Here is a 144,179-nt window from a genome sequence, read left to right on the forward strand (position 1 = left end):
TAGTGCCTTTCTTTTCTTAGGTAAGGAAGGAGGAAGTTAGAGCTTTGAGGGGGTGTTTAAGACTGGCAAGTCACGTAGGGAGAAACAAACAAACCAGCTACTTATAAGAGGGAAAAGAGAGCCAGCAGATTTCCCTCCTACTTGAGCACTGATTCACAATGCATAGAATGGCATTGTCTCACTGAGAATGAAATGACCAGGGATTGCCTGGCCCAGGAGAACTGGCTGGTAATAGGAATGGCGGGTGGTGTGAGGGAACTGCAGCTAAATGGGCATGCTGAATGAATGAGAGCAGGATACAGAGCTGTGGAGACAGGCCCATTAGAACAATGATGCTGACAGGGCTGAGGAAAGATAATGCTGATTTAAACAGCAACAGCAACACTCATGCCTCTGAAACACCCTGCAGTCAGTAGGCCATTCAGTCCATCGAACCTGCTCTGCCATTTGATCCTATCATGGCTGATCTCCTCTCAGTCCGAGCTCCACTGTCCCACCCTCTTCCCATAGCCCGTCAAGCCAGAAATCGTCAAAACTCTCTCTGTTTTGTCCTTAAATTTATTCACTGTCCTAGCATCCACTGCACATATTCACAGTCCTTTGAAAGAGGAGATTTATCCTCACCTCCTTTTTAAATCTGCTGCCCCTTCTCCGAAAATGATGACCTCTCGTTCTAGAGGAAACATCCACTTGGTCAATCACCTTTAGAATTTTATGTACCTCAGTCAGATCTCCTCTCTTTGTTCCAAATGTGTATCAAAACGGGTCCCTGATACACATATGAATGTTCATTCTTACAAGCACAGTCCTATGCAGGGTTGTCATGTTAAAGAGCTGACATATGAACATTTCCTGAACTTACCAACAGCTGCTTGATATTGTCCTGTCTGGTGTTCCAACTAGTATACAAATGAACTTGTCAATCACCTCCAGGAATGAGCCTGTCCACAGCCCTAGGGCTGCCTGTATAGGCCGAAGGTGCACAATTTCTCTTCAGAAGGCAAGCCCCTGAGCTCTGGAATCAATCTGGTGAACCTCCTCTGAACTGAGTGCAATGCAACTACATCCCTCCTCAACGAAGAGGGAACAAAGGCAGAATGAGAGTGCATGGGGAGGCAGGCAAATCGAGAGACCTTGTTCTTAGAAGAGAGATGAAGATTGAAAGTAACCTTCAGATTGAAGATCATACTGAGGTGGAGCTCAACAGAGTGGTCATAGAGTCATAGATCTGTACGGCACAAAAACAGACCATTTGGTCCAACTCATCCACACCGACCAGACTTAACCCATATCTCTCTAAACTCTCCCTATTCATATCTCCATCCAGATGCCTTTTAAATGTTGTAATTGTACCAGCTTCCACCACTTCCTCTGGCAGCTCATTCCATACACGTACCACCCTCTGTGTGAAAAGGTTGCTCCTTTGGTCCCTGTTAAATCTGTCCCCTCTCACCCTAAACCTATGCCCTCTAGTTCTAGACTCCCTGACCCCAGGGAAAAGACTTTGTCTATTTACCCTATCCATGCCCCTCATGATTTTATAAACCACTGTAAGGTCACCCCTCAGCCTCCGACGCGCCAGAGAATACATCACCAGCCTATTCAGCCTCTCCCTTTAGCTCAAATCCTCCAACTTTGGAAAAATCCTTATAAATCTATTGTGAACCCTTGCAGGTTTCACAACATCTTTCCTCTTGGAAGATCAGATTTGCATGAAGTATTCCAAAAGTGGGCTCAGCAATATCCTGTACAGCTCCACCATGACCTCCCAACCCCCATACTCAATACAGTGACTAATGAAAGCAAGTGCACAACAGCTTCTTCAGCCACCCTGTCTACCTGCAACTCCACTTTCAAGGAATTATCACCCGGAAAGGGAAACAAATGACAGGAAATGAAAGAGAGATAGAACAATAGCTTCCAGATCTGGGGTAGTTGAGCAAAGAGGAGCTGAGGGTGACCAGAACACTATTAAATGGTGCAGCATGGTCTTCTGCTTTCATTTCCTGTGTTCATCATAAATGCCCCATGCCCACCTATCTCACTAGGACACTCACATCCAGATCCAGTGATGGAAGGGGACACTGACAGAATTACAATTAGCTTTATTGTCACATGTACTCACATAACTACAGTGCAAGGTTTCCAAGTCACTGCATTACAGCGCCATCTTCGTACCAACTACAAATTCTAAGGGACAAACAAAGAGAAAAATTTAAAGAAGCAAAAAGTGCAGAATAACACTCCGTCCTGTCCAGTCCATGGTGGCAACTCGTCTCCGTTCCATGCTGGGCCTTGACTCCAGACCGTGTTAGGTCTTGACCCCAGACTGTGGTGGGCCTTGACTCCAAACTGTGCTGGGCCTTGACTCCAGACTGTGCTGGGCCTTGACTCCAGACCGTGCTGGGCCTTGACCCCAGACCGTGTTAGGTCTTGACCCCAGACTGTGGTGGGCCTTGACTCCAAACTGTGCTGGGCCTTGACTCCAGACTGTGCTGGGCCTTGACTCCAGACCGTGCTGGGCCTTGACTCCAGACTGTGCTGGGCGTTGACTCCAGACCATGTTCGGCCTTGACTCCAGACCATGTTGGGCCTTGACCCCAGACCGTGCTGGGCCTTGACTCCAGACTGTGCTGGGCGTTGACTCCAGACCATGTTCGGCCTTGATTCCATACCATGCTGGGCCTTGACTCCAGACCATACTGGGCCTTGACTCCAGACCGTGCTGGGCCTTGACTCCAGACCATGTTGGGCCTTGACTCCAGACCATGTTGGGCCTTGACTCCAGACCATGTTGGGCCTTGACTCCAGACCATGCTGGGCCTTGACTCCAGACCATGTTCGGCCTTGACTCCAGACCATGTTGGGCCTTGACACCAGACCATGCTGGGCCTTGACTCCAGATCATGTTGGGCCTTGACTCCAGACCATGTTCGGCCTTGACTCCAGACCATGTTGGGCCTTGACTCCAGACCATGTTGGGCCTTGACTCCAGACCATGCTGGGCCTTGACTCCAGACCATGTTGGGCCTTGACTCCAGACTGTGCTGGGCGTTGACTCCAGACCATGTTGGGCCTTGACTCCATACCATGCTGGGCCTTGACTCCAGACCATACTGGGCCTTGACTCCAGACCGTGCTGGGCCTTGACTCCAGACCATGTTGGGCCTTGACTCCAGACCATGTTGGGCCTTGACTCCAGACCATGTTGGGCCTTGACTCCAGACCATGCTGGGCCTTGACTCCAGACCATGTTCGGCCTTGACTCCAGACCATGTTGGGCCTTGACTCCAGACCATGCTGGGCCTTGACTCCAGACCATGTTGGGCCTTGACTCCAGACCATGTTCGGCCTTGACTCCAGACCATGTTGGGCCTTGACTCCAGACCATGTTGGGCCTTGACTCCAGACCATGTTGGGCCTTGACTCCACACCATGTTGGGCCTTGACTCCAGACCATGTTCGGCCTTGACTCCAGACCATGTTGGGCCTTGACTCCAGACCATGTTTGGCCTTGACTCCAGACCGTGCTGGGCCTTGACCCCAGACCGTGCTAGGCCTTGACTCCAGACTGTGCTGGGCCTTGACTCCAGACCATGTTGGGCCTTGACTCCAGACCATGTTGAGCCTTGACTCCAGACCATGTTTGGCCTTGACTCCAGACCATGTTTGGCCTTGACTCCAGACTGTGCTGGGCGTTCACCCCAGACTGTGCTGGGCCTTGACTCCAGACTGTGCTGGGCCTTGACTCCAGACCATGTTGGGCCTTGACTCCAGACCATGTTCGGCCTTGACTCCAGACCATGTTGGGCCTTGACTCCAGACCATGTTTGGCCTTGACTCCAGATCGTGCTGGGCCTTGATTCCAGACCATGCTGGGCCTTGACTCCAGACTGTGCTGGGCCTTGACTCCAGACTGTGCTGAGCGTTCACCCCAGACCGTGCTGGGCCTTCACCCCAGACTGTGCTGGGCCTTGACTCCAGACTGTGCTGGGCCTTGGCTCCAGACTGTGCTGGGCCTTGACTCCAGACTGTGGTGGGCCTTGACTCCAGACTGCGCTGGGCCTTGACTCCAAACTGTGCTGGGCCTTGACTCCAGACTGTGCTGGGCCTTGACTCCAGACTGTGCTGGGCCTTGACTCCAGACCATGTTGGGCCTTGACTCCAGACCATGTTGGGCCTTGACTCCAGACCATGTTTGGCCTTGACTCCAGACCGTGCTGGATTTTGACTCCAGACCATGTTTGGCCTTGACTCCAGACCGTGCTGGGCCTTTACTCTAGACCGTGCTGGGCCTTGACCCCAGACCGTGCTGGGCCTTGACTCCAGACCGTGCTGGATTTTGACTCCAGACCATGTTTGGCCTTGACTCCAGACCGTGCTGGGCCTTGACTCTAGACCGTGCTGGGACTTGACTCCAGACCGTGCTGGGCCTTGACCCCAGACTGTGCTGAGTGTTCATCCCAGACGGTGCTGGATTTTGTCTCCAGACCGTGCTGGGCCTTGTCTCCAGACTGTGCAGTGTGAGACTGAACAGGCTGGGGCTGTTTTTCCGGGAGCGTCGGAAGCTGAGAGGTGACCTTATAGAAGTTTATAAAATAATGGGGGGGCTTGGATAGGGTAAATAGAAAAGGTCTTTTTCCTGAGTGTAGGTGAGTCCAGTACTAGTGGGCATAGGTTTAGGGTGACAGGAAGAGTTCAGAGGGATAGGGGCCAGGTGCTGGCAGGTGGTACTAGATCGGATTGTGATATCTGGTCAGCATGGTCAGGTTGGACCGAAGGGTCTGCTTCCATGCTGTACATTTCTATGACTCTATAAACAGGATGAGGCAAAAGGTATCTTGTGTTCGATGTGATTCTGTCATTTTATCGTTTTGAAGTGAAGGTTCTGAATTAGTTTCTATTTATTTTTGTATTTGTTTTGCAAAATATATTACAAAGCATAAGTTCCAGCTATTTCTGTGGTCAGTATTAACTTCCGGTTCTATATTAGAGAGCTCGATCATAAATAAAATTTCCCAAATGTGTTGTAAGCCTGAATTTACATGAAAAGCATTAGTAAACCATTGTGCAGTGAAACATCAATCAAGGAGCTCTGCAAGACAAGGTACTGAATGACTGAATAGCCTCAGCAAATTGAAGGTAATCACAGAAATGAACATCAAAAGATATTTCAAACTTGAAAAGACTGATAGGAGTATGAAATAATGGAAATCTTGTAGTTTGAAGACAAATTGCAATTAACATTTGAGACCAAGTAACATCAGATTAATCCAGACTTAGGGATATTCATTATAGACATAAATTTCAATGATATCACATCATCAAAACAAACCTGTTGTCGTAAACTGTTTGTTGGAAATGATAAAAATAAACCAAATTGGAATCATCCTTTCCCAATGGAGACAGCATACAGTATAACATATTATCTCTGGATCTGTGTCTACTCCATTTCTGAAAGAATTCTCCAATTCAGACAGATTGTCAGCAGTAGGAAGGGAGAGGTTGTTTCACAAACAACAAAATGTATTTTCCAAGGGTAATGATTGAAAAAATATACCACACCATCTTTGCCATTGTTGGTATTCTTGTAACAGCTTATGCTATATAAATCTCTGCAGTTAATCATACTTATTTCCACTGTAGGACTGGTAATTAATTTATTTCCATTTAGCGAGGCCGGATGATAGTGTCCTCACTTTCTCAATGTAAAGTAGATGCATTGTCAATGTGAAGGCTCCTTGGTAATGTGCAGTATTGTGTGGTTCTCTGCACTGTGCCCAATGGGTTTGCACTGAGGCTGCACTGATGGAGCTTGGTTGAGCACTGGCCCTGGCTGGTCGAGAAAGTGTTTAGCAAGACTGCTCTCTCTCTCTCTCTGTGGTCGTTCAAAGCCTGCTATTGGTCAGATAGGTTTTGGAACAACCCACCTCTGAGCGACAGCTTGTTTTGCCAATTCCTTGATGTGAAGGGATTGTGTTGGTGGATCTCGTAGCTTGCTCCAGTGGGAGCCCAGATACAATGTGGGCAATAGGTGGGTTCAGTAGGTCATTATGGAGTAATCAATGAGGGTCAGCACAGATGGCTCCAACTATGCTGTATGTTTTCATCAGTCAATGTGTGTGTGGGGTCATGATATTTGTGAGGGGTGTTCAATGGGATGGGTCTTGAGCACAGGGTTCCAATTATGATGTTGAATCATTTGATTGTCAAAAAGATGTGTGAATTGTGCTATTTATTTTAAAAAAAAGATGCACAGGACTGTGGTACAGAGTTAAATAGCAGAAAGTGAGGACTGCAAATGCTGGAGATCAGAGTCAAGAGTGTGGTGCTGGCCCGGCAGCATCCGAGGAGCAGGAGAATCGACAGTCTGGGCAAAAACCCCCCATCAGGATGAAGGGCTTGTGCCTGAAACATCAACCCTCCCCCTCCCCGGACGCTGCCTGACTCACCGTGCCTCTCTAGCACCACACTCTCAACACACAGAGTTAGTGGGCGGCACGGTGGCACAGTGGTTAGCACTGCTGCCTCACAGCGCCTGAGACCCGGGTTCAATTCCCGCCTCAGGCGACTGACTGTGTGGAGTTTGCACGTTCTCCCCGTGTCTGCGTGGGTTTCCTCCGGGTGCTCCGGTTTCCTCCCACAGTCACAAAAGATGTGCAGGGTCAGGTGAATTGGCCATGCTAAATTGCCCGTAGTGTTAGGTAAGTGGTAAATGTAGGGGTATGGGTGGGCTTCGCTTCGGCGGGTCGGTGTGGACTTGTTGGGCCGAAGGGCCTGTTTCCACACTGTAATGTAATCTAATCTAATCTAATCTAAATAGAACCAATGCCACTTGTCCACCAGAATGTTTCCACCTCGCCATTTGTTGCTGATATTCTTTGGTGTTCCCCGAATGATAATGATCTCTGCGAACGTCCTCACATGGGCGTTTGTATAGGATTATCATTTCATTTTTGGCTATTAATTTAAATCTGTATTTTATTGTTATTTTTCTGATTGTTATTGCTATTTTATTGGCAGGGAAATTTGGACATAAATTCTCCGGCGATATTTTTAGACCCATTCACAGTGGGGCCATGGTGTTACGCCACGGACTGCAGTACACCATCACCTTTGTGAACTCTCTGTTGTTGAACCTGGTCCAGAGGGCGCAGAACTATGGAGATTGGGCGGTACAACAGGATTTTTCGCTAATGAAAGACAAGTTGGTTTGGGGTGACTGATGTGTGATTTAGGAGATTTGATATTTTTCTTGCTGCTCCAAGGCTCAAATCATGATCAAGAACATCAGGCTATCGAGACTGAAAGTCAGCGCTGCTGTTGTGCCTTCCAACTGACCAGCATTGAGGGACTCAGTGAGTTGGATACAATGTCAGGGTCAGTATCCACCAGGTTCATAATCCACCAGCAGCGCACTGCTAAAAGAATATGAATTATCTGTTAATCCTGGTTTGCATGATGCACTTTGCCTCATGGTGTGGTTCTTCATTGCACCCATCGTGATCATGCTGGGCCTTGACACCCGACTGTGCACGCCCCTCAGTCCAGGCCATATTGGACAGAAAGACTGACACAGGCAGCCAAGTGACCACCATGCTGGGACGGGAGACTGCCACCTTGGGTCCGTACTGAGGCTGGCAGTTCAGGTCATCACTAAGAAGATAGAGATTTTAAAAAAGAGAGAAGAGAAGTAATGAATGGAGTGGACGAAGTCTGGCTGAGGAGTATTGGAAGACTCAGTGTGATCAAGCAGCACCTATTCAGCAATAACCTGCTCAGTGACTGGCACCCAGTTTGGATTCTGCCAGGCATTGGATCAAACATGGACCAAAGAGCTGGGTGACAGTGGTAGGCCTTGACATCAAGGCTGCATTCAACTGAGTGTTGCACCAAGTAGCCCCACAAACTTGTCTGTGGAGTTTGCACATTCTACTGTTGCCAGACTACTCAGACCCCTTGGCATCATGGTAGCCCACAAAACCCACCAACGGACTAAAACAGCAGCTAATGAACTTGAAAGACCCTATACAGACAATGAGCAAAACTAACGTCATTTACAAAATACCGTGCAAGGACTATAACAAACATTGCATTGGACAAACAGGCAGAAAACTAGCCACCAGGATACATGAATACCAACTCGCCACAAAAAGACAGGACCGTCTCTCACACGTATCCCCACATACGGATGAGGAAGGACACCACTTCGACTGGGACAACACATCCATCCTAGGACAAGCCAAACAATGACACGCACGGGAATTCCTCGAACTCTATCAAAAAACACATCGAGTTAGACCCCATCTACCACCCCGTGAGAAAAGGAACAGGGAGTGACTTTACCACAGGAAATAACATCACCACAGGAAATGACATTACCAACCCAAAGAAACTCAAACATATAAATAGAAAGCAGGGATTTTCAGCATTGCTTCGCCTGAGGCCCACGAAGACGTTACCTAATAGGGTAATGAAACGTCTGGAAATGAATCTTTCAGCTCAAAGAGCCAACCTACATCCCAGACCTCAACCTGAGCTCCAAATCTTCTCAAAACTTGCACATTCTCCCTGACTTTGCGAGGGTTTCCCCCGGGTGCTCCGGTTTCCTCCCACAGTTCAAAGATGTGCAGGCCAGGTGGATTGGCTGTGTTAAATTACTTACAGTGCCCAGAGTTGTGCAGTCTTTCCCTGCTGACCCATCACTGAGACAGCGAGCCACAAACAGGAGAGAATAAGACAGCCCCCATTTGAATAGTCCATCTTGCAGCCCCCTAACAGCCCACTGAGTGGCACTCTCACACCCATGAGTCCTACTCCATTGACCCAAGCAGTGAATCCAAGCTGACTGCTGCAGTGCAGTACCGAGGGAGTGCTACACCGTCAGAGATGCTGTTTCCCAATCAATGCTGATCTGAAAAGGAGAGGAGATGGAGGCATCCCTGGGCTTGCTGTCTGGGTCCCCACCTCATTTCTCAGGCTAAGTCAATAAGTCTCCGAAAGATGGGCTGGAGTCAGAGTTGTTGTTTGTGGGATCAGACTGTGTAAGATTTGCAAGTTCACAACAGCAAAGGAAGGAATCTGACACAGCTAAGTCGGGGGCTGTAGAATGCTGAAAGCAGTGGAGAAGACAGCACCATCCTTTTAGCAAACAGCACTGTGGAATGCATCTTTGTCCCCCTCATCCATAAATCCCTGTGATCTTTCTGCCTGCTCTTTGCCAGGACACACAGTCACTGGGACAGGGTATAGCCAGATAGACCCTCGACTCAGAGGGTCTCAAACCCCACCCCTTGTAGGGATTGGAACGAGGTCAGCCAAGTTGGCCGCCTAGAGTTGGAATTGCCTGACAGGCCTGTTAATCTGGTTCAATCAGGGATCTCTGGCTGACTGATAAGAACAGGAGGGTCAGGGGTTCTGTTCACTTTGGGAGCTGAGGGAGCTCGATCAGTGTCTAGGACCCTCCACTTGTAAATAAAGGGTGACTTGGTGACAGAATACCAGTCTCTATTGAGTTACCTCACCCTCGGTCCCCCCCACCACCACTTCCCCACTGCCTCCTGGAAAACAATGGAACAAAACAGTTCGAGGCTCCTCAGGCACTCACACAGCAGATCTGACCCTCCACACCCAGTCGGAGTGGGCCTTACCACTTAAAGGCCGTGTGGATTCTCTCTTCATCTCAAACATCACCCCCAGGTCTCCTCTTGGTTGTCTTCATGTGCCTGTGATTTCCTCTTGCTGCCTGGCTCCATATCCACATGGGAACACCACCCCCTGCAAGTTCCCCTCTGAGTCCCTCACCAACCTGACTTGGAAATATATCGCTGTTCCTTCCCTGTCACTGGGTCAGAATCCTGGAATTCCCTCCCTCAGGGAATTGTGGTCCACCTACAGCACAGGGACTGCAGCGGCTAAGGAAGACAATTTCTCAGGGGCAACTAGGAACAGGCAATAAATGCTGGGCCCAGCCAGCAACATCCAAGTCGCAAGAGTGAATTTAAAAAAACACATATCCACGAGTTTGGGTTCAAACTGGACTGATCACAGAGAAGGCTAGTTCAAGTATTGTCCTCACTCAGCTTTGGACTTTCATCAAACTCTCTTCCTTGATACTTAATACTCCAACACTTGGTGCCCAGAGCTGTACCAAGCTCTAAGCTCACGGTTACATTCTTCAGAACTCAATTGACTTTCCATTTCTAATCCAAAGTGCTCCGCCCATCCAGTACTATTTAAGCCCAGTGGGCAGCAACTGCATAGCATCATTACAAAGTTGTCCCAGGGTCTGAAAGCTCTTTCACAACAGATTTCATTCCTTCACCCATGTTAGGTCTCACTTTACCATGAAGCTTTGACTTCCTTCAAGATCCTACATTTCAACTCCCCCTCCCAATCTGCCGAGGACATGGAGGTCCTGGGCGTCCTTCACCGCTGCTCCCTCACCACCAGACGCCTGGAGGAAGAACGCCTCATCTTCCGCCTCGGAACTCTTCAACCCCAGGGCATCAATGTGGACTTCAACAGTTTCCTCATTTCCCTTTCCCCCACCTCACCCTAGTTCCAAACTTCCAGCTCAGCACTGTCCCCATGACTTGTCCTACTTGCCTATCTTCCTTTCCACCTATCCACTCCACCCTCCCCCCACCCCCAACCTATCACCTTCATCCCATCCCCCACTCACCCATTGTACTCTGTGCTACTTTCTCCCCACCCCCACCCTCCTCTCATTTATCTCTCCACCCTTCAGGCTCTCTGCCTTTATTCCTGATGAAGGGCTTTTGCCCGAAATGTCGATTTTCCCGCTCCTCGGATGCTGCCTGAACTGCTGTGCTTTTCCAGCACCATTCTAATCTAAACTCCTGTGTTAAAAGCAATCCCTAGTTTCTCTGGGTTTCTCAATGTTTTGTTTGTGGGGATTTGCTGCCATCTAGTGAGCAGTCTCAAAAGCTCTGTATTCAAATAGAAGGGGGAAATACAGCGTGCAAACTCCGGGTTACAGGCACCACCATTCTCCCAGGGTCTGCACACGGAGAGATAGAGGGAAAGTGGTGCAGACAAACCTAAGGAGCGATGGAGTGAGTGAAAGGAAGAAACACAAGCAGGGTGGGAGCGGAAACAAAGGGAAAATGAGAGAGACAAGAAGAGGGAAAGGGAGAGAAAGAGAAGGCTGAGTGAGAGGAAAGAATAGGATGGTGAGGAACAGGAGAGGGAGGGTGAAAGGGGTCAAGGGGGAAGTCAGGGAGAGCAGAGGGAGGAGTTATTGTTGCCGAGGAGGCTATTTGGCCCATTGTGATTGTGGTGGCTCTTCAAACAAGCATCATGCCAAATGCCTAGCTTACCCCCCCCCCACCCTACACATTATTATTGTCCAAATAACCATCCAATGCTACAACTGAACCTGCCTCCACCACACTTCCAGACAGTGTATTCCCAGACGTGACGACTTGCAGGGTGAACTAAGGCTTCCTCACCTCGCATTTGCTACTTTCGCAAATCACTTTCAATCTGTGACCTCCCGTTCTTGATCCTTGGCTCATTGTCCCACTCCACCTTTTTGTTTTAATCTGCAAAAGTGAGAGCACAGGTAGTTCAAAGTTACCGAATTAAACATCGTACCAAGATCAGGTTTGAAACAATAGGATTTATCGACCAAGTTACCCGACTGACACAATCATTGGTTGATTGTCAAAAAGAAGTATCAAAATGCAATAACCAGTTGACAGACACAGTCAGTCGTGTTTGTTTATCCCTCCAAACATCCTCAAAACACACTCTCATCACAAAAAGAAAATACAACAACAGGCTTCGAGGCAAAGATTGGTTTTCTGGCAAAAAAATACTTTGGCTGCTGGGTTATTTTTGAAGGCAAGGTGGTAAAGTGTCGGATTATCCAGTGACTGTTTCTCTGATGTTCTGGTGTGTTCGCCCAGTCAGTAATCATGCACAGTTGCCTCTGAAACTTTGCAGACACAGCTTGCTCAGGAACTACAATTTCAACACAAAAGAAACTGCCAAGAAAAGCTCAGCAGATCTGGCATCATTGGTGGAAGGAAGTCTGTTAACATTTCCGGTTCAGTGACCCTTCCTGTTTTTCTGTTTTTGTTTCTGATTTCCAGCATCCACAGCTCAGTGGGTTTTAAACTTGAGATGCTCTTTCAATCACTCTTACAAAACAGCAAAAGGGCTTCAGTTCAAATTCACCAAGAACACTTTCTTCCCATTTCATGAGACAGGGGCTGTGGATGAAAACCAGTGTGGAGATCACGTGATTTGATAGCAATGTTCCACTGAGACGTTTCCTATTGATGACATACAGAGCACACAAGATGTGAAGTCTCTACCTTGTCTCAACATAATGCAAAGACAAACATCAATGTCCAGGTGAGGTCACTTAGACTAGTTGAGTGCAATAAATGTTGGCCTTTGGCACCTCTGTGAAACTTTCTTCGATTGGAAGGAGTTTGAATCAACATCAGATGAGGGCAGGGTGTAATTCATATGTGGACACTCTTATCTCGTTTACATATCGAGGCGATGTGAACCTGTTGAGAGAAAGGGAATGAAACAGGAAGAGAAAGAAGGAGGGAGAAACAAAGACAGTACACCACATTCCCAAAAGAGTTGAGTTGAACTGTTGTCCGCCATCTGATTCCTGCAGCAAGGAACAATCTCTGCAAGAGGGTTTAAGATCAAAATCAGAGGTGAGGACAGAACTGGCTGGTGCAGTACAAGTCATTGTGTGAAGGAGATTGAAGAGGTCAGTTTGTGAAGGGTTTCAGTTTCAGTCATGTTGGCAGCAAGAGGGAACCACAGACAGACAAGGAGTCAGTAAGAGAGGAGAAACACACTCAGTGAAGGCTAGCAGCATACAAACAGCCGAACGGAAGTCACTTTGGCTAAAATACAGTGAAACAGTTGGAAACCAGCTGACAATAGCTGACACCTAGTCAGATAACTGTAATGGCCTGTATAAATCTTGGAGGTGTCTGAAACCTATACCAGAGTTTCACTTTCCTTTTCCCAGGAAAAAGACTGGCTCTCCCTGCTACTGGAACCTGCTTTCCTGAGACCTCTGACCACTTTGCCAAGTTTTCTGAGAACTGATACGTTTCCCTTCTTTCACATTTGACTAGGGTACAACCTGTTTCACTGTCATTGGTTCATTTCACCTGAGCATGCGTCAGACTTGTCAAAATATTTCTAAACCAGAATAACCTTTAAATAGCCACCACAGGGACAGACACAGAGTGAACAGAGAGAGAGAGAGACAGAGAGAGAGAGAGAGAGAGAGAGAGCAGAAAAGAGAGGGCAAGAGAGAGAAAAAAAGGAAAGAAAAAGACAGAGTTTAAGAAAGAGGAAGAAATGAGGGTAAATTAAGCTGTGTATTTTCCTCCAACCTAGAACAGTATAGTGCTGGAACAGGCCCTTTGGCCCACCACATCTGTGCTGACCATGATGCTATTCCAAACTAATGCCACCTGCGTGCACATGGTTCACATCCCTCTATTCCCTGTCCACCTGTCTGCCGAAACGCCTCTTCGACATTGTCCTTCTAACATCTCATCTGGTAGTGTGTTCCTGGCACTGAACACACTCTCTGTTACAACTGACATCCTACAATCCTTTCCTCACAAACATTAAACCCCACGGACATTTCCACCCTGTGTGAAAGATTGAGTACCCACCCTACTGCAAATCGTGAGGATGGCAGTACGGGATTGGGAATGTGAGGGCCGGAATGTGGAAGTGAGAATGTAAGCATCGAATCGGGGATGTGAGGGTCGGAATACAGGAGTGGGGATGTGAGGGTTGGATCAGGAATATGACGTTCGGAATACGGGAGTGGGGATGAGAGGATCGGAATATGGGATCCAGTATGTGAGGATCGGAGTATGGGATCGGGGATGTGAGGATCGGTTTGGGGATAAGAGGGTGAGAATATGGGAGTGGGGATGAGAGGGTCGGAATATGGGATCGAGGATGTGAGAATTGGATCGAGAGGTGACGGTCGGAAAACAAGAGTGGGGATGTGAGGATCGGATTGGGAAAGTGACAGTCGGAATACGGGAGCGGGGATGTGAGGGTAGGAATACGGGATCAGGGATGTGACAATCGGATCGGGGATGTGAGGGTCGTATCGGGGATGTGCGGGTCGGATTGGGGATCGGGGATGTGAGGATCGGAGTACGGGATCGGCGATGTGAGGGCCGGATCAGGGATGTAAGGGTTGGAATACCGGAATGACGATGTGAGGGTTGAATCGGGGACAAGAAGGTCAGAATACGGGAGTGAGGATGTGGGAGTCGGATCGGGGATACGAGGGTCAGAATACGGGAGTGGGGATATGAGGGTCGGTTCGGGGATAAGAGGGTTGGAACACAGGAGTGGGGATGTGAGGGTCGGAATACGGGAGTGGGGATATGAGGGTCGGTTCGGGTACAAGAGGGTTGGAACACAGGAGTGGGGATGTGAGGGTCGGAATAGGGGCGTGGGGATGTGAGGATCGGAATACAGAATCGGCAAAGTGAGGATTGGATCGGGAAGTGATGGTCGGAATATGGGAGTGGGGTTCGGATTGGGAAAGTGACAGTCGGAATATAGGATCAGTGATGTGAGGGTCGGAATACGGGCATGGGGATGTGAGAGTTGGATTGGGGAAGTGAAGGTCAGAATACGGGAGTGGGGATGTGAGGGTTGGATCGGGGTGTGAGGGTCGGATTGGGGATGTGAGGGTCGGAAAACGGGATCGGGGATGTGAGGGTTGGATTGGGGTGGGAGGGTCGGATTGGGGATGTGAGGGTCGGAATACCGGAGTGGGGATGTGAGGGTCGGATCAGGGATGTGAGGGTCGGATCGGGGATGTGAGGGTCGGATTATGGGATCGGGGATGTGAGGGTTAGATCGGGGGTGGGAGGGTCGGATTGGGGATGTGAGGGTCGGAATACAGGAGTGGGGATGTGAGGGTCAGATCAGAGATGTGAGGGTCAGAATATAGGATTGGGGATGTGAGGTTCGGATCAGGGATGTGAGGGTCGGATCGGGGATGTGAGGATCAGAATACGGGAGTGGGGATGTGAGGGTCGGATCAGGAATGTGAGGGTCGGATTGGGGATGTGAAGGTCAGAGTGGGGGATTCGGGATGTGAGGGTCGGAATAGGGAGTGGGGATGTGAGGGTTGGAATATGGGAGTGGGGATGTGAGGGTCAGATCAGTGTCGTGGGGGTCGGAATACGGGAGTGGGGATGTGTGGATCGGATCGGGGATGTGAGGGTTGGAATATGGAATCGGGGATGTGTGGATCGGATCGGGGAGGTGAGGGTCGGAATACAGGATCGGGGATGTGTTGCTACATTGTGCAGAGCAATGTGACAACACAGCTGTTTGCAGTTTCCATTGCCTTATTGAAGGAAGGATAGTGTTGCTGTGGGAGAGGACAGTGAAGGTTCCCCAGTATGATTCCGAGGATGGCAGAAGCAACACCTGAAGAAAGACTGGATCGGTTTGGGCTCTCTGGAATTGAGAAGAATGAATTGAGTAAACTTTGAGCAGGACTGCACTGGGTAAAGGCAGGAAGAAAGCTCCCATTGATGAGCGAGTCCACAACTAGGTGGTGCTGATGGAGGGGGGGGCGGGGGTTATGCTCTAAGGTCACAGGGTAGGCCATTCAGGACTGAACTGTGGAGAAATGTCTTCACCCAGAGAGTGGGGGGCCTGTGGAATTCACTGTCACTGAAAGTGGTTAGATCTAGTTCCTTGGGATGAAGGATAAAGGAGTGTGGGGAGATAATGGAAACAGGGGGACTGAATTGGATGGTCTGCCCTGGTCATACTGAATGACAGAGCAGGCAGGAGCCCTGTGAACGGTAAGTTCAAAGGGCTGAATGGCCTACTCCTGTTCTGATATTCTAAATTTCCCAATGCTTCTCTTAAAGATCACAGTGACCATGTAACTTTCTATTGATCCAGCTCTCGGGAGGCTCTCTCATGTCACATCATGTCACATCCTCTGTCATTTCATACCTTCACTGTGAACCATTTATACTCCCCGTGCACCGCCACCTCATCAGTGACTCCACTTAAAGCACAATTTACCTGCTCATTGAAGAAAAACAATTGTGAAGTCCTCAGGCACAACATTTTTGTGCAGAGGCGATCAGACTAAGCTCAAGAGCAGTCCTGTCTGAACAAAGAAAGAGGAGAGGCTAAAATGGGGATCAGTCCTGTCTGTAAGGTTAGCTCTGATACCACAGCATTGCTTGGCAGGGTCTGACCAGCACATGGCTGAGGGAGTGCTGCAGTATTGGAGGTACTGTTCCCACACCAGGTACCAGTCTGATTCTCACCTGCCTTTCCATTTGGGTATCACAGCTCCCACATTCACAGAAGAATTCCCAGCTGACTGGCTGTTATTTACTTGCTCGGGAGCTTTCTGTGTGCCAAAATGGTGCTTCACCTCTCTCCATGCCTGCTTTGACCACACTTCCAAGGAATATCCTGTGAGTCAGGTCACATTTCAGCTCATCAGAGAATGGCAACATAAAGTACATATCCACAAATAAATCCTTCTTGCACAGAGCTGACTGCAACGATGGGCTAACTTTGTAGAATAGATTGAGTTGGGATATCTGATCAGCATGGACAGGTTGGACCGAAGGGTCTGTTTCAGTGCTGTACGTCTCTATGACTCTAGGACTAAATTTTTCCCATCTCTGGCAACTGACTGTGTGGAGTTTGCACATTCTCCCCATGTCTGTGTGGGTTTCCTCCGGGTGCTCCGGTTTCCTCCCACAGTCCAAAAATGTGCAGGTCAGGGTGAATTGGCCATGCTAAATTGCCCATTGTGTTAGTGAAGGGGTAAATGTAGGGGAATGGGTCTGGGTGGGTTGCTCTTCGGAAGGTCGGTGTGGACTTGTTGGGCCGAAGGGCCTGTTTCCACACTGTAAGGAATCTATCTATCTGTCTACGTCCTTCAAACTGGGATTGAACAAGATCTAAATCTGCCAAAAGGTCTCCCTCTGTTGGAGAAGGATTGCAAATGCAGTAACTCGAACATTCCCACCACTGAGGTAGTGCCCAGTGCCGTTTCTCCCTTGTAAAGATGGTGCTGAGCATTGCTTTCCCATCCACTACTAATTTGATTTTCCACTCTGCACTTCTGGTTTTCACAGGGGTGAAGCAGGAAGGGAGAGAGGGAATCATGTCTTGGGCTTGCTTGACTTCTTGATGCTGGTGTAATGGGTTCAGTGTGATCAACGACACAGTCCAACATCACAGGACAACTCGTTATCAGCACTCGGAACAGCCATCAGTTCCTCAACCTGTTTTTTTGAAAAACCAAGATGGACTGCTTTGCCTTGGCAGAGGGGCCTGCGAGGAGTCTGGATGGTGGGAGATGGATTCACACATTTCTGCAGATGTTTGTGACTCAGAAAGGGAAAGGCCAGAGAAAATATCTCGTACTTGCTCTACACGTCTTGACAAAACTTTTGCTGTTTTTTGTACAGTTTCTGTTACTTTTGGAGGGGCTGTGGACGTCATTGACTAGAACAGCATTTATTACCCATCTCTAATTGCCTGGAGTGTGATGAAGACACAACTATATTGCTGTGGGTCTGGAGTCACATGTAGGCCAGACCAGGTAAGGATAGCAGATTTCCTTCCCTAAAAGACATGAGTGAATCGGATAATAATGGATAATGGTTACACAGTCACCATTAGACTAGCTTTTAATTCTAATGCTTATTAAACGCAAATGCTCCCTCTGCCACAGTCAGATTTGAACCCATGTTTCTAGATATTAGCTTGGAGTTATATGTTACGTTTGTTGTGAAATTAGAACTGACACTAAAAATGCAGGAATGTTCTGTTTGATTGGCTGGTGGATACTGATTCAATGGTAGCTTTCAAACCGGAATCCAATAGACACACAGTAATGTTAAATTGATGGGATATGGGGAAAGAACAGGGCAGTGGGATTCACTACAGTGCTTTTCGAACGAGGCAACACCAACTCAATGGGCCAAATGGTCTCCTGCTGTGCTGTTCTATAGCCTGCAGTAACTGCAATGCCTGAGGTTCCAGGAGCGGATTATGTGAGTGGACGGACAGTTGGGCAAACGTAATTAAATCTTGCAATAATTCGCCATCAAATCAATGCCTCGACCAGCCGCCAAACAGATATCAACATCAAGCAAGTCTCCTGAGACTATCCAAACAACAGCGTCAATAAAATATCAAGAAATCCTTTAAACTGGTCATAAATTTCCATCTCTCTTTGAATTTAGCAAGCAACTGGAGGAGGGCAAGGCTCCCATTTGTAAGGGTTGACAGCACATTATGACAGATTTATTACAGTTGATTACAAGTTCACACAGCTCCGCTCCAAAATAACACAAGGACATTTCAGCAACATGTGCTGGACAGAAGGATCTTTCCTGTGTGGAAGTCACGCTGCAGCTTTTGAAATGCTTAAGGTCAGCCAAAGCATGACGTACAAGCAATGTCCTGCTCACCGTGTCTTTCTGATTGTGTTTGCCTGTGCTTGGAAAAAAATAAAAATTGATGCAATAAAAATATTTTATCTCTCCACTGTGTATTTTATCAGTGAGGGAATATATAGGCATCTGGTTTCAGTTCTGATGAGTCCCTATATTGTTGACCTTTCTGAGATATTAGCATGGAATCCAGATGGAAAGTGCAAGATGAGCTGGATTCAAAAATCTTGTATAAATATTATTGTTTGGCAGCTAGCAGGAAGAATGCAGCTCCTCTTATTAAATGTGGCTTATGGTTTTAACCATGTGTCACTTGGGGGGAAAATAACAAACTCGAAACAAAGGCCATGCGCGTCACAATATCGTAATGCTCAAGTGGAGAGAGTTCCACCCCAGACCTAATCATCTTCAGGACAGCTATATAGACACGTATACAATGTGGGGCTGAGACACACATGCAGCATAGCCGCAGAGATCTGCAACTTCCACGGGATAGGTATGGCTCCAGAAGTTGTCATTTGTATAGGGTGTGAGGGGCTGAGAAAGGAAGGGTCTGTTTGGAGAGTGCACCGTCTGTGAAATGCAGCAGGAAGCTGTGCAATCCAGTCCTTGCCACAGCTCTGCAACATGGTAACCTTGTGCAACTCGCCCAAGCTCGTCTCCCTCATAGCCAGCAAAAATCGACATCAGGGGACCACTGAAAGGACCATCGACGCTCTGATTCCTTGACACGTCACATGGTGGAGTTTCACAAATGCTTGGCCAGCTCACCAGGCAGCAGCAGGTCCACATTACCCACAACACCCTCTGAGGTCCACTGGGGCTTGACATCCATGTTGTGTCAATTCATTGAAACGTTAGTGATCCTTTACCAATGGTGATCTCAGAGTGATGGACCCGTGTGGTGCTCTCCATCAAAGTGGAAACACCTTTACTACACACCCCCAACTCCTCCCCACTGTAGTCAGACCCCAACGTGACTTGAAAGGAAGAATAACTGAAGGATATGGGCTGAGAGCAGAAGTCATAGAGTCATAGCATCACACAGCACGGAAACAGACCCTTCGGTCCAACCAGTCCGTGCTGACTATAATCCCAAACTAAACCAATCCCATCTGCCTGCTCCTGGCTCATATCCCTGCAAATATTTCTTATCCATGTCCTTATCCAAATTTGTTTTAAATGCTGTAACTGTCCCCGCATCTACCAGTTCCTCCACAAGTTCATTCCACACACAAACCACTCTCTGTGTAAAAGAATTGGCCCTCATGTCTTTCTTAAACCTTTCTCCTCTCACTTAAAAATATGCCCCCTCGTCTTGAAATCCTCTATCCCAGGGAATAGACAACTGCCATTCACCTTATCTATACGTCTTATGATTTTATAAATCTCTATAAGGTCACCTCTCAACCTCCTACGTTCCATGAAACAGGTCCCAGACTATCCAGCCTCTCCTTTTAGCTCAAACCCTCCATTCCCAGCAACATCCTGGTAAATCTCTCCTGAACCCTTTGCAGCTTTAATGATATCCTTGCTCTAACAGGGAGACCAGAACTGGAGACAGTACTCCAGTGGAGGCCTCACGAACATCCTGGACACCCTCAACACAATGTCCCCATTCCTATATGCGTGAACAATGAAAGCAAGCATGCTAAATACTTTCTTAACCACCTTATCCAAACGTGATCAAAACTTCAAAGAATTATGTCCCTGAACTCTAATGTCTCTTTGTTGTACAATACTGCCCAAGGCCCTACCTTTAATTGTATAAGTTTGTTTTTCCAAAATGTAACACCTCTTATTTATACAAATGAATCTGCCACTCTTTAGTCCACTAACACAACTGATCAAGACCTCTTTGTAATGGGCTGCAACTGGCACCGGTCTTTGCTCGGGTCCCGCGGGAAAATAATTATATGGAAAACTGAACACATGAAACAGGAGGCACAGTGAGCGCCCCTGCTGGTGCAGAGGTAGTGCCTTTACTTTTGGGCTAGAAGCTCTGGGTTCAAGTCCCACCTGCTCTAGAACTGTGCTGGAATATAGATGTCCAGGCTGGTTCAAAATATCTAACTGCTTGGGGCCCCTTACTTGCAAGAGAAGGGGTCAGTCCTTGCAAAGTGTCCATGAAGCAACACCAGGCTCTAACACAGACATTGGTTTGATTTATTATTGTCACATGTACCGAGGTACAGGGAAAAGTTTTGTTTTGTGCGCAGTACAGACAGGTCATACCACACAAAGATCACAGGGTGATTGAACGGAGTGAGAAATACAATGTTCCAACTGCAGAGAAGGGGCACAAAGAGAGAGATCGACATTAAACTTAAAATTTGAGAGATTCGCTCCGAATTGAAATAACAGCGGGGAAGAAGCTGTTCTTGAACCTGTTGGTATGTGTGTTTAAGCTTTTGTATCTTCTGCCTGGCGGAAGAGAATGGAAGAGATGATAACCGGGGTGGGAGGGGTCTTTGTTGATGGTGGCAGCGGGGAGTGTAGATGGAGCCAATGGATGGAAGGTTGGCTTGTGTGAAGGACTGAGCTGTGTACACGACTCTCCACAGTATTCCGAGTGGGATCATGATCCATGATTTTGGGATCACAAGCTTTGAGGCAGTGATGGTTGCTATGGACCTCAGGTTGAACTCCCACACTCTCAGGCTTGTGGTGGCTTTCTCTGGTGGTGGGCATGTTATGGTTATGGTGCAGAATGAAACCATTCAGCCTCTCCCACCATGTCACTGACCATCTCAGTTCCAAACTCCTGTCTTTTCCTTGGAACCCTGCATCTTCAAAGGATCAGCCAAAGCCTCCAATGAGGACAGGCAGGAGGCTGGAAGAACACAGCAAGCTGGGCAGCACCTGGAGGTGGAGAAGTCAACGTTTTGGGTGTGACCCTTCTTCAGGACTGGGGGGTGGGTGTAGAGGGAGCTGCAGATAAAGGGGGTGATGGGGAAGGGCTGTGGGTAGGGAGAGGGGTGGGATGGTAAGTCAGGGGTAGGTAGAAGGTATAACCTGGTTGGTCGATGGGAGGGATGAATGTGGTTAGTGGCTGGAAGGAAGGGTTGATGAGAGGAATAGAAGGGAGGGGGAGGGGTTGGGAAGGGATTCAGGAGATGGGAAGGAAGGTAACTTGAAATTGGAGAACTCCATGTGGTGCCCTCCTTTGATCTGCAGCCAGTCCTGAAGAAGGGTTACACCCGAAACGTTGACTTCTCCACCTCCAGGTGCTGCCCAGCTTGCTGTGTTCTTCCAGCCTCCTGCCTGTCTACTCTGGATTCCAGCATCTGCAGGGTTTTTTGTCTCTAGCTGAGGAAATTCCTCCAATGAAGCAGTGCCCACCACACTTGCAAGTCTTCCAACACTGAACCAATGCCAGATTCTTGCTAAAATTAAATTCTTGGAAAGATTTTTATTTAATCTTTGGAGAAAGCTGTCCAAATTGAACACCTCCAATAACCCTTCCCAACCACACCACTTGGCCCAGCAAGTATTGGGCACCCCAAATTTCCACTCTGTGGGGTCATGCTGTGAATGTTTTACCAGCCCCTTGAACCATGGCTGATCTGTTTGCACTTTGAATCCTACATCCCCACCTATGTCCTGATCGCTTTGATCCCTTTGCCTAACAAGAATGGGAGCCACTGCCTTGAGACAGGGAGTTGCAAAGTCAAACAGATTTCCAAAAGAAATTCTCCTCATTGTCACTCACTGTCATGGGTAGGAGCCCCTGAATTCTCAAACAGTGCCCCCTCCGTCCCCAGTTTTGGTCTGACCCAGAAGAGGAAATGTCCCTCTCATCAAGATATTGACAAGTCTGGGTCACCAAGACAGGTGCAGGTTCGGCCCAACAATGATGTGAAAGTGTGGAAAAGACAGCCTGTGGCTGGAGGCAAAGACAGTGGCATTAATCCTCTCATCGCATGGCTTGAGGAGCTGTATCTTATCCAAGACTGGATGGTGATTGCGCCATCTGAGAGTAAAGAGGGAAGTCTGAACCACTCCTGATCTTTCTGACCGAAGTCCTACATCCTGGGTCTCCTGCTCATCTTGGGGATAATGTTGACCACCCTGCGGGTCAGCAGCAGTTATCACAATCAGGAACATCATGTTTCAGACAGCAGTCTTATCTCACCGACACTGACTTGGTGCAACCTACCCCAAGCACCATCGCTGAACATGGGTGGCATCATGGTAGCAGTGTGGGGTTAGGAAGAGAAGTCATTGGTGGAGATGGCTTGTGGTTGTGTATAGATTTGGCTCAGTCGTCATGATGGTGAAACTGGGCTCGAAGGTATTGATGGACAGACCGAGCATTTCTTTCAAGAAAGGAGGATTGCTCCAGCTACAAGGTGACTGCGGATGTGAGCTGACTCAATGTCCAGCAGAGTCCTGCACAGACCCGTAGGATATCACACCGGTACACAGTCAGGGTAACTTCAGAAAGAAAGCCTAAAAACACAAGAGAAAGGTGACCCATCTTGCTATGATGAACCAAAGAGGGAGGGGGTAGGCAAATAGAGAAAGGCAGCCAGTTCCTCCCCTCTTGCCTGGGATCCTCACAATTTGGGAAGGTGTCTGTCGGAACTGGAATCATTTGGTAGAAACACTCTGTCCCCACATTTATCAGATCACAGAGGGGTCACCACACAGAGAAGGCCATTCAGCCCTTCTTGTCTGCAGTGACTCTTCAAATGACCATATTGCCAAATACCTATCTCCCTGTGCAGCATGTCTATCCACATAACCATTCAATATCCCTCTTTCAATGCCTCAATTGAAGCTGCCTTCACCCCATTTCCAGGCAGTCCATTCTACATCCTATCTCCCTCTTTTTCTCACATTGCCCTTGCTTCATCTGCACACCACTTTCCACTCTGTCCCTCTTGTTTGCTTCATTATAATGAACGGGAACAATTATTCCAAATCTACTCTTGTCAGTCTGCATCCGATTTTGAAAACCTCTATCATATCACCTCTCCTCCTTCTTATCTTTGCGTAAAACAGTCCCAATTTCCTCAATCTATTCCTTATCACTGAAGTTGCTTGTCCCTGCATTTTACTCTTCTTCACATTTTTCCAACAATAGGGAGCTCCAGCTGAGGTCTCCATTTTCAGTTGTGGCAATCTATTGTGGAGAATCATTGATTGGGTGACCTTGCCTGTGACTGAGTGCCATGAGGATGAAGGTAGCAGAGAGTTCCGAAAGCTCTGGGAGGTGGGTTCTGCTGGAGATGGGAGTTGGCATGAGAATGGAGACATTGGGGCTGCTCAGCGATGGTGATGATAGTGCTTAGGGCAGCTCAGCAGTCGGGTGCAGATGGGGGCTGGGGGAGGGGGCAGGTCTGGCTGGCAAAGGGACAATTGTGAGCGTCCATGTGCACAAGAGCCAAGGAGGTGCTGTGATGCACCTCAAACTGCCATACAAACAACCTGCCTTCGAGGACAGAATCGGCTAGTGGGGCAGGAACCACCTGAGCAGAAGGTATCAGCCAGCCTCAAGGTGACCGGTGTGGAGATTTCACATTTGGTGGTTGGGAGCACATTCCAGCTGCAAGGAGCAGCCTGGAGGGATGTTGATAGTGGAGGTTTCGCGCCACATACACTCCTTTGGTGCACAGACTGACCTTGCTCTCTGGTGATTTTCCTGAAACCTTCCATTTCCATGCTGAGTGGGCACTGCACAAAGTGATCACTGATCCAACCACACCCAAAAGCCTCTTCTCATTCTGTCCACAAGGTTTCTTGTTCATAAATCTATGGCTGGAAATTCACAGAACTTGGACATTACTGCGTGAGTGTGAGCCTGGGAGCTGATACATTTGCTCAATCTTTCAAAGCACTTCCGGGGGAGGTGCAGTGGTGTCACGGCAATATCACCTGACCAGTAACGTAGACCCCCCAAGCTAACACTGTCGGTAACACTGGCTGCAGGAGCTTTCAGATGGTGGGTGTGAACCAAATAGCTACCCAGCTTGCTGGTTGTCTGGGATACATACCCCATGGCACTGTCTGGAAGAAGAGGCAGGGAACGAGTATTGCTGGTGTTGTGACTAATATTGAACCACAATCAACATCAGAAAGAACAGAAAGAACATACACATTATGACACATCTTTTGGGAGCTTGCTGTGCACTAATTATCTGCCACATATTGACATTCCAACATTGACTGCAATTACAAAGCACTTTATCAGCTCTGAGGCACTCTGAGGTCCTCAGTTGCGAAAGGTTCTACAGAAATGCAAGTCTCTCTTTTGCAGGCATTATTTTCCCAAAGCCAAGTTTCAACATTTTGCAAACTCTTCCATGTGCAGTAGCCCAGATGTGCAACACAGTTGTTAACCTGGAGAGAGTTTTAATGTCAAAACCATACCTCTGTTAAAATAAGCACTCACTCACTGATCTGAGCATTACAAATCTCGAAACATGTTCAAGTGGTGCCCCACTGGAGGACAGCAAAGTGCATTTTATTCATGTTCCACAGCTGGCTGCCGCTTTAGAGATCAAATACAATTCCTCACTGCAAATTGCTTTACAACTGCTGGAATTTTGCTTGAACCAGCATATCGGTGCTTGTTTTCAGAAATCCAGATTCTACCTTTCCTCAGAAGACCTGCCAGGACAAGTGAAAAATCTGCTACTACTCATTTCTGCCACAATCTGGTCACTTTCAGAAGCCATTCTCTTCCCAAAGGGGTCCACACTCTGAAATTCCCAAAGACTTGAATTCTGCCTCCAGTGTCTTCCGTTCCTGCCAGTGGATGTGGATTGGTGCCAAATTCAGCGGACCCATCCTGAGAAAAACACTCACCTTCTGACACTCGAGTGATTCTTGACGATTTCTTTGCGTCAGTATGGAGATCTTCATGTGGTCGCACTGACCACTACTCCAGCTGGCTTCACTGCATCAGGCACTGGTCTGGTTTCAGTCTCGACCAGCTCTCTGCAGTCAGACGTGGACAACCAGTTTGTGCTCGAGGTTCGACCACCATCCCTCACGACTTCATTCTCCTGTCTAATTCCTGACCATGATTACCTGCGATTGATTACCCACCTCCCCCTTCCCTCAAACCTTTCGATAGAGATACACACTCAGCTTCTCCCCATCTCATCCTTCCTTTCCGAATCTGTGGGCCTCCAGTGTGTGTTGAGAATCGCCTGCGCCTTCCATTTCTTCAGGCAGTACCCGGATGATTTGAAGACCATTATTTTCACCTCCTCCTGAAAAACCAACTCTATGTTTTCACCCTTGCCACCTTCAAAATTCATGTGTTTTCCTGAAAGCGCAACATCACGTGGCCATGAACCTCACATTCATTTCTCATCAAAAAAGAATCCAAAGCAAGGTCAGCAAGATATCAGAACCTCTGCCACTGTTTCTACGTTCAGTCTTTTGATTTAAGCAGCATCCTCGGGTGCTCATGCTCCACCATCGAGCTTCCTGGGACTGCCCTTGCATGGTCTCTTCCTGACCTATCCAAACCGGAGTTTGATGATGTTCAGTCATGGCGTCTTTTCACACCAAACGCACAAATCCTCCCATCCTCTTCCTGAACAAAACACAAGTTCTTCTCAGTTCCACTGTCTATCTACAAGCAAGCAGTCAGCTTTCCTGTCTTCACTGATGACCCAAAGCTGTCACTGTCTGCTAGCTCACTGACCGTCTCTGATCAACTGAGCTGTCTCTTGGTGACACCCAGGCTGCAATATTTCCTCGATTCTCAGTAAGAGAGAGAAAACTTCTGATAGCATTTACAGCAAAGATTCCTAATTGGAAATCAATATCATATCCTTCCTGAGATTGGAGAGGCTGAACAGGCTGGGGCTGTATTCCCTGGAGTGTCGGAGGCTGAGGGGTGACCTTATAGAGGTTTATAAAATCATGAGGGGCATGGGTAGGGTACTTGATCAAGGTCTGGGGTGGGGTAGTCCAGAACTGGAGGGCATAAGTTTAAGATGAGAGTGGAAAAATATAAAAGGGTTCGAAGGAGCAACCTTTTCACGCAGAGGGTGGTACGTGTATGGAATGAGCTGCCAGAGGAAGTGGTGGAAGCTGGTACAATTACAACATTTAAAAGGCATCTGGATGGAGATATGAATAGGGAGAGTTTAGAGGGATATGGGTTAAGTCTGGTCGGTGTGGATGAGTTGGACCAAATGGTCTGTTTTTGTGCCGTACAGCTCTATGACTCTATGACCACTCTGTTCAGCTCCACCTCAGTATGATCTTCAATCTGAAGGTTACTTTCAATTTTCATCTCTCTTCTAAGAACAAGGTCTCTCGATTTGCCTGCCTCCCCATGCACTCTCATTCTGCCTTTGTTCCCTCTTCGTTGAGGAGGGATGTAGTTGCATTGCACTCAGTTCAGAGGAGGTTCACCAGATTGATTCCAGAGCTCAGGGGCTTGCCTTCTGAAGAGAGATTGTGCACCTTCGGCCTATACAGGCAGCCCTAGGGCTGTGGACAGACTCATTCCTGGAGGTGATTGACAAGTTCATTTGTATACTAGTTGGAACACCAGACAGGACAATATCAAGCAGCTGTTGGTAAGTTCAGGAAATGTTCATATGTCAGCTCTTTAACATGACAACCCTGCATAGGACTGTGCTTGTAAGAATGAACATTCATATGTGTATCAGGGACCCACTTTGATGGGTTTGGAACAAAGAGAGGAGATCTGACTGAGGTACATAAAATTCTAAAGGTGATTGACCAAGTGGATGTTTCCTCTAGAACGAGAGGTCATCATTTTCGGAGAAGGGGCAGCAGATTTAAAACGGAGATGAGGATAAATCTCCTCTTTCAAAGGACTGTGAATATGTGCAGTGGATGCTAGGACAGTGAATAAATTTAAGGACAAAACAGAGAGAGTTTTGACGATTTCTGGCTTGACGGGCTATGGGAAGAGGGTGGGACAGTGGAGCGAGGACTGAGAGGAGATCAGCCATGATAGGATCAAATGGCAGAGCAGGTTCGATGGACTGAATGGTCTACCCCTGCTCTGAGTTCTTTTACAATGTGATAATGATCAGATTCTTGTTTTGTTAATTGTAGTAGAGATGCCAGTGTTGGACTAGATTGGAGAAGATCAAAAATCACACTTCACCAGGTTACAGGTCAACGGGTTAATGTGTAAACAGTAGCTTTCAGAACACTGCTCCTGGTGAAACTGCAGGCATACATTGAGCATGATGCAGTGAGAACGTTGAGAACATCTGGTGGGAATTCACCTGGTATTGTGTGATTTTTGACCTTATTTAATTGATGTCTGACACTGATGGTGGCAGAAGTATCATGTGACTTGGACAGTGATGTTTTACACAGCCCATCCCCAAACATTCCTACAAATTTCCTACTTACCCCTGACATGTGTCGATTCCCCAAATTGCAATACGCTTCATTTTTAAACATTCAACACTGTCTTATTTATAAATTACAACAAACCTTTTCTCGAAATCTTATATTTGTTTGACTTCCAGGGGCAGAACAACTTCTTGGCATTTTTTAATTGGTCTCAAAAGATGCTTCCCAGGAAGCAGGTTTCCAGAGACATCCACAAGGTATTTACTGGGATCTGCAATCTCCTCCATGGACCAGGTACAGTCTCACCTCAGGGATCCATACAGTTACTGCAAGTGGACAGTTGTATTCTTCACTTGACGCAGTATCGCATGACATGCTCTGAAACAATCATTTCAGAGGTTGCTATCACGCCACCCTTCTAGATCCCTTCTGCTGAGCACAGCACAGAAGGTCAGTGTCCTGCAGAGTCAGAGACACTGCCGGGGAATTGCAGGGATGGACGAGAGTCACACCTTTGCAGGGTAACTGTAACTTAAACCAGACCTTTCATTTCCAAAGTCACCATAACTCTTCCACCAAGTTTTACATGCGTCTTAAATTGTCTTAACCTGACAACATATCCTGCTTGTCTTGCCTGAGAGCCTGATTTGAACCATATGTTCACTTCTTTCACATCGATACAAACATGTAACTACTGTACTGTTGAGCTATTTCACTCATGAATTCCCACCAGATGTTCTCAACGTCCTCTCTGCATCATGCCCAATGTATGCCTGCGGCTTCGAAACATTTTCCTTCACTTGAGCTGGTAATACTCTTCTCTCAGTGCCATTCTGTTAACCGATTGTAATCAGTTCCATTGTACAGACATGGCTGTGTCCTAGACCATTGTCACCAAGCCCTGTGGCTCCCAGTTGAGGTCAGCCTTGAGCACATGCTGTCTTCACTCAGCCACTCCCAGGGGAGCAGAGTCTTTATTTGCTTGGTTTCTTCTTCCTGCCATTAGCTCCAGGCCCTCCCTCTGCCTCTCAGCTACCTTCTGTGCTGAGAAGAAAACCCTTTACAGAGACCATCTCCTTCCTCGGCCATTTGGTCCGCCCTCCTTACCCTCTCCCTCCAACCATGTCTTTACACTGGACAAATGGATACCTCACCAGGCAAGGTCAGACTTGGGACAGGGACTGCCAGCTCATCACAAACAGAGCATGGGAACCAGGGGCTTGAAGAGGACACAGCGACCTGTCAGCCACAACCATGGGTAATACCCTGCACCATCTAGCAGAAGGACCAAGATTTGACATTCTGTGTCTGCGCAGCACATCTCCTCAAATACAGAGTGAGGAGAGCAGAAAACGACTCACTTGAGAACAATGCGGAGGGAGGATGTGGTGTTCAAACAGTGAGGTGGCACACTTCCAGCTGATGGGAAAACCCTGCCTTATTCTGCCATAACTCAATGCAAGAAGGGACCAACACAGCTCGAGATACCAAATGAGACAGCACACGAAGATTATGCCAAATTATTTTGCCTTTTCAAAGGAAGGAACACCACTTTATATGTCTGCAAGAAGGTTGACTGATTTGATGCCCCAGTTTCAGAATACAACCTGATGGGAAAGGACACTCTCTGAAGTAACTCCACAGAGGCTGGTATCCCGTCACCAAGTCACCCTTTATTTATACATGGAGAGCTCCTAACACTGATCCATTTGCCCCAGAGCCAGCTCGCAGAGTGAGCAGAACCCTGACACTCCTGTCCGTACCTGTCAGTCAGGGCTCCCTGATTGGATCTGGTTAACAGTGACAATCTCTAATCAGGGAAGTCCGATTCTAGGCAGTCCACTTGGCTGATCTGGATCCAATCACGACATTTCCCATCTCCCATTTACTTGAAGTAGCTCCTTGACTCAATACCTCTCCATCACTCCTGCATGTCTGACAGGGCCAGTGCTGTGAAAACAGACAGCGAGGGCAATGTGTTCATCATTTCTCACTTGGCAACACTCCTCCAGCCCAGCCCCCTTTTTGAAACCGAGGTGCAATATTCAAAGCATCGACAGCAACATGTTGAAAGACCCTGTTGTGGTGACAAGTGTGGACAGCTCATTCCCACAATCACACAGCCCTCAGTAGGCCACTCAGCCTGTCAGGCCACGGCTAGTTCTCTCTGAGTTGGGCGAGTATTTCGGAAAAATGTTCAAATTGAGCTCACCATTACTGAATTCGGAACACACAACGGATAGTGATGCAAACTTACAGTGCTACTGACTTGCACCTTGGAAAGCAGTCTTACTGATGGGAAGGTGCTCCTGAAATGCCTCCCGTGTTGCAACCATTCCTTCTCAGCAGCCCCAACTCCATGGCAGCTCCCATTCCCAGACAGGCACCGGTTCCTTCCTCTCCATATAACCCTCACATATTCCTGACTAGTTATCCTGTCTGAAAGATGAAAGACAACATTGACCTTTCAACAGAAACAGCTTTTGGAAGTGTGCAAAGGCACTATGCCCGCAATCTGAGCTGACATGTTCCTTTACAACCTGCTTTTAAGTTGGACCAGGACTGTCCAAAGCTGCAGGATTGGAATCTCCCTCAGACATTTGGACGCCCCCACTGCTCCCCCCCACCCAAGTGTCAATCTCAAGCTGACAATAAACAATAAACTGGGTGCTGTTTCTTCCAAACATTACCTGATTAAAAATACAAAGAGTAGATTAGGAGCTCTACTGCACGCAGACATGTTACCCATGGAAGGGACATTTCCATCGTGGTCAAATGTCACCTTGTGAATCCTGCCAAAGTCCTGATGGCAGGAGATAGGAGGGGCAGAGCCTCCGGTCAGACATCCTGCAGAAGTTAGTGGCAAATTCAGGAAAATTTATCATGGAGAACACAGAAATAGCTGACCAACCAAAAAAATACTTTCATTGTTTTGTGTTCACAAAGGAAGACACAAATAACAGCAGAAATGTTGGGGAACACAGGATTTAGTGAGAGGGAGGAACTAAAGGAAATTCAGGATTTGTAGGGAAATGGAATTTGGAGAATTTGATGGATGGGGTGATTGGGACCAGGTGGACCTCATTAACTATGAGATCCTTGTTTGGGCAAGCCCTGACTAACAGATATAAACAGGGGATTTAGAATCTCCTGCGTTCAGGGGACTGACTCTGAACTAGCTGGCCACAGCCAGTGTACTAATGCATTAGTAGAATAAAGGGTGACTCGGTGACAGGACGTGGCCTCTGTGTTGTTGTTTCAGTGTTGGCCTCAGACCAGGCCTTCGGGTGTAGGCCAAAAGCTTTGTGTGTGATGTTATGTGAACTGAGGCTTCATTTTTACTTTTAGAAAAAAGCAAACTGAAACAAGCTTTTTTGTGAACGAGTGTAATGATTTGGACAGTCAAATGCACAAGGTCTGATTTTTCTCTGTATAACTTGAATTGTAATAACTCGATTGTAAACTAGTTGTTCAAGGTTTTCTTTGATCTTATTTTGTCAATGCGAATTTTAAAATAGGCATTGGCTGGCCACAGTCAGTGTACTGCACACACAAAAATAAAGGGTGGCTTGGTGATAGGATACTGGCCTCTCTGCAGTTGGATTCAAGGAAGATAAATCCCCAGGGCCTGAGAAATCTGCACACCAGAATACTTAATAAGGTGGCCCTGGAAATAGTGGTCACTGTCCTAGATTCCATTGACTGTGGAATCAGTTGCTAAGGATTGGAGGGCCGCTAACGTAACCCCTCGATTTAAACAGGAGGCAGAGAGAAAACTGGGAATTATTGACCAACAGCCTGACATCAGTAATGTGAAGAACCCTTGACTCCATTATAAAATACTTAATAGCTGAGCATTTGGAAAACAGTGGCTGAATCGGACACAGTAAACACAGATTTATGAAGGGGGAATCCACTGGAACTCTTTGAAGACGTGACTCACAGAGTTGATGAGGGCGAGTCTGTGGATGTGGTTCATTTGGACTTTCATAAGGCTTTTGACAAAGTCCCACATTAGAGATTAGTGCATAAAATTAAAGCATATGGGATTGGGGACAGAGTATAGAGATGGATTCAAAACTGGTTGGCAAACAGGAAGCAAAGACTAGGAATAAATGGGTCCTGTTGCAAGCGGCAAGCAGTGAATACAAGGGTATTGCAGTGATCAGTACTTGGACCCCAGCTGTTCACAATATTCATTCATGATTTAGGTGAGGGAACTAAATGTACTACCCCAGAATTTGCAGATGACACAGAGCTGGGTGGTTGGGAAAACTGTGAGGCGGATGCAGCGATATCGCAATGTGATTTGTACAGACTGAGTGAATGGGCAAATGCATAGCAGATGCAGCATAATGTGGATAAGTATCAGGTGATTTATTTTGGCACCAAAAGTAGGAAGACAGATGATGATTTGAATGGCTGTAAATTGAGACAGGAAAATGTTCAGTGAGACCTGGGAGTCCTCATGTACCACCCACTAAGTGCTCAGGCACAGCAGGCAGTAAAGGTGGCAAACTCTGTGCTGATCTTCACAGTGAGAGGATTGGAATTCAGGGATAAGGATTTCTTGTTGGATTTATACAGGGCGGTGGGAAGGCCACACCTGGAATGCTGTGTGCAGTTCTGGTCTCCTTATCTGAGGGAGGATGTCGATGGAGTGCAATGAAGGTTTCCCAGATGGATTCCTGGGATGCCAGGGCTGACCAATAAAGGCAGGGTCAATTAGTTTGGAATATATTCACGAAGGAGGAGCTATCTCATCCAAACCAAAAATATTCTACCAGGATGAGACAGGGTAAATGCAGGAAGGATGTTCCGGATGCACGGGAATCCAGAATCAAGGGTCATAGTCTCAGGATATGGGGTCAACCCATATGGGACTGAGATGAGGAGAAAAGTATTCACCCAGAGTGTGGGGAGCCTGTGGAATTTACTGCCAGTCAAGGCCAATACACAATGATTTCAAGAAGGAGTTGGAGAGAGCACTTGGGGCTAAAGGAATTAAAGGATATGGAGGAAAAGCAGGAACAGGGTACTAAGCTCGATGATCACCCACAATCACTCTGATCGGAGGAGCATGCTCAAAGGGCCAAATGGCCTACTCCTGCTCCTACTTTCTGAGTTTCTGTGTTCCTATGTTAACCACTTCAGTACCTTGTCCATAGTATGGACAAATCTAACCCTGGAAAATAAGGACAAGAGAAATGACAGACAGAAGAGAATTGATTAACCTGCTGGTATCATGAAGAAGGTGATGTTCGCCATGGAGAAGTCTGAATCTACAGCCTGACTGGACTGTGTTGAGGGAAACTTCCACCTTGTGAAAGAGAAGAAACAGGAAATGAAATGCAGCCAAATCAAACCTTGTAAGTCTTGCGAAAACTTCATAGCAACAAATAAACATGACATTGCATCAAAGGTGGTCTGAAGAAGCTGGTGCACCTCTGACATCACATTGTCTGACCTATAACATGCAGTTACAGAGTCCTGACAACATAGTTCTCAGCCAGAAGCGGAACAGAATGGCATTCAGAGCAATGAGAAGTCATCTCATGGACAACTCCGAGAGGGCACAGAAACAGATGGAGAAACTCAGTAGGTCTGGCAGCATCTGTGGAGAGAGAGAGAGAGAGAGACCAGAGCTAAGTTTTTGAATCTGATGACCTTTCTTTAGAACAGAAGTATTTTATTTGAACTCTGGACTGGGCTGACATTTAGCTGGTGATGCTAGAAAATGCCTGGTGGCTGGACAGTTCATGTTTTGAGTCGGTGACCCTCGATGAAGGGTCTGCTTCATTCGGTTTCTCTCTCCACAGATGCTGCCAGACTTGCTGAGTTTCTCCAGCACACTCTGTTTTAGTTTCAGAATGAATGAATACATTCTTTACAGATGATGCCATCGACAACTCAGGTCCCTGGGGATTCCCGAATCAAAACTAATCCTAACCATCAACTGCAATGTGTTGTCGAGGGGAGTGGACTCTTGTGAAAAATGGAACAAGGAAGGTTGAAATTGATAGAGCTCTTATCTTGACCGGGGGGACACCTTCAAGGCTCTCACTGCCCCTGTTTAAGGATAGTCGTTCCGTCGAATTGGGTAAGGAGGTGGGAGGGGTGATTTAAGAGAATCAAAGCCAACGAGGCTACATGTCGAAATTAAACAGGATGGCATGGTAGGCTCAGAGACTGAGGGATTCTAGCTTCAATCTCCAGATGACATTCTCAGTTTTCCTCCTCTGCTGTTTGGAGCTGGCCTGCTCTCTGCTCTCTGTTTGTGTGTCGCTCAGGGGAAAGCCAGTCTTGGCCACACCAGGCCTTCCCCTGACGTTGTGCTGAGCTCAGGAAACGCACAGCCCCTCAGTCTGGCTCCAACTGAGTTGCGAGGTTCTTGGAGTCAGCCACAGAGAATCAATGAAATCGCAATGTTCAAAATAAAATCCCATGACCCCTGGTTCTTGGGCAAACAGGAACCAGTTGGCTGTTACGTCGGACCCAGAAAGCCTGGAGAGAAAGCCAATGACAACTGACCTTTCTCACGTCCCCCAGCGACCGGAGAGAAAGCGGCAATGTTCCAATCGACTGACCCAGAGGAGCATCATAGTGGCAGTCACCCAGCTCAGACATTCCTCAGCGGGGTTACAGTAAAAACAGGAGGCTGGTACATCCACCAAAAACACTGCATGTGCTGCAAAGCTGAAAGAGAAGAGGAACAAGGTACAAGAAGGCAAGAAGATATACTTAATGTTTCGGATCCAGTGACCCTTCTTCAGAAGCCTACTGGTGAAAGGTCATTGCACCCGAAATGCTTTCTGTCCACAGGCACTGAGAGACTTGCTGAGTCTTTCCAACAATTTCTGGTTTTGTTTCTGATTTCTGCTTTTTGTTTCTGATTTCCAGCACACGCAGTTCTTTCGGTTTTCACTTGAATAAGATACTCTTGTTATGCTGCTCGAGGACATGGACAGAATTGCTGAAACAGGGAAAACATAGTTTTGGGTGAAATAGCATCACCCCATACTTGATCTCACATCAGCCTCACCCCCAGCATTATTTTACACTGAACAGCTGTGGGAAGACAGGGCTTCAGTATGAAGAGGAGGTAGGAGCGGGAGATGGGAAGGCAAGGAAGAAGAGGGTGATGGGATGTGGTGAGGTGGGAAAGAGGATAAGGTAATAGGAGGTCCTGATGCAGCAAGGGTTTGGACCAAAACAGAAATTGCTGTAAAAGCTCAGCAGGTCGGGCAGCAACTGTGGAGAGAAATCAGAGTTAATGTTTCAGGTGCAGTGACCCTTCCTCAGAACCAGAATGGTTCGGACCAATTTGGTCCACATTGAATTCTGAAGCAATGTATGATATTTATATGCATCAATTTTACAAAGGAGCCATTCAGCCCAACAGCTTGTGATTGCCCTCTACTGTAGCCTTCTCTCACCCCAACTTCAAGCAATGCTGAGCAACAACAACAACAACACTTGTCATTTGTCTAGTCTCTTTCCTGTAATAAGAGAGCTCTCTCTGCGCTGTGATCTGCAAGCTGTGTTTTGCCTGGAGAAGTAGCAAGAGGAAGTTGCTTTGCTCCAGCTCAAATCAATGCCAAGCCAAACCCTAACCAGCTGTTGGGTCATTTGGCCGGTTTCAATTTTCCATGGTGTATTTTCGTGGTTTGATTTGTTACACACAATCAAAGCTCTTTGCGATATTTCTCAATTCTGAGAGATCTTCTGAGGTGAAGCAAAATCAAAGTGTCTTCACTGAAACCACAGAACAAAGGAATGACACTTAGGAATGCTCCACGCGAACACCCTTTGAAGTTCTCACACGGGATGTTTGTCCCACTTTCTGCAGCACTGGGTGAGATTGCTGTCAGCTATGTCTTCGCATGCAGACACAGAAAACTCAAAATGTCAGCACTCACGGTTAAAACAAAACCATGCAGTGGTATCAGCCAGGGTTTGGGTCATTGTGAAAGCAAGGTCATTGATTCTCCTTTCCTGGCGCGTGGCAGGAGCTGTTGGGCACAGCATTTCTCACCCATCCTAACTGCCCTGGAGAAAGTGGCAAGCCAACTTCTGGAATCCTGGCCTTCAGGATCGGTTCACGCCATTGGTGGCACCTTTGATCCAATCATCAGCTTCCCAACATATCCATGCCATCTCAGAGAGCCCTGTGTTCAGCTCTCCATCATCGCCCGACCTCAGCCACATTTCAGTCCGTCTGCTGCTCAATCCCCCATCCAGGCCTCTGTTACCCTCCAACACACTGTCCCCCTTCACCCCCCCACTCCCAACAACACCTCACACCCATACCTCACCTCTCCCACAACCCTCTCCCACATTCTGGCTCCCACAGATGGCAGATCAGCTAAAGCTCTGCTCTCTGTAATCCATTCCCCGCCCCTGCACAGTGCCTGCATCGGCCCCCCGCCCCCCCACCCGACTGACCCTGGGCTCCAGCTCAAACACACACTTCCATTTCAAATTGTCATCCTCTTTCCAAATCTCGGCTCCCTATCTCTGTAAGCTCTTCCAGTCCCTACAGCCTTCCCTATCTCTATAACCTCCTCCAACTCCTGCATCCTCTGTTTCCATCAAAGGCACACTGTGCTTGATCTGGGGAGCAGGCATTGGGCACAGTCTTCCCACTGGAAGCTAACCCCCTGACCTCGTTTTCACTCCTTCATGCTGCTCCCGATCTCAGAAATTCATTTTAAGCCGGATTACCCTTACCCCAAGCCTTCATCAGCTGCAAATGAACACTTCCAACACAGCAGTGGCCCCAGGGATGACCCAGAGAAAAGCTGCCATCTATTTTGCCCCAGACACATTGCATATGGGGGTCAAAGAATTATCCTTCCTCGAAGGATACTGCTCAACTGGTTAAATACACCGAGGTATGCAATGATTAACATAGTCAAGGCTTTCTGTTATTTCAACCTTCACACTCGACAATACGGCAACCTTGAATTTATCTGGCTTGAACAAAAGGATTTTTGCAGAAAATATGCTTTTCTGGATGGCAGTATGGAAAAAGAAAAGATTACTCTCTCATACACACAAACACACGCAAACACACACAAACACAAGCACACGCACACACAGACACAGACACACAAAGATCCACATAAATAAAGACACATAAATATACACACATACAGGCAAACATACACAAACTCATACACACACAGACACACAGACAAACATTCATACACACTCACACAAACACACAAAAATTCACAGACACACACACACAGATACACACAGGCACAGATACATACATAGACACACATATGTATACAGACACACGCGAGCACACACTTCATTCGGACTCTCAGAGCTGTGGTTCTTCCAGCCCCAGCACTAATTCACTGAGTCATGCAAACTGGATAACTGTGGCTGGCCAACAAGAATCCTGAAATGTTGTGCATTCCATGCACAGTTGTATGGTCATCGGCATACCAGGGGACACATGTCTGCGTGCAGAGACAGACAGATGAGGGCTGGCTGAGGGAATGGTGACACATGTCGTGAGGAGATGAGAATGAGGAGGCACGGCGAGGAGGCAGGGACAGGGAGTGTAAGCCCAGAGGCAGGAGTGTGTCCAAAGGGACAGGACAGAGGTCACGTGCCCAAGGGGACCACAGGCAGAAATAGAGAGGGAGTGCCATCTTTGAGTGAGAGCACAGGGGAATGAGAGAACACAGTGTTAGCTTGAGGCCGTGTATATGAGGCAAATAGGAGCCAGAGTGTCTGCAAATGGCTGGGCCAGCAAGTGAGCTCTGGAAAGGTAGGGATTACAAGGGTTGTGGAAGAAAACAGCGTGCGTGGTCGAGGCAATGAAGGAGAACAATACAAGGGAGAAAAGGGCATGATGGAAAAAGCGAGTAAGCAAAAGATTGCACAGGAGAGAGCGTGCCGAGAGTCTGAGATTGGCACTGAGCAAGGGATATACGTGCAGACCAAGACTCAACCAAGAATTCAGGCAGAATGCCAACGATCATCTGGTTCAAATATCAACTGATGGAATAAAACAGAAAAGCGAGATCATGACAAGTGCAGGCTGAAAAATAATCCACGTCATTTCATTCCAAGGAGGAGAAGAGTAGCTGGGATGAAATACCAGATTGCACACAATCTCAATGATTTTCTCACGGTCTTGTCAAGATTCAAATAAAACAAACTCTTCAACTCCTCTGTTTTGGAGGTTTCTGCAAAATAAAAGTACTGTGGATGCTGGGGAGAGATGTGAAATACAAACGTGAAAACACTGGAGGAAACCAGCTGAGCCGCAGGAACTGCGGGGAGAGAGAGAGAGAGAGAGATAAAATGTTTCCTGTCCTCACTGACTCTTCTTCAGAACTCAACTCTTCAAAAGAGTTGTGTTTTTACTCAAAGGGTTTCGACGAGGCAATATCAAGGATGGCACTCCCTGCTGCTTTCCAGGCTTCCTGCCAATGGGAACCTTCCAAAGATGGATCTGGTCAGTCCCACCAAATGGACAGTGGCAGAAGACTCAGGGTAATGTCATTTTGACACAAACTTCGATGGCAACAAGGTTTCAGCTGGGCTTGCCACTGCCCTTGCAGTGTGCTCCAGGGTAATATGTAGCAAGACATGGAGAGTTTACAAGACAGAATGCATTGGGGATGCTGAGCAAAAGAAGATAAGGAAACATCCGCCCCAAACTGTTGTTGATGTCGGTCATTTTCAGAGAGAGAGAAAAGTGCACAGACAAGAAATATTAAAAGAATGGAATGTGATTGGATGGCACATTGGTCCAGATTGGAATGCGCTAAATGGCCTGAAACTGTGCACTTATCTTCCATCATCTTATGCTATGATGGAGGGAGGGATGGGGAGAGCAGAAATCCCTTACTTTCTTGTTAGCAGGAGATTAAAAATGAATTTTATCAATGTTTACTCATTAACCTTTCCACATCTGTTATGACGCACCTCTGGAGCAGGTGGGACTTGAATTCGAGCTTCTTGCCTCAGAGGTATGGACACTGCTACCACATAACATCATTCTAGATAGCAGCAATAGTCACATCTCATCTTGTTTATCTTCATTCTGTCAGAGGATGTCGGCTGTCTAGCAATCGTTCCCCTACCCCGAATTGAACTGAGGCCATTTCAGATGGTGGTTCAGAGTCAACCACATTTGCTGTGGGTCTGGAGTCACATGTAGGCTAGACCAGGTCAGCACAGCAGATGTTCTTCCCTAAGTACATTTGCAAACCAGTTGGGCTTTTATGACAATCAGTACTGCTTTTACAGACATCACGACGGACACTAGATTCCAGATCCAGATATTCTGAATTGAATTTAGATTCTCCCAGCTGTCATAGTGGGATTTCAACCCATGTCCCCTGTGTGTCTCAGGCTTGCTTCTCCAGTTACACCACTAACTCCTCTTCCTCATATCATCTTCAAACCTTGCATTCTCAGAGCAGCGCATTGGGAGGCTGGGGAGTCACCTTGATGTGAATCACATTCTCACAGTGGACCCATCGTGTTATTCAAAGGCTCACCCATTTTTTCAACTGAGAGCACTGAACCGGGAACACAGATGCCCAAATATGGAAGACCTTGGCTTGGAGAAAACTGGGCAATGTTTCACAAACAGACTGTCAAACCTTATCTTCTCACAAATGATAATGGAGTAAGGAGTGCTTTAAGTAGGTCCCCAATTCTGCATGACTGAGTGCATCAGAGCAGTGGTTTAACATGTCATGATCAATTGAAATTTCCTAATCCAATTTTCTGCCAGCTTTTAAGGGGGATCACAGTTGGCCAGCAGGCTGATAATGTAATTAACCCATTCTGATAATCGGATAAATCTTGAAAGCAAAGCCCAGAGATTGAATTATACTCTTGGACCCGATGTCTGCTCTTTGTTGTCCTTTGTGATATATGTTTCAGTTAGTGATTTTGTTTTTAATGATTCCAACTGATATCCTGAGTGCAGCCAAGATAACATCGCACAAGAGAAAGGCAACACGGAGATGTGTAAGATACGATGTCATTTCATAAGCAAGGTGAAATGCAGGACAGGGACGGGACTGAAATCTCGCTTCCACTCCCCTGTCTTTAACAACAGGAGGATTTAAATCCCAGAGCCTTATCCTTCAGCACACTTCCACAATCAAAACACAAGGTATGATTTCAGAAACACCTTTTACAAGGCGCAATTTGACCAGCCACCTCTGCTATCTCCTTCTTCAATTCATTTCTTTGGAAGCATCTTGTGATGAGTGTGTGTTGCTGCTATGACAGATCAGAACTGTCCTCCTTTCAGTTTCAAAATATGCTTTTCTAAAAAGAAAATGGTGACAGCCACAGGTGAGAACAGTGCAGATGTTAGTTCAGGGATGGGCAAAGTCCTGTGTGCAACCCATGGAATATCGCACCTGGAAGGAGTCAAAATTTGGAGATGCCAGTGTTGGACTTGGGTGGACAAAATTAAAAATCCCACAACACCAGGTTACAGTCCAACAGATTTATTTGGAAGCACTAACTTTCGGAGCGCCACTCCTTCATCAGGTGGTTGTAGACTATTAAGTTGGAGGGCACAGAATTTATAGCAAAAGTTTATAGTGTGATGTAACTGAAATGATATATTGAAAACGATCTGGATTGTTTGTTTAATCTCTCATCTTTTAGAATGGGCATGGTGGTTTCATTCTCTTTAAATAAGGACAGACAAGTTATGCTGCAGCTTTATAGAATTTTAGTTGGGCTACACTTAGAAAATTGCATACAGTCCTGGTCACCACACTACCAGAAGGATAAGATTCCTTGCAGTGTGGAAACAGGTCCTTTGACCAAACAAGAGCTTAAAAATGTGTTGCTGGAAAAGCGCAGCAGGTCAGGCAGCATCAAAGGAGAAGGAGAATCGACATTTCGGGCATAAGCCCTTCTTCAGGAATGATTCCTGAAGAAGGGTTTATGCCCGAAACGTCGATTCTCCTTCTCCTTTGATGCTGCCTGACCAGCTGCGCTTTTCCAGCAACACATTTTTAAGCTCTGATCTCCAGCCCTCACCTTCTCCTTTGACCAAACAAGTCCACATCGACCCTCCAAAGAGCAACCCACCCAGTCCCACCGGCTAATGCACTTAGCACTATGGGCAATTTAGCATGGCCAATTCACCTGACCTACATATCTTTGGATTGTGGGAGGAAACCCATGCAGATACAGGGACAATGTGTAAACTCCACACAGGCAGTCGCTCAAGGCTGGAATCGAACCTGGGACCCTGGTGCTGTGAGGCAGCAGTGATAACCACTGAGCCACCATGCCACCCGAAAATGTCCTTACCATGTGGGTTACCTGTCTGCCAGACCCATGTGAACTTATGTTCAAGAAGCAGCCACTTCAAGCTGGCCTCCCAGAAAGGACAAAGGAAGGAGTTTTTTAAAAAGAAAATAAGATGCAGTGCAGACATGAGTCTAAAATGTGCAAAAGAAAAGCAAATGGACCAGTCACTAGACTATGGGTGTCACTGGTGGCAGTGATGTTGGCAATTGAGCAGTTGTTTTTGTGAACCTTGTGACATTCTGTTGTTCTGAATACTTTCAGAATGAGAGAGTCTTTCACATTTGTTCTACCTGCAGTGTGGGAATGTTTAATGCAGCAGTTCTCAATGCTGTGGCCCTCTCAGCACTGTAATCTACACGTTAGAACTGGGTCCAGCCAGTAGAACACAGAGCCTGGTGTTGCAGTCAGTTTTGAACACCTTCTGTTTGCATATTCCTGAAGGGTTAAACACATGCTTCTTCAAGAGCCAACTTTCTGTTGAGTGGGTAATAACGCACACCCCATTATCTCTTGTTTTATGTCTTTCCTTGTCTGAACAAAGAACAATATAGCACAAGAACAAGCCCTTCAGCCCTCCAAGCCTGCACCAACACATTTTGCCTTTCCATACTAAAACCATTTTCCCCTACAGGATCTGTATCCCTCTATTCCCTTCCTATTCATGTACTTATCCAGGTACTTCTTGAAGGAGAAAGTGAGGGCTGCAGATGCTGGAGATCAGAGCTGAAAAATGTGTTGCTGGAAAAGCGCAGCAGGTCAGGCAGCATCCAAGGAGCAGGAGAATCGACGTTTCGGACATAAGCCCTTCTTCAGGTACTTCTTGAATGCTGCTATTGTGCCTGCTTCCACCACTTCCTCTGGCAGCACGTTCCAGGCACTAACCACCCTTTGTGTGAAAAACCTGCCTCGCACATCCCTTTTAAACTTCGCCCTGCCCCCACCACTCCCACACCTTGAACCTGCGTCCCTGAGTAATTGACCCCTCCAGTCTGGAACAGAGCCTCATACCTTCCACTCTATCCATGCCACTCACAATCTTTTAACATTCTAACAGGTTGCCCCTCAACCTCCACTGATCCAGTGAAAACAAACCCAATCTATCCAACCTTTCCTCACAGCTAACATCCCCCATACCAGGGAACATCCTGGTAAACCTTTTCTGTACCCTCGCCAAAGCATCCACGGTAGCACGGTGGCTCAGTGGTTGGCACTGTTGTCTCACAGCGCCAGGGACCAAAGTTCGATTCCAGCCTTGGTTGACTGACTGTGTGGAGTTTGCACATTCTCCCCGTGTCTGCTTGGGTTTCCTCTGGGTGCTCCGGTTTCCTCCCACAGTCCAAAGATGCAGGTGAACTGGCCATGCTAAATTGCCCATAGTGCTAGGTGCATTAGCCAGAGGGTTGCTCTTTGGAAGGTCGGTGTGGACTTGTTTGGTTGAAGGGCCTGTTTCCACACTGTAGGGAATCTAATCTAATCTAAATGAACCTTGTTGCAACCAACCAAGGCACTGGGTGAATAACCAAGGAGAGTCAGATCATCCCTCCTCTTGAAAGCTCAATGATTTGGGGTAGCATGCCTGGAGCCATAACAATGTGGCGAATCTGACCAGGGTGTTGCTGGGAATGGAGGGTTTGAGTTATAAGGAGAGGCTGGCACTTTTTTCACTGGAGCGCAGGAGGTTGAAGGGTGACCTTATACAGGGTTATAAAATCATAAGGGATGTGGATAAGGCCAATGGCAGGTGTCTTTGCCCTTGGGTGGGGGATTTCAAAATTAAGGGGCATATTTTTCAGGTGAGAGGAGAAAAATATAAAATAAAAACACGAGCGGTTCGTGTGTGGAATGAACTGCCAGAGAAAGCAGTGGATGTGGGTAGAGTTACAACGTTGAAAAGTAATTTGGACAGGCACACAGATGGAAAGGTTTGTATGGATATGGGGCAAACGCAAGCAGGTGGAAGGAGTTTATTTTTGCGATTCTGGTCAGCATGATCTAATTGGACTGAAGGGTCTGTTTCTGTGCTGAATGACTATGACTGAGCACTGTGTCAATCACCTGATGATAGCAGTGTGAGAAGAGTTGTTCCTGGGATGAAGGATGTCACAACTAGCAGCAGTGCTGGATGCAGAAGCAAGAGCAGAACAGCTGCTCGGAGGATTGGATAAGTGTGAGAACTAGAACACTACAAATGCTGAGAGGCAGAGAGGCACTGTGCAGAAAGACCGAGAGACAGACTCCTTTCAGAGAGAGGTAGCACAATTAACATGGGCCTAATGGCCTCAGAGCTGTGCTGTGACCATTGACAGTAGAAGCCAATTGTATCAAAGTATGCCTTGTCTGAGAAAGATGCAGTCTCAATGAGAACATAATTACACAAGGGATTATCTGGTTCTCCCTCTCCAACACCTTCCTCCCTTAGCTTCACAGGCAGCACTTGTCCAGATCACACAGAGGAACACTGATAAACACACAACATCGTAGCCAAGAAACACTGTGCTTGGATGACTTTGCTTCGACACTTGAGATAAAAATAGTTTATTCAAGCTTTTTACAGCACGGCCCATTTAGTCGCTCACTCAGCGATGCAACCTCACTTATAACAAAAGCCCCTTCAAAACCTTTCAGAGAGACTCGGGTTCTGCATATAAAAGTGCTTCGACCCGTTGAAACAAATGTCCTGTAAGTTGATAAGAGTACGGAGACAAGAGAAGATTGTTCAGCAAATGCGGCTCAGCTTCATCTTTCAATTGGCACTGACTCCCTGCCACTCAATGAACAGCTTCTTAGACAGAGGAGACCCTTCACATTGAGTCATTTATCATGCCTCATTTCAAGCACATTTAGATCACAACTGAATGGCTTTCAGTTGGTCCATTGGAATTCTATATTTGGATCAACTGTGTGTTTATGTGAATTCAAGATCCGTGAATGACTGCTTGTTATCAATTGGCTTCTCAATCGTACAGAAAGTGTTGTCTCTGAACAACATGATATTGTAGAGTTCAATCAAACCAGGTCCCGCACTGGGGGGTTTCAGTCTGAGCCTGCATTGAAAGTTCCTTCACTGATACCTTGTGTTTTTGTAAAACCATCTTCAGCATCACAAGGCTTGCAGGTCAGCAGAATACAGGTCTCTACTTGGTGCCCAAAGTCTCCCAGGCTTCACTCACTGATCATTACCTACATTCAAATCTCCTTGGCACCAGCCACTGAGTGTGTTATTGCCATTGGGCTAAGATGCCAGCTCAACATGGATTGCTTCCCTGGGCTCCACAATCCCCAGTGCTTCTTCAATGCAAATAGCCACCTATTTGCACATTAGATTCAAACACCAAGCACATTCAGTGCACTCCATACTGCACACTGTTGCAATCCCAACTGACATTACTACCAGAGAAGGAAGATCCTGGAGTGATATCTGGCTCTGTAGGTCAGATTTTGCCTGTACTTTTTTTGGTTTTCATGAGGCAGTTCTTTCCTTGCAATTCAAGTTCACAATGCTACAGATTTGATTTTAACAAGAAAACAGAAATTTATGATGCAAATTAAATTAAGATAAAACAAAATAAATCAAACTATTTATATCTAACACATGTTGAAAGACTTTGCGACACACCGTAAAAATACAAATCAATTAATTGCAACAGAATCCTATAACAATACTCAGACACCAAAGAGAAATGCTTTCAGTATCCTACATTGAGTTGAATTAGCTGTGGTTTCCATCCCCAATCATGAGAATTCAAATGTCTTTTCCTCCATTCATTATATAACTGAGATTAAACTTACAACTCCAATTGGTCCTTCCAGAATTGTAACCAAACCCTTCCCACTTGGAACTTGTGAACAAAAATCCTTATATTGGGATAACCTGTTTGTAACAATTCTAAACTATCTTTTCTCTTTCTCAAGACCAATCTCTTTACACATCCAGCATCAGAATTGCCCAAACTGAAACGAGTAAAACCTTTTGTTTTCAAGCAACAGGTGTTTCCCTGAAACCCAAAGAAAATTCCAGATTCTTGTATCTAAAAGCTGAATGCACTACATTGTTTTCATCACTCCCAATGTTGAAAAAAAAACTCACACTCTCCAGGAAGTCTATCTCTTACACTGTGTTTTGAAAGAAATCACCATGGCCACAAGTTATTCATCAAACCCCTTTAGACACATGAAAAAAATCCATGTGTCATTAGGTTAAATTCAAAACTGCAAACTAAATGATGTTCAAATACATACAAATCACACACACCTGATAGCAGCTTCTCCTCTCAAGGTTTTATCTGCCAGTCACTTCTCACCTGGCGTGTTTCAAAAGGGATGGATTCCTGCTTGGTTTGCTCTGTCTTCATCATTTGAGCTGCCGTGAAGTGTGGGACTCAGAGTTCAGTCCTGCAGTGGAGACAGGTCACTCTCTGAGGCTCTCACTCTGTCTATTACTCTCTGTGTTCCTCGTGGTTTCCCTGTACCTATAAATGACTGGGAAAACAGCTGCGATCTCTTACTGACAGTGCAATGTGGATAATACTGACTCCTGTCAACCACATGAAAAATAATACCTTATAAACTTTCATCCCAATATCCAATCAATATTTCACACAAATATATGTGACACAGGGAGGATTTGATACAGCTGATTGGCACAGTGCCCCTGGAGCCAGTATGATATCCAATATGACAAATCAAGTTATATTTATATTGGTCTTTAAAGGAATCAAAACACCCCACAGCACTTCAAACCAACAAAGTAGGACACCCCGGCACAAACACTGCAATGAGGTGACATGGCCAGAATATAGGAACTGGGATGCACAAGAGTCCAGAACTGGAGGAAGGCAGGAGTTTTGCAGGGAAATTGTGGGGAGGAATAGGGAGGGTGTGGTGTTAGCGATGGGGAAAGAGGAATTTGAAAAGTAGGATGTGAATTCTAAGAATGAGCCACTGTTGGTCAACGAGTTCAACTGAAATGGCTGAGAAGGGTCCAGTGTGCACCAAGATATATGCAACAGATGTTTGAAATCCATCAAGTGCAAGAAGTGCAGAACTCAGTAGTACTAGGCAGGGTGGGTTGAGGGAGCTCAGGCTGGGAGTCTATTGGAATAGTTTGGTGCAGAGGACACAAAGGTATGGGTGAGAGATTTGGCTGACCATAGGGTTGGGGTGGTTGATATTGCAGAGGTGGAAAGGGGCAGTCCTAGTGATGGTGTCGTGCTGCGAATTAGGCAAAAGTGAGGACTGCAGATACTGGAGATCAGAGTCAAAAAATGTGGTGCTGGAAAAGCACAACAGGTTAGGCAGCATCCGAGGAGCAAGAAAATTGGTGTTTCAGGCAGGAGCCCCTCATCAGGAATTGTCAGCCAGCGCTCCATGATGCTAAACGTCCGGTTTCCGTCTTTCAACCAATAAAATGCACAGAGCAAAAACAAAACGTGAGCCACTGCAGGGGGTAAACAGGTATCTCCTTAGTATAAGGCTCAAGATCATAGAGAACAAAGTGTTGCACACTTGCATTTCACTGGATGTCGACAGGCTTTCATGTGGCTGATCATTGCCTGAACCAACAAGATTTCAGTCATGTTCCTTTGTCAAGGGAACGAGAGGTTAACTACGCTGATGCAAAAGATTGGATGTCAAGTGAGCTCTGAGTGACAAGAATTGATGTGTGGTCTTTGAAGCACACTTGGCCAATAATTCATTGGTGAAAGCAGCATTTTAAAAAATATTTTCTCAGCAGCTGTAAATATAAATGCAAGGTCTTTCTTTGTATTTCTTCAGATTAAAAACTACTTGCATCCAACCGTGAGGTCAGGCTTCTGGTTTTAACATGACTGAGCCCACATGCTTGAAGCTCTGTACACCACTGTGATGGTTTGTTCAGCCAGAGATACCAATCACAAAAGACTGCTCCCACCCGTCTTCCATACCTGATTCTGTAAGATTTCACTCAGAATTATAAACTGACAGACAGTTCCAGGAGCTGGTGCGTAGCATCTCAGACAAATCATGTTGGCAAACATACAATTTTCAGTGAATGTCTGAAATATGGAACTGTCCACATTTTTAGTTAACCACTGAAAATATCAGAAAATGCCTTAGTGTAGCATTGAGGAAGGCTGAGGTCAGTTGGACTGACATAAGCAGCGCACACTACTAAAGCAAAAATGATCAATTTTACAAAGGGAGGAGAGGCACTTCAGTATGTTGGACAGATGACAAGCATGGGTCAGAGAACCAGAGGTTGTCATGGAAGAATACAAAAGCAGCATTCTTTTAAATGGAGAGAGACTGCAGAGGGAGCTGGGTGTTCGGGTACATAAATCACGAGGAGTTAGTACGTAGGTACAGCAAGTTGGAAGGCAGATAGAATGTTGTCGATCATTGCAAGAAGAGTGGAATGTCAAAGGAGCGAGGTTTGCAGCTGGACAGAATTAAAGACCACGGGTTAAATGCTGGCTAGAGAGAGTATATTCTCAAGTCCAGAATTCTATTTCTGGTCCCCACACTCCAGCCACACGAATTGTATGTTCCCCTTATTCATCTCACTAATTTAAGACTTAATTCATGTACAACCATCATCAGTTGTTCTGGACTTGGTCTCAATTATTTGTGTCAGATCATCCTCAATCATAGTTTACAGAGCTGTGCTGAGAGCACAGCTAGAGTTCAGGTTTGGTGTCCTTATTTCAAAGAAAAAGATATAACTGGATCGATGAGGTTCACCCAAGTCTTCCCTGAGCTGAAGGGATTATCTTCTGAAGAAAGGTTGAATAGGTGGGCCCTTTACTCAAAGCTGTGTAGAAAACTAAGAGATTGAACTGGAATGTACAAGATTTGAAGGGGTCTGGATGGGTGAATGTTGAGGGTTTCTCCCTTGTCTGAGAGATTGGAATGAGGGGACATTGTTTAAACATCTGACTTGTAGGGCAGAGATGAGCTTTTAGACTGTGGAATTCTCTTCCCCACCAAACACAGCAGGCTGGGGCTTTCAATTTATTCAAGATATTGAGTTCTTGATGATTGAGTTTGACACATTGTTGATAAACGAGGAAACCAGGTCTCAATGAGGCTGACAGGAAAGTGCAAGAGAGACTGCAGCCAGGTCAGCCATTATCTTATTGAATGGCACTGTAGTCTTGATGCACTGAAGGACTGACTCCATCCCCTCAATGTCCAATGCTCCTTAATGGTTCAAGAAGTAACAAGATAGACTTTGGTAATGAGGAAGCGATGAAGAGAACACCATAGCAGGCAACATGATGGCTCAGGGGTTAGCACTGGTGCCTCACAGTTCCATGGACCCAGGTTTCAATTCAGCCTTGGGCGGTTGTCTGTGCGCAGTTTGTATGTTGTTCAAGTGGGGACTGTAGATACTGGAGATCAGAGTCAAGATTAGTGTGGTGCTGGAAAAGCACAGCAGGTCAGGCACAATCTGAGAAGCAGGAGAATCGACATTTCGGCCACCTACAGTCAGACCCCATCACCAGAGATATATTTCCCTCCCCATCTCTATCTGCATTCCGCAGAGACCACTCCCTCTGTGACTCCCTCATTAGTTGAAAAATGTGATGCTGGAAAAACACAGCAGGCCAGGCAGCATCCGAGGAGTAGGAGAATCGACGTTTCGGGCATAAGCCCTTCTTCAGGAATGAGGCTGGTGTGCCAGGCGGGCTGAGATAAAAGGTAGGGGGGAGGGGATTTGGGGGAGGGGCGTTGGGAATATGATAGGTGGAAGGAGGTGAGGGTGAGAGTGATAGGCCGGAGAGGGGGTGTGGGCGGAGAGGTTGGGAGAAGATTGCAGGTCAAGAGGGCAGTGCTGAATCCAGGGGTTGGGACTGAGAAAAGGTAGGGGGAGGGAAATGAGGAAGCTGGAGAAATCTACATTCATCCCGTGTGGTTGGAGGGTTCCCAGGCGGAAGATGAGGTGCTCTTCCTCCAGGTGTCATGTGGTCAGGGTCTGGCGATGGAGGAGGCCAAGAACCTGCATGTCCTTGGCGGAGTGGGAGGGGGAGTTAAAGTGTACAACCACAGGGCAGTTGGGTTGGTTGGTGCGGGTGTCCCAGAGGTGTTCTCTGAAACGTTCCGCAAGAGGAGGCCACATCGGGTGCAGCGGATACAGTAAATGATGTGTGTGGAGGTGCAGGTGAATTTGTGACGGATATGGAAGGATCCCTTGGGGCCTTGAAGGGAGATGAAGGGGGAGGTGTGGGTGCAAGTTTTGCACTTCTTGCGGTTGCAGGGGAAGGTGCCAGGAGTGGAGGTTGGGTTGGTGGGGGGTGTGGACCTGACGAGGGAGTCGCGGAGAGAGTGGTCTCTCCCTCATTAGGTCCACGCCCCCCACCAACCCACCCTACACACCTGGCACCTTCCCCTTCCACTGCAAGAGGTGTAAAACCTGCGCCCACACCTCCCCCCTCACCTCCATCCAAGGTCCCAAAGGCTCCTTCCATATCTGGCAAAGATTTTCCTGCACATCCAAACACCTCATCTCCTATGTCCATTGCTCATGATGTGGTCTCCTCTGCATCAGGGAGACAGGATGCTAACTTGTGGAATATTTCAGAGAACATCTCTGGGAAACCCACACCAAACAGCCCCACTGCCCTGTGGCTGGCCACTTCAACTCCCCCTCCCACTCACCCAAGGACATGCAAGTCCTGGTCCTCCTCCACCGCCAAACCCTATCCACCCGCCGCCTGGAGGCAGAACACCACATCTTCCGCCTTGGGACCCTCCAACCACACAAGATCAATATGGATTTCACCAGTTTTCTCATTTCCTCTTCTCCCCAACTTATCCCAGATCCAACCCTCCAACTCGGCACCGCCCTCTTGAAATGTCCTACCTATCCATCTTCCTCTCCACCGGCCCCTCCAACCTATCACCATCACACCTTCACCTCCATCTACCTGTTTCCTTCCCAGCCCCAGCTCCACCCTCCTCAGCCCCCTTCCACACCCTAGCATTCCTGATGAAGGGTTTATGCCTGAAACGTCAATCCTTCTTCTCCTCTCCTGCTGTGCTTTCCCAGCGCCACACTTTTCAACTCTTAAACAGAGCAAGCACAGAGCTGAGCCCGATAGAGCGGAACCATGGACTACCTTCCACGATGAGGTGATTTGGGCACAGTCAAGGTAGACTGTCTCAAATGGGAAAGGGAGGACAGAGAAATGCTGAAAAAAAAAACATGCTTGTGACTGTAGCCAGGGGCTAAGTCTGATTGGGAACCAAGGTAAATATAGAACTTTTAGGAGGGAGGTTGAAAAACATATTACAGAAGCAAAGAGTGATTATGAGAAAACTCTGGCAGCTAACAGAAATTCCCAAGTGTTCTCGAACCAAATCTACAGGAAAAGGATCGCAAATGAAGGAGAATGGCTAATGAGGACCAAAGAAGGGGATTTCCACTTAGAAGCAAGAAGTTGAACTGTGAAATGAACACATCTGTCTTTATTTACAAGGCAGATACTGCCTGGGGCCATGGTGACAGAGGAGGTAACTCAATCCCTGCAGGGTTTTAAATTGATGAGGAGAAGGTACAGGATAAAATACTGGCACTGCAGGATTATATGAGATGCCTACTGGGATATCAAAGGCACTGAGCATGAAAATTATAGCAATCTTTTTATCTTCGCTAGATCCAGGGTGGTGCTGGAGGACTGGAGAACTGCAAACACCATGCTATTGCTTAAAATGGTTAGTAGTTCAGAAGTTGCAGACCAGTCAATTTAACTTCAGTGGTCGTGAAACCTCTGGAAACAATTATTCAGGAGAGAACTAATAGTCACATGGAAAAATGTAGACTGATCTGGAAGAGTCAGCATGGATTTGTTCTGGGTTTGCCTGGCTGACCTCATTCCAACCACTACAATCTGGACAGAGTGGATCACGAGAAACACATCCCTGCTCGTCAGTGGATTGAGAACAAAAGAGCACACAGTGTTAAAGTGTTCCGTGCAGAATCTGTGGGCTGAATGGCCTTGTCTGTCATGATTCAGTGACTTCATTTACCATGGTTTCCTCATCACTCTGTACCAACCTCTGCAGACAGGAAATTATTTTCAATCGAGTTACTCAACCACCCAATGTGTTTCTCAATGATGTTCAGCCAGGTTAAAGACTGTCCGAACTGAGTGTTCAACTCAAAAGCAATCAGTTCTGCAGTTCACAAAGCAGGGAGTCTTAAATGCACAGTGACCTCTGGTGGAGACAGGACCCACCTCTCAGAGTGGTGTTGGATTGGACTGTGCCACATTGTGAAAACTGAATACATTCAAAGTTCCGGATGGCCCTCATTACAAACAAAATATCAACGCAGGCCATTCAGCTTATTCATTTAGACACGTTATGTCTTCCCATTGATAGAACGCCATGATTTTTCAAACTAGTAACCTTCAAATCCACATTAGTTTGTCTGAACATGTGCAACTTTTTTTAAACCTTAAATCCCACCAATCCTGATGAAGTAGCTAAGATCGAAGAGTCATGACTGATTCCTGCATCATTGATAATTCCAGAAGGTGGTGTGGCTTCATTCGGCCTTTGTGGAAGCTCCCTCTAAAATAAATCACGGAGTGGCTGCGGGTTCAGAGGATGTTCGAGGCAGATTTCTCAAACTTGCTCCAGCACAGTGGTAACTCTGTCACATTGGGTTGGAGTGGGGGGAAGGGAATGGGATCAGGTCTGCCCACAACTCCAGTTTGGACAGCACCTTTGAGGGAGAGAAGGATCCCATTGCTCTTCACTGATGTCATGGGTCAAGCATGAAGAATGGTGGGTAGTTTGACATCAGCAATGATCCACAAAGGGTAGGGGGTATTCTGCAGTGTATGTGGGTGTGGGGGCGGTGGGTCACTGGGAGACACATCGTGCATCTAGGTCTGGCTCATGAGAAGCTGGGCTCGGTGCAGTGGACAATGAAAACCTACTCACAGGGACTGCCTGATGATGCTCAGCCACATGGGAGCTCAGGGCAGAAAGGACACAAAGATAGATCCATCTCGGTGAAGGTAGCAGATGGTGAAAAGCTGTGCTGGAGTGCAGCTTTCAGAGACCAGGGGATTGAGGGCACAGGACTGAAGATTAAACGGAACCGAAACACTCACTGAGGCTGTGCAGAACAGAATGCTTTTAGGCAGTGAGTTTCCAGGACAGACTGACAGAAGTGAAGAATTGCTATCCCCTATGTTATTTAATGAGTTTTGATCAGTCTTGAATGCATTTGGATAGTGATGTCTAGAAATAAGTGGATTGTATATTATCTTAACAGTTTGAAATTATCAAGTTATCACCAGTGTCTGTGGCGCAGTTGATCAATAGCCACTGCTATTTTAAGGGTTCTTTTGTGGTGCAGTGGGAGTGTCCATATTGCTGGACTGGGAGGCCTGTGTTCAAGTCCCACCTGCTCCAAATGTGTGTAACAACATCCCTGAACAGGTTGATTCAACAAATAGGTCAAATTAAGAAGCGAGTGTCCCTACCTCTGAGCCAGGAAACCTGGGTTCAAGTCCCACCTGCTCCCAGAGTAGTGTAAGAACATCTCTGACCAAAGCTTATTAGAGAAATTGGCGAAGTAATAAAATTTAAATTTATTGCATAGGATACAACAGAAACTTGCCAAGTCGAGGTTATCGTTGCTCATTCCAAGCCACAGATCCCTGTGGCTGCTTTGTCTGATTCAGTTTCCTGGATATCACACTTCACCCACATACAATATAAAGGTTAATGATCCAGAGCGAGATTGTAACCTAATCTGGTGATCTTGCCTCAGAATATAAATCTAATGGACTGGCCCAGGATTGTAACATAATCAACGACATCCTGTTGTCTGCGCCAAGAGCCTCTCTTCTGCCAAGAGTTATTTGTGGTGAATCCTCCACCACAGACTCTGGTACAGACCCTTACACTAACAGAGAGTGGAGGACTGGTGTAAACCCTACACTCAAACCATCACATCATGTCAGAAAACACACCTTGAGTAAATACAACCATTTGGCACTTCACACGGTCTGCTCCGGTGTTGGCGTTACCATGACAACTGTCTCTTCAGGGTTACCTCCATGCAGACGGGAGAGTGTGAGGATCACCAGGTGTCCAGGCTTTCCAGTTTACCCAACAGTGCAAGATGATTGACCGGAGAGATTCCAGTGATAGGCCAGCGTGGTGCTGATTGCAGTCAGCTCCCCAAACTGCTGGGCACAGTGACCTGTTGGTGGTAGTATTCAGGGAAAACCAGGTTCTCCTTGTTCCACAACAACACACAGGCCGTCATCGTCAAACCCAGAGAGGCAAGAGTGCAGTGCTGGAAAAGCACAGCAGGTCTGGCAGCATCCAAGAAGCAAGAAAATCCATGTTTCGGGCATAAGCCCTTCATCAGCTTTTGACTCTTGACTCCAATCTCCAGCATCTGCAGTACTCACTTTCGCGAGTTGATTCAAACCCAGAGAACCATTCCGTTAGATTTCTTACTCCAGGATCCCCAGCCCATCGTGTTCATCTGTCCTTCCATCAACGCGATACAAAAGGTCAGGATTGTCAGTTGGGTTTGTCGAATTGCGCATTGAAAGCTACATACATTGAAACACAAGACCCTGTTCTTTCCAGAAAGACAGAACATTGAGACACATTGTGCCTGTCTCAGCTTAACACAACTGGTGACAACCATTAAAATAAAGCAAGGAACTGCAGGAGCTGGAGAAATTCTGCAGCTCTGGCAGCATCAGAGGAAGGAGAAACAGAGTTAACGTTCCCAAATTTCGTCAGAACGGGGTGACACCCAGTTGATGGTTCATTCCTCAGGGCAATACCTTGGCCAGTCAGAGTTGACATGCCTCGTTTGTCAATTTCAACTCAGCTCGGCAGTTAGCTGTTAGTCATTATTAACTGGTGCATTCTCCATGGCAACTCCTGCACCAATCACAGCCCACTTGCCAAACCAATCTGCCCTCTCCTCTCATGCAGTATGAATGTTGTTTTCCTTTCCATGGCTACCTCTTGTGAAAATTTAAAATAAATACAAGAGGAACAGCTTCGATAAAGTGTGTTAGCAATACAGAAGAGTACTTCTCTACTCCCATCAGATCAGACCTCTGGCTCTTGTAGCACAGTGGTGGTACATCTGGAGTCTGAGATTCAAATCCCACATGCTGCAGTGGTGTGTCACAACATGTCTCAAGAGACTGATTAAAAATATCTGGAAGGACTGCTTTCATTTTTAAACCTTGAATCAATGTTTTGCAGCTGGTCTCAGCAGGTCCTCATCAGTTGAGAAATGAGGAAACACACCTTCACACAAAGGGTGTGTCAAGCACTTTCTCACCATAAGATCTACCATGAACAGTAAGTCAGAGATCGGGACATTCTCATTTCCCAAGAATACTGAGGGATATGGCGCCAAAACACAGACATGGAAGCAGCAAATCAATCAGCTATGAATTTACTGAATGACAGAATAAGGGTTTGAGCTATTGGGAGAGGCTCAATAGGCTGGGGCTGTTTTCCCTGGAGCATTGGAGGCTGAGGGGTGACCTTATAGAGGTTTATAAAATCATGAGGGGCATGGATAGGATAAATAGGCAAAGTCCTTTCCCCAGGGTTGTGGAGTCCAGAACTAGAGGGCATAGGTTTAGGGTTTAGGAAAGATATAAAAGGGACCTAAGGGGCAACTTTTTCACGCAGAGGGTGGTGTGTGGATGGAATGAGCTGCCACAGGAAGTGGTGGAGGCTGGTACAATTGCAGCATTTAAAAGGCATCTGGATGGGTATATGAATAGGAAGGGTTTGGGGGGATATGGGCCAGGTGCTGGCAAATGGGACTAGATTAATTGAGGATATCTGGTCGGCATGGACGGGTTGGATCAAAGGGTCTGTTTCTGTGCTGTACGTCTCTATGACTCTAGGCTTGAGGTAGTAAATATCTCCCAGACTACTGCTTCACCTGTGTCATATTTCAAGAACTTTGACATACCAATACACATGTACATATATGTCCATACAAAATACGTATACACTTGCCTGAATGAAGACCTACAGATCCATCCAGTGAGGTTCAGCGATAACAGAGAGAAAGAGACAGGTGATGTGTGCACAAATATACATGTGTCTGTATCTATTGAGCTAGACGTTTCCACCCTGTTGCAGTGCAAGATATGGATGTATCTAAGATGAACTGGACAGGTCTAATGATCCATGCACATGGCTGTAGTTTAGTCAATGATATTGTAAACAGTGACAGGAGAGATTGACAACACCAGTTGACAGAGATGAAGCATAAACGTTGTGCCGGATTCATTTCAATGTATTTAATTTTTATCTTCACGCATGCATTTAAAATTATAGCCTTAGCCTCCAAATGGAGAATCAAGTACTTTGAAGGCAAAATCTAAATTCTTTTCAAGCTTCAAAATGGAAGGCGAGAAAGGCTACAACCAAGTCCTGAGCAAACATCAATCTCCAGAAACTAGAACTTTCACCATCTCATGGTTCCACAGCTCAGAGCAGTGAGTAGGTTTGCTCTGAACTCTTGAGTGAATCAGGCTGAGTTGTCACAGCTTTGTCCAGTAGCTGGAAGCAGTGTTGGAAGTTCTCCACCTTTGGTTGATGCATGTATCGTAAGGACAAGGAATGCAAGTCGGCCTGTCGAGTGTACCCCGCCATTCCATAAGATCATGGGCAATCTGATTTTAACCTCAACTTGATATTCATGTGAAACCCTCAATAATCTTTCATCCTCCTTGATAATCAAGAATCTATCTACTTCTGTCTTCAAATTATTTACAGATTTTGTATCCACTGTCTTTTGAGGAAGGGAATTCCAAAGACTCACAATCTTCTGAGAGAAAGAAAGGCTTCCTCATCTCTACATTAAATTGACAACACCTGACTTAGAAACTATGACCCCAAGTTCTCGATTCTCCCACATGTGGAAATGTCCTTTCCAAATCCACCCAGTCTAACACCCCTCAACATCTTACATGCTTAATTTCATAAAGTTACCTCTGACTGTTCTAACCTCCAGAGGATACACATCCTGCCTGGCTAACCTTGTTCCCCTCTGGCAACCCACTTATTCCAAAGGAAACTCTCAACAAAATCTCCCCAACCCTCAGGCAGGGTTCCCACATGAGTGGAAACTCCCGATGACATTGCACAGTTAATCAGTTTCCATTTGCCAGGAGGTTCAGGACAGTGCCATCAGTTCCTTGTGTGTAGCATGTTCCCAGTTTGCCAGCTTTGCTCAGCTTTGACTGTGAATTGTTTATTTTCTGTTTGAGATGAAGTCACACCTTCTGTCGAGTGAATGTTCAGTTCTTGCACAATCTGATGCCTCAATTTGTGTTACTATTTCAGTGCAAGCTGACTGCTGCCTGTCTCTAGGTTTCCTCATCTCCCACAGGATGGTTGGAGGTAGATCTTTGTTAGACAGTCAAGCTCAGTGCTGCCCGGATTTCCTCCTTCCCACATTGGAGGACCTGCGCTGTTGCAGGAAATGTCACCTCCTGGTTGGAAACAGGGAGCTGGTGGCCTTAGTGGTATTATCTGAAGATTATTAATCCAGAAACTACCCCCACCCCCACCCCCACCGCCACCGTAATGATCGGGGGACCTGGGTTTGGTGGCAGATGGTCGAATTTGAATTCAATGAAAATCTGGAATTCATAGTTTAATGGTGACCGCAAATCCATTGTGGATTGCTGTAAAAACCCATTTAGTTCATTCATGCCTTGAGGTACGAAAATCCACCATCCTTACCTGGTCTGGCGTACATGTGACCCCAGATGACACAGCAATGTGGTCGACACTTAACTGACCCCTGGACAAGGGGGGATAGCTGGTGACACCCATGTCCGATGAATGAACTAAACAAAAATGTTGGGTTTTCATAAGGCCTCCACTTGTTCTAGCCAACAGAGGGGCACATCGAGGAACGTGGAGAGATACCAAAGGAGCACCGAAGAGTCAGCAAGGAGCCAAAGCAAGTAGTACAGCAATCAACAGCAAGGCCCTCTCTCTCTCTCTCTCGCCTCCCACAGTGGCCTGTCCTTTCTAACACATGTCCTGATCAGGATGGTGCCTTCTCAAACAATACCAGCAAGAAGGAAGCCAGTCTCTGAAGCCCATTCACAGTCAGCCTTTGAACTGACACTCAGACACTACAGACTCACACAGGGGTGAAAAAAAGCACATGACTCCTTGTTTGCTCTGTCTTAAAACAAGTGATGAACGCTACGAAGTGCTACCATTCACACAGAAAAGAAAATGAGTTCAAATCAAAATACAAAGTACAAATAACAGGGGAGGAGTGTAAATTCATAAAGAAGGCGATTCTTTGAGGCGGTCTCTCAGCCTGCTGAGAACAAAGCTGGTTTTTCCTGTAAAATTAGTCCTTCTTTTCTCAGCCCCATGGTGTATGATCTAAAAACACAACTCATTCCAGAGTTGTCAGGAGCCCAAGATATCCTAGTACAGTCTTCTTCAGAGAACATCTTGCTTGGAAACACAGTGTGTTTGACAGAATTGCAGAGAAACAACTGCATAATTCCAGTGTGGCGTGACAGCAGTGCTGCTCCCAGGCTGAACCAGAAATGTGAACAAGACAGCCCTGGAGAGCTTGTTTCAACAGTGACCTCTGTACAACCGTCTTTCCAAATGGATCTATCTTCTGAAGCCATCCATGAACCACAATTGAAGCCTTCAAAGAGAAGCATCTTTGGGACATTCTTCACTCCCCCACCAACCATGGTCTGGGAGCATTCTTGGAATCCTCAACACATATTTCTTCAAAAAATGACTTCCTTGCAAAATCCCCTGAAAACACAGGCTCCTGGAGAATAAAGAGCCCACAAAAGGCACAGAGGAAAATATAAGTGTGGTGGGGAAATTTCTTTTAGCTCCTTCAAAAATCAAAAGGGGAAACCCTTCTATACTTTTGAGTGTGAGTTGACTCTTGAAATTTTGGGATAGTTTGTTTGTAACAATAAAAATATCGTTTGTAACGATAAAACTGGAAAATGCACTGCGTGGTCCTCTCAGTCAGACACTGGACATTAAAACGGATCTAGGAACTCAAGACAGGGCATCATAAGGCGTTTTGGGCCATCAGCAACAGCAGAATTATATTCCAACACAACATGCAACCTCACGGCCTGGTGTCTGTTCACTCAACCATGACCATCAAGCCAGGAGATCAACCCTGTCATGGTCAGCCTCCCACCTACCATGTTCCATCCTCCATCAACCTGAGCTCACCCAGGCTTTTGTCACCTGGTCCTTTCTCACGTAAAGTCCCTGACACCGTCAGCTCTATCCTGGCTTACTCTGGATTGGCTCCCAGGCCCCAGCAAGGTCTCACCTTCAAATTGCTCATCCTTGTTTTTCAAACTCCTCCCTGCTTCCTCTGACTGTGACCTCCTCCAGCCCTGGAACCATCCAAGAACTCTGAGCTATTCCTCATTCTGGCCTCTTGACCATCCCTTTGTTCTGTCCCTGCAGCTATCTCGGTACCAAGCTCTGGAACCTTCGCTGCCCTCTTTAGTGATGCTCGTTAAAATGTACTATCTTTGACAATTGGTTCTCATACCCCCTTCCAGAGCTCTCTGTTAAATGTGGAAAGCTCCTGTGGAACGTTTTACGACATTAAAGGCACCACCCAGATGCAAGATGCTCTCCCTGGCAATTTTAATTCTCCTCTCATCGTACTGGATTACAAAGAGGCAGCTTTTGTGCAGAGTAACATCTCAGCCATAAATCCCATTCCATCATCTTGGCTTCCTCAAATTTGGAAGAGGCCATGTACCTTCACGTCAAGTCTGAATTAAATCTGATCAATTTGTGATTGCAAATGTCAATGCAACTAAACTGCACCTTGCTAGTTTGCATCTTGTCGATGAATAGTTGTGTAGCATGTGTCCCAACTGTAGGAGGAGATTCCACTTGTAACACAGTCAAATGGCAAGGAAATATCCCCACCAATGATGCGAGAGCATCAGAAAGATTATCCGAGGAGTTTCCCAAAGTCAGGCTACAAAAACCCCCAAACTATTTGGAGTCAATGATGAGCAGTGAATATCAAGCAGGAATTCTCATGCTGACAGTGAGAAGGTCCAATGACCGAGGCTCTTAAACTCATAGAGATGTACAGCACAGAAACAAACTCTTCGGTCCAACTCATCCATGCTGACCAGATATCCTAAATTAATCTAGCCCCATTTGCCAACACTTGGCCCGTATCCCTGTAAACCCCTTCCTATTCATATACTCATCCAGATGCCTTTTAAATGTTGTCTTTGTACCAGCCTTCACCACTACCTCTGGCAGCTCATTCCAAACACTCACCACTCTGTGTGAAAAAATTACCTCTCAGCTCCCTTCCTATATCTTTCCCCTCTCACCTTAAATCGACGCTCTCTAGTTTTGGACTCACCCACTCCAGGGAAAAGACTGTGTGTATTCACTCTGTCGAGGTCACTCACGATTTTGTAAACCTCTATAAGGTCACCCTTCAGTCTCCGACGCTCCAAGGAAAACAGCCCCAGCCTGATCAGCCTCTCCTGATAGCTCAAATCCCCCAGCCCTGGCAACACCCCTGTAAATCTTTTCTGAACCCTCTCAAGTTCCACAATATTTGTCCCACCTCACATTATCACTGACATTTCATGTCCATGAATAGCACAGGATTGGAGGGATATGGGTCAGGAGCAGGCAGATGGGACTAGTTTAGTTTGGGATTCCGGTCGGTATTCACTGATGGGACCGAAGGGTCTGTTTCCGTGTCATATGACCCTATGACTTTGACCTCAACACAACTTCTGTCACAGAAGATCTTCCCCTCCACGCTGCTGTTGTTGCACGACAGGTGCCTCCTCACACCCCATCTCACCTCACCCCCTCACCACATCCTTCTCCTCCTCTCTCATTCAGGTCCACAACACTGGCCCCAACTAGTTTGTGTGATGGTCACTTCCACCTTCTCCCCGCTGTTTCAGAAAAGAACTTTCTTCTGAATTCTCTGCTGCTTCTCTACTAACTAAAGCACTCTCATGAACCCAAGTTACCCATAAGCGCGATGGTCTTCTATCCTCGATCAATCTGAAGGCATTCTGTTAGGTCACCCACTCAATGTTCTCACTGCTGGTCCAAGGCCTCCAATTTCCCGTTGCTGAATTCCTTTACCCCTGCTGTGTCTGGCCCTCTTGTTTCAATGGATTTTGCCCCATGTTTGTATTGCTCCTCCAATTCCAGTGATTCCCAACAGGACTGACTCAGAGGACCCACCCTGTTTTGTTAGCTGGTGGCAGACAGAGAGGCAAGACCCATTGTAATTTTTCCACTGCAAGAGATGGGGCTTTGGAAAGTCATAGTGAGGCTGGTGGGGGATCTCAATTAAGCTCAAACCACAATCACCCTTCTGCTTTATATTTTCACTTATTGGGAACAGGCATGTTTTTTAAACTGTTTCAGATTTTGTCACTGCATAAGCCAACAGCAATGAATTCATATCACAGCAAAGATCATTCCAATATCCTGTCAATCTGGATGATTGACTTTGACATCTATTTGTTCAGACAGCAAAGAAAACATCAATGTTTCTATCTGTGTGGAGCAGAATCATGCTGTCCCCTTGATAATTGAGTCACCTTGTTGTCAGGTCATTGTGTGAACTCTGAACTCACTCGTATTTCACTCCAAAGAAAATGGATGACCACCAACCATTCACATGCTGGCAATCCCCCTCGCAATGATGGCCCCCACAATGTAGAGAGCAGCTGAATTTTACCGAACAATACATAAAGGATGAATTGGAAGGGTTTGGAGGGATATGGGCCAAATGCTGGCAAGAGGGACTAGATTAATTTAGAAAATCAGGTCATCATGGACAAATTGGACCAAAGGGTCTGCTTCCATGCTGTACATCTCTATGACTCTAACTTAGCGACCAGTCCATTTCACAAGGCCATGGAGAGTAAGGAACCACACGCAAGTATCTCCCTTGCAAAAAGAACACCCGCAGACGACCCAGCCAGATTCCAAATGGTTACACGAACTTTGCTTTCACTGCATGAGGATGAAGAATCTCAGTGTGAAGAGGAATTCCCCTGCAATCTGGCTTCAGGTGACCTTTCGCATCAAACCCATAACCCTTGGTCATCCTCTTGCAGCTCAATTTGATGCCATTGTCCCAGATATACCTTTTGTCCCTCTATCACTTCTGTTGTCCTGAAGGAGGAGGAGCCCAGGTTCCTGTAGTCATACCTTCCCCTGGTTATCAACTCATCATCACTCATCAGCATTTCACTCTTCCTGTTCTCTTTAGTCTTTCATGGGCTGGGCTCATCCCTACTTGCCTCTGAAGCTAGTGGCTTGGCCAGGGCCATTTCAGAGGGCAGTTGAGAGTCAATCACATTGTCGTTGCTCAGGAATCACCCCTGAGTCAGACTGAGTAAGGAGGGTGGTTTCCTTTCATAGAACATTGCAGCGCAGTACAAAGCCTTTGGCCCTCAAATGTTGCCTGTCCTTTCCTGAAGGACATGAGAGGGTTTCTGCAACATTTGATGGTCAGTTACATTTTCCCAGCTGTCATGGTGGGAATACAACCCAAAGCACTATTCCTGTGACATGACCACTACATTTCAAAGTTGAAAAATGTGGTGCTGGAAAAACACAGCTGGCCAGGCAGCATCCAAGGAGCAGGAGAATCAACATTTCGGGCATAAGCCATTCTTCAGGAATGAGGCTGGTGTGCCAAACGGGCTGAGATAAAAGGTAGGGGGGAGGGGATTTGGGGGAGGGGCGCTGGGAATATGATAGGTGGAAGGAGGTGAGGGCGAGGGTGATAGGCCGGAGAGGTCGGGAAGAAGATTGCAGGTCAAGAGGGCGGTGCTGAATCCGAGGGTTGGGACTGAGATAAGGTGGGGGGAGGGGAAATGAGGAAGCTGGAGAAATCTCTGTAAGTAGTATTAAATTCAAAACAGAGAGCACTGGAGAAACTCAGCAGGTCTGGCAGCATCCGTGGACAGACAGAGAGGAACAGAGTTAATGTTCTCAGTCGAGTGTGACTCTTCTTCAGCGTTGAAGAGAGGTGGAAAAGTGATGTGTTTTGAAAAAAACTGGGGAGGATCATGCAGAACGAGAAGGAAGGTCATTGTTAATTTAGAAGGTTGGAAGGATAATGGGGTCGTAGAACAAAAGCTGAAGAAGGGCTTATGCCCGAAACGTCGATTCTCCTTCGCCTTTGATGCTGCCTGAGCTGCTGCGCTTTTCCAGCAACACATTTTTAAGCTCTGATCTCCAGCATCTGCAGTCCTCACTTTCTCCTAGTAGAACAAAAGGCAAAGCAAGTGGTGCCAGGTGGAATGAAGGAACAAAGCATTGATCCAGAGGGAGTATCAATGCCAGACTAAAGGATATCCGGGTCAATCACTCCTTGACAGTGGCAAATGAGAAATGAGAAAAGAGGACAGAGTTCATTACCTGAGTTTTCGTGAACAGAATATTGTCAAGTGTCTAGTCAAAAGATCAAGTGTTGGTACTGACACTGACTCTGGGTTCCACGGGAATGTGGGATCAGGAGGAGGACATCAGCATTTGCTGTATTTGCATCTACATCCGCCAGCAGAGACTTTGTGTTCACGATATCCATTTCTGTCCAAGTGCAAACTGTCAGGATACAGGAAGTGCAAACAGGTGGGACCGAGGGGGGAATATTTCTCATACATGGCTCCAACAAATCCCACCTGTTCAAGGGACACACTCGTGTTTCAAATACCTGGATTGTGATTTCCAGGAAACTATTCCCATCCCAAGTGAAAGAGGGAAACAGAGGTCTGGTGGAATACTCTCTTGCTAAAACACACAGTTCAGCACAAACCACATTTCATAACAGTATGCAGGAACAGAACATATCAGCTCAAAACATTTCAATCCAGATTACATTTCAAGCTCTACTGACAGCACAGGGACTGCAGTGGTTCAACAGGGCAACTCACCACCACCTCCTCAAAAGGCAACTAGACAAGGGCAATAAATGTTGGCCCAGACTGAATTTTTAAGAAAGTTTAAGATGTTGAGCACTGAACCAAGTGCATTCACAACTGCTAAAGATGATTCAAAATTTTGTTTGCCAAAATGTATCTCTCATTGCTCATCTTTCATCCCAGGGGACACTGGAAATAATGAAGATTCCAAAAGGAGATTAACAAATTTAAATTCCAATTTGGTCAGGGGGTCTGATTCTGACCTACGGCCCTGATGTGTCCACTGGTTGTCGGGGGGATGCCTTGGAATTTGCCCAGTCTTGAGAGATATGCACTTTAGCTTCTTCAGTAAACAGCACTCTTCAGTTGTGTCCCTCAGCAACACAATTAACAGGCCACTGAAAGCCATGTTCCTGTAAAGTTCTCCCTTCAAAGTGTTTGTCCAACTTCCCTTTCAAAGTTCCAAGTGATTCTGGACCCACCAGTCTTTCACAGTGTGCATTCCACAACACAGCTATTTACTGAGTGAAAAAAGTGAACACTCAACTCTCTACTTCCTTTTCGAACCCTAAATTACCTGTATCCTTGGAGCACTGACCTTTCTGGGGGAAAGTGAGGAGTGCAGATGCTGGAGATCAGAGTCAAGTTGTGTGGTGCTGGAAAAGCACAGCAGGTCAGGCAGCATCTGGGGAGCGGGAGAATTGACGTTTCGGGCAAAAGCCCTTCATCAGGTATCCTGCCAGACCTGCTGTCCTTTGCCAGCACCACACTCTCAGCACTGACCTTTCTGACTGATTATCTTTTACTCCGCATTTACTCTCTCATCATACTTTTAAATTTTGAGCACTTTGATGAAATTTCCCCTCAATCTTTGGTCATTCTCTTGTCATTAATTTGTATATCTCTAAAGGCAGGACCTCATGTCTCTCTCCAGCACTTGATGGTCAAGGATGATGTGTCTTTCCTTCCAAGGATGATGTGCTCATACAGTAGACAAGTAAGTGGAGTACTGACCTGTTAATCTTTCTACTACAGGCAGGAAGAAAGGTGCCCATTCAGCCCAGTAATGGAGCCTCTGCTATCAGTGCCCACATCGTAGCATGTTGTCACACCAGTTCCAAATCCAGGACAACAAACCTCCGCCAATCTTCAGTCTTCCGAGGATACCAATCCAAGCTCTCCTATGTCCACATCAATGAGGAGCCTCACCCCATTCAGGTCAATATCATTGACACCTGCCAGGCCATAGATTTGGAGTGTTCCTCAGGTCAGCTGCTTGGAATTCGTCTGAGGGCAAACTAGGGATTTAAGAAGCTTCACTCAAACTTATCTTCCTTTCATCTTCCTTTCTTCCTCCCAGGGAGATATTTTTAAAACCCCAGGTAAGCATGCTTTGTCAACAAAAGCACCTCGCTCTTTTCCACCAGTGACTGCTGCTTCAAGCCCTCAGACCTGACCTCACTCTGGGATAAATCTTGTTCATGGGAAACAGCTGTCAGAAGGTTCAGATATTTTTACTCAATGCTTGACGTGTCTCTGCATGGTTTTTTTCAGCTCATTACACCGGTCACCTCCAAAAATTGATCACAAAACAAAATACCTCCACAAAAGATGTGGGTGGAAGAAGAGGAAATAAATGAGTGAAAATATTAAATTTCAACGATTCTATGAAGTTTCCATTGGATAAAAGAACCAAAGCTTCAAAATCTCTTGTCTCAGCTCACATATTCACGCAAAACTGATTCCTTGAATCTTGAAGGTGCTAAGTCAAGGCAATGGTTTTTGTGTCCTGAGAAAGACTGAACTTGTCTGAAGACTTGTCACGAGCTAGTTTTATCAGGACTGGTTGGAATCCTCTGACAGGTTTAAAAGAGGCACAGCTTTGTAGCATTATCTGGTTACAATGGCCTAACAGAAGATATGACTGTATCCTTTTATTTTTTTTGTTCGAGACATAACCCCTGTTCCCCTGGAATACACCAAATTCCCTTTTGCAAGCAACTCGTGGAGGAGCTCAGACTTGCATGTCACTAACATTGTCATCAGCAGCACATGGGAGGACTGGAGGATGTCTGATCCCAAGTGCAAATTTATTTTCTTCACTTTCAGGATGTCGATATTGTAGGTGCAGCTTTACCCAGCCCTGAGATGTATTGGTCGCTGCAGTTAGATACAACTTGCTCTGCTACTTCTAAAGGGAACTGTGAGTTACCTTCTAACACAGGAGAGGAGTGAGATCCGATAAGGACAGCAGGCTTACTTTGCCAATGAGCTCTGGGGGTATCTTCTGACACTCTGGTAGTCACAACGATCTCTCTGCATCTCACCTTGCCAATGTTTCAGAGGGGCAAAGATATTTTAAACAAAACCCAACCACCGAAAAGAAGAACTAGCCCTGTGCAGCTCACATTGGATGTTGTGGTTGCAAATTGAGCTGTCTGATGTGACACACAGTCAAAGCCACAGGGGCTCCTAGAGATTGTCATCCAGAACTCCGACAAATACAGCTGAGTCCTGAATGGCATGTGAGATGATTCACCTCGGGATTGAGGTCACTGTGAAAAATGCTCCCTCCTTCGGTGTTGCCACAGGATGAGTTTGTGCCAGCTCCCTTCCACTCTATCAGGCAAAATGAATTGTCCAAACCTACATCGACACATCTTGCCTTTCCACACTAAAACTGCCTTTCCTGACAGGATCCGTATCCCTCTATTCCCTTCCTATTCATGTACTTGTCCAGGTGCTTCTTGAATGCTGCTATTGTGCCTGCTTCCACCACTTCCTCTGGCAGCACGTACCAGGCACTCACCACCTTTGTGTGAAAAACCTGCCTCGCACATCCCTTTTAAACTTGCCCCACCCCACCCCACCCCACCACTGTACATTAAACCCGTGTCCTGAGTAATTGACCCCTCTAGCCTGGGAAAAAGCCTCACACCTTCCACTCTATCCATGCCATTCACAATCTTTTAACATTCTAACAGGTTGCCTCTCAACCTCCTCCGATCCAATGAAAACAAACCCAATCTATCCAACCTTTCCTCACAGCTAACATCCCCCATACCAGGGTACATCCTGGTAAACCTTTACTGTACCCTCTCCAAAGCATCCACATCCTTCTGGTAGTGTGGTAACCAGAACTGTACACAATATTCCAAGTGTGGTCTAAGTAAAGTTCAGTAAAGCTGCAGCATTACTGCCACCTTCAGTGATCTGTGGACCTGCACACCTAGATTAATTCCTGCACAGGACTAGATTGGTGCAACCAAAGATGACTTTCAAAATTGCAGACACTGATGAGAATATTCAGTGTTGGTGGTCCTGAAATTCCAGTGGAGAACACATTTGCTGAGCATGGAGGTGACCACAGCTCAGTCTAACTCCGGATCACTGGTTTTGCACACTTCCCTTCACCGGCCTTTTGTCCAGGTCATAAATGGGGAATAAAAGATTATTTTAAGGCAACAGAGAATAAATCTGTGGCTTTGAATTTTTCTCAGCTCATGGCAAACAGTAACTTTTGGGTGAAAGGCTGGAAACTAAACAGACACTGCAATAAAACCTCTGCAAAACAAGCAAATGACCCGCAGTTTCACTGGTCTGTGCACGGCTTTTTAAAAAATGCCAAGTGATTCACTTTTGAGAATGAGGCACTCAGGAAAATCTCCTCATCATCAGAGATGACTCCCCAGTGAACAATGGAAGAGCCAAAAAATGACAATGTCTTGTGTCAGAACAGGCATCACCTCAAGTGACTCAGCCCTTCAGCCATGCCTCATCCATCTTCAAAACTGGCCTGCTCAACTCTGCCAATAAAAACTCACTCCCCTGTCACAGCAAGTCCTTCACATCACCAGCAATCATTTCCAAGTGGGAATTACATTCCACAAACTTCACAGGTGAAGAAGCCACAGATAAAGCAGTTTCATCCAGCAGGATCTGTCTCTCGGTGTGCATTCCCTGCCACCAGCACTGACCGAACCATCCCTTTGATGTGCTGCTCACTACCCCAGTGAGGTTGCACTATTGGAGTTGACCTCACCCTGCCCTACATGCCTGTCAATCACCAGTGCAACACAACCTGAGCTCGCACCCCCGCCCACCACCAAGCCCGGAATCTGCTCCTGTCCCCGTCCTTCAAGAATGCAGAACACCTTTCTCCTACACTGTTCTGGTGAAAATTGAATTTGGGAGTTAAGATTGCAGTGATTGTTGTAAAAACCCCATCTGGTTCAGTGATGCCTTTTAGGGAAGGGAATCTATCACCCTTACCCTGTCTGGCCTACACGTTACTCCACAGCCACAGCAATGTGGTGTACTCTTTACTGTCCTATCAGCAATTTAGGATGGGCAACAAATGTTGGCCTTGCCAACAATGAACGAATCAGGAAGACTGGAGGATAGGCGCACTCTTGAGGCAATAAAATATTTCCAAATGAACAGACAGACGTTTTGAACATTGGTTGTACCCATCAGACTGTGGAAAGAAAGCTGAAAGCTCATGACAGCTGGAAGCACATCCTCTCATAAGGCTCTGGCGTGAAGGCTGAGACTATTTCAAGAGCAGGACTTCCAAAACAAGACAAAGGGCCAGACAGCAAAAGCTTTGGTCTTTTGGTTGGGGAGAAGCAAGCCTGTGTGTTTCATGTCAACTGAAGAATAGTAATGATGCCAGCGCTGTGAGTTTAATTCTAGGTGGAAACTCTTCACAAACAACTCGACCATTCCTCTGGCACATAAGCAACATCCAAGAATGCAGAACCTGAAAACAGAAAATACCGGTGATTAGGCAGCATTCATGGAGAGAAAGCAAGCTAACGTTTCGAGTCTGCATGACTCTTCATCAGAGCTGACATGAAGCTGAAGTGTAGAGCCTGCCTTGCTCTTGTGATTGTAGATTCCACCCGACACACCTTACTGTTGAACAGAAACCCTCCCATTCTTTCAGCGTCAGAAGGTCAGGTGTGCTGGGCAGCACCATGCACTGAGACACATGAAAATCAGCAGACGAAGAGCCAGATCCAAACTTCATCCTACGTGGTAAGAGCGCCCAGGCTTTTCATCCTTTAACAACTGGCTGGGTGGAAAGGAATGGTGCGACAAATGAAAGAGGGAAAAGGGTTGGCAAATAATAACTGGAAAGACAGAAGCGACATAATGTGGAAGGCTGAAATGTAATAAAGAAACAAAGTGCTGGAGAAACTCAGCTGGTCTGGCAGTGTCTGGAGAGATGAGCAGAGTTTTGAATCTGACATGAGTGTTCATTGGAAAAACTTCACTTTTTATGACCTCGGATGTCCCAACCTGCTTTACAGCCAGTGGAGTACCGTTTCAATTGTGGTGATTGTTGTCATGTCAAAAATGGAATGACCAATTTGCAGACAGCTACAGAATGATAAACAGAGAATGTGTATCAGTGGTATTGACCAAGGAGGCAGAGAGAATTCCCTTGTTCTTCATCAAAATATATACCCTGGACTGTTTTCGGTCCATGTGAGAGAGGATCAGTTCAACACGCATCTGAAAGACGGGAGATTGAGAGAGAAGAGAAAAGACACAGTTGAGAAACAAAGATAAACAGAAACAGATACAACAGTGTCATGTTACAAGTCTTTTCTCCTGATCAGTTATGTTTTGTTCTCTTCTAAATGCTGCCGCACTTCATGAGCTGGCTTCTGAGTTGAGGTTTCCATTGATTGCTCCACCATCGCGTGTGTTGGAGGGAAAATATCTGAGAGGCAGAGAAATGAGGTTTTGGGAAACGCTGGTAACAGCCTGGCTGCTCAGAGGCATTTGGCCTTTTAACATGATCAGAAAGAAGGTCAGCATTCCACATCAGAAAGGAGGCTGGCACAAAGTCAGTCCCCTCAGGGACAAAGGTAATGATGGCAAATGAGTCATATCGAAATGGCAATGTGACTACAAATTGGATGGAGCCTGTCAAGCAACTGATTGACAAGCGAGCACAGGCTCACATCCAACAAATGGCTTTGGCTCAGATCCACATCGCAAAGTGGGACAATTACAAAATATTTCATTTTATTCCTTTCGACTGACTCAAGAAACAGTCATAACAACTGAGGGGAGCGGGTTGGGGGATCTGATGACGCCATGAAACCACAAGATCACAGCTTGAGTGGTTTTACAGTAACTTTCAGACCTTGAGATTTTGCATCAGTGATTTATATGGCTTGCTGGCAGATGAACAAACATACAATGCAACAAATCTCATCACGCTTGGAGAGGTCCCTGTAAAGCCACTTCAACTCCAGGCACCAGTGAAACAAAGGCCCCCAGAGTTAAAAGGCCAGCATCTTGTCGAGAGAAGCTTCAGCCAATCTTTTAACTGGGCAGTCACTGTACAGTGAGAATAGAAAGGCGATTTCTCCTTCCTCTCTGGCAGTCCCTCAGGATTGAGGAAAAGTTGACTCCAATCCGATTGGATGGTTTGTGTGAGATGGCGAATGAGACCTGATGACCTGCCACATGTGGGGTCAGAAGGGTCAGCCAGATGGGTTGTGGAGCTCTGTGCCTCCTCGTTGTCAACTTGCGTTTCACATTCCTGACCAAGTCTCCTCATGAGAGTCACCTCCAATTAAGCTTCTCATTCTGGCCATTGACAGCCACCAGTGGAAGGTGGGGGTGTGATGCAGAAGGTTAACCCCTCCAGGGCACGTTCTGAACACATCCTGAACGTTTTTCCACCTGACTCCTGAATGTGCCGTGCCATAAGCGAGCTGCTGCACACAATCTGATGCCAGGCACACAAACATGCTCAGAGAAGTTCAGACTGCTTCAGAATGTTCTGAAGAAGACTCATACTGGACTTAAAATGCAAACTCTGTTTTTCTCTCTCTCTCTCTCTCTCTCTCCACACATTGCTGAACCTGCTGAGTATCTCTCACCATTCTGTGTATTTGTTTCAGATTTCCAGCATCTGCAGATTTTGTCTATGCAATCAACTCGTCCCAGTGAGAGATTTTTCACCATGAGGTGCTGTGAATGACTCTTGGTTCTGCACCCCTGCAAACAACTTGCTCTGTTGTATGATTAATGGCCATTGTTCAGACTTTTAGATGAACCTCTGGTGCAGTTCTGACAGAGTGCTTATCCAAAAGTCCCTTCAAAGTCCCATAGATGCCCCTATTGTAGCCGCCTCCAACACCACCCTTGGCAGCGCATTCCAGACTCCTACCACTCTGTGTAAAAAAACTTGCACCTCACATCTCCTTTGAACTTTCCCTCTCTCACCTTAAATGCATGCCCTCTAGTATTAGATATTTCAACTCTGGGAAAAAGATTCGGATCGTCAACCCTATCTATGCATCTCAAAATTCTCCTGTCAGCCCCTACTACTCCAGAGAAACCAACCTGAGTTATTCTAGCCTCTCTTTTTTGCTCATATACTCTATTACAGGCAGCATGCTGGCAAACCTCTGGCAACCAGAATTGAATGCAATATTCTAAATGTGGCCTCACCAAAGTTGCAACATGACATCCTGACACTTCAATCCCAGATTGAAAAAGGCAAGCATGCTATATGCTTTTTTTACCACCCTATCTACTTGTGTGGTCACTTTCAGGGGGTGATGGACTTGAACCCCATTCCCCTCTGTACATCATTCAGACATTCTGCTGCACTGTCAGCACATAGATAAAATCCCCAAATCCTCCCAGGGTTCAATAGGTGCCTGTATGACTCCTGCAGTGACATATCAAAGTCCTCTGACTGCATCTGCTCAGCACTCAAACTGATTTTCACAGGCAAGCCAACCCCCAATCAGGACCTTGGTCTTTAATTCACTGTTGGGCCTCGCTCTTCAATCAAGGAGTTCAAATCTTCCTACCCTCCCGAGAGTCCTGAATGATTATTCCTCACTAGTCATGTAAACTGCTCTGACATGGACATGCTTTCTCGGCAACCTGCTCAGAGATGTTTTGATATGTCACAGGAGGAAGTGGGACTTGAACCCCGGGCCTCCTAGTTCAAAGGTTGGGATGCTCCTATTCTGCCACAAGAACTTGCCAGTGTTCTTCATGTCATCTATTCTTAATAAGCCATTTTCTTAACTAGGAACAGGTGCCTCTTCTATTCAGACTCATCAGAGGTCTATCCTCAACCAGTGGCTCGGAAATGGACCCTCCACTGAGTATAGAGAAAGGTGGCATAAACATTAAACCCTGTGCTGCAACCTGACAGAGGCATCAGATCCGAAAAGGTGGCAGCAAATGGCAGTCAGGAGAAACACACCCTCACAACCTTCACACTGGACAATCAGCTACTGCTTGGCAGTCTTCTCAGTCCTGATCTCTGGATGAAAAAGGTGACATTTCTGAGTTTTATTCAGGCACATTACAGAGTGGAACAAAGTCAGGGAGATGACAGTCATCACACTGGGAAACGACCCAGCAACTGCGTGCCTGCTCTCCAAAACCAGCACTGACAGACAAGGTCTGCCTCACAACAATCGCATGTCAGGTTCTGGCCAGGGTTCACAATGTAAATGTTAAACATTTCAGCTCAAAGCCATGGCAACAAGTGTCCAACACTTTGTGGAATGTGAACTTGTGCAGCTCAAGGAGAAAGGAAAGAGGCAAGATTCAGATCCACCTTGTGCCTTACCTATATTGTACAAAAACCTGGAAGCCTTCTGACAATAGATGATTTTGGTATGTAATGAGGATCCTCACATGGAAACAACAGCACTCAGTGAGCACAGAAAGATCCCACAAAGAGAAATAAAGTGGCTTTCAAACAAGACTACTCAGCATTTCCAGCTGTTTCTGTTCTCCATTTCAGATTCACTCACTCACCTATTTCTTGAACAATGGTCAAGGGAGGAGTGTTGGCCAGGAGACCGGGTAGTCAGAGAGTCATTGGGGTGCAGAAAGAGGCCATTCTTGCCTTCAGTGCCAATGCAAGAAGGCTGGAGAACTGATCATATCTGCACTCCTTTTTCCCAACATCAGGAGAGAGGGAGAGGAGAGGGGAGGATCTCTACTGGAAATTGACCAGGTAGTCCAAGCAAACATTTCCATACAACTTTTCAAAAGCAAAAGCAAATTCTCACTTTTTGAACAAGCAGTCACCTTTTGTAACCCTAGCTGACCCTTCCCAATATGTTCCAGTTTATCCAGTCGATTGCAGAAGGACACTGACATGAAACAAAGCTACGAGAGTGATTAAGTTCAAGGAGGGCAGGCTGTTGTAGGAGAAGTACACTTGGCCTGTTCCCTTGAGCTTTCTCACAAGTTAGCCTCATCATGAAGAGAAGTGGACAACCTTGAGTGGGCAAGACAATTTGAGATTTTGCTGGGCCTTCATGTGAAGGATGAATCAGGCTTTTTCCCATTTCTATGCTGTCACTTTGGTTGCAATTTCAGCTGTTTACTGATCTGATACCCCTGCCTTCCTGGAATCAATGATTCCAAACTTGAAGAGCGGCCATTCTGCCCACAGTGCCACTACTCTCTCTTCGGTGTACCTGTCCAATTAGTTCCCTGGACTTTCCCCAGTACCCTGTAAGTCCCTTCCCTTCACCTTCTTTTTGAATGTTACGAGTGTATCTGCTTGTACCACCCTTTCAAAATGCAAAATCTTGCAACACACAACAAACAAATAAACATTCCCTGTCCTCCTCTTATCTCTGCTATGTTTGCCAGTGGTTTTATATCTGCACCTTCTGTCAGTGCAAACATACCCTCCTCGTTTACGCTGCGGAAAACCCTTCGGTAGTTCTGAGCATCTCTTCATCACCCTTCACTTGGGCTCAAAAGTTCCTCTGCATCTTCTCGTTACGTCATAACACATGGTGCCCAGCATTGAGCACAGTCACCCAGGTGAGTACCAAGCTGCACACTTTCTGAGAGTTCAGTGTCACCTCCTTGCCAACCCCTGAACACAGGAGTGAGGAGAAGAAGTTGGTGCTTTTATACCTTGTACTGAGTGCGAATCTATCGACTCTGCCTTACACATATCTAAAGGCTCTGCTTTCATTGTCCTTTGAGGAACTGAACTATCTGAGTGCACAGCAGTCTGTGTTAAAAATATCATGAATGTTCAGCACGAAGGGGGGCCACCCACAACACTGCTTCAGTACACAATTAAACAGTTCGAGGTCAATGGAGACACCAACACAATAAACCACTACATCTGCTGGGGAAAACCAACTTTGTACGTGAGGCATGACCAACTTTCAGCATTCATCCACTGCCTCAGCCACACAGTGTCCTTTTGCTGTTACTAAGTGAGCTTCTCCGGGCAGGGTTTCACACAGGAGTGGTGCAGTGGGGAGATGGGCTAACATTTCCAATGGGCTGGATCTTTGGTATATTTCTGAATGACAAGGGTTTGCCATAACAAGCAAATATCAGTTTTAGGAAGGAAATAACCATTCCAAAGCAACAAATGACTCACATAACTGGGTATTTAACAAAATGACCCACTCAGCAGCAGATCCCGAGCTCCGGTCTGTTTTGCCTTTTCAGTTCAGAAGTGGAGCTAGAGAGGGAAAAGGGTGATTGTGAAGTCCTGATGACTGGGGAACTGGGTGGGGAGCGGGCCTCAGCTGAGGAGTTCAATTGATCTCCTGCTAATGGCTGCCTTCTGGTGTGGCACACTCAGAGAGAGCTGACATTTGTGGAATTGCTACCTCTGCATGACAGACATCTTCTGCACCCGATCTGCAATGTTGCAAAGACCACCCTTTGCTAAATAAGGAAGGATATTATTCAGCTGGAGAGGGTTCAGAAGAGATTGATCGGAATGTTGCTGGGAATGGAGGGTTTGAGTTATAAGGTGAGACTGGATAGGCTGGGACATTTTTCACTGCAACATAGAAGGTTGAGAGGTGACCTTATAGAGAGTTATAAAACAATGACAGGTATTGATAAGGTGAATGGCAGGTGTCTTTTCCCTAGGGTGGGTGATTTCACAACTGGGGGCATTTTTTAAGGTGAGTGGGGTAAGATTGAAAAAAGACATGAGGGGCAATTTGTTTCCAAGGGAGTGGTTTGTGTGTGGAATGAACTTCCTGTGGAAGTGGTGAATATGCGTAGTTACGCTGTATAAAAGACATTTAGATAAGTCCATGAATAAGAAATGTTGGGAGGGATATGTGCCAAGAGCAGGCAGGTGGGCCTCATTGAGTTAGGGATTATGGTCAGCATGGACTGGTTGGACGGAAGGATCTGTTTCCACGCTCTATGACTCTATAACCATTGGTTCTGGCAGTCATGGTCCCATCATTGAACAGTGAATCGCACAAACAACAGGGGATCAGGTAAGTGTGTGTGATTCACAACCCCAGAGTGTGATGGGGGATTAGACATTCAATCAATCTAAGGAGGACACAGACAGATTTGTAATTGGTAACAGAGCTGGGAGAGAGGCAGAAAAGTGGAGTTGAGCCCGAGGTGAGATCAGCCATGATGGTGCTGAAGGCAGAACAGACTTGAGGGACCAAATGGCCTACTCCTGCTCCCAGTTGACATGTCGTTAGGATCAAAAGCACAGGCTAGTGTGAGAACTCTTGGAATTGAGAACGGGGTGCAGGCTGAGGAACCCAGAAGCAGGCTGCACACCACAGGAGGATAGCCCAGGAAAGTGAGGGGAGGAGAAACTTCCCAGGTCATGGAATACAGTTAGGGTGTGCATCTTTGGCTGTGAGGAGTGCTCAGAGTTTAGAAATATTTCCAATCATGAGTGGAGCATGCGAAAAAATCTTTCATGTTAACACTGATAGAAGTGGAAATGCAACAAGGGAGATTTGAGAACACAGATGGTGCTTTTGTTTTTGTCATGCTATGTGGTTCTGGATTCATATCTCTCTGCAGTGGTTTGCACTTTAGCCAGAGCTCTGGTCACACAGTGTATGGAAGGAAATGAGAAAGAGAGATAGAAAGAGAGAGAGAGAGAGAGATAGAGAGTTCACCAACCCAAACAGGGAGAGAAACGCTGGAGAAATACCCACTGTTCTTTCCGAAAGTATAGGGAAATCCTCACAGACAGGACCCCTCAGGAGCAGAGGGAATGCTGATAAGTCAACAAGAACAGGGAATAGGGTGGCCTACTCCTTGGAGGCAAGAATGTGGTGCTGGTTAAAGCAAAGCAGGTCAGGCAGCATCCAAGGAACAAGACAATCAACATTGCAGTTGAAAGCCCTTCAGAAAGTCAGTGCAGGCTAGTTGGGACAAATGGCCTCTATCTGCACTTGAGGGATTCTATGACTCTAAGATCTCACAATGAACAAAACTGCTGTCTCTCTCTCTCTCTCTCTCTGTCTCTGCCTTAAAGTCACAGTCATAATATAGAAACAAACCCTTTAGCCAACTCATCCATGCCAACGAGATAGCTTAAATAAATCTAGTACCATTTGGCCCATATCCCTCTAAACCCTTCCTATTCATATACCTATCCAGATGCTTTTTAAATGTTGTCACTGTACCAGCCTTCACCACTTCCTCTGGCAGCTCCTTCCATCCATGCATCACCCTCTGCGTGAAAACGTTGCCCCTTGGGTCCCTTTTAAATCTTTCTTCTCTCACCTTAAATCTATGCTCCTCTAGCTCTGGACTTCCCCACCCCAGGAAAAAGACCTTGTCTATTTGTCCTATCCATACCCCTCATGATTTTATAAACCTCTTATAAGGTCACCCCTCAGCCTCCAACACTCCAGGGAAAACAGCCCCAGCCTATTCAGCCTCTCCCTATAGCTCAAATCCTCCATCCCTGGCAACACCCTTGTAAATCTTTTATGAAGCTTCTCAAGTTTACAACATCTTTAGTATAGCTGGTGGACCAGAACTGAATGCAGTATTCCAAAACTGGCCTAACCAATGTCTTGTACACCCATAACATGACCTCCCAACTCCTATACAAGATGCTCTTGACCAATAAAGCAAAGCATACCAAACACCTTTTTCATCACATTGTCTACTTGTAAGTCTGCTTTCAAGGAACTATGCACCTGCACTCCAAGGTCTCTGTTCAACAATACTCCCTCAGACCTCACTTGGTCTCCATTAACTCTCCACTCCCTTGAATAATATCAGCTGAACCAATCACAATCCCATGGCTTGTCCCTACCCCACACCCCCAGGTCATTCCTAGATGGACTCATAAGCTGTCAGTCCTCCTTCAACTTCAAGTCACCTGTCCCAGGATTCTATTACACCTTAGATCCTCATAAAAACCACATTCCCCCACCACTCAAGTCCCACGCAGCACAGTACGGAGCACAGATTGACCAAAAGTTCTGGGATCCTTCATGTTCCCTCTCAGGTTCCCCATTTGATGTCCACTCTCCGTTCAGTGACCAATCACACTCACTGCTCCTGGAAATCTTACCTGCCTCCCCGGTTGGTATGGCCTGGCCTTCAGTGAGTGACAGTGTAGCATGCAGGTTGCTGGGCACTGGGAAGCGGACCAAAGCCACGCTATCTCAGGACATGTTGGATCGATTCAGGTGAAGACCTGGGAGACTCTGGGCTCTCACCATTCCCCAGTGCCTCCACATTTTGGTGCTTCTCATTGACTGTTGAAAAACCTTCTCACCATCAGCTCAGCTCAGCCTCGTTTCCATTCACAACATTCAGTGACAAAGCCATGTGGAAGTGGACATGCCTGAGTTGAAGTTCCAATCCCTCAATCAGCTGGGAGCTCAATGGCCTCTGTATCTGTGACTTCAAAAGTCTTCACCAATATTCAGCGTTTAAGTTGGCGTTTTTTAGTGCCTTTTCGAGGAATGAACATCATCTTGACTTGGCAGACCATATAAACATTGAAACTGGGAGCAGGTGTAGGCGATTTGGCACACCCAGCCTGCTCTGCCATTCATTTTGAACATGACTGACCCACTATCTCAGTGCCATATTCCCCCGTTCTCCCCTCGACAATCTATCAAATTGCCAGTCTCTTTCTTGACTGTGTTCTGTGGGCCGGTCTCCCCAGCTTCCTGTGGTGAGGAATTCCACAGTCTCAACACTCTCTGAGTGAAGAAATGTTCCCTCATCTCAGTCTGAAATGGTCTACCCCATATCCCCCTGAGACTGTGACCCCCTGGTTATAGACTCCTACCTCCCTGCATTGAGTCTGTCCAGCCTCGCTAGAGTTTTGTACTTTTGAATCATAGAGTAGAATCATAGAATCCCTGCAGTGTGGAAGCAGGCCATTCAGCCCATTGAGCCCACACTGATCCTCCAAACAGCATCCCTCCCTGAACCACCCCTCTCTTCTATCCCCGTAACCCTGCCTTTCCCATGGCTAATCCATCTCGCCTGCAAATCTGTGGACACTATACGCAAATTAGCATGAGCAATCCACATTAACCTGCGCATCTATGGAGTGTGGGAGGAAACTGGAGCACGCGGAGGAAACCCAGCAAACACAGGGACAATGTGCAAACTCCACACACATAGTGGGCCGAAGGTGGATTCAAACCTGGGTCCCTGGAACTGTGAGACAGCAGTGCTAACCACTGGGCAACCGTGCCATTTGGAAGGTGTCTCTGTGACTTGCTGATTCCGGCTTGCTGTGAGGGCTCACTCCATCACTCAAACATGTACTCAAAGGACCCACACACACCCCTGAAGTGAAGAAATAATACAAATCTCACGCTCTCTCTTGCACCAATGCATAAAGGGTGGAATCCCCTGCCAATACATATCTCAGCCAATGGAGAATGAGAATTGAAGGGGAACTTGCGGGGAGTGCTGTTCCGATGTATCTGCTACCCTCGTGCGTCTAAATGGTATTGTTTGTGGGTTTGGAAGCTGCTGTTTTTGGAGCCTTGATGCATTGCTGCAGTGTATCTTGTAGATGGTACACACTGCTATCACTGTGTGGTGGAAGGAGTGGATGTTTAGGATGACGACTGGTTCTGCCTCTTGGTTTCCCTGACAAACGCAGTGGTTAAGTGTGTGGCCAACTCTGTTGACCAGTAGTTGCTCGATTCTGCACTGAAACAGCGCCCTGGTCAGGCCACACTCGGCCTCGAATACTCACAATGTTTTTATGGCAGATCTGTGTGAAATCATACTGTTTCAACTGAAGAATGAGAGGATAAAGGGCAGGTTGCAATTTGACAGGCTTGCATGAATGTAAAGATCGGGCTCTGTGTGGACTGGGAGGCGCACAAAGTGGGAGAACAAGTCGAGGCAGCTTGAACAAAAAAACGGGACCATTACCTCCAGTAATTGATAGACAGAATACAAAAACAACTGGTTAAAAGGAAGTGGCTGCCCATTGAAGACACGGGTGAGGTGAATTGCTTCTTCCAGTGTTTAGAACTCCCCTGCTCCAAAGGCAGAGGAAGTGGAGTCTTTACATGCCTTTTCGGTCAAGGTTGATAGATTAATGAAGAGCAAATGGATGACAAATTACTGAGTGGCAATGTGGAGTCATCAGATCTGCTGGGATCTGGCTGAGTGATGCAGCAGGCTCCAGAGACTGATTAAGAACATAGGAACAGTAGTCCATTCAATCCCTTGAGTCTCTTCTACCATTCAATGGGATCAGAGCTGATATATGACCTATTTCCATAAACCTGCCTTTATCCCTTAATACCATTGCTAAACAAAAAAGTATCTGTGTCAGATTAAAATTGAACAACTTATCCAGCATCAACAATGGTGTGATCCACTCCTAATCTGAACGCTTGTCTGTTCACTTTGAGCAGGACTGCTTTGAAGATATTGAGCTTCCATTCAATGAAGAGCAGAATTCTGCCATTTTCTCACTTGTATTTTGTGGTAAAGCATGCAGGTAAACCCCACAGCTTCCAGAAAGCCTGAACATGATGTTCACCTGCACACAGTTCACTCTCTGCAGCATTCAATGTCCAGAAATAGCTGTCGACTCAGATGTGAAGGTGAAAATCATACCACTTCAGCTGGTCGCACACAGATTCTGACACAGAGCTGTGTTAGAGAGAGGACTGCTGGAGCTGTACTTAGCCCTGCCCTGAGTAATGAACAAAAACACAGAGAGGCCACAACAAAAAGCCACTCTAGGAGGTAGTGTCTTTGGGCCATTGGAAATAGCCACCACCTCAGTCATTGTTCAGGCTCCTTAGGTGCTGGGATCAAGTACACAGGAAAAACATGACAAGAATTCTGATTTCCCTTCGATTTGATAAGATGCCTCTGTGTCACATGATTCATGCACATTGTGATGATGGAGAGATTGAGGGGGCTTTGTTTAATATAGACCAATGGGAGGGTCACAACAACATCCAGGTCTTTTCAGAACAGAAAGAATGATTTTCAAAATGAAATGCACTCTGCCTCTGTCCCTGGCAACATTGAGTTGAAGTTGCCAGCAGCAGCCCCCATTGCACTGCCTTCACTCTCAGCCCATGGAAAATGTCCAACACCAGAAAGTCAGGGTGACAACTTTGGAGCCTAGACTCTCAAACGTGACCTTACCCAGAACAACTTTAACAAAGTGCACAACATGGTTAAGATTTATGCTTCATCATTGCTGCTTGCAGCTGAAGTTGCTGTTTTTTAAACAATTGCAGGGTGCTCCCTACACTCAGACTCCAGACCCTTTTTCTCACTGACCTATATGTTCTAAACAAAGGTTTTTCAGAACCAGAAGTGCATGGACCCTCAAAAGTGTTCCACCATTTCATCAAATCAAGACTGACCACCTCAACTCCACTGATCCCTATTTTAATCCAAAACATTATCAGTAAAATCATGTTTCCCTGCAGGACCTGGCTCCAAACTGCATACTGTGACTTTCTACCCTTGCACCCCAGCACACCAGACTGTGATTCTGAAACCTGTTGGGGAGGGAGAGGTGCTATCGCTACACCCTGGCTCCTCCATTTCATCATTTCCCAAACCATGATTTGATTGCTCTTTCACCATCTGAATTCACGGACACAGAAACCAGGTTTTCTAAGTTAGTCTCATAAACATTTGCAGTGTATCAGTGCTCAGGCTGTCTCCTTCATTCGATGCAGTACTTGGAACTGAAATCACAAATTCCGCAATTTAAGGCCTGTCCAGGATCTGTTCAACTGGAGGATGACTTCTTTACCTCTGTCTCCCAATCATCTGGACTTGAAAAGTCAATATGCTACTCACTTTTGGTGATGGTTTTTAGTACCTGACTGGGGTGTCACTTTGTTCCTCCAGTTTGAAAATAATTTGATGTCTATTTCTTGGCTTGAAAGTGGACCACCTTTCACTTCCCAGACTGAATGTCATTGCCTAGACTTACCTTATCTGTTTATGTTCTTGTATAATTTTACGTTCCCATCCATACTGTGAACTGTTCTCCAGTGTCATGGCATCTGCAACTTGGATGTATACCTTTATATTCCTTCATCCAAACCCTCACAAACTCTTTTGTAAAGATGGGTTCCAGGATAGATCCCTGGAAGACATCACTGGTCAAATTCTATCTGTCACAACATGTTGCCCCATCTCTTACTTCTCTACCAATGTCCAACAGTAAGTCACAAGTCTTTAATTTCACATTCTTGCTCATAGTTGCAAATGCAAAATCTTACCAAATGTCTTCTGGACGGGCATATAGCAACAATCCACAAACACATCACGATCCCACCTGATAGTGACCTCAAAATAAAAATCACCTTCATTAGAGATGGTCTCCTCTTCCCAAAAATTGGTTCAATTTAAAAAAAGAAATCACTTCATGACCTTATTAACATGAAGATACAGTTTTATCCCATGTTCCCATGGATTTCATGTCAGTTGGAATCCTGGAATGACAGAAAGGATGCCTCCTTATGAAATGAAATGTCAATGCGTTGCAAGGACACATCCTTTTTCTCTTCATGATCTGACTATTTGCAATCGACTACACTTGTTCACTTGTTGCACTCATGGCTTGTCAATTCATCTGGTAGGTCTGTTAGACATTGTGACATTACCTCATAGGGGAAGAGGTGAGAGTTAATCATACAGAGCTGCCAATCATGACTGACTCTGGCTTTGCTCTGAGTGCACAGGTACATCACATCAATTCTAGTTTTGGTTCTTAATTCACGCATGGGACCGAGGCAGTGCTGGCTGAGCCAGCATTTATTGTAACTGTGGAGAAGGTGGGAATGAGCTGCCTATTTGAACTGCTGAAGTCTGTGTGCTGTAGGTAGACCCACAATGTTGTTCGAAAGGGAATTCCAAGATTCTGGGCCAGTTGGACTTGTTAGCCTTTTCTGAAAAAAACATTGACGTTATTCCAAAACCTGCAAGGAGCTTTCCACAAGATCTCATCTGACTGCTTAAGAGTACTTGAGCAACTTTTGAACTCTTTCCACAGTGTTCTGCTTGATTGGGTTTGATTCTCCTGCTATTGAGTCAGTCTGTACATGAATTAACCTGCTCAATGTGGTTTGGCTGGGTTGATACAATGCATCTTCTCCTGGTGCTCTCTATCGTGAGACAGGAGGGAAAAGGTTATGTGCCAAGACGGGGCAAGGAGCTGGTCTTCGGTGAGGATTGGCCTTTTTGTGTTAAGGTGAAATGTACAATCTCTGAATACTTGCTGTCGGACAGTGACTATCAGGCACCAGTCAGTAAACAGCAAGGCAGTTATCCCTAGAAGGTACTGACCAATAATTACATCTCAACCAAAATCATGAAAATGAATTATCTGGCTGTGACCTGGCTGCTGGTTGCTCCATTGTTGCATTTTTAAAATGCATTCACGGGATGTGGGTGTTTCTGGCTGGGCCAGAGATTATTGCCCATCCCTAATTACTCTGAGGCCTGTTAAGAGTTAACCACATTGCTGTAGGTCTGGTGTCACAAGTAGGCCAGGCCAGGTAAGGCTGGCAGTTTCCTTCCCTAATGGGCATTAGTGAACCAGATGGGTTTTCCCCACTAATGGTTTCATGGTCATTAAAGAATCCCAACAGTGTGGGAGCAGGCTATTTGGCCCATTGAATCCACATTGACTCTCCCAGGCAACCCCACCCCCTACCCCCCACCCCTACCCCCAACAACACCTTATCCCTGTAACCTTGTTTTTCCCAGGGCTAACCCACATAGCCTGCACATTCCTGGACACTATGGGCAATTCAGCATAGCCAATTCACCTAACCTGCACATCTTTGGACTGTGGGAGGAAACTAGAGCCACCGTGCATTAATCGACTCGTTTCCTGATTAATATTGAATTCAAATTCCACCATTTGCCATTGTGGGATTTGAACCAGGTACCTGAGTCTCTGGATTAATAGTTTAGTCATAATACCACTCAGCCATCACTTACCCTTATATACAATAAATATCGAATATATCTGGGGGTGGGCAGGCATTTCTTTGATATTTCAGTCACCTTGGCAACCCAAATCCCTGTGCACCATGCAAAAGACAAAACAATTCCAACTTGCCTTGGGAAGGTGGTGTTGGGCTTTGCTGAATGAAAAGACTGATTTTACAAGAGTAGGCAAGTTAGAACTGCAACATCCTGAAGTAATCCCTCTGAACTCCAAAGAGGTGATCCCACAGGGAACGTACAGTAAGATTACTCAGACAATCAAATCAATAAATCCATCTCCACAGCCAACTTCAAATGCTCAGCAATGCAGGCAACCGTTCCATCTGCCTTTCAGACGTGACAAAGATCATATCATAACAAGAGAGAAAGAAAGGCTCATACTCAGGTATTAGCTCAGGACATCCCGGAGACAGCTTCATAGGCAATGAGATGAAGCGTTGTCACATGAGCAGCCAGTTTGTACATAGCAAACTCCCAAAAACAGCAAGGTTGAAAAATTGAACACAAGTAACAGGAGCAGGAATAGACCATTCAGTCCATTGAGTCTGCTTAGCCATCCTGTGCTACCATGTCTGATCTTGGGCTTCAAATGAATCTTCCTGCCCACTCTTCATAACCCACGGCCCCCTGAGAAGCCAGAGAACTGTCCCTGCTGAGATGAAAAGTTCTGACAAAGAGTTGCATGCACTCCCAACATTAACTCTGTTTCTCTCTCTTTCTCTCTCTCTCCACCCATGCTGTCAGATCTGCTGAGTTTCTCCAGCAATTATTCATAGAGTTATATAGCAAGGAAACAAACCCTTCAGTCTATCCCAAACTAATCCAGTCTCACCTGACTGCGCTTGTCCCACATTCTTACAAACATTTCTTATTCATGTATTTCTCCAAATGTCTTGTAAATATTGTCAGTGTACCCCATCCACCGCTTCCTCTGAAAGTTCATTCCACACATGAACCACTCTGTGTAAAAAAAAATTGCCCCTCGTGTCCTTTTTAAATCTTTCTCCTCTGAGCTTAAAAAAACCCACCTAGTTTTGAAATTCCCCACCCGAGGGAAAAGACAACACCATTCACCTTATCTATGCCACTCATGACTTTATAAACCTTTATGAGCTCAGCCCTCAACTTCCAATGCTCCAGTGAAAAAAGTCTGAGTCCCCCCTTCTAACTCAGACTTTCCATTCCCAACAACATCCTGTAGATCTTGTCTGAACCCTGTCCAGCTTAATAACATCCTTCCCGTAACAGGGCTACCAAAACTGGACCCAGTACTCTGTGCTTGTTTTAGATTTCCAGCATGCACAGTATTTTGCCTTTATTTAAGACTTTATCAATTCTCCCCAAGTGCTGAGTGATAACGGGCACACAGAAAACCAGCTACTGGTACCTGGATTTCCCCATGGGCCATGAGACAGTGGTTATTCAATCATCATTGCACACAACACTGTTTGTCACTGAAGTGGAAATTCCGAGTGACTAAATGGAACAGTTGAGGAACAAAACTGGGAAGTCAATGACTATAGTCAACTGGTTTTGGGGTTAACCCTTATGAAGAAGAGAGTGCTGATGTGGTGACTTGGGAGACGGCCTTTTGTCTGAAAGTGGACACAATATAGACTGACTGGGTTTTATCTTATAGCCAGTCAAATTTGAATTCCAAAACGTGAGGACAAAGCAGTGTCAGTGTCAGAATGCAGCAGGTAGCAGAAACTGGTTGGGTATAGCCAGGTGGGCCAAAGAAGGCCTGGGTATGTCTCTCACCCAAATAGAAGCCAAACTCAGCCATGAGAGGGACTCCCTGAGCTCCTTGAGGAAGGAGATTTGGTGATGCCATAGTGGGGATGGTATCATAGGGCAAAACCCAAGAGCCTTCCCATGTGGCATGGTCCCTTGACCAAACCAGGCCCAACAAGGTCACTTACACTCCCGCTCACAACTGCGCTTTACAACGTATCGGACCGTTCGTCATGGAATTCTGTGTCTTGTGTGTGCGTGTCTGTGTGTGTGTCTGTGTATGTCTGTGTCTGTGCGTGTCTGTGTGTGTCTGTGTGTGTCTGTGTGTGTGTGTCTGTGTGTGCGTCTCTGTGTGTGTGTGTGTGTGTGTGTGTCTCTGTGTCTGCGTGTGTGTGTTTGTCCTGTGTAACTCACTTAGCATCACGTCCACAAGGCAACACGTGGCAGGCAGGTCACACAAAGCATCAGTTTGCGAAGAATTTGGAAATAGCTTTTCAGTTCTTAACAAAAAAAAAGATTAGCGAGGAAGTGGTGAAGTGAAGTAGCCGAGAGGAATAATGGAATGCAAATGTTGCTTTTTGCTAAAATGTTGAATTCTAACAGCATCTTGCTGTGAAGGGGATTTCCCAGTGTATGGCTATCTTGGAGGACTGACTATTGCTACATCTGGGATGTTCACCACAGGGAGAGAAGTCCACAATGGACAGACAATGGGAGTCATCGCTACAGCTTGCTAACACCGAGTTTGTAATCCTGTTTTCTAGGGCATCAGTAATCACAGAATGATAGCATCCCTGCAGTGAAAATAGAGGGCATTCAGCATCTTGGGCGGCACGGTGGCACAGTGGTTAGCACTGCTGCCTCACAGTGCCAGAAACCCGGGTTCATTTCCCGCCTCAGGCGACTGACTGTGTGGAGTTTGCACATTCTCCCCGTGTCTGCGTGGGTTTCCTCCGGGTGCTCCGGTTTCCTCCCACAGTCCAAAAAATGTGCAGGTCAGGTGAATTGGCCATGCTAAATTGTCCGTAGTGTTAGGTGAAGGGGTAAACGTAGGAGTATGGGTCTGGGTGGTATACGTTTCCTCGGAGCACCCGGAGGAAACCCACGCAGACACGGGGAGAATGTGCAAACTCCACACAGTCAGTCGCCTGAGGCGGGAATTGAACCCGGGTCTCTGGCGCTGTGAGGCAGCAGTGCTAACCACTGTGCCACCGTGCCGCCCAAGATGCTGAATGCCTCTATTTTCACTGCAGGGATGCTATCATTCTGTGATTACTGATGCCCTAGAAAACAGGATTACAAACTCGGTCGGTGTGGACTTGTTGGGCCGAAGGGCCTGTTTCCACACTGTAAGTAATCTAATCTAATCTAATCTAATCTAATCCCACCCAGTCCCAGCCCCGACCAGTTCCCTTATAATCTCACATTTCCCACAGCTCATCCACCCAGACTACACATCCACAGATGCTACAGAATAATTTGGCATGGCCAATCCACCTAAACTGCACATCCTTGGACTGTGGGAGCAAACTGCAATACCGAGAGGAAACTCACACAGACTTGGGAAGAATGTATAAGCTCCACACAGACAGACACAGTTGCCCGAGAGTGGAATCAAACTCATGTCCCAAGGACTGTGAGGCAGTAGTGCTCACCACTGAGCCACTGTGCCATCTCCAACCTGTAAGACTCTTTCCCAGAATCTCTTATTGTACAGAAACTCAACTTAGCAGCACTTTATCAAATTTACACAGATACGCACATACACTTCTAGACCCTCCTGCCTATACATACTCACAGAAAGGTTCTCTCAGCAGCAAGATTCAAAATCAAGATACAAATAGACCACATTCTTTATCCCACAAGTGAAACTGTTCCTTGTCTGCTTATTGAAAATAATTGCCACAACTTTTCTGCTTCCTGCTTGTGGAAGGTGAAGCACATTGATACAAACAGCTGAGGACAGGTTGAAAGGTGCAACATGAAGACAGCTGTTTTCTGTGAGGTGCTTGAGAAGCTCCAAGTCTGTGTGTGAAGGAAGACTACCCCAAAACGGCTGGGTGTTGGGGGAGGCTGATCATGACTAGCTGCAGAGCTTCAATCTCCATTCTGAACAGCTTCAATCTCCATTCTGGGCGGCATGGTGGCACAGTGGTTAGCACTGATGCCTCACAGCGCCAAAGACCCGGGTTCAATTCCCGCCTCAGGCGACTGACTGTCTGGAGTTTGCACATTCTCCCCGTGTCTGCGTGGGTTTCCTCCGGGTGCTCCGGTTTCCTCCCACAGTCCAAAAATGTGCAGGTCAGGTGAATTGGCCATGCTAAATTGCCCGTAGTGTTAGGTGAAGGGGTAAATGTAGGGGAATGGGTCTGGGTGGGTTGCGCTTCGGCGGGTCGGTGTGGACTTGTTGGGCCGAAGGGCCTGTTTCCACACTGTAAAGTAATCTAATCTAAACAATCCTCCCTCTCTGTTGCCTGGGTCATCATTATGTACAGTATAACAAGTTCCCTTCAACGACCAGTATTTAACCTGCATCGACATAATCTAAGTGGGCACCAACAATCAGATCCTTGGGGTCTGGTTCACCATCAGGAAGATCATAGCTGATCTTCTCCTTCAATTCAGTTTTACCTCCTGCCCAAAGATCTCTCCATCCCTGTTGTAACTCCACTCAACATGTGAGCAGACACAGCTCTGTGGGGGTAGGGATTTCGAAGATCCACAAAGATTCTCCGAGGAATGTAATCCCTACTCCTGTCACGACTGAATGGTCAGGTCCTTATCCCAAGGCTGTGCCTGCTAGTTCCAGACACTGCCCCCTACCCCTCAAGCCAGGGGGGAAGCAGCTTCTCAGCACTGACTCCTCTCAAACCCTGGAAGAAGTAACCACATCCCAATGGGATGGTTGAGTCAGGGGAATCACTGATTTCACTGCTCTACTGGAGGTGTGTACATCCAGAACTCTTTGGGATGGACAATTCCCAAGATTCACAACCTCGGGGATGGGGCAATCTTCCCCCATCCGCAGTCCTTTAGCCAAGACCCACACCACCTCCTATTCATAGGCTCTCCTTGGCAGCATCTGAAGGCTTGATGAACAATACATCTCTCAATGATGTACATCTATCAATGCAGTCTTCTCTCAACTTCTCCTCTCCAGAGAATTTCACCCCTCTTTGTTCAACCTCACATCATAGGACAGATCCAGGTCATTATGATGGTCTGTGAGATGTGCATCATCACTGAGGTGTTCAAGTGTCTTCCCTACTACCTTGCAATTGCTTCAAGATGTGGGACTGCAATTGTTTTGGTTGGGAGATGCCTTCAGTATCAAGACTAGGTTGACACAACTTATATAATTTCTGAGTAATACGTTAGAGTCCTTTAGAAGTGAGAACCTGTCACCCTGTGCCTTCTGCCAATAAGTGAAAGCATCTGGAGACTGAAGATTGAGAAGCAGTGCTCTGATCAGCATAAGAACTGCTTTTGGGGTCTGTCCTCGACCTGCAACACCCATTTTCATGTCTGTGTGTTTGTGTATGCATAAACGGGATGTGGGGTGGTGGTGGTGGGGCGGGGGCAGTGCTGAGGGACAAAGACCTTGACTATTCACCCGATCCATGCCCCTCATGATTTTATAAACCTCTATGAAGTCACCCCTCAGTCTTCAATGCTCCAGGGAAAATAGCCCCACCCTATTCAGTCTCTCCCTTCAGCTCAGGCCCTCCAAACCTGGCAACATTCTTGTAAATCTTTTCTGAACCATTTCAAGTTTCACAACATCCTTGTGATAGGAGGGAGACCAGAATTGCACACAATATTCCTAAAGTGATCTAACCAATATCCTGTACAGCCACAACATGACCTCCCAATTCCTACACTCAATGCTCTGTGCAATAAAGGAAAGTGTACCAAATGCCTTCTTCACTATCCTACCTACCTGTGACTCCACTTTCAAGGACCTATGAACCTGCACTCCAAGGTCTCTCTATTCAGCAACACTCCCCAGTATCCTACCATTCAGTGTATATGTCCTGCCATCGTTTGTCTTTCCTCACATTTACCTCATTTCAACTCCATCAGCCCATCTGATCAAGGTCCCACTGTACTCTGAGATAACCTTCTTTGCTGTCCACTATGCCACCTGACACCAGATCAGATCATCGACAGACTACAGCAGGTCATGTTTGATGACAAGGAATTTTGCAGCTCAACACAAGCCCTGGTCTACAGAGCAGTTGTGGTCACCACTTGCCCAAACCAGACCTGCTGAGTTTCTCTAGCACCCCGCTGTCCTTATTTCAGATCTCCAGCATTCATTGTACTCTGCTTTTATTTCAGAAAAGCAATGTGAGCCCAGAAGAGGAGAAATGGAGGACATGAAGTTGGAAGGGGGAGACAGTCATCTCATTCAGAGATGGAGGGAGAGGTTACGACATAACCTCTCGGGGTTACGACCCCGATCTCAGAGGGACATGGGTGGAAGGGCAGCTGAGATGATGCCATAGAGCATAAGCAGCAAAAGCAAAAAAACCATGTGTTGATGAGAAATATGGAGAAAGTAATGAAGACTGAGAGTTTTTAAAGAAAGACAAAAGGAATAGAAAAAGATGAGGTTTTCGAAGGTGCAGGGGTTATCAGAGACTTAAGGAGGCCTGGGGTGGTGGGGTGGGAGAGTGGTTGCAGAAGGATGAGAGATTTGTCGGTACATGCCGCACTGCAGTGAAGCTTCAGTTTGAGGGAAAGGGTCACCACCCCTCAGCCAAGTTTATGCCAATAACAACATATAATTATCCAGAACAAGTTCCTGGATGCAGATAAAAATTCAATCACAGGATGTGGGTGTCACTGCTTAGGCCAGTCATATAACTTAAGGTCAGTTAGGAGTCAGTCAAGTTGCCGTGGATCTGGAGACCAGACCAGGTAAGGATGGCAGTTTCCTCCCCTAAAGGACATCAGTGAACCAGATGGGTTTTTCCAACAATCAGCAATGGATTCATGGTCATCACTGGACTCTTAATTCCAGGAATGTATTGATCAAGGTTTGCATAAAGATTTGTAGCTCGGTTGCCAGTTATCCTGGTTGTGAGTATGTTCACTGAGCTGGGAAGTTGATTTGATGATGTTTCGTCCCCTGTCTTGGTGACATCTTCAGTGCTTTATAAACCTCTATGAAGTCACCCCTCAGTCTTCAATGCTCCAGGGAAAATAGCCCCACCCTATTCAGTCTCTCCCTTCAGCTCAGGCCCTCCAAACCTGGCAACATTCTTGTAAATCTTTTCTGAACCATTTCAAGTTTCACAACATCCTTGTGATAGGAGGATCTTCTGTACTGTATCTTCTGGAATGTATTTGGTTCCGTTTCTGCTGTTTCCGGTTGCTTGTTGTAGTGACTGGTATATTGGGTCCAGGTCAATGTGTGTTTGTTGATGGAGTCCATGGCTGAGTGCCATGTTTCCAGAGATTCTCTGGCTGTCCTCTGTTTAGCTTGTCCTATGATCATTATGTTCTCCCTGTTGAAATTGTGGTCCTTGTCGTCTGTGCGTATGGCTACTATGAACAGCTGGTTATGGTGTTTAGTGGCTATGTTGGTGTTCATGGGTGCAGATTGTGAGTTGTCTGCCTGTTTGACCTCGTTATAGTGTGTCATGCAGTCTTTGTACAGAATCCTGTGAATTACGTTTGTCTTGCAGATGATGGGTATAGGGACTTTTGTCCTGGTGAGTTATTGTCTGAATGTGGCTGTCGGTTTATGGGCTGTCATGGATCCGAGTGGTCTGAGAAGTCTGGCTGCTCGTTCCGCGATGTTTTTTATTTACGGTAGCGTGGCTAGTGAGTTAGGTCGTGGCATGTCCTCTTTGCGTTGTTTGTCTGTCAGATCCCTGAAAGTTGCCACCCAGATTGACAGGGTTGTTAAGAAGGCATACAAGTGTTTTGGCCTTTATTAATAGAGGGATTGAGTTCTGGAACCAGGAGGTTATGCTGCAGCTGTACAAAGCTCTGGTATGGCCACACTTGGAGTATTGTGTACAGTTCTGGTCACCGCATTGTAAGAAGGATGTGGAAAGGGTGCAGAGAAGATTTACTAGGATGTTGCCTGGTATGGAAGGAATGTCTTACGAGGAAAGGCTGAGGGACTTGAGGCTGTTCTCATTAGAGAGAAGAAGGTTGAGAGGTGATTTAATAGAGACATACAAGATAATCAGAGGGTTAGATATGGTGGACAGGGAGAGCCTTTTTCCAAGTATGGGAACGGCAAACACGAGGGGACACAACTTTAAAGTGAGGGGAGACAGGTATAAGACAGATGCCAGAGGTAGTTTCTTTACTCAGAGAGTAGTAAGGGTATGGAATGCTTTGCCTGCAACGGTAGTAGATTTGCCAAGTTTAAGTACATTTAAGTTGTCATTGGACAGGCAAATGGACGTACATGGAATAGTGTAGGTGGGATGGGCTTCAAATTAGTATGACAGGGCGGCGCAACATCGAGGGCCGAAGGGCCTGCACTGCACTGTAATGTTCTATGTTCTATGAAGTTGCGGGTGCATCCATTCTTGGTGAAGACTCTGTAAAGGTGTTTTTCTTCCTTTCGTTGGTCGGGAGTGCCGCAGTGTGTTGTTCTTTTGAACAGGGTCCTAATGCAGCTGCTCTTGTGTGTGTTGGGATGATTGCTGTTGTCGTTCAGGATCTGGTCCATAAGTGTGGTTTTTCTGTACACTTTTGTGGTACATTCACCGTTTTGTGTTCTTTCCATCATCACATCCAGGAATTCAAATTTCACCGTCTGCCATGGCAAGATTTCAACCCAGTCCCTAGAACATTACCTCGGTCTTTGGATTAACAATCCAGCAATAATACCTTCAGTCATTACCTTCCCTTGACATTGCCAAAGAATAAAGAGAGAGCCATAATTCTCATTGATCCACTGGCACAATCCATAGGATCAACACTGGGTGACGAGAAGACTGGGAAGATTATCCCCTGCTAGGCAGGCTGGCTTTGAAGACTGGCCAGACAGCAGGAGTGAGCACTTGGGGGGCTTTGTCCATTTTAAGTAGGAGTGGAGAGACCTGCTCCCAGAGACCATCCCGAGAAGCAGTGCGAGTCAGTGGTACTTATCCAAAATCACAAGGGAAGGTAAAGAGGGAAAGGGTTGGAGCAGACATACTGGGAAGAAGAGTGTACTGGAAATGGGAAAAGTAAGAGAAACCAGGGCTGGGGGACAGCAAAAGGAAGCAGGAGGTTGGTGAATTCAGGTGGCCTCAATGCGGAACATAGAAATGAACATCCTGCAGTGAGCTACAGACCAAAATCTCCTGCAGGGGTTGAACCAGAGGTTGTAAAATTTGGAATTGGTTCCCACCGCTCACCCAAAGGTCAACTCCTATTGGAGAGGAACTGAGTGCTTCACTGAGAATTGGGTCCTCACTTGCTTGCCGAACCAAGCTCGGGTGGGACGATTTTGGGAACAAGGCATCGCCGGTACTAATCCCAAAGCTGGGCTATTGCTTGTTCAGGCTGGTTTCTCTTAGGAGTAAGCTTGAAGCCGATTCTTGCCATGAGCCGTTCCGAAAAGCTACAGCCCAGAGAGAGAAAGAAGCCTTACGAGGGATCTTTAATTGGAAATGCATGTTGGCTGAGGTGACCAGGCAGTTTGCCAAACATTCCCTCAACATTCTTGAATAATGCTGACTATATAAGGCTGGCATGAGATGGTTTGTGAAGGAACTAGCAAGGAAATGAAACATTTTGAAAACTATTTATAGTACAGTTTTAAAATCACGCTTTTTTTTCTCTCAAATGTTACAAATTCTCGTGTGAGTGGTAATTCGTTCAAGGAAGCTGAGGGCAATTCCAATGAACTGAGCTGTCAGTCGACTTGACTCCGTGAGGACCTGATGAGTACTTGACCCAAATTATGCTTCCATGTAAATGGAAATTTCCACCAATTGTTGGGACAGCTCCAGCGTTCTGACCTAAACTGAAACATCACTGGTGACCAACGAGAATGCATTTCACCAGGACAACATGGAGCTGTCTTGACAAACATCCACATTTCTGAAAAAAGACACCCCCTACCCCAAACACTTCAACAGGAGTTTCATGGGAAGTGCCTGTTCTGAATGCCCAATGTTAGATTTCGGGGAATTGACAGCAGTTGGAATTTCAGTATTAGATTTTTTTAAAAGCGACATTTTGTCAGTACTAATTGCACTGCAGCTACGTACTCCCAATTATTTTACGAGTCATTTGGTACCCTTTGCAAAGATAGTTGCTGACACGATACAGCAATGCTTCGTGTCTTGTTGAAATCTTGGAATCAATCATTTCTGGCAAGCAAAAATGAGCCATGTTTGACTGATTCACTTAAACAGCTTGTTCACGTAGCTAACAGCACATTCAGAATTATTCAGCAAGTGCTGCTGAAGCATATCTCATGGTAAGCATTCACTTTGGGCTTTGCAAGTACAGGCTGGCTGAGCATGCTCTGTGCAGAGATGTCATAACATATCTCAGAAACATGGAAACTTGAACCCAGGGCTTCTGGTCTAGAGGTAGGCATTCAAGTACTGCATCTTAAGACCTACTTAGTCCAACTCCTTGCATTTGTTTGCAGTGGTCGGCTCCTGTTCTGCAAGTGAAGTTTGTTATGCAAAAGATAGGGCTGGGTGAGGGGCTATGGAGTAAACGATAGATGAACATAGAACACAAAGACAGAGAAAGAAAACATTTGGACAAAGGAGTGGATAACAATCAGCCTAGGAAGGTGAATAGCTGCTAATGGGGACTAGAAGTGGTGACCAATGGGTTGAGTGTAACAGCAGACTGTGTGATAACAAGGCCTAGAGTCTAAGGGTTGAGGTAAGGACATGGGGGAAGGTGCATTAAACCCTAAAATTGTTGAACTCGATATTGAGTCCACAGGTTATTGACTTCCCAATTGGAAAATTTGGAGTGGAACTTGAAGTCTCTTTTTCTTTCTTCCTCCAGAGATGCTGCCAGAGCTACTGAGTTTCACTGGCAGTTCCTGTTATCACTTTAAATTTCCAGCACCCAAGGTGTTTTGCTTTTATTTGTGCAATGAACCCTGTGTCCATCCCAGGCCTCACCTTCCGCCCCTTGCATCTTTTCAGGAGATTTGTGAGAGCGTGAGTCATTAATGGTTTCCATGGAGATCTACAAAGATCCCTTGCTCTGTTTTGTTGCAAATGGGAGACAGCATCTTGTCACAAAGATGGAAGGCACAGAAACAGACCCTTCGGTCCAATGTGTCCAGATATCCGAAACTAATCTAGTGGCTGCACTTGGCCCATATCCCTCCAAACCCTTCCTATTCATATACCCATCCGGATGCCTTTTAAATGTTGGAATTGAACAGCCTCCGCCACTTCCTCTGGAAGCTCATTCCATATACACACCACCCTCTGCATGAATAAGTTGCCGCGTAGGTCCCTTTTCAATCTTTCGCCTCTCACCTTAAGTCTATGGCCTCTAGTTTTTGGACTCCCCTATTCTGGCAAAAAAGACTTGTCTACTCACCCTATCCATGCCCCTCATGATTTTATTAAACTTCTATAAAGTCACCCAAGCATCTTGAACCAGCCTTGTTTGGTTGCAAGCAAAGACAACATTTGTGTTATCAGCCCTGCTGGGGCAGAGCAGTTCTTAAAGCAACATTCCAAGTTTGTAGACTGGCAATCATGTCAGTGGCAAGGGCTCAACTTGTCTGATGACACTTTCAAGCAAATATCATGTGGACAACCGTGGTGAGTTACGTTTATAGGACAGTTTCTGTTGTCATATCACTACTCCTCGATTGCATTGGTCCTGAGCTTCTCACAGCTTGGAAACGCAACAAAGGTCGAAAGGGTAATCACAATGCCACAGTCACGCAAGTGCAGCCTTGGTCACTTTGCCGTTGCTTTCTGTGCTCTGGGATGAAAGAGGATCCTTTGTCTCTGAGTGGGTGTTTTCAAGTACACAAAGGCAATCTCTCAGGCAGAACTGAACATGCGTGGGCTTTGCAGTGATAACCAAATTACACCAGACAACTAGAACCGAGTGGGTTTGGCAGTGGCATGGCTCCAATGCGAAAGGCCAGAAAGTGAGACCTGTCAATCTCTTTATGAGAGAGACGACAGTGTTTCCTAATTGTTGAATGAAATACCCCAGTCTGGCAAATAGCCTCACTGAATGCTTGGTGCATCATTGCGAAAAATCTTTACAAAACAGTGAAAATGAAGGTTAGGCTTGCAACTTCTCAAAGTGTTTTACAGCTGCGAAACTTTGTTTTGAAGTAAGCCTCATGGTTATGTCAGAAATGTAGCAGCCAATCTGTCCTCCCACTGAATAGTAAAGCGATCACCACCAAATAATCTCTTTTTACTGATGCGGTGGTCATTGGCCAAGTTGGATTTGTTCTGCTTTTTGTGCACAGGGCATACCAGGACGCTTTTCCACATTGCTGGGTAGAAAGCAGAGTTGTAATTCTACTAGAATAGCCTGGCTAGGGGAGCGTCAAGATCTGGAGCACAAGTCTTCAGCACTATTGCCGGAATATCATCAGGGCCCGTAGCCTTTGCAGTAACCAGCGTCTCCAACCATTTCTTGATTTCACGTGGAGTGAATCGAATTGGCTTAAGCCTGGTACCTGTAATGCTGAGGACCACTGCAGGAGACCGAGATGGATTGTGCTCACTGTACATCTGGCTGAAGATTGCTGCAAATACTTCAGCCTTATCTTTTGCATTGAACTGCTGGGCTCTTCCATCATGGACATGGGGATATTTGTGGAGCTTCCTCCTCCTCATCCACCACCACAGGACGACAGGCTTCATCTGTTCAACCAACCACATTTGGACCATTTCGGTTTGAGTGTGTGACAGATGAAGATGAGTGCTGTGGCTGGATGAAGTATACTTCATAAATGCAAGCAGTTTTCTCCTTTTTGTTACATCTGTGTGTTGGGACGGTGTAGGTTCAGTTCATGTTGCTGTTTCTAGCTGCAATTACTTGCAAGCTGAACAGACAGGACTGTTGTGAAATCTGAGTGCCAGCAGTGAACATGTCGAAAATAAGAGGAGGTCAGTTTGAAGGCAGATGGAGTTTGATGGCTTGAAGATTTGCAGACAGAAGTGATCCAAGGGGATATGCTGCTTTCTCGTTTGGTGTGCAATGCTGAGAACAGAAAGGGTGTTGAATACTGAGTGAACAACCAGCATCAGGCTCCTGGAGACAAATACACATGCCCAGGCTGTGTGTGGCAAGACAGTGGCAGATTCTGGAGGAAGGTCTTGTCTTGACTCCAAGTGTCTCCTCTCCCTGGTCTCATCCACAAAGGTGAACCCAGAAGAGTGGACAACACCAGTAGGCATAGCACAGCAATTCCAACAGTGCTCTCCAACAGAATTCTGTGGGATCCTCCGTCACAGAAGGAGCAGTCTCCAACCACACTCACATTGCTTGTGATTAGCAAGACACTTTACAAGGGCTACCTTGTATTAAAGCCAACTGCAATAAAGGTTTATGATGCAGAAGGTCTGTTAATTGAGTAAGCATTTCCTCTACGTTACCAATGTACGGGACTCGCTGTCTTCTCTTCCCTAATGATAAATCCATGTGGACTAAAGATCATAAAACCCACAGCATTGTGGGTTTCGCAAACATTGAAGACAACTTTTGCTCAGAAAGTTCAACATGAATTTCTTGATACTGAAGGATGCTAAGTCTTTGGAATTGAGATGTCAGGAATGGCAGATATTGCGGGTGGTCTGACTGGCTGATAAGGAAAGCAGCAAGCAGTTAACTCGTGAGACCACTTTTGGGTCCCTGCTGAAAAGAGAACTTGTATCGTTATTAAACCTCACAACATCTTAGACTGTCCCTAAAGCCAAAGAAGCAACGGGTGCACTGTTGCAATGGTGGAAATTGCACCAACCAATTTTACACAGACACGGCTGGAAAGGAAATGCAAGGTAAACAGGTTCTCAAGTTCCCAGCAGCAGCAGCAGCAGCAACGTTCCTCTTCTCTCCTCTGAACATTCTCATTCAGCTGAGCTTGGAGCTGAATGTTCACTGAAAGATCACCATATTCATTAAGGCAGTACTCACACAGCGATGCACATCTGTACGTCTGGGCTGGTTTAGGCATTCTTCCATCTGCTGCTGAGGTTTAGCTGTGGCTCATAGACCCCTCTCTCACTCTCAAGTCAAGTCACAAGATCAAGGAAGTGTTTGAGTGCCACATGGGAAACTGGAGACCTGTTGGCCTATAACCTGGTGTTGTGTGATTTTTAATGTTATACTAAAACCATTTCCCTTACAGGATCCATATCCCTCTATTCCCTTCCTATTCATGTACTTGTCCAGGTGCTTCTTAAATGCTGCTATTGTGCCTGCTTCCACCATCCCCTCTGGCAGCACATTCCAGACACTCTCCACCTTTGTGTGAAAAACCTGCCTCACACATCCCTTTTAAACTTGTCCCCCTCCCACACCACTGTACATTGAACCTGCGTCCCTCAGTAATTAACCCCTCCACCCTTTGGAAAAAGCCTCATACCTTCCACTCTATCCATGCCATTCACAATCTTTTAAAATTCGAACAGGTTGTCCCTCAACCTCCTCCGATCCAATGAAAACAAACCCAATCTATCCAACCTTTCCTCACAGCTAACATCCCCCATACCAGGGTACATCCTGGTAAACCGTTACTGTACCCTCTCCAAAGCATCCACGGTAGCACGATAGTGTGGTAACCAGAACTGTACACAATATTCTAAGTGTGGTCTAAGTAAAGTCTGTAAAGCTGCAGCATAACTTGTCTGTTTTCATACTCAATGCTCTTTCCAATGAGGGCCAGCATGCCATTGGCCTTTTTCACTCCTTGACCTACTGAGCTGCCACCTTCAGTGATCTCACTTTTTTGTAATCTATTTTTCTTCCATCCAGAAGTGCTTCTACACACAAGTGAACAGCTTTTCCACCACCAAATCACCATGACATTGTTTTGCAGTTACGAGCTGCCACCAGTAAATCACCTATGCAACCAATTAGCTATTTACATACAGACAATGCCAGCCATCAAAAGTGAGGGAGGGCGAGGAAGGGTCTCAATCAAAATGGAGTTGGAGGTGAACATAAAGCAGCATATCCCCTGCGGTGTTTACCTCTCTCCAGTAGCATCAAAAGTATTGGTGGGCACTCGGTGACACCCGGGCACAAACGTAACCATGGAAGGGGGCAGGCAGTCATCTTGTCACTCTTTAGAGCTGAATAGCTCCAGCCCAGGCAACATTGCAGTCAATCTCATGTGCCCCCTCTCCAGTACAATCGTTTCCCTTCGATATGATGGTGACCAGGAGTGCACACAGTCATCCAGCTGTGGCCTAACTCATGTTAGACACAGCTCCACCGTATCATCCCTGCTCTTGTATTCAATACCTTGACTAATGATCGCAAGTATCCCACAGGCCTTCTCAAACACCTCATCTTGCCTTCCCATTTCATTCACCCATCCTCATGAGCAACGATGCTAATCCTATATCTAAAGTTCATCTCTAACAAAACAAGCTGTGCTCCCTGAGAGTTGAAAGCCAATGCTGGAGAGTAAATGATTTTTTTAAATACATTTGTGGGAAATGGGCATTGTTTACCGTCCTTAGTTGCCCCCTTGAGAAGGTGGTGGTGTGAGCTACCTTCTTGAACTGCTGCAGTCCACCTGCTGTGGGTTGCAGGATTTTGACCCAGCAATGTTGGGAGAGATCTGCGAGTGAACAGTACCACCCTGAGGCCTGAGGGGAATTTAGAATGGTTTTGTCAGAGACTTGCAACCACCATGGACTGCGAAACAGCACTGAGTATCAAGGACAAAGACTAAACCTGAGGAAAGAGAGGCAAGACAGATCAGGGCTGGAGGGTAAGGAATGACAGCAAATATCAAACCACAAAAACAGGACCAGAGACTCGAGAGAGAGAGAGAGAGAGAGAGATTGGGAGACTGGCATAGAGGAACAGTGCAGGCAAGGGATCAGAGGTACGGTGATTGGCAACAGAAGGTGACCAGACAGAAAACGTCAGACAAAAGCAGGACAAAGCTGGGAACACAAAAGTAAACACTCGAGGATTGTTTGACTGCCAGTCTCATGTGATGAAATGGTTCCTCTACATGTATTTGTTTCCAGTAAAGACTGACTCACTGTCTCATCTGTGTTGCAACAAATCTGCATTTCCATTGATGGAGGAATGAAAGGCAGCAGGTGGTGAAACACTGTTTTCTCTGGGATCATCCACCTTCAGTGGCTAATAGGGAAAGGCAATGGACTGCTGGCCTTTCGTTCAAAGGGAATAGAGGATAAAGAATAGTGAAGTTTTGCCAAACATGGAAGGCAGATGAACTCAGGGCATGGTTAGGAACGTGGGACTGGGATATCATAGCAATTACGGAAACATGGCTCAGGGATGGGCAGGACTGGCAGCTTAATGTTCCAGGATACAAATGCTACAGGAAAGGTAAAAAGGGAGGCAAGAGAGGAGCGGGAGTGGCATTTTTGATAAGGGATGGCATTACAGTTGTACTGAGGGAGGGTATTCCCGGAAATACATCCAGGGAAGTTATTTGGGTGGAACTGAGAAATAAGAAAGGGATGATCACCTTTTGGGATTGTATTATAGACTCCCTAATAGTCAGAGGTTTAATTGAGGAACAAACTTGTAAGGACATCTCAGCTATCTAAGAATAATAGGGTGGCTATGGTAGGGGATTTTAACTTTCCAAACATATACTGGGACTGTCACAGTGTTAAGGATGTAGATGGAGAGGAATTTGTTAAGTGTGTACAAGAAAATTTTCTGATTCAGTATATGGATATACCTATTGGAGAAGGTGCAAAACGTGACCTACTCTTGGGAAATAAGGCAGGGCAGGTGACTGATGTATCACTGGGGGAGCACTTTGGGACCAGTGACCATAATTCTATTAGTTTTAAAATAGTGATGGAAAAGTATACACCAGATTTAAAAGTTGAAGTTCTAAATTGGAGGAAGACCAATTTTGACGGAATTAGGTAAGAACTTTCAAAAGTATGTAAGATTCACTTGGTTGATTCAATGTATGGAAGGACTTCAGTATGAGGACAGGTTGAGTCGGGTGGGCTTATACTGATTGGAGTTCAGAGAAATGAGAGGAGACCTTGTTGAAACGTGTTTTACAACGCATGTTATATCGCATGTTATATCGGAAAGTGAAGAAGGCATTTGGTATGCTTTCCTTTATTGGTCAGAGTAATTGAGTACAGGAGTTGGGAGGTCATGTTGCGGCTGTACAGGACATTGGTTCGACCACTGTTGGAATATTGAGTGCAATTCTGGTCTCCTTCCTATCGGAAAGATGTTGTGAAACTTGAAATGTTTCAAAAAGGATTTACAAGGATGTTGTCAGGGTTGGAGGATTTGAGATTTAGGGAGAGGCTGAACAGGCTAGGGCTGTTTTCCCTGGAGCGTCGGAGGCTGAGGGGTGACCTTATAGAGGTTTACAAAATTATGAGGGGCATGGATAGGATAAATAGACAAAGTCTTTTCTCTGGGGTGGGGAAGTCCAGAACTAGAGGGTATAGGTTTAGGGTGAGAGAGGAAAGATATAAAAGAGAGCTAAGGGGCAACTTTTCACTCAGAGGGTGGTATGTGTATGGAATGAGCTACCAGAGGAAGTGGTGGACGCTGGTACAATTGCAACATTTAAAAGGCATTTGGATGGGTATATGAATAGGAAGGGTTTGAAGGGATACGAGCCATGTGCTGGCAGATGGGGCTAGATTGGGTGGGATATCTGGTTGGCATGGACGAGTTGGACCGAAGGATCTGTTTCCGTTCTGTGAATCTTTATGACTCTGTGACTCTCTGGTAAAACTGCTAAAAAAAACAGTACTAGTCAGACTCCAGCTGAGATCCTGTGAACAGTTTTCAGCCCCTTCTCGAAGGAAGGATAGACTGGCCATTGGAGGCAGTCCAGAGAAGATTCACTTGGCTGATCCTGGGGACGGAGGAACTCTCTTATGAGGACAGCTTGCGTAGGGTGGGCTTGTACTCACTGGAGCTCAGAGGAATGACAGGAGACCTTGCTGAAATGTACAAGATCCTAAGGGATATGGAGAGATTGTTCCCCCTTGTGGGAGAGTCTGGGACCAGAGGATGTACTCTCAGAGAAAGGGGTCACCACTGAGAGAGAGATGTGGAGGAATTTCTCCTCTCTGAGGGGAGTGAGGCTGTGGATTTTGTTTACTGCAGAAGCTGAGCTTTAAAGTATAGTCAAGGCTGAGACAGACAGATTTTTAATCAGGTAGGGGAATGAAGGGCTATGGGGAAAAGGCAAGAAAGGGGAGTTGAGGATGATCACGATCTCATTAACAGTAGAGCAGACCTGATGGGCTGAATGGCCTCGTGCTGATCCCAGGTCTTCTGGGTACTTTTTTCTTCAGGTCAAAAGGCATTGAAGGCAAAATCTATCTCCCCATCTATCTCTTTCACCTTGCTCCTCCTACACACATTGTGGAGCATGCAAGGTTCTTGAGCTGGTTTGTCCTCCCATCATGCCGTCATCAATGTGGCATGGAGGCAAGAACAGGTCATGAAGGAAACAATATGATGTGCAAAGAAAGCAATGGTGACCTGAGGCAAAAAAAGATCTTTATCACAGAGCAAGTAGTTAGGGTCTGGAATGCACTGCCTGGAAATGTGATAGAAGCAGGGTCAATGGAGGCATTGAAGTGGGGCATGGGATGGTTATTTCACTAGAAATGGTGTGCAAGGAGGTGGGGGAAAGGCAGGAGATTGGCACTAGGGAACAGAACTGGAGCAGCAAAGTGGACCAAATAGCCTTGTTCTGTGCCCAAACAATAATCCCATTATCCCCACCCCCGTTGCTGTTTCTAAATGTTAGCAGGGTGCAACTTGGCCACTGTTTATCCTCCATTGCAGCAGGGATTTGGCTGTCATGCACTTTGAGACATCTGCAAAGCGCAAGAAAAGCAGACACTTGTAAAGGCAGGTGTTGCAGTGAGGATGGTTTGAGACAGCCTGCGACTTGCTCACCAGTTGGTATCTGTGGTACCAAGCTCCTGCTTCCAAGCGCTGTTGGGTGGCTGCGATTTGTTTTCTCTCTCTCTCTCTGTGACATACTGCTCATGGAGTTCCAATCATCAGGAATTATTTGTTCCCATGAGGTGTCAGTGACGTTCTCTATATAGAAAGGTAATTTCGCAGTTGAGTGTGACCAGTGTACTAAGCTCGCTTCATCAGAACACTGGACTAGAAACATTAATTCCATTTCTCTCTCTTGCCCTCTTTCTCTCTCCACAGATGCTGCTGGATTTGCTGAGTTTCTCCAGCATTTCTGTTTGCTGCAGACTGGAACCCATGTTAAAATTCACCAATGCCCCTTTTCAAACTGGGCTCCCTTTATCCTAGGATTGGAAGGGGAGCTGGGCAGCACACAATGGGTCTCCCACAGACTGGTGGCATTGTGAACTGGTTATTCACCATGCTACTTCAGTTTTGTCTGTCTATCAGTCCCACCAGAATGCACCAGCACTAGGTCAAGGGATACCTATAAGTGAATGGAGTACCTTGCAGGGGGTGACCAACAGGGGCTATCACTTGCCAGCCCTCAGTTTGTAACATTTCAACCTGATTGTCTGTCAAGGTCACATTCCTGTGCTCATGAGTAAGTGTCTTACAAAAAGACACTTCTTTCATCATCTGTCCCATCTGTGGGCCTCACTGGCTGGGCCCAGCATTTCCTGCCCGCCCCTAGTTGCCCCTTAAGAAGGTGGGAGTGATCTGCCTTCTCGAACCACTGCAGCCCATATGCTGTGGGTAGACCCACAATGCCCTTAGGGAGGGAATTCCAGGATTGTGACCCAGTGACAGTGAGGGAACGGCGATATATTTCCAAGTCTGGATGGTGAGTGACTTGGAGGGGAACTGGCAGGGGATGGTCTTCCCATGTATCTGCTGCCCTTGTCCTTCTAGATGGAAGCGGTCATGGGTTTGGAAGGTGCTGTCTGAGGATCGTTGGTGAATTGCTGCAATGCATCTTGTAGATAATACACATTGCTGCTACTGAGGGTCAGTGGGTGGTGAAGGGAATGGATGCAGCCCTTGGGAAAGGCTTATCCTCTCATTGTTGCAACTCAGTGGCTTTCTGAGCCTCTTGAGAGGGCAGATAATCTCAGTGATAGGTGTGGGTGAGTGGGAAACGGACACCATTCAGCTGGTTCCACATTAACCAGCTATTAGAGCCTTTATTACAACCTTCCCAAAACAGTGTCTGTCAAATGGTTACAAACTCTGAGCACTCTGAGGGGTCAGGTGGGGGAGAGTTGAACTGTGATGCTCGGAATGACACAGTGCAGCTCGGAATGAGCAATGCAGTGATTCTAAGATGAGGGATGGCAGTGTGGCCACTGAGGGTGAAGGGGGAATGACAGCAGGGAATCACGATGGCCACAGCCTGACTGAGGTAGCTTCTATTCTTAGATCGGTCCAAAGGATCCCATCCAAATCTTACTGGGGATCTGCTTTGGGTCAGGGTGCAAGGTGAGATGTAAATGTTTGCAATCTGACCCCATCAAGGAGCCAAGAGTCTGAGAGAAGTCAGGCTGGACTCATAGAATTACCTGCTCTATGTCTCTTGCTCTCCCTCTCTTTCATTTGTGCATGCACATGCATACTCACACATACACACACGAGTCACAGCGTCATAGAGGTTTACAGCATAGAAAAATGTCCTTCGGCCCATTGAGTCTTGCTGGTCCAAAACAACCACCTCACTATTCTCATTCAATTTACCAGCACTTGGTCCATTGTCTTTTATCCTTGGCACCATAAGTGCAGATCTCAATACTTCCACAATGTTACAATGGTTTCTGCCTCTCCCACCCTGACAGGCAAGAGGTTTCAGACTCCCATCACCCCCTGGATGAAAAAGATCTTCATCACATTTCCTGGAAACTTCCTAAATCGACCCTTCAATCTATGCCCCCTGGTCACTGATCCCTCCACCAAGGGGAAAACTTTCTTACTGCCTCCGCTGTTTATCCCCTTCATCACTTTCCACAACTGTACACAGCACTCGAGTTCCACCGTTCCAACATTAACTCCCTGCTCTTAAACCCTACGCCTCAGTGTCCCAAATGCCTCTTTAACCACTTCATTGACCTGTCCTGCTACTCTAAGGGATAGGTGTGCTTGCACATCAAGGTCCCTCTGATCAATCTTTGAACTATCAAGATCCTCTCTCCCCCAGCATTCCAAACATCCCTCCCACCCCCACTAATGCACCTCTCACTTCAGCCCTGATGAAGAGTCATCTCTACTGGAAACATGAGCGTGCTCTCTCTCCATGGATGCTGCCTGACCCTCTGTAATCTTCAGCAGTTGTTGGTTTCAGTACAAATTCCAGCACCTGCAATAATTTGCTCGCTCTGAGTCTTGGTGCTTCCCAGGGTCCTGGTGCTCAGCATGCATTTGCTTGCTTTGTTTTTCCTGCTCACATGCATCACCTCACATCTCTCTCTCACACACACACAGGAACGCTGCACTCTCAGCTCTTTGTTCCAACGTTCCCAACTCCCTGTGTGTGTGGTGAGCGGGAGAAGCAGAAGTGTCAATTCCAGTGCAATGTGATAGACCCCGGTCAGATTGTGTCAGGAAGTCCGGGCGCCTCATCTTGCATCCCTGATCTGAGGGAATGAGCTCAGGGAGAGGGCTAACTCACAATCTCTATGTGTGTGTCTCTCTCTCTATGTCAGTGGGTTGAGCGCTTGCGTTACTGACTCCAGGTCAGTCATTCCGCGCATTCTGAGTGGACAGTTCCGGGAAGATGCCTGTCATTGGGTAGCTGGTACTCAGCTTCCGATTGCTACAAGATTTTCCCCGGGATAACACTTGTATAAATATGCAGCGCGGAGTATGTCTCACATACACACTTCTACACACATGGTGTTGCAGGTCTACCCTTAGCCGGCAGTAATACAGAGAGAGACAGGAGAAAGGTGAGCAATCTTTTGCAGCAATGCTTCCCAGGCTGGCTCTCCTCGCTGTTCTGCTCGGTGCATGGACAACTGCTGATGAACTGGCCTCGCTCATGGAGGAGAAGAACACCTCACTGACATCTAGGAGGATGAGACTGACTGCACAAAATTCAGGTAAACTTGGTTACTCCCTTTCTTCCTCCCCCTGGAACTTGCAGTTTCCAGCCTTCAGCTGCAGCTATTTCTGCTCAGTCCTGTAGCTCTATGCCCCTTTTCTGCATCTGTTTCAGTTGCTCTGCATCTGGAGCAGGCTAATCGGGGAAGGACTTGGTTCACGGTCCGGAGCACAGAAACTCGGCTCATCATTGCCTCCCAACTGAACCCAGAGCAGAGAGGATTTTCAAACTGGGAGCTTTCTCAGCGCGAAAGTGCTTCCTCCTGCCGCAGCATGTTGTCTCTTGACGCTTCATTCCTTTAAAATAGTGACTTTTCAGGGGGGGCGGAATCGTCCAAGGGATCACCTGCTCCAAGCTGTTTGACACTGCAGACTGTGTGTTTGTGTTTGAAAGGGATGCAGAAACAGATGCAGAAAAGGGGCATAGAGCTATACTGAGTCTGGCGAACAGCATTAGGACACTGGAACTTGTCTTCTGCACCACCAAGACACATGTGCATGTGTGAATCAGTCTGTGTGTTTCTGTGCCGGTGTGGGTGAGTCTGTATGAAAGTGCCTCTGTGTATGTGTGTGTATGCCTGCATCTGTTTGTCTGTGTCTGTCAGTGATTATATGTGTGTATCTGTCTCTCTATGTGAGAGTCTGTAAATATATGTGTGTGTGTGTAATGTGCACTGACAGTTGAAAATTTTGTCAGACTGTTCACGAGAAAAATCTAGAGAGCAAAATTCAAACTTGCTCCTTGCATCTCAGTTGTGTCCTAGAGGTGTGGTTCTGTTTTGTGTTGCTGGACAGTGCAGTGTGGCTGCTTCTTAAGACTGATTTGATTGTTGTGACTTCACCAAGATAAAGTGAAAAGTGTTGTTTTGGGTGCTCCCCAGGCAGATTGTATGGTACAAAGTGCACATCAGGGTAGCAGACCAGAGCACAGAATACAAAGCAGTGTTACAGCTGCAGAAAAGGTGCAGAGAGAAAGTGATCAGAATTGATATTTGAGAAGTCCAGTCAAGGCCACACAGTGCCTGACTGTGAGTTGTCTGAGAAATGACATCAAATGCTGTCCTAAAGTATTGCCCCAGTTTGGGGGCACTGGAGGATGAGCTCTCCTTCGACAAGATCCTTCCTGCAAAATGTTCCTTTGGTGCTGCCTGAGAGCCAAAGCAAACATTTTTGAATATGGTGCTTTCAGTAGCACTGCAGTGGATCACAGCGGTGCTGCTCCTGCAGCTGCTCTAGGACAGGATGAAGTCTAATCGGTATGTAGTCATCATGGTGAGGGCCATGCTCACTTTAGCTTGTTAATGAGAGGGCACCTCAGCGACTTCCACATGGAATCTCATCTGAAACTCCAGGACTGGGGAGTCCTGCACTGCTGGAGATATCAGCTTCACAACCAGACGTTAACCCGAGACCACGCCTGTTGTCGCAGCTGGTGCTGCTAGGGAAAGAGGTCAGGGAGAAGATAGAGAGAGTGATCCCCTGATGCTGTGCTCAGAAGACATTGGCAGCTGTCCCCATTTTCTGGTGAGTATTTATCCCTCACTAAACACCAGGCAAAACAGCCGAGATGAGTTCATTGATCTAATTTCACAGTTTGTGGAAGCTTGCTGTGCAGAAATGGTTTTATTGGATGACAAGCAGCAGTCAGTCACTGCACTTCAATCCTCATGTCATTCACTGGAAATTATTCGGGGGTGGATTGCAATCGGGACCTTGTAGAAACTGTATGCTGTTTTGACGTTGTGTGAGGAGTGGACTGCAATGGTTTGGATAAGGAGAGTTGACGTGCGAATAGCAATAGCAAGGAACAACAGCCTAAATTACATCGCAGATTCCATTGCGGGCAATTTGCCACTTGTGTGTTCTTTCATCTTTCATGGGCTTTGCACAGGGGAGAGATAGAAGGGGATTCAGCCTTCTCCACTGACTGAAGGAAGAAATGTGCTCAGAAGAAGTGCTGTAACCCCTTCATTGCTGTGACCCTCAGAACAGGTACTCTTCCACAAGTTTGAAAAAAAAGTCTATTTTTTTCTTAACACTTGAATGTAGTTGTCACAGCAACCTTACACACACACACAAGATGCATAACGGTGACTGCACAAGTGGGAGCATGCACAGAGGATTTTTAAAATGTTTTTGTTACACTTGAGTTTTGCTCAGTAGAAGCTGGACATCCTGCCAATCAGAAGATTGTTTTAGTTCGCAGAGGAAAAGGGAGATAGGAGGTTTCTGGTGGTTTATAGCTGCAGCAGCAGAGTAGGAGACTTTCCCCAGCTCATGTCAGACCATGCAACTGCATCTCAGATCAGACTTGGGCCTTCCAGTCACCTCTCAGCCTTTCATAGATTTTCAGCATGGTGATTTCATTTACTGGGTGGGAACTCTTCCTTCTCTGCAACTTGATATACCAGACTGACTAACACAATGCTGTCCTCATCAATATGTGTGAACAAACAGTCTTCTTCATAAGCTGATTTCTGTCAGGGGGGAACCAGAGGACCTGTGTTTTCCCATTGTCAAGACAGGTAATCCATGATAACTTGAGCATTCAGGCCCTTAACTTTCTCCACCATGCTCTCAGATAATGACTGATCAAACAACACTCCTTCTGTCTGCTTTCCTGCATTTTCTGTGTTCCCCTTTGTTTCCCCTGCTCATCAACAAGCTCTCTGTCTGTCATAACCTTCAATGTACACAGGAAATTGATACACAATGAGGATTTCACTTGCACCTCATCAGGCTTTCATGTCATTATGCACAAGTGTCAGTAAAAGTCTTTGGACAGTGGCAGTTATGAAAACTTACAGGAAAATCTATTATATTTTCATGTTTACAACAACCTTGTTCACACATTCATGCCCTACTGGGTAAGCGGGGCAGGAACGTGTGAACAAGGTGGTTAACTTCCAAGCTTGGTCACTTTGATGGAAACAGATAGACAGGAGAGAGGGTCAGCTGAACTCTGAACCCCATTGTGTTTCAACACAGATTGTCCACCTTCCACGTTTTCCAGAAAGCTGTGGGTGAAATTGCACAGGCCTGACTACAGTGATCTTCTTCTCATGTTAAGACTAACTGTTGTCTACAGGTGTTAGGTTAGAGAGGGGGTGGATTTCACATGAAGGATCGACCTCAAGAGCCTCCAGGTGAGGCCCAGCACAGTCTGGAGGCTAAGTTGGAAGGACTGTTATTCTGAACTTTTCATTTCTTGATTTTTTTCTAATTTATTCCTGTGATTTTGTACTTTTGTACCTAAGACTTAATACAGGACTTCTTGATTTCTTTATTTTTCAAATTACTTTTCCTTTAGAATTGGTACTTAAGAATCTGTACCTAGGTACCTTGGTACCTAAGATGGCACCATAACTTTACACTATACTCATATGACTACATGTGACAATAAAGCTAATTCTAATTCACATTAAGGTAAGTGGATATGATTAAGTCCCCATCTTAACACTGCACCTCGTCAGTCCTTCATGCTTTAGAATTGTTGCGGTGCACGTTTATGGTGCCAACTGCCTCTGTGGATATCTTGTCATCAATCTGTTCCGAAACGTGACGACATACCTCTGGAGTAGGTGGGACTTGAACCCAGGCCTCCTGGCTCAGAGGCCAACCGCCCATGTAAACCTGTCATGCTGTTGTCTGTCTGTCTGTCTGTCTGTCTGTCTCTCTCTCTCTCTATGTATGCTGTAGTGTCTCCACTGGCAGGAAGATATAATTACAGGCTTGGCACTTCCCTTTGAGACTCTGCAGGATGAATCAATAAAAGTAAACACTGATTAGAACTGCATATGGATCTAATTAACCAACAGATTTAGAAAAAACATGTCAACAAGTGGCAGGATTCATCTTTGTGATTCCTGTGTGTCACACCTTAGCTTTCACATTCACCACCATTTCTTTACCTTCAGACATATGAAACTTCCAGTAACACAAGATACCAGAGCCAGAATATCTACAGTCTACCTCTCAGACCTGCATGCACTCTCCTGGTTTCCCTGGTTTTATAAGTGTGACTTCACATCCTCGAATAATACTTTTCTATTTTACTTTTGATTCTCCATCGCCTTTTCAGAACAGGGGCCTGTTAATTGTGCTACGTATTGCTGTTCCCATATACTGTGCATCCAGGCCATTTGTCCCAGTACCATCCTGAGAGACTGGCTGGAATTAAAATAACATACCCTGTCACACTGCTGGCATCATACATGGCAATGGAACAGAACTTGATCAACATGAGATTCCGAATCTGAGGGACCTGAGCAAAAACACTTGTTGAGGAAGTAATAAAGCCAGGCACTTCATCCTGGCCTCTGACTTGTCGAATGAAGAGCACTCGAGCTTTGAGTGACCCTATCTAGCTATAAAAATGGTTATGAAAGAATACTGTCTTTTCATCAGTGGCAGGTTACTGTCTGATGGATTACAAACTACTCTTGGTAAAATAACTGACCCAACTTGACAGTACTGGAGTTACACTTGATCAAATATCATGTGCCCATCATAGATTCTTTCATAAATGGTGAACACTTTCTTGAAAGAAAGGGGCATTAAAAGATCGATCTCCATCTTGAAATTCACAAATAATTGCAAATGTTCTCTGACTGATTTCAAGTTATCCACCCTTCCATAGATTAACCTGTTAAAAGCTCAGTTTGAGTTCTAACAGTTCAGATTAAAGACTGAATATCTTAAGCCTACCTCAAATGCTGAGATTATCTCTGGTCCTTAATGTTTCAAGTCAACAAGTGGAAGAAAACTTATCAGTCTTCACTCCCATCTTCGGTCCCATCAGATAGTGGGATAAGTGGTGAAACATTCTACAGTTCTGTCCTGACCATCCACACATTTACATGTACACACAGACACATACAATCACACAGGCACACACACACAAACACAGGTACACCCACAATGTTCCCATTCGCTGGCCTTCCGACTCCGCCTGTGTTCTGCCAGCTGCCAGTATGTGTGGCGCAGAGATGCAGCCAAGGAAAATTGGGATTGAAGCAAGGATTGTTCAGCTGCCTTGTTATGAAAGTATCATTGTAATTGGGGGACTCGGTGGGGCGGGGAGTAACATAATTAACAAATCCAGCCGTATACTTCCCTTAGGTATTTTACCTCTCTGCTCCCTGTTGAATTTTAAATGACAGATTGAGCCGACTGGGCCTGTATTCACGTGAGTGCAGAAGGATGGAAGGGGATCTGACTGTCTGTCCAACTCTAACAGGGCTGGACAGACTCAATGCAGGAAGGATGGTTCCCCTGGGTAGGTGGGGGTCTATAACCAGGGGACGTACAGCCTCAGGGGGATATGGGGTAGACCATTTCAGACTGAGATGAGGGAACATTTCTTCACTCAGAGTGGTGAGGCAGTGGAATTCCCCACCACAGGAAGCTGGGGAGGTATGGGGAGAAAGGAGGAATATGGCACATACAGAGGACCAGACATGATCACATTGAACAGCTTCTTCCTGCTCCTAGTTTCTATCCCTCACAATGGAGGAGGTTTGCCAATGTGCCTTAGAATGTTCTGGAGTTTCCAACAGTCTCCTGGACATTGCTTCAAGCAAACTGGGTTCCAAGTTGATAACTTGTGGAGCTCAATCACCCATTTCTAAAAAGCCCAGGAGAGTCAGCAACTCTGATCATCTTCCCATGTTAACTTCCAGTCTCTTCTTTTTCCCTGTAGCTGAGATAATCCGGTGCTTGAACAATGCACTCCATGTGGGCTGTGGTGCATTTGCCTGTCTGGAGAATTCAACCTGTGACACCGATGGAATGTACGATATATGTAGGTCCTTCTTGTTCAGCGCTGCCAAGTTTGACACTCAGGTAAGGGGGCAGGGATGAGTTGACGTAACCCTATGTGATTCCTGATGAAGGGCTTTTGCCCAGAATGTCTATTTTCCTGCTCTTCAGATGCTGCCTGACCTGCTGTGCTTTTCCAGCACCACTCTAATCTTAACCCTATGTGAGCCCACAGAGTGGTGAGATATCTGCTGTGGTTCACTACAGAGCACTTTCCCCTGGGGTCAGAGGTTTGTTGATTCAAGTCCCACTCCATGGACTGCGGACAAAAGTCCAGGTTGACACTGCAGTGCAGTTCTGAGGGAATGCTGCACTGTCCGAGATGCCATCTTTTAGATGATGATTTAAACCAAGACAATGTCTAACGTCCCAGTAGGATATCTCTTGGCCTTGTCCTGAATGAGGTCACCTTCAGTGTCTTGGCCATGTATACATCCGTCAGCCAACATCACTGAAACACTAGATTTGTGCATTATCTCGCTAATATTGCTGCGAGCTTGCTGGATCCAAATTGGCTGTCCACTTTCCTGCATTACAACATTTCACAAGTGTTCCATTAGCTGTTAGATTGTTTGACTAAAAGGCACTGTATAAACACAAACCTTCCTTGAAGTTTTTCAACATCTTGACCATTATTTGAGCTCAGTGCAGAGTGCCGAATTTGGGAGGTGTTGTTTCCCTGCTCCCTGCCATTGGAAAAGAGGTCTAGTAGGTTCCATTGGGAATCTCATCCTTTCTCTGAGATTGTGTCCTCTCAGCTGGTGCCCAACACTCAGGCACTGAAGGCAAAACCCCATCCGTACCTCACAGCCCTACACATAGTTTAAATGTAGCTCTTTGATAGGAGCAGAAGCAGCCCACTGAGTCTGCTGTACCATTCGATGAAATTGTGTCTGAGCTGACATCGTCAGCTTCACTTTCCTGCCTTTTCCCCATAACCTTCGAATTCCAGTTGAGTAAAACCTATTTGTCAACGTAAGTTAACAGGAAGGAAGGAATTTGGAACACAAACAAACCTTGCTGTTCTTGAAGCTTTTGATTTGAATCTTGTGGGAAATGATTCCTTTCAATAGACAATAGGTGCAGGAATAGGCCATTCTGCCATTTCTTTGTTCCCCGTAATATATTCCCCTGTTTCTGTCTTCAAGGGCCCAATTTTAGTCTTCACTATTTTTTTGCCTTTCACATACCTAAAAAAGCTTTTACTATCCTCCTTTATATTTTTGGCCAGTTTATCTTCGTACCTCATTTTTTTTCTCTGCGTATTTCCTTCTTAAAAATCCTCTGTTCTTTAAAAGCTTCCCAGTCCTCCGTTTTCCCACTTATCTTTGCGATGTTATACTCTTTCTCTTTTAACTTTATATGCTTCTTAACTTCCCTCATCAGCCACCCACCCATGCCTCCCATTCTTCCTTTTTGGAATGAACTGATCCTGCATCTTCTGCATTATACACAGAAATATCTGCCATTGTCCTTCCACTGTCATCCCTCCTAGGTATTGCACCATTGAATTTTGGCCAGCTCCTCCCTCATAGCTCTGTAGTTCCCTTTATTCAACAGAAATATTGTCACTTCCGATTGTATCCTCTCCCTCTCAAATTGCAGATTGAAGCTTATTGTATTATGGTCACCACTTCCCAATGGCTCCTTCACTTCGAGGTCCCTGATCAATTCTGGTTCGTTGCACAATACCAGATCCAGAATTGCCTTCTCCCTGGTAGGCTCCAGCACCAGCTGCTCTAAGAATCCATCTCGGAGGCACTCCACAAAGTCTCTTTCTTGGGGTCCAGTACCATCCTGATTCTCCCAGTCTACCTGCATGTTGAAATTCCCCATAACAACTGTAGTAACATCTTTGCGACAGGCCAATTTCAGCTCCTGATTCAACTTGCATCCAACATCCAGACTACTGTTTAGGGGGCTGTAGATAACTCCCAAGAGTGTCTTTTTACCCTTAGAATTTGTCAGCTCTATCCATACTGACTCTACATCCCCTGATTCTAGGTCCCCCCGTGCAAGGGACTGAATATCATCCCTTACCAACATGGCCACCCCACCCCCTCTGCCCGTCGTTCTGTCCTTACGATAGCACGTGTAGCCTTGAATATTCATTTCCCAGGCCCTGTCCACTTGAAGCCACGTCTGTTATCCCCACAATATCGTATCTGCCAATTTCCAAAAGAGCCTCAAGCTCATCCATCTTATTTCTAATGCTTCGTGCATTCACATATAGTATTTTTAATTTGTTACTGCCCTCACCCTTCCCATCAACTCCTATTTCACTCAACCTTACAGCATGATCCCTTTTTGAGTTTTCTGCTTCATTGATACAGTTGTCTTTCTTGACTCCCCTTGTTCTAACTTTCCCTTCAATCTCCTTCTTAAACATCCAGTTTGTCCCCTGCCCCCTGCTACTTAGTTTAAATGTAGCTGTGTTGCATTAGCAAACCTGCCTGCCAGAATGCTGGTCCCCAACCTATTAAGGTGCAAACTGTGTCTCTCGTATAATTTATCCTTCCACAAAACATACCCCAGTGATCCAACAATTTAAATCCTTGCTTCCTGCACTAGTTCCCCAGCCACATGTTCAAGTCCATTATCTCCCTGTTTCTGGCCTCACCAGCCCGATGAACTGGAAGCACCCATTCCCAAGACTGAGTTAAGGTATTGCACAAACATTAGAAGAGCTGACAGGTTTCTTTATGTCACACAGGGAAAAGCCTTTGTCAAGGACAGTTTGAAGTGCATTGTTAATGGCATCACTTCCAAGGCCTTCTTCACCATCCGGAGGTGCTCGGCCTTTCAGAAGATGATTGCAGATATTCAGGAGGAGTGTTATAAGAAGCTGGACATCTGTACAATGGCAAAACACAACACAGCAGCAATCGCAGAAGTCATCCATCTCCCGGACTATTTCAAGAACAGGTATGTTGGAAAGATTGGCAATCCGAAGGCAAATATGAAGCAGCCTTCCTGATAGGTGGATTGATTTCAATGCAAACCTCATCAATTTCTGTCAATGTGTTTGGATCCAATATATGACAAATCCAAATGCTAAGATCTACCACAAATCCTAATCACGCTCTGGAGTCAGTGCTCCCCAAATTTTCTCCCCCGCCACCCCTCCATCATTGGAGAGGCTCTCTTATCACACCTCTGCATCCTCTGAAATCACTGTGATTTCCTGAACCTCATCTGAACGAGATGGACCCTAGCCTTTTATAATCCTATCTTCCTGTGAATGAAAGGAAAATATCTTTGGACTCATTTGCACCATCAGTTAGTGACCTGAATATTTTCTGTGTCAGACTCAAGCTGTGAGGCATTGCTTCTCAAAATATCTGTCCCATTTTTTATCACAGTGGCCCCTTTCCCTGAAAATATACTTTACTTGTAAAGTCTCCATTGTCAACTCTTTGCTCAGGTCCCTTTCTTACAGCGCAGGTGTCATTCCAAGGGACATCACTGCACTCACAACTCTGCGACATAGTCACGATATTCAATTCACTTTTCAAACACAGCCCTGGTGTGGGGGCAGACTCCACATCTTCCAGACCCTGAGTGTACGGTAGAAGCAGGGAGTTTGACAGGAACTTCTCCCCATTCTGAGGTCAGCAATGGTTGCTCCAAGCCTGACTGCATCCCCTCATTGCTGCGCCTGGGAATGGCCCAGTCTGTGACACTCGGTCATCCACAGCTCTTTGCACTGAGAGGCCGGCAGGATGACACAGCGTCTTTCCCAGAGTTGAGGGTTCTTCAGCATCAGTGAAAGTATCTCTCTCTCTGTGCACCCTTGGGATAAGCCTGTGGGGAGAGGTGGGAGTGTTGAGGGGAGACAGCACAGAGTGCTGCATCCCAGGGCTGCCCAGGATGAACCTTGACAAAGACCGTCCTTTCTCCCTCCAGAGCTGTTTTGTAAAAATGCCTGAGGTAGGTGGGCAAAGTTCGCTTCCCCACTGGGGGGGTCACCTCGAGAGTGTCAAACTAAGATGACCTTTCCAATCACATCATCCCAACAGGCCAACAGATGAAATACTGCCTGGCAGTTTTAGCAGAAAAAAGACTCCGTCATAGCAGTTTACAGCACAGAAAAAGGCCATTTGGCTCATCGAGTATGTGCTGATCCAAAACAACCGCCTCACTATTCTAATACCATTAACCAGCACTTGGCCAACATCCTTGTACGCCTTGGCATGGCAAGTGCATATCGTATTACTTCCTCAATCTGATGGGGGCTTCTGCCTCTCCCACCCTGATAGGCAGTCAATTCCACATTCCCCATCCCCCCTTGGGTGAAAAAGATTCTCATCACATGCCCCTGGTCACTGATCATTCCTATCTGCCCTAACTCTGCCTCTAATACTTTTACCCATCTCAATCACGTTCCCTCTTTATCTCTTCCGTTCCGAGGAAAACAGCCCCAGACTGTCCAATCTCTCTTTATCACTGGAACTCTCCAGCACCAGGCAACACCCTTGTAAATGTCCCTCTTCACCCTCTCTAGTGCTATCACATCCCTCCTACAATGTAGGTTCCAGAACTATACGCAGTACTCTAGCTGTGATCAAACCAACATTGTATACCGTTCCAGCATCACCACTCCATTCTTAAAGTTCTATGCCGGGGCTAAGAAAGGCAGGAATTCTATTGGGTTAACCTATTAGCCTTCTGACCCATCTGTCCCACTATCTTAAGAAAATGATGGACATGCACAGAACAGTCCCGCTGATCCTCTGTGCTTCCCGGGGTCCTACTGTTCATCCTGTCCTTCCTTGCTTTACTCGTCCCACCAGGTGCATCGCCTCACATTTACCTGGAACGAATTTCATTTGCCACATCAGTCCACCTAACCAGCTGGTCTCCATCCTTCTGTAATCTCCACCTATCCTTCTCCCCATTCACTGCCCCACTAATTTTCCTATTATCCATTAGCTTATTCATCAACGCTCATACATCCAAGTTAAAATGATTTATATCGCATAAAGACATTTTCACCTGTTGTGTGGCTCAGAAATCAGCCACTTGCCTGAGCAGGCAGGCTGTGCTGCGTGTAAGGGATGTTTCAGGGATAGGTCTCTCAGTGCATCGTCCTTCGAGCAGATTGTCAAACTCAGCCCCCAGTTCCCTGTCCGGAAGCCCCCACCACGACAAGAGCAAGGAGCTTCCCCCTGCTGCCCTGGGCTACAGTCACCCACTGAGAAGACATTAGTCTCTTGCTCCTCTGTCTGTCTCCTGGCCATTTATGGGACCCCACTGTGCTGATTCCTGGTGACAACAGCTTGCAAGTAACTCATTGGCTGTGCACCTCTTTGAACCAATCCGAGGTTGAGCAGATTCTTAGACTGATCTAGGGTGGCCTTTATTTCCCTCGTAAGACACAGTGAGATTAGGAATTTACTGGAACTGCCAATAAAAAAAACAGTCATTGCTGTGGATATCAAAATTGTGAACAAAAGACCTGCTGTCAAAGGAGAAAGATATGCTTTTCGTTGTAATAATGAGTTTTGAATTAAGCTTTTTAAAAATGTCATGGGTGAGCTGTCATTTCTGTTTCTCTGCCTCCAGATATTACAATAAGCTACTGAGGACACTGCTGGACTGCGATGAGAGGACAGTGAGCAGAATTAGGGAGAAAGTGATGGCGAGCCTGGACTCACACTTGTCTGGTTTCATCCACCTGCTGCAGAGTGACCACTGCTTGTCCTCACCGCCGCACAGCGCCACCCGCAATAAACGCTCTGCCACTGAATCCCAGAAACTGCAGCTCTTCATCCGAAACTCCAAGGCAACGAGCCGCCTGGCCTCTGAGTTCACATCGAGTGAGAACGAATGATATCGGAGCTGGGGTGGGGGGTGGAGAGCTAAAGAAGGGGAGAGAGAGAGAGAGAATGAGAGAGAGGAGGCCTCGACCCCGTCCACAGCACCAAGGTGTCTTCAGTGAATCTGGTCCAGCACATTTCTTGGCAGTTGACACGGAGCAAGTGCCCACATCCAGCTCAGCCCAGCAAAAACCAAATGGTGACAAGTGTGTGAACTCTTTAAAGTGGCAATGCCAGTGCATCTACCTTTCCTTCATCTTGCGAAAACACAATCCAAACTCAAGTCAGGTCATATCTTATCCAGGTCAAGCACTAGCCTTAACATGTCTGAATGCCCCTAGGAACTCCCTCTGTCATTTCTCTGGTAGGTTTTTGTTTGTTCACAATGTGCTAGGCCAGCATTTATTATCCATCCCTGATTGCCCAGAGGGCAGCTGAGAGTCACCACACTGCGGTGGCTCTGAAGTCACATGTAGGCTAGACTCAGTAAGGACAGGCAGCTTTCCTTCCCTGAAGCAGACCGGTGACCTTCACCTTGTGATGTGTTGCTGTTCTGCCTATATCAGAATGTGCGCGAGAGAGAGAGAGAGAGAGAGAGAGAGAGAGAGAGAATACTTATCCCATCTCCAGGCCCCTGGCATCCTGTGCTTTCCCCTGTCCGTGGCCAGCCCTGCGCTCCAAGCCGACCAGATTTCTCACCTTTTGGTGAGAGGTCACAAAGCTGGAATGTTCATTCTAACAACAAGAAACATCCAGCCCCTTTCTGCTGACTATCTCAAACTAATTCACCAAATCAGGACAGACCAAGGCCCCTTCCGCCCATCAAGCCTGTTCTGGCTGTATGAAAGATGTCTCCAGTGGGTCCCCATTACAACCAGGCATTAGTATGACCCTGATTATGACACTGTTGTTAGTTGCAGTTCCTCAGTTACAACTCAGTAGGGAGAATTCCCACCTCTGCAGACCAACCAAGACCAGCTTTCAGGCGCAATACAGAGGGAGCTCTGCACTGCTCAGGGGAGCTAGCTTTCAAAGCATGCCCCATCTGCCTGCTCCACAGAATGTGAACGATCGCACAACAGTATCCCAAAGGAAAACAGAAGATCTTAAACACGGTGTCCTAACCAATAGCTAGGCCTCAGTTGACATCCCAAGGTCATTGTCACATTCACACTTGGAAGAGGTTTTGGCAGAGGGGGATATGGCTCTGGTCTCTGTGTCTCCCAGTTCAGAAATGTTCACTCTCTGGGTAACATAGAGATTTCTTTTCTGACCCACCTATTTAGAGATGTTATGGTACACTTCTGGAGGGGACTGGGGACTTAAGAACATAGAACATAGAACATTACAGCGCAGTACAGGCCCTTCGGCCCTTGATGTTGCGCCGCCCTGTGATCCTAATCTGAAGCCCATCCCACCTACACTATTCCATGTACATCCATTTGCCTGTCCAATGTCAACTTAAATGCACTTAAACTTGGCAAATCTACTACTGTTGCAGGCAAAGCATTCCATACCCTTACTGCTCTCTGAATAAAGAAACAACCTCTGACATCTGTCTCATACCTGTCTCCCCTCACTTTAAAGTTGTGTCCCCTCATGTTTGCCGTCCCCATACTTGAAAAAAGACTCTCCCTGTCCACCCTATCTAACCGTCTGATTATCTTGTATGTCTCTATTAAGTCACCTCCCAAGAATCTTACCATTAGCCCAGTACTTAGCATTCCGATTACTCCATCCAAAGTGTATCACCTCACACTTGTCCACATTAAACTCTATTTGCCACCTCTCAGCCCAGCTCTGCATCCTATCTATGTTTCTCTTCAACCTACTACATCCTTCGTCACTATCCACAACTCCACCGAACTTAGTGTCGTCTGCAAATTTGCTAACCCACCCTTCTAAGCCCTCATCCAGGTCATTTATTAAAATGACGAGCAGCAGTGGACCCAACACCGACCCTTGCGGTACGTCGCTAGTAACTGGACACCAAGATGAACATGTTCCATTAACTACAACCCTCTGTTTTTTTTCAGCAAGCTAATTACTGATCCAAACTGCTATGTCTCCCACAATCCCATTCCTCCGCATTTTGTATAATAGCCTACTGTGGGGAACCTTATCGAACGCCTTGCTGAAATCCATAGACACCACATCAACCGGTTTACTCTCATCTACCTGTTTGGTTACTTTGACTTGAATCTGGGTCTTCTATCTCAGAGGGAGGGAACCTATCATTGAGTCATACATCATGGAAACAGATCCTTCGGTCCAACCAGTCCATGCCAAACATAATCCCACACTAAACCACTTCCACCTGTCTGCTCCTGGCCCATATCCTTCCAAACCTTTCCTATTCACAGACTTATCCAAATGTCTTTCAAATGTTGTTACTGTACCTGGACCCACCACTTCCTCAAAGTTCATTCCACATGCAAACAATCCTCTGTGTGAAAAATTTGCCCCTCATTTCTTTTTTGGATCTCTATCCTCTCACCTTAAAAATGTGCTCACCCTCCAAATGTCCTTGACATAGAAAAAGGCATCACCCGAGTCCCAGTGCCCCAATCCTCACGGACAGTCTAAGAGGGTGAGAGATGAGGCATTTGATTTTAAAATGCTGAAAGACCGCGCCAAAAGAAGCTCACTGAACTCATCAAGAGTCCACCCAGTGAGATCTTCGTTGCTCTAGAACTGAACTCCAAAGGATCCAGCATCCCAGAGATGAACGAACAAAGGTCAGCCGATCTCTGATGGATCAGGAGTAATGGGTGCAGCATTCAATACCCAGTTCCAAACTTCTGCCACTCCTTTTCCATGTGCAAACATTTTCATTGCTGAGAGATCTGACCTTATTTGTAGATTGTCCTCCCAAGAGTTTTAAAAAGAGCTTCCTCAATATCAATAAAAAAAAGCCCACACCCTAACCTCCTCAACTCCAGGGAACGGATCTGCTGTCTGTGTAATCTGCCCTTTGTGATTGAACCCTTGGCAGTGTGGGTATCATTGCAGTAATCCAGGCTGGATTCCACACCACCCCCAGACAAACCTCCTTTCTCTGTCAAGTGTCACGTTGCTGGCTGGAACATAGGGACAAAGGTGGGTGCCTTTGTGAAACACTGAGAAGGTTACTTATCAGCTGACTGACCACACCAAGCCAAGTCGCAAAGCAGTTTGGAACCAATGGTCGAAAGGGAGTCACTGTCAGTCCCCATCTTCTGGCCCCCTGTTCCACTGGCAGGAGCTTTACTGAGGGATGGAGGGAGCCTGGGGTCTGGAGAGGAGGACTGGTGCATATTCTTGATGAAAATAAAAAGACAGTAGTTTGGTTGACCATTTGTGCTGTAGTTGCTCCAGTCAGCTCACCAATAAATATGACCAAATGCCAGGGAACCACAGAGCAACCATTCACAGTCAGGCTCACTGGCCCAACTAAACCATGGGCAAGATGCCAGCACCACACCACCTAACCTCCTATTCCAATAGGGGCAGGAGGGGCAATGATGGACGACCTTGCCCTTCCCAATCACTGAGACACCAACGTTGTCTGGTGGACTGCTGACATGGCTCTCCAATCGTGCGTGGTTTATTTCTCTTTCCAGCAGCTCTCACTGAGTCCTCGGTGTTTCTCCTCATGCCTTGATTCCTGATGCAGCCGCTGCACCATGTCTCCCCCTGGGTCAGTGTTTGTATCCTGAAGACTTCCTGAATGTTGTCAGCTTTTGGAACTTTGTGACTTCAACACAAAGAGAAGGTTCTCATTACTACGGTTCATTCCTATGGCAAATAAAGTTGTGGTGACTAATCTCATGTTCTCATGTCTCTCTTGCACACACCTTCCACCAATTCCTGAGATTCTAATGACCATCAGGTTGCCCCAGCTCCTTCCCATGGGTCACAGCAGGACAGAAAAGGTGGTGTTTCAGCAGAGGTAAGCAACCAGTGTCTCTCTCTGCATTTACCTACCACCCTGCGGGGAGTGACACAATGCAAATCTTTCACTGATGGGGGTGAAGGTGCAAGTATCAATTTTGATCTGTCAGGCATCCTTTTTTTTAAATGAAGGGAATTGAAAAGTGCAAACACTCTCCCGCAGAAAACCCAAGCACACCATGGGTTTTTTTTTAAAGAAACACATTCAGGGTTATTAGCCAATATTTATCACTCACCCATAATTGCCAAGAAGACAATGAAGAGTCAACGACATTGCTGTGGGTGTGGAATCATATCTCAGCAAGATCGCGTAAGGTCGGCAGATATCCTTCGTTAAAGGATATCTGTGAGTCTGACAGGTAGTTGCAAGAATCAGTTTCATGGTTACCATCACAGATGGCTTTTCAATCCTGACCTATCTGCTCCAATGGGATTGGGAACCTTGGTGCGTGGCTTGCTAACCCAGTGACAATGACCACAATTTCACCACAGTGACCAATCTCGCTCGATCAGCCTACAACAGAGACAAACATGAGGTGAGGCAGACCGCCTGTTGTGGGAGCTCTGTACAATCATCAAACTCCAACAGCGTGAAAACTGGCCATTTGGCCAATCAAGTCCACACTAACCCTCCTGGACCCAAACCCCCCAACCCTATAAACCCACATTTCCCATGGCTAACCCAACTAGTCTGCACATCCCTGGACACTATGGGAAATTTAACATGGCAACTACCCTAACCTGCATATCTTTGGACTATGGGAGGAAACCAGAGCAACCGGAGGAAAGACACACATATGCAGAGAGAATGTGAAACTCCACACATACAGTCGCCCGAGAGTGTAACTGAACCAAGTCCCTGGTGCTGTGAAGCAGCAGTGCTAACCACTGAGTCACTGTGCTGCCCTGCTCCCTATTTGTGTTTGAGATCCCTATTTGTTGCCAATGCAATACACACACCTCATCCAACATCACATGGCCAATTCCATGAACAATTCAGTAGTTTGAAGACAAGAGTCAGTGTATTTCAGTTGTCCCTCAATCTACTGGCAGTGTCTGGAGAGAGAAACCTCTTCATGTGGCATCCAAATCAGACTGTCTGGGAAAGGGAAGGCCAAACTCTAACAACTCACACAGAGATGAAATTCATTCTCATCTTCATCTGAAACAGAAGATGCCTCTCTTCTGAAACAGTGCACCTAGCTCTGGACTCCCACAAAAAGCAATAGCTCCTGTGCGCTGTAAAGGTTTCAGCAGGGTTTGTTGGAGCTGTGATGATGTGAATCATACACAGACAAGGGGTGGGTGCTTGCTCAGGCATAAAGTCCCAGTGCATCTTTGATGAGTTTCAGTAGTGAAGCAATGGTATTCACAGCTCCTCTGAAATTATCTCTTTCTCCTTCCCCCTCTCCCTTCCTTTTCTCTCTCCAGTCAGCTCATTTCTGCAATAGCAGCACAGGAACAGTGCCACAGCTAGCGAGAGGTGGGGAGATGCTGACAGTTGGGATACAGAGGAAAGACAGAGATAAGGACTGAAAGAAAGGCAGAGAGGACGAGGAGACAGACACGCACTGGTGTCCCTTGTGGACCTGTCCAATAACAAGTGAGGAAAGCAACAGCAGCATCGACTATCACATGCTCTGGGGCTTGATGACAAATGGTACAAACTGCATGACAGCGAGACAAAGGAAGTCTGGCTTCTGACTAAACACAGGACGCTTTTTTTGGAATTCTCTCTTTGGAAAGAACTAAACTTCCTAGCCAGCCCTGAATCCTCAGAGAGGTGACCTGCCCTCCAAGCCAGTTGTAATTTGCTGCTCGGTGTTAGAGGCTGGGAGGAAGAGTGCAATCCAATTACAGAGACATGAACTTACTCTGTTATTCATGACAGGAGCACAGCTGGTGCTGGCCAGAAGCCAAGTGTAATCCTTGATATCGTGCAAAGTCTAAGGTAGCCTTCACCAGGTGGGTCCAGGGACCCAGAGCAGCAAGGGACGGCAAAGAAGACATCGGAATAGAGGAGACCATTCAGCCCATTGAGTCTGCCCCGCCATTCATCATGATCGTGGCACCCCATCTCCAGAGTACTATACAGCAACAGGAACAAGAAATCTATCAGTCTCGACACACTCAAAGACTGAGTTCCCACAGCCCTCTGTGGTACAGAATCCAAAGGTTCACAACCCTTGGAATTAAACCAAATTCTCCTCATCTCCCACCTAAGTGGTATCTCCTCATATCACCACCTAAGTGGTGTTTTAAATTATGCCCCTGGTTCTGGACACCCCAGCCAGGGGTAATATCTTATCTGCACCTATGCTGCCCATCCCTTTTAGTATTTTTGAAGTTTCAAAGAGATCACCTCCTAGTCCTTGGAACTGCAGAGAGTACCAGTCCAGTTTGCTCACCCTTACTTCATCGGATAGTCTTGTTATTCCAGGAACAAATCAGATAAGCCTTCATTCATTCACTCTCTGGTAATAATACCTTCCCTGAGAGAAAAACACCAAACCCACACAAAGTCATTCAGGTCTGGTCTAACCAAACACCTAAATGATAGAATCCAGTCTTCTCCTGTACCCAAACCTCTTGTGAGGAGGGCTAACATTCCATTAGCCTTCCTAAACTGCAATGTCCAGTGCCTCTCGGGTGCTTCAGAGAGTGAAGAGATTACACCAACATATGAGAGGGCGTTCAGACCTCAAACCTTGCTGTGGCTTGTTAACATCGGTAGGGGGAGGGGACAGCAACAGGAATTGCATGTGGGATGGGCCACTCAGTCCAACAGGGGCTTTATGGAGGCATAACTTCAGTTACTTGCAAGTTCTTTTTGTCCCATGAGGCTAAGTCCCACCTACTCTGTCTGGCTCAGTGGTTAGCACTGCTGCCTCACAGCGCCAGGGGACCCAGGTTCGAATCTAGCCTCGGGCGACTGTCTGTATGGAGTTTGCACATCCTTCCCGTGTCTGCGTAAGTTTCCTCCTGGTGCTCCGGTTTCCTCCCACATTCCAAAGATGTGCAGGTTAGGTGAATTGGCCATGCTGAATTGTCCATAGTGATAGATGCATTAGTTGGGGAATGGATCTGGGTGGGTTACTCTTCGGAGGGTGTCGGTGTGGACTTGTTGGGCCAAAGCGCCTGTTTCCACACTGTAGGGAATCTAATCTAATCTAATCTACTCTCTGAAGGGGTATTCCAATGCCCAATGTCTCAGTTGGTGTTTGGAAGGACAGAGAGCCCATGGAATGAACCAAACAGTGGGAGCATGTGAAGATGTTTTGAAGTAGTTGGGACCAATACAGAACATGCAGGTCCAGCAGTGGAATGAGAATACTGTTAGCATCTCAAATCTGATATGACTTGGAGGTATGTGGGAGATGGGAGGGGAGTGCAGTGATGTGGGCTTTGCCTCCAGTATACAACATGCCCTCTAAGTAGAGAGTGTCATGTTTCAATTGATGCCAGGATAAGATGGAATCTGAGATCTTTGGTCCCCTCAGATTGCAGGATCTGTGACCTGACATTGCAGAGCATGCCTGGCGTGGTATTGAGGGCTCTGACAAGGGAAGTTCATTTCAGTTGTTTCCAATATATAATGATCATGTTCACAGACACCGAGGCTGTTACTCGATTACAGCAGAGATGCATACTCCCACTACAGCGTCATGCTTCAAGTGATCCTGGAGTAAGATGGAGTCCGAGATCCTTTATCTTCTCAGCTCACAGCAATATGAACTAGGAGCAGGAGTAGGCCATCTGGCCCTTCCAGCCCCCTCTGCCTTTCAATACGATCATGGCTGGCCTTTTCATGGACTCAACTCCACTTACCCGCTTGATCACCATGACCCTCAATTCCTTTACTGTTCAAAAATCTGTCTATCTTTACCTTAAAAACATTCAACGGGGTAGCCTCAGCTGCTTCTCTGGTCAGGGAATTCCACAGATTCACAACCCTTTGGATGAAGAAGTTCCTCCTCAACTCAGTCCTAAATCTGCTCCCCCTTAGTTTGAGGCTCTGCCCCTCTTTCCAGTTACACCCCCCAGTGGAAACAACCTCCCTGCTTCTGTCTCATCTATCCCCTTCACCATTTTATACATTTCTGTGAGTTCCCCTCTCATTCCTCTAAATTTCAATAAGCATAGTCATGGTCTCCTCAATCTCTCCTCATTAGCCAACCTTCTCAACTCCGGAGAAAGTGAGGTCTGCAGATGCTGGAGATCAGAGCTGAAAGTGTGTTGCTGGAAAAGCGCAGCAGGTCAGGCAGCATCCAGGGAACAGGAGAATCGACATTTCGGGCATAAGCCCTTCCTGAAGAAGGGCTTATGCCCGAAATGTCGATTCTCCTGTTCCCTGGATGCTGCCTGACCTGCTGCGCTTTTCCAGCAACACATTTTCAGTTCTCAACTCCGGAATCAATCTAGTGAACCTCCTCTGAATCCCTTCCAGTGCCAGTACATCCTTTCTCAAGTAAGGAGACCAAAACTGTACACAATACTCCAGGTGTGGCCACACCAGCACCTTACTGAGCTGCAGCATAGCCTCCCTGTTTTTAAACTCCATCCCTCTAACAATGAAGGACAATATTCCATTTGCCTTCTTAATTCCATGAAAACCAACTTTTTGCAATGGTACAGTGATGGTGCCATGAACATGTCCTTGAATGGTCTACGGGCCGTGACCTGGACACAACAGGGAGTGGGGGTTTGGACAAAGGGTTAACTGAATCAGTACTCTCTCAACAGCTCCTGAGACTGTGTAGAAGGAGCAATGCCATGGTCGTGCCAGATCACATGGCATCAAGCTCAATGGAAGAAGGTACTTGCCAAGTCCCACTTGACCTGTCTATAGTATAAGGGTTAATCGACATTCACACACTCTCTCTCCAGCTGCTGCAAGCTGTGAATGCTGCTTTCAGAGAGCAGGCCGACATCCCATCAGCAGAGCTGACCAGAGCTTGCTGGGCTAGGGTCACACGCTGAGACGTGGCCTCAGCTCCCCATTCCCAAGTCAGACTGGTGAAGCACATTAAATGGCTGGAAGTCTGCCCACAGCACCACACCTCCTCATCAGCAACACAAGCATGACACTCAGGCACCACAGGAGATGTCAGGATCAGTGAGCTGCAGCTTGGCCAAACAGAGAGGCTTGAACAAGCAGCTTCCAGAAGGTGAGGTAGCTCGAGAGCAGCAGAGATTTGGGCAAGGAATTCCCAAAGCTTGGTGTTCAGGCAGCTGAAGGCATGGTTTCTATGGTGGACTGTTGGAAATACAGGGTGGATATGAAGCCAGTATCGGAAGATTGCAAGAATGCTCGGTTTGGAGGACATTGTCAAGATAGGGATGGTCAGGACTGTGCAAATATATGACTAAAACTGAAAGGAATGACATCTTTGACTTGATGAAGGAATGTTTTGATTCTACCATTAGGATGTTACAGAGAACACTCTGCACTATATGTTCTGATCAAAATAAATTCTGAAGCAGTTTGCAAAATTCAGAAAGTTATCTGTTTCATCTAACCTAAAATCCGCCTTTTACTCTTTGGCCTGTGATCATCAGTAAGTCAAGACCACAAGTAAGACAACAAGTTTGGATTGACTGAAAAGTCTTTTACTCTGAAGGCCACACGGTGGCAAAATTCATTAAAAAGGGGCTTTTCATTTGCAATTATGGTTTCCACCATCATGAGACTGGCCTATGCTGTTCACTAACAGCCTTCATTGCGAGTGTGCAGCCTGTCTCCTTCCTGTCATTTGATTTCACTATTTAAACACTGAGATGAGCCAGAGAAGCCTCTACTGACCTAGAGTGGGCCTTGATTTCACAGCAACAACAACTTAGATTCATGTAGCACCCTTCATGTTGTTACCTGTCCCGTGAGCAAATGAGACGTGAGATTTTGAGCCTCATAAGACAATATTAAGGGAGGTGACAAAATGTTTGGTCAAAGAGGTTGCTTTTAAGGACTTTCTTAGCAACAAGAGAGAGGGATAAAGAGGGAATTCTGGGGCATTGGGCCTCGGCAGCTGTCAGTAATGTGGCAATGAGAACTGGGAATGTGCGAGAGGCGATAATAGGAGATATGGAGATAGATCGGAGGGTTCCCTGCACCTTGACCGAAAGAACAGCGACTCAACATGTCCAAAAGAGCACAGGAGATCCAGGTGGGTTGAGACCTGAGTGTGTGGTGTCCCCCCCTTTTACACGGTATGAACAGAGCGCACAGAGTCAGTCAGAGTGTTGGTGTTTCTGACTGTCTTCTCTCAACAACCCAGACAACGATCTCCCTGCTGTAACACAGCAGCCAGTCCCTGAAAGGGGTCAATGACAGCAGGAGTTCATCTCCACCGATCACAGTAGAAAGGACTACTCCTGTGAGGAGCTTTACCAGAGAATGTACAGTGCTTTGGAGATTGTCATTTGGTGTTCACAGATATCTGGCCTGAAATCATCACGGGCACTCATTGTTAAAGTGAGCCTAATGTCTCACAAGAGACCATCATGTCTCTCAGATTAGATTACTTACAATATGGAAACAGGCCCTTCGGCCCAACAAGTCCACACCGACCCTCCGAAGAGTGACCATCCAGATTCATTTCCCTCTGACTAATGCACCTAACACTATGGGTAATTTAACGTCACCAATTCACCTGACCTGCACATGTTTGGATTGTGGGAGGAAACCAGAACACCCGGAGGAAACCCACACAGACATGGGGAGAATGTGCAAACTCCACACAGACAGTCACCCAAGGCGGGAATTGAACCCGGGTCCCTGATACTGTGAGGCAGCAGTGCTAACCACTGAGCCACTGTGCTACCCCAATAATATCATGCGCAATATCATGAGCTAAGTCTTATGGAACAACCAATGTCTTGGTCAGCAGGATTCAACTGCGCTGCATTCTCCTGAGGATGTTGTGTGGACAACCTGAGTGCCTGTATTCCAGACACAGTGTGCAACTTCATACCTGTGATCAGAAAGTGGCTGGTTTGGGAACAAGGAACCGATTCTAAACAACACGACACTAAACAAGCTAGGGCAAACTCAGAAAAACAAAACACTGTGGATGCTGGCAGTCTGAAATAGAAAACAGAAAACACTAGAGAAACTTGGGAGATCTGGCCACACCTGCAGAGAGAAATAGTTCAGAACTGCAGTACAATTGATAAAGTTCCGAATAAGATGCTGTTTCTCTCTCCACAGAGGCTGTTAGAACTGTGGAGTTTCTCCAGGATGATTGCTAACCTTTTCAGCTCTTATTAGTGTAATCAGGACAGACTACAAAGATCAGGAAATGTTCAGACCTCTTAGGGATGCGGACAATGTGACATATCAAAGCTTTAGAACAGAATCTCTTAGGGAATAGGGATCAAAGAAGTATGTATGAAATCTCCAAGGTTTTGCTTTATACAGATCCCAGTTTCCAATATTACAGACTCTCCTATTCCCTTCAGAGGATTCCCAAAGATCTGCAAGGAAGCCAGGTTCAGTGAAAGCAAGGAACTTGCACTCACAGCACCCCTTTTGTTGCAATGTCCCAGAACAGGGCTGCAACCACTTCCAACTTGTAAGGTGGGAAATACAGCAGCCATAGGATGCTCCCACAAACAGTAAATCAGTTCAAAGGCAAAATGCTGCGAATGTTGGAAATATGAAACAAGCACAGAGAATGCTGGAGAAACTCAGGTCTGACAGCATCTGTGGCGAGAGAGAGAGAGAGAGAGAATCACACACACATACAATTAATCGTTCTTTCCAATGCTTCTTCAGAACTGAAAGGGGTTGGAAAATAGGTTCTTTTTTTATGAGCTGCTTATAAGTTTTGGAGGTTTATTTTCAAAACTTTTTCTCGAAAAACATGAACTTATTTGCAATGCCTTTCTGTCCTAAAATCTCATCCAGGATTGGAATCATTCCTGCTGTTTTTCTTCTCCACAGATACTGTCAGAGCTGTTGCTGACTTTCTCCAGCAAATGGAGGAGTTCAGATTAACCTGGATTTCTGGAGTCAATGGAGGACTAACTGTTGACCAGGACAGTGAGAATTGATTGCCCAGTTCTTGGAACCAGTACCATGGGCTCTTCAGCTGACAGGGCCTCAGTTTCACTCCTGGGCCAAGATAATGCTCTGAAATCTGCACAGCTATCTCTGAGTTGTCAGGCTTCGGAATGGCAGAAGAGGGACTGAGCCACCACTGACACCAGCACCAAATTAAGAGGTTAAAACTGAGACAAAGACCTGAATCGATGTCAAATCATTCATGTTGGCTCAACAGCAGCAATGAGTCCAAGAAGAACAGGCACTTGATAGATAAGTGTCCAGACCTCTGCAACAGCAAGAACATATCTCCATCTTTGATTTAATTTAACCTAGCTCCTGCATCGTTAATATCAAACAGAGGTGTACAGCACAGAAACAGACCCTTCAGTCCAACTCGTCCATGCCGACCAGATATCCTAAATTAATCTAGTCCCATTTGCCAGTACTTAGCCCATATTCCTCTAAACCCTTCCAAATCATATTCCCATTCAGGTGGCAGCACTGTGGCTCAGTGGTCAGTCGGTGTGGACTTGTTGGGCTGAAGGGCCTGTTTCCACACTGCAGGGATTCTAATTCTAAAAGAAAACATTGTAATTGTACCAGCCTCCACTACTTCCTCTGGCAGCTCAATCTATACACACACCACCCTCTGTGTGAAAAAGTTGCCTCTTTCGTCCCTTTTAAATCTTTCCCCCTCATACTAAAACTATACCGAGACCAATAGCTAAATCATTATCTTTGGCTGTCTTCAGCTTTCAGACTTGTCGTGCATCCGAGTGGGGTTTATGCATTTAGATCCTTCATGTCTCTTCGAAACAATGCACACAGACACAACCTTTTGGCCAGCAGAGAGGAAAGAAGGTCAGAGCAATCCTACCCTCTTCTGGGCTCTGCTGATGGGTATTGGAGACCTGGAATCACAACAAACACAGAGTGCTTCAGAAACTCAGCAAGTCTGATCCTACCTGCTGGACTCGAGTCCCTCTCTCTCTCTCTTTGTGTCAAGCACGTCCCATTAATTTCTTATGGAAACAAGTAATCTGCGACAAACATAAAAGCTGCCACCATCCCTACAGATGGGGGAAAGCATGGAGTTTTTTTTTGGAGCCTGATTTACCCCTGGCCGCGTAGACCAGGATAAGAAATTCACTGGAACTCACTACTACCGGAACTGGTTGAGGCCAAAACTATGTGCGTTTTCAAGAAGGAGGTAGATATAGCTCTTGTGGCTAAAGGAATCAAGGGATAAGGGGGAGAAAGGCAGGATACGGATATTGAGCTCGATAGTTAGCCCTGATCACACTGAATGCTGAATGGCCATCTCCTGCACTGAACCTGGTGTCAAGTCGTCCAGCAGTACCAGTATGGAACACTAAGTGGCAGCATAACATTGCAGATAGTCTGGTGTTTGATCAGGACTGGGCTTTCTCTCTTGTTTTCCTCTCTCTGAGTGTCAGTGGATCCTGCCCCCTGTTCAGACACTGGGCTGTGGGGGAGCAAAGATGATGGAGCTGACAAATCTCTACAGCAGACAGTGGTCACTAGTTTCTCTGTGATAAATGTGCAGATGGAAAACACGTGCAGTACCAACCTCTGAGCTTCTCCTCTGCCCAGACAAACAGCGAGATCAAGCTGAGAAAGTTGTCTGTGGGCCGGAGTGCATCTGATATCACAGGAGTAATATTCTCTCGTGTACATGGCCCTCAGAAGTCTACATAGCACATGCCCTGATTGCCCTTGGTCAGGCTGAGAGAGGGAGGTTTTACTCCCACAGCATGGACAATGGGTGTCACTCCCACCACTGGGCACTTTGCTGTAAAGTCTGTCTGCCTGTGTGGACAGTTCTGGTCTGCCGCAAATTCTCGAAGGGGCCCTTGTAGGGACAGTGGGCAACAGTTGCTGGGGGAATTGCTGCAAAGAAGGGTCAGTCTCTCTGTCTTCCTGTCCAGAACAATATAATTTCTTCATTCTCCATGTGCAACTTTTCTCTCTCTCTCTCTCATCCCTTCGCCCTGTGAATTCCCTCAGTGTCTCTTCCTCCTTCACTGTCACTTCCCTCTCTCTCTTTCCCTCCCTCACTGTTTGACCACCCTGCCATTTTTTTTTACCTGGCTTACTCTGTCTCCGACCACATCTCTTGGTTTTCTATGTACCTGTGCCTCTCAGTATCCATTCTCTCAGAGTTTTGTCTCTCTGATTTCCTTTTGCTACTTGCTGGTGTCAGAGTGTTTTTGTGTTTATCAATTTGATTCTGACCCTGGGAATCTCCAAACCAGCATTTTGTTTTAATCTCCATCAGACAATATTCCTCTTGTATCTGACACTCCAATTTCAACTGCTAGTTAATCTGTCTTTCACTGTCTCTGTTTACCTTTATCCTGTGTGCACCTCTTACTTCATCCCTCCCTGTGTCTATGCATTATCTGTTGTCCCTCTGCTTGTGTTTCTCTTTATTTCCCTGTTTAGCAAGACCTCTACTTTCATACTCAGAATCACAGAGTCATACAGCATGGAAACAGACCCTTCAGTCCAACCAATCCATGCCAAACATAATCCCAAACTCAACTTGTCCCACCTGCCTGCTCCTGGCCCATATCCCTCCAAACCTTTCCTATTCATGTCCTTATCCAAATGTCTTTTAAATGTCGTCACTGTACCACTCATCCACCACTTTCTGTGGAAGTTTATTCCACGCATCAACCACTCGCTGTGTAAAAAAAATTGCCCCCATGTCTTTTTTAAAACTTTCTCCCCTCACCTTAAAAATACATCTCCTCGTCTTGAAATCCCCCACCCTTGGAAAAGACCCCCCACCCGCCATTAACTCCATCTATACCTCATTATTTTGTAAATGCCTATAAGGTCACCCCTCAACCTGCTACACTCCAGTGACAAACATCCCAGCTTACCCAGCCTTTCTTTATAACTCAAACTTTCCATACCCTTCCCTTTTCAATCAATACCAACTTTCCATTTGCCCTCACTATGATCTGTTGAACTTCAATATTAGCTTTTTGTGATTTGTGCACACAGACCTCCAAATTCCTCTATGATGCAGCTTTCCAATAGTCTTTCCCACGGTGGCTTAGTGGTTAGCACTGCTGCCTCACAGCATCAGGGTCCCAAGTTTGAATCCAGCCTCGTGTGAGTGTCTGTGTGGAGTTTGCCCTTTCTCCCTGTGTCTGCGTGGCTTTCCTCAGGGTACTCTGATTTCCTCCCACTGTCCAAAGATGTGCAGGTCAGGTGAATTGACCATTGTAAATTGCCTGTAGTATTAGGTGCATTAGTCAGAGGGGAATGGTTCTGGGTGGGTTACTCTTCGGAGGGTGTCGGTGTGGACTTGTTGGGCCAAAGGGCCTGTTTCCACACTCTAGGGAATCTAATTTCAATAATATTCATTCCTCCATTCTTCCTGCCAGCACATTACCTCATATTTCCCCACATTACATTCCACCTACAAAGCTTTTTTTAACCACTCACTAACCTGTCCGTATCTGAAATTCATGTCTTATCCTGACTCTCTGTCTTCTAGTAGTTGGCCAATCCCCTGTCCATGCCAATGTACTACCCCATCACAACAGGGTCTCATTTTACAAAGTAGCCTTGTGTGTGGTCACTTATTCAAAGGTTTTTGGAAATCCAAATATATTTCATCCACTGTTTCCCCTTTATATACCATGCACTGTGCCTTACCCAAACAATTGGAATACATTTCTATGCATTACACAACAGATGGGAGAAAGTGAGGACTGCAGATGCTGGAGATCAGAGCTGAAAATGTGTTGCTGGAAAAGTGCAGCAGGTCAGGCAGCATCCAAGGAGCAGGAGATTCGATGTTTCAGGCATGAGAAGAAGGGCTCACGCCCAAAATGTCGATTCTCCTGCTCCTTGGATGCTGCCTGACCTGGTGCGCTTTTCCAGCATTACACAACAGATACCCAGGAGTGAGTTAGAAACTGGATTCTAATTGAGGAGTTCAGTTTGTTTACATTTGGAATAACAGCTACCTGGAAGTGAGTTGTAGGTTGGAATCAAATCATGATGTTCAGATGATTCATACATATAATAGCAGATACCCGGGAGTCAGCTACAGACTGGAATATATTAAAGGCATTCAGGGGGATTTATAGAATAACAGATATCTGGGAGGGAGTTACAGACTGCGGGGGTTCAGGAGATCTGTATATAGAATAACTCGGGACGGAGTTACAGACTGGAATCTTATCGAGAGGTACCGTTGATTTATATATTGAATAACAGATGCCCTGCATTGAGAGAATTTAATCGAGGGGTTTGAGCAGGTTATATATAGAATAAGAGATACCCAGGAGTGAGTTACAGGCTGACATCTGTCCCTGCCTCCTCCAGCCCCTTCTCCCTGCAATACCCTGAAGCATTGGCCCCTTTTTCCGACAGCCCGTCTCTCCCAGGTGCCCTGTATTCCCCGAGGGGAGCGACAGAAGAGGTGATCACAGCTTCTCTCTCCCTCTGCAGAACTACATGTTGGATAGTTTTCTCCACCTGACTCTCTCTCACACACAGGCACAGCAGCAATGCTCAGTGTTCAAGCTGCCAGTCAAAGAGCTGATGCTGGAGTTGCCCAGTGCAGAGAGCAGGATGGATATATGCCAGTGCCTATAGCTGTCTCAGGTGCAACAGGACAGGGTCCCCCAGCTCCTGTTTAGGGCAGGGCTGGGACTGTACCTGCCTCCCTCCCACCTGATGCCTGCCTCTCATTCTCCTTCTATAAAAAGCTCACCCATTCCAAACGTGCATCTCCCTCCCTCCCACTTATCCTCGATTTCCAAAACTGAAACCTGTGGAGGTAGTGAGTTTGACAGACAGACACACACACACACACATGGCTTTCACGCCGTTTCGCATCCAGGACATCCTGTCGCTGGAGGAGACTTCGCCAGGCAGCCTTCCTCGAGAGTTGCCAGGGGGGAGGGAGGAGACAGGACAGAGCAGCGGGTCTGCCTCTGCAGCACAGTTCCAGCCCAGCTCCCAGAACCGCCCGGAGCTGGGAGTCCCAACTCAGCCTCTGGGGAGGACAGGTAGGTGAGGCACGGGGTAAGGGGAGGGGGATAGGGATACTGTGCTCACAGCTCAGGGAGCATCGCTCCTCTACTCTCCCCCCACCCACCAACCAAACTCCCCAGCCCCAGCTCCGTCCATAACACGGTGAGGTTTGGTTTTGCCGCTCCCTGGCATCCCTGAGGTTTGTCCCGGAGCCGCTCGGATAGGATCAGGTCCCCAGTCCCGCCTCTGTTAAAATGTATTGGTGCGGAGTCCGTGACTGAGCCAGGGCTGGGGCTGAGGGGGACCAGAGGGTATAAACTCAGAGTAACGGGTCACCCATTTCAGACAGAAAGGAGGAACGTTTGTGTCTTCTCTCTCGAGGGAAGTGAAACAATGAAATTCATTACCGCAGAGAGTTGTAAGGATTGCACTGTTCAGTATCTCCAAGGCGGAGACAGAGAGTTTTAATCAGTCAGGCTGGAGAAGGATGTTGCCTGGGTTGGAGGGTTTGAGCTGTAGGGAGAGGCTGAACAGGCTGGGGCTGTTTTCCCTGGAGAGTCGGAGGCTGAGGGGTGACCTTATAGAGGTTTATAAAATTATGAGGGGCACGGATAGGATAAATAGACCAAGTCTTTTCCCTGGGGTGGGGGAGTCCAGAACTAGAGGGCATAGAGGGGAAAGTTTTACAAAGGACCTAAGGGGCAACTGAGAGGGTGGTACTTGTATGGAATGAGCTGCCAGAGGAAGTGGTGGAGTCTGGTACAATTACAGCATTTAAAAGGCATCTGGATGGGTATATGAATAGGAAGGGTTTACAGGGATATGGGCCAAGGGCTGGCAAATGGGACAGTTTAGTTTGGGAAAGCTGGTCAGCATGGAGGAGTTGGATGAAGGCTCTGTTTCTGGGCTGTGTGACTCTCAGTCCAGAAGAAGCAGTAAGAAGGGAGGCAGCTCTGATGACAAGATCTCAGCTGCTGAGATCCTCACCTTCACTGTAACCCTCATGCTGTGGGAGGCAGGATGGTGTGAGGTTGTTTGCTTCTGTCTGAAAATAAGGGCTGAGCCATTCACAGCAGCCAGCAGGACGGAGAATGGTTCAATCTGATCTCCAAGAGCTGCTGAGCTCTCTCTCTGCCAAAAAGTGCAGAACGCAGAGGCTCTGGCGAAGACGGAGACGCTGAGGTTCTGGTGACACAAGGGGGCAGGATAGGACTGACTGGCTGAGCAGACCGCCGGGGGGGGGGGGGGTGCTGAATGGCCTCTCCATGCTCCAAGAGGCAATGCTGCCATCTGAGGAGGACGGGCCAAGCTGTGCAGTGTCCATTTGCTCAAGCTGGGAACCAAGTGGGCCAGGCTGCACAGTAAGACTGCACTGAATGTGCTGCAGAGTGGGTCATTGTGGCTATGAATCCTGGCACAGGGTGCCAGCCTGGGACTGAAGTTTGCCATATCCTCAGCCCAGAGCCAGCAGGTCTACATTGACAGAATGGACTCCTTCTGGGCTATGTACTCAATGGTTTGAGAAACTATTGGGAATATTCCTACCGAAATGCTTCGATTGACAGTGTGTTGTGCAGGGTGGAGTTCCAGCTGCTGGCATCTCCTCTGGAGGAACGTGGGCTCCCTCTGACTGGGGATGTCATTGTCCCCCTCTCAGACCACACTGAGCCTCTCTTGCTGTTACACCAGTGCATTCCCAGGTGTCCGTGAGATTCTGCACCAAGCCCACACCACCCAGTGAGAATATCTCAGCCAAGTTTGACTGCAATCCAGCAGGGGAACACAACATAAACCATGTTCACTCTCCTCACACTACCCCACACTCAAATTGCAGCACACTAACCTTGTGTTTGGATAGGAACCAGAATGTTCACAATGTGTGTGACTGACCAGCCAAAGGCCAGGGAGGGGCAGGGCTGACACAAGGACGAAAGACAACTGAGAGGGCACAAACAACCAATACATGTGGATATAAAGGGAGGATCTGAGGTATAGAAGACGTGAGCGTGTGGAGATGGAGTACGTGAATGGGTGAGTGTGTGGAGGTGGGGTACGTGAATGGGTGAGTGTGTGGAGATGAGGTACGTGAATGGGTGAGTGTGTGGAGGTGGGGTACGTGAATGGGTGAGTGTGTGGAGATGGGGTACGTGAATGGGTGAGTGTGTGGAGATGGGGTACGTGAATGGGTGAGTGTGTGGAGATGGGGTACGTGAATGGGTGAGCATGTGGAGATGGGATGTGTGGCTATGATAAGAGAGGAGCTGCTATCTGGTAATGGGAGGCAGTGAGATGTTGATGCCATTGGATTTCTCTTTTTAAGCCAGTCTGCATGTCGCCACATCCTTGACTTTGGGATTTGCGTCAATTCCTAATGTCTCTGTTTTTATTGGGGCCCCAGCAGATTCCACCGAGTTGAGCAGTGCCAGCAGTCAGAGGACCATGGTCACAGCCAGGGCTCGGAGAAGCCCCAGGAAGAAGCGTTCCCGAGCTGCTTTCTCACATTCCCAGGTTCTCGAATTGGAAAGGAGGTTCGACACTCAGAGGTACCTGTCAGCCCCAGAGAGGGCCAACCTGGCCACTGCCCTGAAGCTAACAGAAACCCAGGTGAAAATCTGGTTCCAGAACCGCAGGTACAAGACCAAAAGGAAGATGCTGGCTGCCAGGCAGAACTGTGCTGGAGTGAAGGAGCAGGCAGCATCAATAGAAGGGAGCTCCCAAGTACCTGTCCAATCTCCATACCCATGTTACCACTATTACCCTTATTTCTACTGCCTGGCGTCTGTCCCAGCTACAGTCTGCTGACCTCCTGATGGCCAAAAGCCTGAAGAGACTCTGCACTTTATTTATTTCATCACTGGTGGCTGGAAACAGTTTTTCAACCTTTGCAGGCAAATGGGTGTAAAAGCCCCCCTCGCCCTGGCCCATGCCACTCACCTCTCTGTTGGTTTCAAGATGAATAAAACTGTAATTCAATATTTTCTCTGCTACTTTTATAAAATAAATCAATTTTTTTTTGTAGTCATTCTTGTCCCAGTGTGTTTGATTGTAATGCCTTCAGGCACCCACTGAAACATCAAGGGCTCTTTAACAATTCTTTCATGGCCTGCAGGGGGGGCTCATCACAGGACTTGATCAAGACCCAGACCAAGAGCCGTAGTGACTGCACAGATCGTCACATCCAGGACAGATAGCTGTCTGTCCCCTGTAACCAACGGCGTGATGCTGAACCAGACCAGATCTTGGACAATAATGTGTACAAGACAGCAAACTGATTGAATTAAGGGGTTTAGATGGCTCATATATAGAATAACAGATACCTGGGAGGGACTTACAGACTGGAATCTAATGGAGTGGTTCAGATGGTTTATATATTGAACAGATTCCTGTGAGTGTTCTGTATATGGAATTTAAACTCCTGGTGTGGTTGGTTTTAGTGTACCAGCTGAGTTGAAATTCTTGTGTTAATTCTGTTTCATGGAGTGTTCTTGGGAATCGCAAGTTCCAGACTTCAAATCTGATGATATTCTGTCTGTACCAGCTTGTTGTCTTCTATATCAGGAGCCTGGTCACTCCGATGAAGCTGCTGAGCGTTTCCAATAGAAATTGTGACTTCATTGGAGTAAGGTAGAGAAGTGAGTGGGGGATTCACAAACAGGTGAATAAAAATGTGCAGCTCCCAGGTCTACACCCCAGTTATTCACATCACAAAAGACTGATTTCTCAGAAGTCTCAAAGGTGACACCTGAATTCATCAAACAGCTCAAAGGGCCAAGAGTGGCTCACACAAAATAACTTTGTTTCCCTTAAATATCCCAGGAAGCATCCCATCACACCTACAAATCAGCCAATCCCATCTTCACAAATCACAACACTGCTGTTGTGCAGAAGGAGACCATTCAGCCCATCATGTCTGTGGCAGGCACTGAATGAGCATCATCACACAATGCTCTTCTCATCACTTTCCCCACCATTTCTGTTTTCATCATTGCCAGTTGCCCTCCAGAATGTTCCACTTTCCCGACAGGGAGTATGTTCAAGACCCACGGACCAAGGTGTGGGCTGAACTATGCTGATCTCTCTGGGTGAGCTCATCAAGGTAGTTAACTGAGAAATGTACTGTCACATGGAGGGTCACTGAGGAACAAAAGGGCAGCTCAGGGGACATGGTGTCGGAGAAGGAGTATAGAGGTTGTTTCCCCTTATGGGAGAGTTTAGGACCAGAGGCATCATCTCAGAATAAGGGGGTCACACAGTTAAGACAGAGATGAGGAGCAACTTCTGGTCTAAGAAGAGAGTGAATCTGTGGAATCCTTTACAACAGTGGGTTGTTGAGGCTGGGTCACTGAGTACATCCAAAGCTGAAAGAGATTTTTACTCAGGAAGGGAATCGAGGGTTATGGTGACAGGGCAGGGAAGTGGAGTCGACGATGATCAGATCAGCCACAAGCTGACTGAATGAGGGAGCAAACTCCAATGACTGATTTCAGCTCCTCTGTCTTCTAGTCTAACTGAGGGGGAACTAGATAAACAAGTAAGGAAGAGAGGTATCAGAAGAAATGCTGACAGTGTGTGAAACAAAGTCAATGGCAGACTTCCATAGAACCATCCCTTTCAAAGACTGTCCCGAGTGCTTACGGCCAATCAGCTCCTTGAGAAGGTCACTTGCTGATCGAAAGGGGAGAGCACACATCCCAGCAGGAATCAGTCAGGCTGAATGGCTTGTAGCTGCCTTGAAAGGCTGTTGTCACTTTATCTGGACAAGCAGTGAGCGAGTCCTTGCTGACTGAGTGCCTTCAATGTGAGATGAGGCAGAGTGCACACTGATAAGTTGTTCAAATAGTTGTTGGAGCTCTCCAGAAGAGATTCACCTGACCTTGTACTGCCTGGTACCATTACAGCACAAGGGGCAGTGAACACCAAGAGAGACAAACGGCAGCTGGGGAGGTGGGGGAAGGAGGGCGGGTGTGTCTGTGTCTGTGTGTGTGTGTGTGTGTGTGTGGTGGGGGGGGGGGGGGGGGGGGGTTGATATTTAACAGAATGCCACTGGGGCCAAAATGGAAAGAGCCGTGATTCAGGAGTTAATAACAGCAGCTTCTCAATCTTGTTCAATGAGCCAGACAGTGATCTCCCAAGACCTGTCCAAACAAACAGACAAGACTCCACTCTGTTAAGGCCTATTACAGCAAATAGTGTCTCAAAGTAAACAAGGTTGATGTGCTAACCAGAACTCAGTCCATCACCACAATAGTCCATTAGTCTGTTATCACCAATCGATTGAGAAAATACATCAGGAGATGTTCAGCCAAGCTCACAGAAAGCTTATAAATTATAGTGGGTGGGGGAAAAGGAACACTCATTTAGATGTCAGACCGCCTCACTCTGGTGGCAAGTGGCACTGCAACTGGCATCCTCAAACTGCACTGTCACAGACAGAACAACAATGGCATGGCAACCATTTTTCACAAAGACACGATGCCCCAAGTGCTTCACAAGCCAATCAACACCTTGAGCACAACCATGGTGGCCAACTCCAGCTTACAAGATCCCATGAACCATCGGGAATCAGTCACTTGCTTCAGTGATGTCAATTGGTAGATGGAGATTGGCCAGCAGGGACTCCATCACCCCCCAAAACTCAGCTTCAGTGCCCCTGAGCTTTCCCCTCGCCCTTCAGGGTCAGTGAGCCCAACAACTGGCCACTCGATCAAGTCTCAAAGTATCCACAGAAAGATCCTTGTGTTTTGCTGGAATCCAGTCCTCCAGTACCTTTCTGCCACACAGGAGCCTTGGACAAAGCTCCACATTCTTCCAAAGAAAGGAATCACTCCCAGTGTGTTGTCACAGCACCTCTTGCCAACCAGGCAGAAAATGTTGAGTGCGGGTGATGACATTTTAAAAATTAGCCCAGTCTCTGGAAAGCTCAACACGGACGTGACAAGAACTGTGTGTTTGCAGAGCAACAAACCTGCTGGCAATACAAGGAACCTCTTCCTGATAAATGCACACAGCCAGACAGGTTTATTCCAGAACAGATCCAACACAGACACAAACCCTCTTTAGGCCGTCCCACTTCTTGGGAAAAGAAATCTACCCAATCTACCTCCACATGCCAACTTATCGCCCATCAACCTACAAACTAGCTCTTCTCAAGGCCAAGTCACACAACCTTTGGAAGGTTTGGATGGAATTTAATTGTCTGCCAGCACCTTCCCACTCCAGAGAGTGAGAGAGTGAGCAAGAGAGAGAGGGAGCGCACGAGCGTGTGTGTGTGTGTGTTTAGAAATTATCCCTTGACCCCCTCTTTGCCCATTCTTGTGCTCATGATTGAACTCTGGACTGGCCATTTGGCAAACCTGACAATTACTCACTAAACAGCTCCTTATTCTGAATGTCTCTGACACTCTCCCTTGAACATTCTCCACTCACAGCAAGACAATTTCAGTTTCTCCAATCTCTCCAAACAACAAGGAAAATTTGAGCGGGGCAGGCCACTCAGCTTCTCCAGCCTACTCCACCATTCAAAGTGATCATGGCTGATCCTCAATTCACTCCCCTCTATCCCCATAACTTGCTGAAAAGTTCAACAACTTTATCTTGAATGAGGCAAGCCAAGACTTTCACTGATTAACATGGGTTTTTTGTAAATCTATAATTTAGCATAAACAACAGTCTTCACCTTTCCTTTCTTGAATCTTTCCTTGTCCAGAAGCCAACTCTTAAATAGGAAGTCCCACAAACTTCCTCTTTCTCATCTTTGAAGCTGTCCTGGGTGACTCTGAAAGGAGTGTGCTGTTCTGGCACTGACACTTTCTGAGTGAAGAAATTTCTCTCCCTTTCTATCCAAAACAGTCTCCCCTCCATTTTAAGATAGTGACCCCTCGCCAGAATCAAGTCGTCTAACATGCACTCTGCCAGGGTAACATGATCACTGCAGCCACTTTGTCTAACCCTGTCAACATCTTCTGTGTTACAAAGAGGATAGGTGATGGCCTCATGGTATATTGCAAGATCATTAACCCATAGATCCAATTCATGTTCTGGGGACCTGGGTTCAAATCTCACCATCTTGTTGGAATTTGATTTCAATAATAATCGGGATATAAGATTACAATGATGATCATCAATCCATAGCCATATACCAGCAAAAACTCATCCAGTTCACAAATATCCCTTAAGCAAAAACTCATCCAGTTCACAAATATCTGCCATCCTTACCTAGTCTGGCCTACACGTGACTCCAGATCCACAGCAATGTGGTTGACTTTTAACTATCTGCTGGGCAACGAGCATTGGGCAACCAATGTTAGCCTAGCCAGTAATACTCACAGCACATGAATAAAAATAAGTTTTACATTCTTTTAAACTCTCATGAATTATTGGCACAGTAGACCAATGTCTGTTCATAGAACAAACCTGCTATCCCAGTCGTCAGTCTGGTGAACCTCTGCAACACTCCATCCATGACATGTATACTTATTCTTAGACAAGGAGATCAAGACTGTACACAATACTCCATGTGTGGTGTTGCCAGAGCCCTGTACAGCTGCAGTAATACCTCCTTGACACTGGACTCAGACTGTAACAAGGAAGGACAACATACTATCACCTTCCAAACTGCTTGCTGAACCTTCATGCTTTCTTTCAGTAGCAAGTGTACAAGGATACCCAGATCCTTTGGAACATCAATATTTTCTTATCTTTCAATATTTGACAAATAACTTGTCTGTATTTTTTTTTCCTCTCGAAGAGGACTTGCCACTCATCAGCCGTGCACGTGCCCACTCACTCAACATCTCTAAATCACCATGAAGGTCATTTACACCCTCCTCACCACTCACATTTCACTTCATCTTGTGTTTTTTAGCAAACGTGGAAATAACACACTTGTTTTCCTCATCCAAATCGAGGCATCCTGAGTCCCTGTCCTCCAGCTAAGTCCAGACCTTTTGAATTTTATCAGCCTTCAAAGGCCCTTCTACCTTTTGTTGCACAGGCCGCTGATAGATGGGTGGGTACAGCAAGTCACACTGAAGCAACAAAGTCTGATTTTAACACAAGAACCTCTCAGGAGGGCAACTGGAGCCAAAATGTTAACTCTGTTTTCCTTCCCAAAGCTGCTGCCAGGTCTGCTGAGATTTTCCACCAATTTTTGTTTGTGTTTCCTATCTTACCATACCAGGTCTGAGAGGTGGCCAGTCATGGGAGAGGTGTGGAAAAGGCATTCAGTCACTTTAGATTAGATTACTTACAGTGTGGAAACAGGCCCTTCGGCCCAACAAGTCCACACCGCCCTGCCGAAGCGCAACCCACCCATACCCCTACATTTACCCCTTACCTAACGCTACGGGCAATTTAGCATGGCCAATTCACCTGACCTGCACATCTTTGGACTGTGGGAGGAAACCGGAGCACCCGGAGGAAACCCATGCAGACACGGGGAGAACGTGCAAACTCCACACAGTCAGTCGCCTGAGGCGGGAATTGAACCCGGGTCTCTGGCGCTGTGAGGCAGCAGTGCTAACCACTGTGCCACCATGCTGCCCACTTGCTGCATAAATTTGTGATTGGGATCAGAGATGAACCATTGAACGATAAAATGTTGTTCCACTGACCCCAACGAGCTAAGACAAAAAGAACAATTTCTAGCCCAAAATTCAAACTTGGACGGATCAGAAATGGGCAGAAATCCAAGGAATTCTACATGTGGTGGATTGCCCAAACTAACAAGGCTTCCCAGAAAACTATCACCACTCAGACAATCCAGCGTAGACTGAGATGTGGACTTTGCCACACAGTAAGTTAGAGAAAGAGAGGATGCCAGGATGTGACGTCCACCAACGATCCCTCAGACAGCAAACAAACCAACCAAGGGGTTACAATTATAAGGAGAGATGGGCACATTTACATGCAAAACTAAATAAGGAAAGCAAGGCTAGGCCAGATTCCCTGATCAGTGGATCGCCATTAGGGAGTCACACACAGGCCTGTGAACTAAACTCCCTGTATCACAAGTGACATGTGAAACACATTGACGTGAACTGTTTTCAAACTGGTGATCGGCCCAGCAAGAAATAAAATGTCGTCAGCACAAATAAAAGCCTTAAATTTTTCACAAAGGCAGTTCAAAACTCCTTGATACCATCAAGTGATTCAGTCAATTCTCAATTTTGCATTTGTCATTCTGACTATTGCCTGCTTTTCCTGGAAGAAAAGACTTATAAAACATTCAGAAATCAAAATTCCTTCATGGAAAGTCTTGAGAATTTGTACAATAGAAACGAGAACTGATAACAAATAGTTTTCCAAAAAGATTTAAAGCAGATGAGGAGAAACATCAGATGAGGAGAAATGAGAGAACTGCATGGGATGATCACAGCTGAAAGCCGTCAGGGATAGAATGACTGTCCAGAGAGATGACATGTGGATTTAAAAAGAATCTCAGGAAGACACTGCAGAGATAAGAGTGCACAGGCTTAATCGTGACAGGAAATTTCAGTATTAGTGGACTGACAGCTAGATGACATTGTACCAATCTACCAAGAGCAGTCCACATCCAGTGGTCAATGTAACAGTCACAGCGAGAAAAATAACAAAACCCAATCTGTCAGAAAGCTGAACAATGTTGAGATTCCAAAGACACAAGAATAAACAGACAGAATTTCCAAAGGGAAAATTAAGCTGGATCAGCCTTGTGAAAATTTCTTTCAAGACCTAAAAGGCAGCAGGAGAGGGAGTTAGTACATTTTTGAAAGGCCTTTGGTTAAGTCATTGCAGAGTCCACAATTGAAGAAAGACAGTGAATATGGAGTTGGGAGGCAAGGGACAGAACCTCAGCAACCCAATCAAAGGGAATGACAAACAGCAGAGGTCTTGTACATACTGGCACCAACTGGGAAATGGTGTTCCCACAAGCAGCACTGCTTGGATTGCTAATCTTCACTATTTCCAATCACAATTTACACTCTGGACTGAACAAGGAACTTCTCAGTTTGCAAGCACAGGATTTGAGAGGGTCATAAACACAAAATGGGCTTGCACTAAACAGTAACAAAGGCAAAGTTGTGGAGTGAGCATCTAACTGACAAGTGAAAATGAACCTCGGTAGTGAGAGGTTTGATATTTTGGCAACAGCACCATTGTGAAAATGTGAAACAGTGGTAAGATAGCAGGGAAGGATCTTTGAAAGTTAATGTTACGTTTCTGAGAACTTCCTTCCTAGAACTGAATATTTCAGCAACAATGATTGATTTGTAACCATTAGCAGCCTTCAATTATGTGTTTTCAGATCTTCATGGGGTTAAAAGACAGATCATAGAGATATACAATATTAGTTAATTGTGAACACTCAAAGTTTGTTACTACATTCTGGAACAGCAATGTATTCTAACTTCAGAAACGTGAGGAGTGTTCTAACTTAGGGTTTGATCATGGTGAAACCCATTAAACTGGAGGTCCAAACGTGACCTCACAGAACAAGTATGACCTTCACACTGCACATCACAGGGAGATCAACCATCACAACAGGTTTATCAACTGGTTTAGTCTGAGGCATGAGGCTGCCCGAGCAAACACTGGGGAGTCAAGGTCACTGCACTGAGTGTGCCTCTGGTTCATCTGTCTCGGACTGAATGTAATCAGAGAGGAGTGTAACAGCTTCACTTTACAAAGAGAACACACCACTATGAAAAGACCATCAGTGAGGAGTTAAACAGAAGATGTTCAAAACATTAGTGTGAAATTATGATCAAGAGAGAAGACTGAAGTAGCTTCACTTTACAAAGAGAACACAACGCTGTGAGAAGACAGAAGATAGTGAGGCTTGAAAAATTAGTTTAAAATTGTTTCCTTGCACTGATTGAGGGTTGGGGTGAAATGGGAATTAATGCTCTGAAGATTTATCCTGAGAAATTTAGAGCTTATTTTTAATCTCATAAAACATCCAGAACTGATTCTTAATGTCAAAAACTTTAATCAGAAATATCACTCCTCTCTGATCTAGCCTACCCTTTGCATCGTTGATAGTCAAGTTACATAAGAGATACTTAAAGTAAAATGTATCAGTACACAAGAATTGAAACCAAACTTATGTCAAATGAAAAGCTTATTGGAATTCATGATCTGGGGACAAGTCGAATGATTCATCCAAGATTTTTGATGTTTTGCCCCATTACTAATGTCAACTCTTGAAACTTCCTCCAACAGTGCCACGATTGTTGGGTCCCTGCTCATTTCTGAAGTGGAGCCACCACTGCAC

General features: G+C 46.4%; 2 protein-coding genes and 1 long non-coding RNA gene across 5 annotated transcripts; 2 read left to right on the plus strand and 1 right to left on the minus strand.

Annotated features, from left to right (window-relative positions):
* Positions 1-11,476: 11,476 nt before the first annotated feature.
* On the minus strand, positions 11,477-108,018 carry LOC148135689 (uncharacterized). 2 transcript variants are annotated; one of them, XR_015754790.1, is made up of 5 exons: positions 107,858-108,018; positions 34,335-34,499; positions 33,038-33,123; positions 30,061-30,242; positions 11,477-11,567 (listed from the first exon to the last, which is right to left on the minus strand). It is a non-coding gene; the product is annotated as an uncharacterized LOC148135689 (long non-coding RNA). The 2 variants fall into 2 exon arrangements; XR_015754789.1 differs by lacking the exon at positions 107,858-108,018 and adding an exon at positions 45,376-45,721.
* LOC122543044 (stanniocalcin-1) lies at positions 104,079-119,731 on the plus strand. The gene is made up of 4 exons (XM_043681241.2): positions 104,079-104,286; positions 109,989-110,131; positions 112,821-113,032; positions 115,673-119,731. The coding sequence occupies exons 1-4, from the start codon at positions 104,154-104,156 to the stop codon at positions 115,938-115,940; spliced, it is 756 nt and encodes a 251-aa protein (XP_043537176.1). The 5' UTR covers positions 104,079-104,153; the 3' UTR covers positions 115,941-119,731.
* Positions 119,732-132,721: 12,990 nt separating this feature from the next.
* On the plus strand, positions 132,722-135,943 carry LOC122543045 (homeobox protein Nkx-3.1). Of its 2 annotated transcripts, none has more exons than XM_043681242.2 (2): positions 132,722-132,960; positions 135,324-135,943. In XM_043681242.2, exons 1-2 carry the CDS (start codon positions 132,765-132,767, stop codon positions 135,725-135,727), a joined length of 600 nt encoding a protein of 199 aa, XP_043537177.1. In that variant the 5' UTR covers positions 132,722-132,764; the 3' UTR covers positions 135,728-135,943. The 2 variants fall into 2 exon arrangements, with proteins under 2 accessions (XP_043537177.1, XP_043537178.1); XM_043681243.2 differs by having other exon boundaries at positions 135,327-135,943.
* The last annotated feature ends 8,236 nt before the right edge of the window (positions 135,944-144,179 follow it).

The sequence above is a fragment of the Chiloscyllium plagiosum genome, unplaced genomic scaffold (assembly GCF_037043375.1).
Source record: "Chiloscyllium plagiosum isolate Xiang-an unplaced genomic scaffold, Cpla_swu_hap1 HiC_scaffold_48, whole genome shotgun sequence".
NCBI lineage: Eukaryota > Metazoa > Chordata > Chondrichthyes > Orectolobiformes > Hemiscylliidae > Chiloscyllium > Chiloscyllium plagiosum.

Excerpts from the sequence above, each read along its gene's own strand:
- LOC122543044 (XM_043681241.2), top strand. The coding sequence starts at position 104,154 with ATGCTTCCCAGGCTGGCTCTCCTCGCTGTTCTGCTCGGTGCATGGACA. Across the intron at positions 110,132-112,820 it reads CTGCCAAGTTTGACACTCAG|GGAAAAGCCTTTGTCAAGGA; the intron begins GTAAGGGGGCAG and ends TATGTCACACAG. Across the intron at positions 113,033-115,672 it reads CCGGACTATTTCAAGAACAG|ATATTACAATAAGCTACTGA; the intron begins GTATGTTGGAAA and ends CTCTGCCTCCAG.
- LOC122543045 (XM_043681242.2), top strand. The coding sequence starts at position 132,765 with ATGGCTTTCACGCCGTTTCGCATCCAGGACATCCTGTCGCTGGAGGAG. Across the intron at positions 132,961-135,323 it reads TCAGCCTCTGGGGAGGACAG|CAGATTCCACCGAGTTGAGC; the intron begins GTAGGTGAGGCA and ends TTGGGGCCCCAG.